Here is a 102,368-nt window from a genome sequence, read left to right as displayed (position 1 = left end):
TGATGTCATCTAGCAACATTTCACGCAGGCTTTAGTTATTTTTCAAAATATTTGGCAGCACTGCATGCTAAAAAACCAACACCTAAACACACTGGCTTAATCTGATGGAGAATAGTACATATATTAACTGCCATGCACAATTAAATTTTTTCAAACCCTGAATGTTTAAAAGATATAGTAATAATACATTTTTCTCCTTCTGGTGGTGTTAAGGATTCTTACATATATAAATGTATGATTAGTCTCAAACCCAAAATGGACCAAACTGCATATTTGTTGTGTTTGCACATTGTTTTTTTTTTTTTTTTTTTTTTTCTTCATGTTGTCAATGCCATTCGTAAAATAACTAGCAACTCCATGACAAGGACAACAGAAAGATCAGGATCACTGCTTAAAAACAAAAATCTTTGAATGCCATTAAACACCTTTATAACTAAAATTCTAGTGCCTGTTAGAAATGTATTTCATTTTTCTATCATCTACATTTTTTTCTGCAAAGAATTCACTCAGTCTTATAAACAGAACTGTGGGTGGGGGGGGGGGGGGGGGGTGGGGGGGGGGAAGACACGAACATTTACTTGTTAATGAATTTGTGTCGTCATGTCATCCTAATGGACCAAATTGCCTATTTTGTTTGTGGCGTACTACACGATCATATAATGATGACTTATTATATAGTGTAAATATTTGGATGGAAACCTTCATATCAAAGTAGAATGTAACCCCTTGGTAATTAGAAAGGCAATATTATGATGAGGCATGAGCTCAGATAGAATTAATTTAGCTTACTTGGGTTAGGTATTTGTCAACATATATATTTATATACAGTTGCAGGACATCTTAACCTACTGTGGGTCACTTCAGTCACATCAGTTCTCTGTTTTATGATGTACATTTTTAGTACTGTAAAACTGGAGACCTTTGGATGTCCATATTCAAGATTAGGGTAGTTAATGTAAAAATCATGTTTTAAGAAAGCTTTTCATTTTCTTCTGCTATTTATAGCCATATCTTACACATTCTTGTAGACAAATACCTTCTTAAACACATATAAAGAACTTATACATAATTTATTTTCACATCTTTCATAATCGCCCTGATCAAGTTCATATTAAAGGTTTATATTACAATATACAATAACTGTAGAAAACTGGGCAAAAGTGAAGCTGTTGTAGTAAAGGTGTATTTGACATCTGTCAGTACTAAGCAACCCTAAATTATATGCTGCAGTAATGTGTTTTTTAAATGGTGTTCTTTAGTTATCTAAGTTGGTTTGTCTTTTTTATTACTGTTTAAAAAAGATTGTTTGCTTTGTGATGACTGCTGTTTTGAAGTAGGATATAAGGTTGTTTTTTTAATGTGTGTACAAGGCCATTTTATACTTTGACTTGTCAAACACTGGACTAAAGTGAGTCTTCGTGTAATATATATATATGTATATATATATATAAGGTTATCCTAGTGAGACACGAACAAGCAGCACAGGACACAGCATTACTGCATCTATTTTGTGACAAATGACAGAATATTCTTGTTAAAAAAAAAAAAAAACTAAAGGGTATTTCAAATGTCCCCTCCTAAATTCCTACTTTGAGTTACACACATTATATATATATATATATATATATATATATATATATATATATATATATATATATATATATATATATATATATACACACACACACACACACACACACAGGAAACCACTTAACAAGCAAAAGAAAAAAAAACCACTATGTGTAAAGTTTTTTCATTCTGTCAACCAAATATCACGGTTCACACTTTTTGCGATCCTTTTTGAAATCATAAATCTAACTACCACTTCTCAAACTAGAAAAGAGATTTGCACTAAAAAATTTTTTTGGTCTTCTTTCACAAATAGCAATATGACACAGAACAATTTGACATTCTAAAAGCATTGGTGTAACAAACAATAAAAGCTGTCTGTGCACTAGCATAATTAGCATAATGCTGTGTTAAAAACGACAAATTTACGAGGAGTGTTCTTTCATTTTTGTGTATAAAAAAAGTACAGAATGGATATTGTGTGATTACCCTAAGACTCAGACAACAACAGTCTTGGACACGCATAAATGCTGTTAAAGGAAATGGCATAAGCTGAAATGTCCAAGTTTAAGGCGCACCAAAATTGTACTTCCTGTTTCCTCATGTGATTGTTTTGGACAAATTGGAAACTGCTCTCACAGGCCTGTTGTGAGAGGAAAGCAGAAGTGAAGATTGCCTGGTTGTCCCGGAAACATGAAGCCACTTTCCAACGGTCTAAAGCCGATACAAAACCCGCTGCAGTTCTCTTACAGACTCACTAGCCGTCCTTGAAATGTGTGCTAACATAGAAGAGGCTTTAGTGTGTGTAAATGGAAGTTGCTTTGATATTTTGGTTTTATTCATTGTTACTGTGGCTGGTGTTGTTGCTACTGCTATTGTTGTTCAATTACAGACAGTTTGACTGATGATGCAGTGGTACATGACGGCATGTTTCTGGGACAGGGCTTAAAAGCATAGAATCTTTGACCATAGGTCACCAAGTGGCGCGACTTTTGTAATGCCTACCAATAGGAAAACAGCTTTTCCTTTCAGTGTGTGACGTCAGTTAAACGTAAAGAATTACAGTCCACACGTATATGCTTAAAGCCATAATTACCCATAAAGGAAGAAGGTCATAAATAATGCAACTATCAAGCTATGTGATTTCCTTCATGGGTAATTATATGAGATCAACAGTAAACAATAGCAATCATAAATAGTGATGATTTTTGGTTTTTGGAAATAGTGGCTTTCCTGTGATAACTGCTTTGTGGTGTTATTGAAAGGTGTTGCAGTACGTCTAAAATTGTTGCGTGTTAGAGGAAGCGCGAGTATATGTGCCTTCATGTTATCTTGGTGAGCTTGTTATTATTGAGAAGCTGAAGCCAGCCAATTGTGTTTTTGCACTAAAACCAAATTGCTTCTGTGATGTAGGTTATTTAAGCAGGCTTGTTTGCGTCACTTTAAAAACGTGTGCATGAGGGTGGTAGTTGCTAAGTCTTAGGGCTAGCGTGCTCATATGCTGACCTTTAACCTAGTGCAGCATAGGAAGACACCGGGAAAATAGCTCCGCTTCGTTTTGTGTCGCATACGGTTTGCGCCCATCCCATTCCTCAACGACATCCCGCAGTGACGTACCCCACTCTGAATATACAGCTATCTATAAACACCATGCATATATATTACACACAAAATAAACAAATACATAAATGAAAATGTAAAAAGAAGAAAATAAACAAGCATAATGGATGATAATTTCACAGCAATCCCATATGCCACTTTAGAGTATTTTTTACATGTCTGTGGATGAGACAGTCACGCATTTCTCTCAATCAGTGGGGTTGCATTAATTCATGAGGTCGCCTCGAGACTATTGGTCATATTATATTTCGGTTGTTTTTACTAAGTTTGTTTCTTTTGTAAATTATTATTATTAATATTATATTATTGTTGTTTCTTGAAATCTAAAAAAAGGCCTACATGCTTTGAGTCTTACAAATGCACCTTATTCTTGCCTGTCTGAAAACAAGAGACAGGCCTTGTAATATCTCTAATTTAGCACCTTACTACACAGCATGATTTCACTTTATGCCAGTTTTGCTATACTTCCATGCATATGATTTGAAATAAAAAATAAACCTTATATATTTTGTGAAAATGTTCAAAGGGATGTGCCAAAGTTTGGAGGCGATCTCCCTAGTTTTTATTCTTTAGCATTCTTTAATTTCTCTTCTCCTTCAGTTATTACAATGGTATGTCATGTAACCTTTCCTATAAATGTGTTTAAGGAAAAAAGAAAAAAAAACAATTTATTTCAGCAAACAGTATCATTACCTGCCATTTTACAGTAAGCCCTGTATTTCACGTATATTTACCAGTGATGTGTATTTGTTATTATACAGAAAATAGCCGTAAAAGCTTCATTATGTTACATAATATTGTGACTTTTTTCGAAAAACTGTGAAGACTTATCTTGCATATACTTTATACAGAAGTATTAAGCCTTAATACAAAAGACTAAAAAAAAGGAGTGGAAGAATACCTGATTGTTGCAAAGTAAGGATGATTTTTGGATGATTTTTTGTAAATGTTACCAGCACTTTTTTTGTAATTTTCACTCTCTGAGGTATTGTACAAGTTCACGCTGTTTGTGAAGTTTGAATATGAAGGAATAAAACCTAGTAATTTCCTGTACTTCACAGAAGAGGACGATGTGTGTTTTCATTTCTTTAGAGGAGAGCACATGCTCCAGGCCTGTTGAAGAAAACAGAAGAAAAAAAATGAGAAATAGCACATCTTTATATTTTAAAAATACTCTTACATTCCTCCTACATTGTACTTCACAAACTACAAATTCTCCAATGAGATGTCCTGAACGTCTTCACAGTTCACAGAGATGATGCCATCTCCAGTGTTTCCTCAAACACCAATAACATTCCCCACATACTCACACAACTGAGAGCATTCCTTAAACTGGGGAAAAAAATTTAGATCACAAATTGTCTTCTACACATGAATGTTTGTCTACTGCTTGTTATGTAGTCTAGTATTCTGTGGTTCTGTGAAACTAATCTCAGCTCCACTGTGTTTAATGGGTCGATATCACTCCATATCGTGATTGCACAACTAGCTGTTATTGTAACAGATATACAGACTTATAATGTTACTTTAAACTTCGAATGGGTGGATGCAGTAGACTGCATACAATTAAATTACATTTAATGGCATATATTTGCCCAGATTCTTAACCTATTTGCTAGTTGTGTTAGTAAGAAAAACATTAACAAAATAGACCAGGTAGTTTATTCAGTTCATTAGACATCACACATTTTGGGTGAAGCCAAACGCTCAGTCTGTCCCACACCCACATTAATGCGTCACAATGAAAGCGTTTCATTGACACATCTACTCTAAATGCTTGACCTCGGTCACAAACTGAGGCGCTTTATTGGAACCACCCCCTTATGCGAAACACCATTTAGGCGCACGATCGAGAGTCTAAAGCACATCCACTGACGTGTGCGATTTGTGTTAGCCATCCCTGATGAAGGGTATGAGAGGAGTAACTGCGTGGTTGTGGGGTTAGCCCTTCATCAGTCTCTTACCACAGGACCAGTGGTGACTGGACGTTTTTAGGCATGGATTACTGTCAATGCAGCACTCACAACCACGCAGCCGCTCCGCTAATATCTTCTTCTTTAGAAATATTTCTTTGGAAATGTTGTGTACACCAGTAAAATCAATTACACAAATTTTTTTTTACTGCTTTACTGCCATTACTTCTTTGAATCTTCTTCAGATATAAAAGGTAAGTACATGCATCCACTTGCCTTAAATGATATTGTTGAGTATTAATATAATTAATTAGTAGTGATATTAATCAAATTCTCTCTTTATTGCTTTGTCACATAGCACTGCCATGTTCAGGGGCAACACCAGCGCTCGTCATTTGGGGTTATAACCTTGAATAATATGAGCCCAGCCCTGTTCTGGAGTTTAGCAGTATGATTACCTTTGATCTTTTTTAATTTTTGAAATTAAACACAAAACTGGGCATTAAAGTGTACAAATCGTGGAAATTCCACTCTTTCTGTACTTGTGTACATTTGGGTATCTAGATCGTCTCCCAGCTCACAAACTGTGAACTAATACTCTAGAGTAGGTGTGGGCGATCTGCCTATAAAATCATATCACGATTTTTTCACTCAGTCACGATCCACGGACTGAACTGCAATCTTTGTTCCCAATTCTGAAATGTACTACAGAGAACATCCGGATTATAAACAGCTTAAATTTTAAGCAAAGCTGTAATCAGCAGTCAATACCAAAACCATTAAGAAACAGATTTCTCAATATTGTAGTAGTAAGACACATTTTTATTTTATGTGAAGTAATAAGTAAACAACTGTTGCCATGCCGTGTGTGTGTGTGTGTGTGTGTGCGTGCAGTCCTCTGTCTTAAATCCCACACAGCTTTAAACATGCACTATATCCTTCACTGTACAGAATGTGACTGCCTCCATCACCTTTCTCTGTTGTTTGCTGCTTTTATTAGATTTTTTAATGATGTTCTAATTCATACATCAGTTATCATTGTTTATGTTTTGGGTCCTGCTGAGATACAGATGAATGGGGTTGTGCAACCCAGCATGTTCCTCCAAAGAAGGTGGATGAATAGATATATTAACTCTGAAAGTGCAAATCAATGACCCACAAAGTTTAGAGGTAACTTTAATGTGAGACATTTATCCGACTGTGTATAGCCTTTCACAATACCCGAATCAAGTCCATTTTTGGCACCAGCTCCTGATCTTTTATACTGCTCGCTCACATTGAATAGATTTTAAAATGTGTTACAAATGAAAGAATATGGTAGAGACATGTATAATATGCCAATCAGCCCAGCCATATTGTAAGCAATCATTCTGCTGGCTTGTGATCATAGCGTGGATCCACTTCATTAATGGCCATCAACGATTTTGCAAAGTTTTGAAACATTAGTAAGAGAACATAACACGATCCCTACGATTTGCTCAAGGGTAGATCACGCGCGTCTTCAAGATCCATCAGGATCTCCCAGACCTACACCACAGTCATTGTTTGTGAGCCGTACATGTCAGAAAACATGGGATAAATCAATCCTCAGATTTGGCTTCCCTTTCCACATCAAGAGGGGTCATAGCCATTTTATCGTCCACAATCAGAGTATCTTCCCCCACAGCTTTGCAAAGGTATGCCAACATTTTTCCTCACACATGCTAGACCTGATATAATGTCAAAGCAAAGAGCTAAACTCAGGAACTGTACTTTTGGCTGACAAGCTAACACAGTCAGCCAAAACCAGAGCATTTATGCTAGCTACTTCGTGCCCGACTGTTTTTCCCAACCTGGATAAGTACAACATATGTAGCTAAGTATTTAAAAATAGTTATGCTATCTACACGTTTCTTTGACCGTCTATAAAACTATTGCTTGGGTTCTTTTATCAGGATAACATTTACCACAATAACATTAATACCATTAGTTTGTTATTTGAACATAAGATGAAATTAATCTTATCAACAGGCAAACTTAAAAAAGTCAGTTGTGTTCTACACAAGGGGCAGTGAAATTAGCATGTCATGCTAGGGGAAAACGTGGTATACACTCATCTGTAATTTTGCAAATGGGCAAGTAAGGTATGTGTAGGTGTGCATGATCTGACAGCATCAGAACGAACTGACTCTGGTTTGAAACGTGTTGCACTTCTGTTTCCTCCAACAGTAACGTCTCTTCCATGATTAAGAAGGAAGTGGGGTGGGGTGAACAGTGTTTAATTCTAATACAAAGGCACAGACACTCAAACCGGCTGTTATGAACAGGCTGTTTTGACAGGTTCAGAAGTGTGCTGTACTTGATCCTTGTGGTATTTTGGCCAAATAAGGTCATACACGTTTAATTAAGACCCCAGGGAACTGAGCTAACTTGTGTAAAGGGGGTGGTCCCCTTTAATTGGTCCCCCTTAAAAATGAGAAAAGGAGGGTCCAAAAAATATATTTGGTCAGCAAATATCACGTCAACAAACAATCTTGAAACTCTAACTAGGTGGGACAGGTCGTTGAAATTCTGAACCTTAATGGTGAGCAGGAATAGTCAGAAGCATTTGGGTAAGATATCAAAGTAATATAGAGTTTATTAAAAATGGATCCATCCAGAGATTGCTGCTATATACACTCAAAGTGTCTTCCCTCCGTAATCATGAACCTTTATACTAAAAACTACTGGCTACCTCATTGTCTATGCATGAGTGATGGGTGGGTGACAGGTCTCCCCCTCCTGTCCAGGGTGTGACCTCAACTTCTCACCTCATGTGAGTGACACAAGTTCAAGGATATCCTGTCTCCTCCCTGGTTCTTTTAGATACATAAGGAATACAGAATGTTTCTTCTCTACAGGCTGCCTACGATTATATGTGACTACTTTCACAAAGGATGCTCACATACACTGAGCATAAGGATGAGTAGATTAAAGAACTGCATGGGCGTCACATGAGCCTGAACTCGTGTAGAAAGGATCACACAAACGTCACATGCATGTACATGTAGGTAGAAAGGAATAAAATAAGATTTTTCATTACAACCATTTTCTGAAACAATGTGTAAAAGCTGACTACAACAGGAGGCTTTTTTTTTCTTCATATCATACAAAAAGCGTATTAAATCAGTGAATGCTGGTATTCATCCAATAAGTACAAATTGTTAAGTTGATTATGAAGATTAGTTTAATCACGATTAAAACAATCCATTGTTGTAATGTCTAACACAAATGTTCTATTGAAGTCTTTTATATTCTCTGCTGCTTTTCTATGTAGAAAAGTCATTGTTGATTTGTAAAATTCACAGCTGTAGAACCTATGCTTAGTAGTTTAACTGAATGAAGCTTATAAATGAAGCAATGCAGAAAATGTGTATTTTTATGAGAATGAGAATGTAGTTAGCCTATGCCTCAACTGGTGATCACAATTTTCTCAAAACACAAGTCAAACTGAAAAACACTGAAATGTAAAAACTACTAAAGGGTACTCACTAATGAAGCACCTCACAGCCTGTAGTACTGAAATCTCATGTTTACACAACCAAATCTTACATGTCACAAGTCTGAATTCACTTTGAATACAGAAATTTATTCTTTATAAACGCTTATAACATTTATCCCAAATATTACTGTATTACTGTAAACTGTAAATGTTCCATTGTTGCATCATGTGTGTGTCTATGTTTGTGTGTGTGCATCAGGAGAGAATACCTGTGGATCTCCTGACAAGCACATGACGTTTCAAATCCTCAAAATGCCCCTGGCCACATGACTGTTAGTAAATGGCTTCACCTTTACTTAAATCTTATTTTAGCATGGTTTGCTAACATTTTTACAAAACAAAAGACTGCACTGTATATATACCCCAAAACCACAATGGTACCTATTACAACTACAAAATAATAATATTTCTGTTGTATTTGATGTAACACATATGTACAGATAAAGAAGGGCCCCAATCCCAGCATCATTGGGATAAAGCAGGGTACACCGTGGGCAGGTCGCCAGGCCACCACGTGACCAACACAAACCCCCACCACCGGGCAAATTAAGAGTGACCAATCAACCTAACACGCATGTCTCTGGACTGTGGTAGGAAACCGGAGTACCCAAAGAAAACCCACGCAGGCACAGGGAGAACCCAGACCATCATGCTGTGAGGCGACAGCGCTAACCGCCACACCACGACGCCGCCCAGATTACAACCTAGATTTCCATTTTTCCACATAGCATTCTGGGATATATGCAAACGAGTCAGCTCCTCCAGACCACGTGACTTACTCTCGCACGTGAAGCGTGATTGTGTTGAGCCTGATGAAGGGCGCAAACAAGCCAGTGTGGCAATATTTTGTTTCTAACCAAACTGTAAGCGTAACAAGAATTAGTGTATTTTACACTCGGTGATGCAGAGTTGAACTTAAATTTTTGTAGTCCTGAGCACAAAAAAGTGCTCTTTGACAAGTTGAATGATAATTGTTGCAGTATATTGCCGCCTGACCGAATCTGTTGGTAGAAATTTTAAATCAGTATTTACTGTGGATTAATGAAGATCACACATTAATTCTTCCAGAAATCATGTACAGTAGAGAACAAAGTTAAGCCCACTGAAGTAGCTACATTTTCACACTACTCGCTCTGAGCAGACACACACCACTCTCATATAATTTCCATTGTTAGGAACCTGCGACGTGTTCTGGTCAACAGATGGCCGAGAATGAAGGAAGAGAATCGGGGTTGGTAAACGCGTGGATTTCTCTTTTTTTCCTTCTTTTTTTTTTGTTTGTTCAAACCTACGAATAGTTTGAATTTTCAATAAAGTTTTCTTGAAACGTGACATTACTGTTCGCTTCTGAACTTGGATGTCTATTACAGAGGTCAAGAGTAAACAAACACGACAGTAAAGTTCTCTTAAACCTGTATAGTCCATGTAATTGCATAGATTTTATCAATATATTTACTTACCGGTCTTCGCGCGCATCGTGCAGACCCACGAGGTCCTCCTACTGAGTTTCGTTTGCGCGCTCCAGGACGCGCGCAGCTGACGGTCGTTGGGCGCGCGCTCCAGGACGCGCGCAGCTGACGGTCATTGGGGGCGCGCGCGTGTTGTGTAATCTTCGTGCGCCAAATACGTCATTAGGAATGGGACGTTAGCTGTGGTTAAACCTTGGTGTTTAACGTTGGCAAACCTTCTAAATAACGAGTGAAGCACGTGTTTTCAGCCCCATCGACATTGTTTGACTACCCTTGAGCAGTGGTTTTCCGAGATAAAGAGCCTGTACTGAGGTCGGGAGAAGAACCTTGTTACGTGCAGCGTTTCCACCGGACACGTGCGCAGCGCGCCGCCATGGCTCAATGCCGCAGCACAGAGAGTGAAGACTCCGTCCAAAGGTATTAGTGTGTGTGTGTGCTGTTAGTGTGTGTGCTGTTGTCTGTTGACATACTCATTATATTTGTCTGTACTGTCAAGTTCGAGATAGTTCACCGACTTATTTAGCTAATAAACCTATCATGAGTTTAATCAAAGGCATAACGTCGCTTGGGTTAACATGGTTACCCTAAAATGAAAAGGATCATTGGCACGTGGGTCGTTTTTAAAAATCGCATTTATTTTTGCCTCTTTATCAAATGTGTCAGAATTGCAGCTGCAGCCATGAAGGATATGGAAGACTATGGAGACGAGCATCTGTCGACGGATGATGAAAACGTCATCAGTGCCAGTGAAGATGAAGTAATGTCATTGCTTCTCAATGTAAACACTGTCTATATAGCAGTAGGCCACAGGCTGTGGTCGTTCAGGGTTTGGGGAAATGTTCTGTTCAGTAGAGTGAATACAACAAGGATGCACGTGTCTGCTCTCAGCAAATGCTCAGAGTGTAGTAGGGAGGACCACAAAACTACACAGAAAAGCCACAACGAAGACTTGTAATAACAGTAGTAGTAAAGATGGTAGTAAAGCGAGATTCTTGATACACTGTTAGGGCGTACTCACACTAGGCACGGTTTGTTCGTTCCGTGCTGGGGCCAGGGGCCTGCACTCACACTGCCTTCATCAAACCGGCCCGAGCACGCTTACGTCATCACAACGCCGCTTTATTTGGAAAAAAAGCGCGCTCGCACAACACTATGGAGTTCACGATTCTCTTTTTATTGTATTTTTGGAGTCGTTTTGGGAGTGCAGAAACACGGTGCAAGCACAGATTTATCGATAATTTAACACAACGATTGTCTGCTAATCGCTTTGCCGCCATGACTGTTTAACTTGTGCATCGCATCACTGACGTCATGTTTGAGTTCCAGCGAAATGAACCAATCACACGAGGCACCAAGCGGGCCCGGGCACGGATAGCGCTCACACTAGAAGCGAACCGTGCCCGAGTCCACATGAATCGTGCCCTGGCCCACCTCTTCAAGCGGGCCCGAGCACGGTTATCTGATCCGGGCACGGTTGGAGCGCTCACACTAGCCAAACGAACCGTGCTTCGGCAGGCAACCGGGCCCGGATCACAGAGCCTAGTGTGAGTACGCCCTTAGTGTTTTCTTTGCTCCTGTCAGTCATTTGTTTCCATCTGCACAGGAGGGCAGTGACGATGAGAGGAAGCATGCCAAGCTGTTGGAGGCCATCAGCTCTCTGGGAGGAAGGAGAAGGTAAAAATGCAACTTGAATCATGTTTCATCCACTTGTCTTCAAACACAAGCTCCCTCAAAGTATTCATTACACCTTCTTTTTTGTGTTCTACCATTTCCATGCTAAAATAAAAATTAGCAAAGGACCGTTTTCAACAGTTAAATGAAATGAAATGTGCCATATTTTTGTCAATTGTGATTTTCACCCCAATCAAAATTTGTTCTCCGCATTTACCCATCTGTGCAGTTAGAACACACAAACACACACTAGTGATTACTAGGGAGCTGTGGTGCACACATGCCCAGAGCGGTGGGCAGCCCTAGCCCGGCGCCCGGGGAGCAGTTGGGGTTAGGTGCCTTGCTCAAGGGCACCTCAGTCATGGCCTCAGGCCTGGGAATCGAACCCACGACCCCCCGGTCCCAAGACCAGTTCCCTACCACCAGACCATAAGATTAAATATGTTATTTTGGATAACAATGGGGAAAATGTAAACTTTTGAAAGAAAATGAAAATAGGGTATGAATCAAATGAGGTGATTTTTTTTTTTTTTTTGTATACTTCATTTTTTACAGAATGCTTTACATAAGCATTAAAACAAGCAGTTTTTAAATACTTGATTTAATAACACCCAATATAATTATTGTTATTTCTTCATGATTTCTGCCTGCAGGAAGAAGCAGGTGGAGAGGTCAGAGGCGAGTGGCCAGGTCTCCGAATTCTCAGTCACGGCGGAAGGAGCTGGAGAAAAGATCAACCTGTGTGATCTGCTGGGCACCATGGAGAAGACACATGGAGCCCCCAGTAAGACCAAGAAGCAGCTGAAGAACCTGCAGAATTGCAAACACACACTGGAGCTGCCACTCAGCAGACAACAGACGGAGAAGGTGTGGCTTCATCTGTGTTCAGTGGGCTCTGTTCGTGTCTTATAAAGCCATTTGTGATCTTGAAACAGAAGATGTCTTGAGATGCCCATGACATTTTACTGGCATCAGCAAAATGATTTTCTAAAAGTATTTTTAATGTCCTCTTCAAAATGTAATTTTTAAAAATAATTTGAGGAACAGCTAATTTGGTTTTTTTTTTTTGGAGAAATCATTTCAAATATGATATCCTTCTTTTGTGATGTTTCAAGCACCTTCACGACATTGATTTCTACCTTAGCTCGCACTGCTGGTACGATGTTTGCCTCTCAGTGCTAGGGTCTTTAGGTTTGGGTCTTTATCTGGGTGAAGTTTCCGTTTCTTGCAAGGTTCCTGTTGTCCTCTCTGGCTGTTAGGCAACACTGCCTACCCTAAAAGTTGTCCTGGTGTGATTGTGTGTGAACGGCTATGTGCCTGCCTGCCCAGTTATGGGTGGTGCTCTATCCTAGGTGTTGTCCTCTCTCCCTGTCCTGCACCCGATGCTTTACCTCCTTCTGGGCCCCAAAGGGCCTCTGTGATGTCACTGCCCCAGAGATTCCCACTGGACGCTTAAATATAAATATGTCATTAATAGGTCTTCCATTATCCTGCAAGAACACAACTGCTCCAGGGAGTAAACTATAGGCAGGCAGAGCTGAACCCATTGGCATCAGCCACATGCTGCCATGATGGTGGCAACCTGCAGGTTAATCAGGATTACCAGGAAAATGCTGTGGAGTCGTTGATGTTGAGCTGTTCCTGGCCTGCTCCTGTTTGACAAGGTGGAGAGCCACCAGGCACTTTGGACTGTTGGAATTTACCATCTTCTACTCCAAAGAGATAAACCTTTGGTGTGGTGGTGCAGAGTCCAGGAGAAAGGCCCTGGTAAACACTTTGTCATTTTGAGAAGCTTTCTCTTACAGCAATTAGCTTTTACTACAGTTCTGTTAAGTTCTTGTACAGTGCAGAGACAAAGACAAACTTATTTATATAGCACTTTTCATAATGTGTGGTTGGATCCAGATTCCCCCATGAGCAAGCTAGTGGTGACCATGGCAAGAAAAACATCCTAGACAGAATTAAGGAAGAAAACTTGGGAGGACTAAGACTCCAGAGGGAGCCCTCCTCCTTGGGCAGTCCAGCTCCTTAACATTGTATTCCATTATATATAGTCCAAGAAGCCACTTCAGTATAGGTGTGGGAGTCTCAGTGGGTCTAGGGTGGGTGAGCTGTTTGTTTCCATTGGAATAAATGGATGGATCTGGCAGCATCGGTTCATCGGGACAATTTCTGGCGTCCATCTTGGATGAGTTGTTGCTGATGAGCAGATCTGATCTGTCATTGGCTCTTCCCCGCAGTATCATGCAAATACAACAGAAATATGACTTTAGGCCTGTGAAGACGAAGGTCGCGTGAACGGTCCATAAACGATCGTCGTGCCAGCGACCAGCACATGGCACCAGCAGGCCTGCCTGTAGCAGCCTAACTAAAAAGGGCGGTCCAGAGGGTTCAGAGGGGCTCGCTGAGAAATTCCACCCACACCATCGTCCAGAACCTGTGAAAATGCTCCCTGACGGCACCGGCACCTCGGATAACCGGAACACCGGGGCCCCAGGCTCTGCCCTTTTATATACAAAGCAAAGGGCTTGAATAAATAGGGCTTTATCCTAGATTTAAAAATTGATTGTGTGTCCGAGTCCACATGGACATAGCTTAAAGTCTTTGAATGTAATAAGTGAGGTCTAACTGGGGGCTGTGTCTGAAAAGAACAAGGATCTCTTGTGAAAATAGTGAAAGCCACGTGGAATTGTTCCCTGGTGGGTGTCCAATGTAACTATACTTCCACAGATCCAAAGGACGGTGGCCTATGAGAAAAGTACTGAAGAAGTGTCCCGGTGGCAGAACGTGATCATCCAAAACAACAGGGCGGATCAGCTGGTCTTTCCGCTCAAGCAGGAGCCAGTGGGACCTAAACGCATGGAACAAGTGGTGGCTGGCTGGAAGGTGTGTGTGTGTGTGTACATGTGGGTGTGTGTGTGTTTACATACAAAAGCTGCTTCTAAAAAGCAACATTAGAAGCCTCCAAACCTGCATGCACTTGAGCACAGTGTTCTGCCCAGTTAGCTGTGGGTAAACTTCAAGCCTGTAGAGGGCACCATGTTGTGCCCTGACCGCTACCTTCTCTCGCCCAGGCTCAGACACCGCTGGAGCAGGAGATCTTCAGCATCCTCCACAGTAACAGACAGCCTATCCACGACCCGGTGCTCACGCCTGCAGAGGAGGCCTCAGTAAAGGCCATGAGTCTTGAGGAGGTGAGGTCCACCACCATCCCAGGGACTGACTGACAGCAAATTAGATATGAAGTCACTTCCTGAATTGCAGTAGCCACACATCACCCTGCACATCAAAAATTAGAATAAAATATGTTGAATGTGCTGAATAGGATAGTATTCTCAATTTCTACCCCAAAATCCTTGAAAAGTTAAACTTAAAAATAGTTAATCCTAAAACTGAAGTAGCCATAATGACAGGTGGGGTCTCACTGTTACTTTTACTGTTCAGTGCTGGCATCATGTCTGCGTTTGACATGATTCTGGATGTTGAATTTGGAGCACACGTTGGTGGCTCATTCTATGCTCCGTATTCAAAACGTTGCTGGTTGTACTTTGCAGGCAAAGATCCGGCGTGCCGAGCTCCAGAAGGCAAGAGCCCTGCAGTCTTACTATGAAGCAAAAGCCAAGAGGGGGAGGAAGATCAAGAGCAAGAAGTAAGTCTGGGATATTTTAACACCTGACCCCTGTACCTGACCCCTGTACCTGACCCCTGTACCTGACCCCTGTACCTGACCCCTGTACCTGACCCCTGTACCTGACCCCTGTACCTGACCCCTGTACCTGACCCCTGTACCTGACCTGTGGCCCCACCCCCTCCCTGTGGGCCCCAACAGTGTTCACTGTTGTCGAAATATATATTTCCTTATCATATTGCCCAAAGGAGTTTTGGTTGGTTTATATATTTATTTGGTTCCTTTCAAGATACCCAGGATATCAGAACTACAATGTTCTGTTCTGTCATGTGATAGGATACAAATCTAGCTGTTGGATATGGCAAAATACTAGACCGCCATTATTTCCATCTACTTTCGTTGTTGTTAACCATTTCCAGACATGTCAATTTTTGCATTGTTCATTTGAAAATGTAGGCACAAACTTTCTGATGAATAAGTAAATGAATGTTAATCTAAGCACCCTTGCGTGAGAAGGCCCTCTACCAACATCTGTCTAATAACAGACGAGGCAAAACTCGCACTCCTCAGTGCAGGAGCTGTTTTAAATAAAAGTATGTGGAAGTCTACACTCACTACAGTGTTAACAGACACATGCTTTTTTTCCTTTACCAATTTTTCCAAGAATACTGTAAAGCTTGTTCCCTTTCCTGTTAATACTGTGGGAGTATTTTCAATTTTGTCGCCGCAGCTGCAGGTTAGCAGGTGTTTACACAATCTCCATTCCCGTGCGGCCCTTGAGAATTAACGGAGCGTTTCGATTTTAGTCTGTAGTAGAGGGATTATTTAGTATAAAAGAGAAGTATCATCCTTCTCTCATCTATCTCTTCATCATCTCTCTTTGCCACTCACTCACTCTTAGGTACCATAAGGTACAGAAGAAAGCCAAACGGAAGGAATTCCTGAAGCAGTTTGACGAGATGATGAAGACCAACCCCACTGCAGCTCTGGAGGAGCTGAAGAAGATGGAGCTGTCCAGGATGGAGGTTAGTCCTGGGCGGCATCTGCAGGGGATCTTGCAATCTTCAAAATGACGTTGAGCAATTCTCAAAACAAGCTCTGAAAATCTCCTCCCATTTCCCCCACGCAGGAGAGAATGTCCCTAAAGCATCAGAACAGTGGTAAATGGGCCAAGTCGAGGGCCATCATGGCCAAGTATGATGAGTCGGTAAGTGTGCTGAAACACTCGAACATTATCAGCATCTCGGCGTGAGCGGGGTGAACGAAGCGCTTGGCTTTGGGTCTCTGGGTGATGCACCCTAACCCATTGGTGGCTGTTGGTGTGTTGGAATTGGCATAATGACTATAGCTGGGGTAATGCTGTGTGCCTGTGTAGTGATGTGCACCACCCAACTTGCTGTGTTCAGGCTCGTAGCGCCATGCAGGAGCAGCTGCAGCTGAATAAGGAGCTGACTCAGAAGCTTGTGGCTCCTGACGAGGAGGAGGAGGAGGAAGAAGAAGCAAACGCTCTTCCTGATTTTGTGAATGACGTTGAGCCTGTCGCTGGCTCTGTGAACCCATGGATGAGGGGCAAGCTGAGTAGTGAGGTTTCAGGGCCAGACGTCTGTGATGTCACGGCGGAGCCAGACGTCTGTGATGTCACGGCGGAGCCAGACGTCTGTGATGTCACGGCGGAGCCAGACGTCTGTGGTGTATCGGGTCGAGAGCAAGGACAGCATGGCCAGGAAGAGGAGGAGGAACAGCTGCTCAAGGAGTTTGAAAGGAAGCGTAAATTAAGGCGAGATGAGGAAGAGGATCTGGTCGTACAGCCCCGAGAGGAGCATGGGAGTGAGTGCTTGCTGCTGTAATATCTGTAATATATTGATCAGATTATATTTTTTACGTATTATACTTTCACATGTCTGTGTATATAAATAATATATGTAATTTCACATAGCTGGCTCTTTCTTTCGTCAGGGACCTCGCCAGTGAACATGCTAGAACAGGTGACCAGAGAAGAAGTGGTCGGTGAGGGCGTGGTGGAAATTTCCGATGATCACAAGGAAGAGGAGGAGGAGGAGGAGGAGGAGGAAGGAGCTGAGGTTGTGTCTGAGTTTAACAGCCTCTTTAACAGACTGATGCAGAGTGGGAGGGCGCAGCCACAGCAGGTCCAGGCACAGGGGGAGGAGCTCCTGGACGAGGGGCTCGTTCACGTCCGGACCATGGACGACCTGGAAGCCCTGGAGGAAGATGAGATAGCGGGGCCCAGCAAACCTGCACCTGACTCGGCCACGCCCACCCCCAGCACAGGGGCTACTACTGAACCGCCCAGCAAGAAGAAGAAAGGAATCGATCCCAATGAAGTTCTCACTAAAGAGGCCAAGTCCATTGTGGTCCCTCTAGTGCCAACAATGATGGAAGAGGAGGAAGAGGTTTGGAAATGATGCTGTTTTTAATTGGTTGATTTTTCAGTTGCTAAGATTTGGTCAAAAAAGTGAAAAGTAATTCAGCCTCATTTAAAGACATCGGATGTTTTATGTTGAGGGCCTACATTTCTGATTATGTTGCTGTAGAAACCAGAGCCAATAAGAAGGGCTGTTTTCCCCTCAGAGCTTTGCTGAACAAGCAGCCGTCATTAAGGAGGCCTTCGCTGGAGATGATGTCATCTCCGATTTCCTGAAAGACAAGAGGAAACAGGAAGAGGCGGGACGACCCAAAGTGGTGGACCTGACCCTGCCTGGCTGGGGGGAGTGGGGGGGAGGCGGCCTGAAGCCCTCCCGTCATAAGCGCAGGAAGTGAGATCGCCGTAACGCCTCATTAACCGTCACTGTGTGTAGTGTTTGTAACAAGCCCGTGTTTCTTCTGAGAGAGGCAGTTCTCTGCTCGTCCTAAAGTGTCATCTTGTTTCGCTGTAGATTTCGTCAGAAAGCAGCTCCCCTCCCTGTGAGGAAGGACCAGAAACTGCCTGCAGTCATCATCTCTGAGAAGCGCAATGCCTCCATAGCTGCCCATCAGGTACACTGGAACTTGGCCAGCCTTCAGGATGAACACACACACACACACACACACACACACCATTGATCGGGAGCCAGTTATTCAGCTGCCCTTCAACATTCCTGTGTGCACCTGTGGCCAATATAATTTCTGTCTCCATGGAATTCTTCAGTCATTTTGGCCTGAGTCACTTTGGCTTGGCATGGAAACCGCACGGAACTTTAGCCTAAACACATCTTGAGGGGGTTTTCGGTGTCTAGCGTGAGCGTTTGCGGCTTTGTGTGTGTTGCAGGTGAGCCAGCTCCCGTACCCCTTCCAGAACATCGGGCAGTTTGAGAGTTGCATACGGACCCCCGTCGGCCAGACGTGGAACACCCAGAACACGGTGAAGAAGATGACCGCCCCCAGGGTGGTCACCAAGCTGGGCACCATCATCCAGCCCATGGCCAAACAGGACTTCCTGAAGGAGAAGAAAGACCCAGCGGTGTCCCAGCGAGGCACCATATTTCTAGAGGGGAACAAAAAGAAAGGCAAGAAGAGGAAGTCGAGGTGAGGGAGAGCAGGAGCGTGGAGATCCCATCATCAGAGGAAGAAGATCAAGAAAGAGATGGGGGGGGGGGGGGGGGGTATAGGTCAGACTGATGGCATATTGGCTGTTGACTTTGTGCAGCAAAATGTTTATTTCATGACATTCACTGAAATGCACTAAAAGGAATGAAGAGTCATCGATTCGCCCTCCTCTGCTCAGCCTTGGAAAGAGTCGATCCAGGCGGGTTGGTGCACTTTAGAATACCAGCTCCACTGAGACCTCCTGTTCACAGTGTGTGAAGACTCTGACCTCAGATGGGAAGCTGTAGCGGATTGGCTAAGCCTGTGAGCCAGTCCTGCACCTGCCGTGTCCCCACTCCCCATGTGGCTTTCATCCGCATCTTCTGTTGTGACAGTTTGTGATTAAACTGTAATTGCTTAAACTTCTACTTTTTTGTTCTCTTTGGTACATTTAAAACATTTAATGCTTACCACTTTTAATAAATGAATGGCAAATGAGAAATCTGCTTATTAATATAACATTTTTGTAGTGTCATGTACATTTTATTTATGTGGTAAAACCCTGGTAGCTAAAACGGTGGGTGTATGTCCTAGCTAGCAGCATCATGGGAGAGGAAGGAGTTTCCATTTCCCCACAAAGTCTCTTGGGTGGGGACAGATTATGGGTGGTGCCACTGGCTTTGGTGATGGTGTTACATTGTGAGGTAAACAAAAGCGCATCAGTTCCCGTAGACGGAATGACTTGTCTTAGAGTTATGTGACGTATCCAGTCAACACCCGTAGAGACACCACTAGTCTACTCTTACATGCGTTGGCCACTATAGGTACAGCTACCTTTATAAAATATTACTGACCATAGACACACTGTCCACTTTATCACCAGGTGCTGTTGCCTTCTCAAAACAATCCAGCCAGTAATGTTGCTATGATCAGTCACTGTAGGTGGAAGGCTACTACAAACTGCTGAGCAACAGTGGGGCTACGGTCCCTTAACTGTGACACAGTTATGGAAATTTTCCAGTAAATAAATGTTTCAAAGTTGGTAGAGGTCATGTTTAGATGGTTTAGAGGTGGAATCAGTGCCGTTTCAAGGTATTTGGGGGCCCCAAGCAAAGACACCAACCGGGGCCCCCCCAACCTCCACACCAGAAATCTCATGCCCAAACCCCCCTCCGGCCAAAAAAAAAAAACATATCTGGCCGCAGTCCACCTTCAAGAACCACAGCATATACACCTCAAACTAACTACTTTACAAATTTACTACTTGTAGCTGAACATAGCAGATTTAAGTATGGGATTACCCGGGACGTATATATTGTTTTTAGCCTACCTGCTGCTAAATTACACCATTTGTACAGGTAGGCCTAATTTATCCAGTGTAAATCATCACTTACCACTGTCTTGTGTTTTTTTTAGGGGTGGGCATAGATAAATTTTTTAAATCTAGATTAATCTCACTGAAATCTTGAAATTAATCTAGATTAATCTATATTAAAATGGCTCATATGTGTGCTACCCAAGTAATAACTAAAAGTCAGCTTTTGAGATAGGGTTTCTTAATACAGAGGGTGCATTAGACCAGGGGCTCATCTCCTGTTTCCAAAATGCATCAATGACTGCTTGAGGAAGCTGTTCTACTTTGATACTTGAAGAAAAAAACATACTCAATAAAATGTAGGCTACTCGTGTTCAACGGTTTATTCAGTTAAACATGAATTTGTAAGCCTACATACTGTACATTAAAAGGGGTTGATAACATGTTTATTCAGCTAAACATGATATTTGAAATGTAAGCCAACATTTAGTACATTTAATCTCACGGACATAATTTGGGGGGGACTTTTTCAAAAGCCGGTTTGGTCCTCTGAAGTTTTAACGGTTAAAAATAAATATTTAAATAGCGACGAATCTAGCGCTAGGACCATGCAGAAAACGACCGCTCCGAGCTCCGCTCCGGTAATATTTTACGTTCCTAAAAATGAATTTTCCATGAAGCAAACCTGGCGACTTCGTGGCTGCATCCATGTAAACACACGTACGATTTTTAATTCACAGGTTTGAAAACTCGTTCTCGCCCCTACTGTGCAATTTGGTTAGGAATACAGCCGAGCTAAACTGTCAAGTTGAAAGTCATCATAGTTTGCTTACCCATTTAGTAGATATATTAACGGCGATAATTTTTATATCGCCCGATAAGAGTATCAAATTAACGAACGCCGTTAACGGCCCGCCACTAGTTTTTTTGTGTTCCTCTTCCTTCTTTTGTTTTCTCTTTTGGCTTCCTGATGGATAAATTCGCTTCATGGTTAAGTTTCATATTTGCCGGCGTCTAAAACTTGGCTGTCTGCCAGGACAGTGTCTACCTGCCTTAAGCAGCTGGTGGGAGGGGCCCCTTAAGGGGGATTCTGAGAACAGTGTCATTGCTCATGACTTTGAGAATGTAAAGGGGGGCTCACACAGTTTGTCGCTGCATTTAATTCTTAACCTGTTGTTGTCTGGGGGCCCCAGGCCAGCTTGGGGCCCCAAGCAATTGCCTGGTTTGCCTGCCCCATCGCGACGGGCCTGGGTGGAATCACTGATCACTTAAGAGGCTTAAGATTGGTTTAAAGATTACCCTAAAAAAACTATCAGTCTTGTGTTCTTTTCCAGATGAATAGTCACAGGTAAGATACAGCAGGTTTGAAGTAAAAAATATAAATGTTGATTTATAGTCTTGGGTCTGTAGTCTGAAAGTGTCCAAGCAGTACTGTCTGTGCTGTGGTTGGGGATATTATGTATGTACATATATGTAATGAGTCACTTGTTGGGGAAATTGGGTTTTGGTGAGAAAATTTGAACAGTAGTATACAAATTTTCTTATTTATCCATTAGAGAAAGAAGATCCCTAATGAGATTTCTTGGAAGAATAACCTGATACTCAGTGAATAGTGTATGAGGGGAGTGGCCCTACAGCTCTCTGCAGAAATGACCCTTCTTTCCCTATGCTACGGTGACTCAGCAGAAAGCTCTCAAAACCTAGCTGCCTCTCCTAAAGACCGGAGATTTCTCTGCGCCAGTGTCCCCGTGTGTCTTGGCCGCTGGCTGGACGGTTGCTGTTGGCATGGATAGGGTGCTTTTGGCCACTCTGCTCTTCCAGGTTTGGACTCCTGGGCTAGGCTTTGGACAAGGGGCACCACGCTCAACCTGTGAATCTATGACCCCAGAACATGGGGTGAATGCGCAGATAACCCCAAGTCCTTACACCATCAGTGTGAGCGACATGACATTCCACACTGGCAGTCCTATCACAGGTGAGTATATGTATATATACCCTACCTATATTTATATATTTCTCAGGGTAAAAAAAAAGTTGATGCATTTGTCTTGGCTCAATATTTAATGTACAGTAGAATATGTCAGGATTTAGGCATAGTAGAACCTTATGGAACTCACGGTCAAAATAATGAGGTTTGTTTTTGTGTGGTCTGGCCTGGTGGTCAGTGGTCATCAGAGGTGCAGACTACATGGGAGTGCTTCTGCAGGCGAGGTCGAGCAACGGCACCCAAGCTGTGGGCACCTGGGGTACCGCACCAAGTCATACCAAACATTTAGAGGTAAATGTTGCCCTTTGAAAATGTTTGAATGTATATTCAATGATCACATTTTTTCAATATGTACATTTGTTTTTGTTGCTGTGCATCCTTATATTGTGCATATTTTACTTCACTCTTATAATGATGTCAGCCATGCTGTGAGAACACATACTGTCTTTTACTAGTAATCTTTTTTCCCCTTCCAGTGCTCACAAATAAAGCAAGGAGCCATTACACATAGTGACGCGAACACAAAGAACAACAATACCGTGTTCACCTGGAATCCCCCAGCCACCTCCAACAGTATCTATTTCATGTGAGTGGCTGGTTTTGTGTATGTGTATCTTTATGTATATTAATTCCTTTGGCATCTTATTTTTTCCTCCCTTCCACAGAGCCACCATAGCCAAAACCAAAAATGAATACTGGTTAAACGTCACATCAGAAAAACTGACTGGAGGTGAATATTATTTTACAGAGCAAAAAGCCTTTAAAATACCGCTGGTTTTATGTCAATAGCAAATGTACAATCACTGTAAGAGAGAAACAGTACATCACAATAAGAGGTTTGCTTTAAAATCACTACATTCTAACGATTCCCCACTGTTTTTATCTACTGTACTCTGCATTTGTGACCATTGACCTAGGCTCAGCTGATCTTAAGATGGCCACCACACCTGCCCTCCTGCTTCTCACCCTGCTGACATCAACCGTGTTTCAGAGCTAGGGCTGGAAATGGCATCAGGTTACCATATCAACCATGTTACTTTTAAAGGGATAATTAAGACTGAGACTACTCCAGATCGACGTGAGGGACATCAACACCTCAGCTACCAGGCCATTCCCACTGACTCCACTTGGTCACGAATGCATTTGCAAGAACCAGTGAACTGTACCACACACTTTTCTTTTCCATTAACACCCCCCCCCCCCCCCTTTCACACACCGTCAACCTTAAAACATGTCAAATGAGGGGGGAAAAAAAATAATAATAATAAATCAAAAATACATCTTCAAGTTCACAAAAGCTGTAGATGTTTTCAGTAATTTATTCAAGTCATTAAAAGCAGACTGACTGGAGAAGAGGTGGAACATTCTGGGTTTCAAACAGGAATGACTGTGATGAGTGGAGAAATCAAACTAAATCGCACGCATGCACACACCTTTTAAATATACAACGTCTCTCAATTAATAGCTAGTGGTGCACTAATTGGACCCACATGTAGAAGGCAGAAAAGTCCAGCTGAAGAATATGTCTATGTTACACATTTGTTTACCCATTTCACTTCCCCCACAACACTTTATATATATATATATATATATATATATATATATATATATATATATATATATATATATCTCTGATGGTGAATGCTATATTTTAAAAAAGTGGGGAAAAAAAGTACAAAAGTTAAATGACTTTCTTCAGTTCGTCGTAAATGACCAGCACAAAGGCACCTCCCATGCCTCGGAGTACGTTGGACCAGGCGCCCTTGAAGAAGGCATTGGTGCCCTCGTCCCGGGCAATCTTCTTCCAGCAGTCCATGGTACCAGTGTACATGATGTCAGCTGGAAACACAAGGACAGGACGTTAGTCGCTCTACAGTACACAGGGTCGACCTGTAGACGTTGTACATGATGCGGTCATGTACAAATCATACGATTGATCAAGAGCCAACTCGACCTAGAAACATGGGAACAAACGAGTGCTTGTAACGTGAAAAAATGTGTATGCGTGTGCCAGTTTACCTCCTTTGCGTCCGGACTGCATCATCATACGACGGCGGACCGTGTCAAAGGGGTAGGAGGTAAGGCCGGCCACGGCAGTCACGGTCTGCGCAATCATCCAGCTCACCACAATGTGCGTGTTCTTGGGGTCAGGCAGCATTCCTGCAAACATGCAAGCGAAAATAAAAAGAAGCAATCAGACAAACTGCAGAAAGTCTTAGCCAGACAGGCTGGCCAAAGCTTACACATTTCGTGTCTTTCAAACTGAAAAACAAAATGAATAGCGAGAGAGAAAAAAATAAAAATAAACCAAACACACCACCACACCCCACATATGTCTGCAAGTACAGAGTCTGAAACACTAATGTTCTGAGTGAAGTCAAGGTGAAAAAATAGTTTTACAAGTACAAGAGTTTTACCCTTCACCTCACCAGTAATGACCTTTCCAGGAGCCACAGGCTTCTTGGGAGGACTAGGTTAATGAGCATGTACAGGACAAAGCTAAAGCAACACACTTTTCACCCACCTTTAGCAGTGTCATAGATGCCAAAGTACGCCGCTCTGTAGATGATAATACCCTGCACGGAGACGTTGAATCCCTGGTATAGCCCCTTCAGGCCATCAGACCTGAAGATTTTCACCAGGCAGTTGCCAAGACCGGTAAACTCCCTTTCCGTGTTGGCTTTCCCCACGTCGGCGGCCAGACGGGTCCTGGCGAAGTCGAGCGGGTACACGAAGCAGAGGGAGGTGGCTCCAGCGGCACCGCCGGACGCCAGGTTGCCAGCGAAATACCTCCAGAACTGTGTACGTTTGTCGACGCCATCAAGGAAGATCTTCTTGTACTTGTCCTTGAAGGCGAAGTTGAGGGCCTGGGTGGGGAAGTACCTGATGACATTGGCCAGGTTTCCTCTCCAGAAGGACAGGAATCCCTGCTCTTTTGGGATGCGGACCACACAGTCCACAATGCCTTTGTAGTGCTTGTCGGCTGTGATCTGCTTGCTGGCATGCTGGACCTGTGAGAATAAACCGCGTGAAATCATGAGACAACGGAAGGACATCCCAAAATAATATCGACTTCACAATTGTTTAATTAGAAGTCATCTTGTCAAAACTTTCAATAAGAATGATCAATTTTACTGTTCATGCGACCATGTACACGAATAAACTTCTCCAATTAGCGATAAAGTTTACATTGTTCAGAGGTGCACATATTCGGGCCTGTGTTTGGAAACATCTTCATTTCCCTACGACCTTGGCAGCAAAGAACCATCCAACGATTATCTAACGTTACTAGAACAGCTACATTAATCTTTATAGGGACCCGACTACACTAGACAGTTACTTAATCCCCCAGTATGTGAGCTAGGCCCAAGATGTAGCTACAACCTTTGCATACCAATATGGAACAATTACATAACCACCATGTCCGCTTCCTATTCAGTTAAGTGTACATGTTCACTATTAATTTTTTTTTATCCTTTAAAAAAATTACAGTAGACATCGGACATAAAGGCACAAACTTTTCAACGTGCAGCAAAATAATGTGAGTTAGTTGGCCAACGTCTTATCTGCTAATGCTAACATCAGCTAGCGCCAATGTCATGCCCCCTATGGAAGAACTAGCCGGCTAGTTAGCGCTACGTGGCTGGCTAACTAGGCGGTTGTGTCATTACGGTTGTGTCATTACAAGAATGACAAAAACCCAATCACGGCCAACGACTAAAGTACAAAGGAAACAACACAAGAATAACTTTATTAGCCGATGTCATTCGCGTTAATACTACCCTTGTATTCCCTCTCCGGGCCGGTGAACCGGCCGACAGCCGCCCAGTGATGAACGCGCTCGCGTGCCCGACATACCTGGAGGAGAAGCTTGACTCTCTCGATGGGGGCAACAGCTGTCTTGGAGACTGCGGCGGCGATTCCCCCAGCCAAGAAATCCTTGGCGAACGAAATTGCGGCTTCACTCATTGTGTGGCGCGATTAGTTTGTCCTGAAGATGTTCTTCAAATCCGGCCGGCTCTTGCCCCCAAAATACTGGCTCCCAGCCTGTTCTGTCGAAATGGCCGATTTTATACATGCTTAAGGATTTTCTGAGGCCCGACTCGCGAGACATAACGGGATCTCAGATGTCCTATTGTCATTGGTCCGTTTGTTCTTTATGTGTATGAAACGTAACCATCCTATTTATACAGCGTCTCCACCTCCTTATTCATTGAACACCGGCTACAAGCTGCCTGGAAACGTGATGAACAGAGTGAACTTTACGAGTGCAACTCAAAAGCATGAATTATTGTGGTTTGTAGAATTATTTTTATGTTACGTTATATTTACTTCTTAAAAACTGTATTCACTTGATTATATATATATGTTAGCCATAAACTCGATATATGAAGAATGAACATCTGTGTCACTGTTGAAATAAACACATTATGACCGTGTCTGTATTTTGTGTTCTACCAAGTTCCTTATATAGCAGAAATACCATGAACAGTGCGGACATTCTCAGCTGACACTAATGTGTAAAGTCAGCCAAGAATAGAGTTCAACTCAAGGGCTGCGGTCCTCTGACCTTAACAGAGGTCAGGATGGGACAGTGTTGTCCTTACAACTCAACAAAGAAGCCACTCTATCACACAGAGTCTCCCACTCACCAAACCCTCAAATAAAGTAGCAGGAGAAAAAAGTTCAAAACTGGTCTGAGGTCACATTAAAAACTGAAGGGTCACTTGAGTGCCAGGTGTTTTGTACACAGAGAAGTCTGATCCAGAATCAGTCGTTTTGTGTCCTGCCTTTGGTGCACCAAGGATTATTCCTCTGCACCATTTTTGACTTTGATACATTCTCTCTGACTGCACACTTAGGCATTAAATCTACAAGAATTGGAACCATAAAAATAGCTGCTGATGTTTACAACTGGATGGCATATTTAGACATGCTGGACGTGATCAGCTGGAATGATCTTTCACTGGGACTTTCACAAGTACACTGATTACATTAAAGGACACTGATCACAGTAAAAGACAATGATCACCCACTATCATTTCTCCCTGTTTCCTCAACACAGATCTAGAGACATTGCAATGATTCGATGTCAGTGGGGATAGAAATACAGAAAAACACACTAGTGTCACCAGATCTTAATTTAGCTCCTGCATATCTTTAAATAAGTTATCACAAAACATTTGACCTTTAAATCTTATAACAAATTCCCATTGCTAGTTTGTGATTCAGAAATGAATGAAACTCATTGCAATCTTAATTAGTTTGTATTTGATAAGAGTAAATAAATTAATTTTTCATTATAAAGTACAGAAACACGCAGGGATACAGCATCTGCTCATGCAAGATGAGTGCGTTATAAACAGAGGACAGATGGAAATATGGGGCCTACAACTGAGGCTTAATACAGATTGCACAATATTTTAGAGCTCAACCCTTAAAATAATTGCTTTGACATTTCCTTTAGATAAGAAAATGCTCTGCATTTTTAGAGGGTGACAGAGAGGAAAGTAGTAAAACTTGAAGTGTAGAACACAAGGTTTCCAGCAAGCAAAGCGCTGTAGGACCTCTGAAACATTCCACTTCTCTGGAAAGCTTGTGTACTACGCTGTATTTTTAACAACTTCTATATCTTATATCACTAGAACTATCTGCGTAACTACAATACACTGCAACTCCCTGAATTGACTCCCTGTATATATGCACTGTATAATACATGTCATATAATGCTATAATAAAACATTTTAGACAATCCTAAAGGTAACATATAATCTAAAAATAGATACATATGTGACAATGCTACCTGCTACATCACACACACACACACACACACACACACACACACACACACACACACACACACACACACACACACACACACACACACACACACACAAACTCAACGTACAGTACACATACATATATACATATTGCATAAAAGTAAATTAGATTACACAATTCAAAAATGCAGTTAAATATTTGTCAGACTGACTATAGCAAAACAGTGTGTTACAGTAGTCTGGGGTATCCACAATAGGAAACTGATGTCTAGTAGGAGAGGTAAGAAGTACACACACACACACACGCACACGCACACACACATGCACACACACAGTCTGGGAATACAGACCATGGTGGTAAAAAAAACCTGTATGAACAGAGTCTGGGAAGACATCAACAAAACTGCCCACTGAAAATTCTAGGACAATCTCTTAAACAAAAAATCATGTTATTAACCATAACCTGATGGTCATGGTTTACACACATTCAAATGTTCCTCCTCTTAAGTATAATTTTACAACAGTATTAATATGACAGTGGCGTTTAAGCGAGTTGTGGCACCACACTGCTCCCTCTGGGCTGGTGCTGCCGTCTAGTCCCTGTGCTCACGCTCGGCCTCCTGCCCGCCCACGTCCTCCGCCACGCCACGCTCCTCCTTCCCACGTTTACTCTTCTTGTGCTTGTGCCTCCGATGGCCGTCTCCGCCACTGCCGTCATCATCGTGCTGTTTGCTGGTGGCAAGACGCACAGTCTGGTTATTTCACAGCTGACGTTAATCAGCGACTTCAGACGATCAAACACCAGCGGCCCAGATCCAGACAGCCTACGCTGAAGGAGACAGTCAGGCATTCATTAATTCACTAATGGCTATGGAATCTGGACCATGTCTAGACTAGTCAGAGAACCCAGACACCAGGTGAAGATTCACTGGAATGAGCAAAATAGAAAGATTTGTAAATATGTTATTAGTCAATCCCCCCCTCATGTTTTGGACGGTTTATTCTGTGATCATTACGTTAGCTTGTTTTTTTGGTTGTTTGAATTTACCAGCTCTACAACTGCAAGTTTAATTCCTGAGTTGTGTCGTTTCACCCCAGGATTCATTCAGGCTTCACACCGTTTGGAAGACTTGTGTTTGCTGCCTTCTTCCTTGTCTCGGAGGCGCCGGTCTCTCCCAGAATGCTCCTCTCTGCCTCGACTACTGTCACCAGCGTGGTGGAAGCTGTCACGTTCGCGGGCGTAGTAACGGTAGCGCTCGTCCTCGCTGAGGCGGGTCCATTCCAGCACCATTGCCATGACGAGGAAAGAATAAGGGTTTTGTGTTAGCCTCCCCTCTTACTGAATCAGGCCTTTCTTAGAGATACTCCGAGGCAGAAAGCTTCAAACAGAGAGAGACCTCAAACAGATCTGCACACACATACACACACACACACACACAGATACATGCACGCACACACACAGATACATGCACGCACACACACACACATGCACAAGCTCACGGAAGCAGATGAGGTCTTATAAAAAAAAAATTTTTTTTTACTATAATCACTGTGGAAGAATCAATGCTCTTCCCAACATCATTGTGTAGGCCAGTGTTCACTCACTTGTATTCATTTGCGCCTGCTCGTTCTCCTCTGTCCTGCTCCCTGTCCACCTCCCGTTCCCGTTCTCGCCGGGAGGCCTGGTGGTCCCAGTGCCCCGCCCCTCCGCAGCCGGCCCCACCTCCTCCCTTCTCCATCATCGAGCCCCACTGCACGTGTGCAGAGGACACCGGGGGGTAGGTGATGTAATTAGGGTCTATGGAAGGAAGACCATTGGTCAGGGCCCTGCCTCTCGGACAAGAATGAGCGGCGTTGCCACTTTTCAGCTCACTCTACTTTATATGTTATCTAATAGGTTGTATTACATGGTATGATGTATGCTGTGTTGCATTATCACGACCTGCACTGTTGTATCCAAAGGGAGGGGGCGCTCTGTTCCCATAGGTGGATGTGGGACACCGGCTGTTTAGTAGATGCATGATTAGAAACACACACACACACACACACACACACACACACACACACACACACACACACACACACACACACACACACACACACACACACACACACACACACTGTGCTGCTTCATCTAGCATCAAGTGTAACAACATGGTTCCAATTTGATGTTTGCACGCAAGAAACATCCAATAAACTCAAGAGTGCTTGCTTTACTGAACCGATAATTGCCCATGCTGATTTAAATAATGCACACAGATGTAGTTATTTACTGCTCAGACAGGACACAGTTTTGTTCTAAACAGAACAACCAGAATATTATAGTTTGTAACTGGCCAGTGACAAGACATTGACTTTTACATCTTTACTGAGTCAATCAATCAATCAATCAAATTTTATTTATATAGCGCTTTTTACAACAGTTGTTGTCACAAAGCAGCTTTACAAGTGCCGAGTCCTAGCCCCCAGTGAGCAAGCAGTGAGTGAACTTTATAGTGTTACATCACAGTCTTCTGTAATATATATTTCCACATGAACTAGGCAGGAAATGCATTACAGCATCACGTGGACCGACATACATACAGATACAGAGATACAGCTGGTTTAGAGAACTGAATCAAAACTTTAGGTCCAAAGACTACAAATCCCATGTTTAGAAGTATTATGGGTAGATGTAGAATGGGGTTTGTGGTAATTAAGAGTTGTGAAAGGACCCATGCTGACAAATAGAGGGAAAGGCTGAACTACAGCAGGACACACTGATGGTAGACAGCTTGAGTGTAAATAACAATAGTGCACACCCTATACACTGGCATTGTGCACTGGCATTAACACTGGCATTGTGCACTGGATTTAACACTGGTAATATTACAAAGAAAAAAGTCTGTATACTGTAAAATATGCAAGCATGAAACAATAAGCACATTCAAAACAAGCATGGTAGCTGATTTCAACACAATATAATATTCTAATGAGATTAACAAATTCACAATGACACAAGCACTTGCATGGTACTGCAGACATTGCCACTCACCTGTTGACAGGTGGCATGATCAGGTTTGGTGGAGGGGCCAGAGGAGGTGGGAAAATACCTGGGGCACAAACAGTGATTTCAAATCTCAGAGCTGTGTTTAACACTCTGTAACCTACACTGTTGTTACTCACGTTCTTGGTTGAATTTAAAACCATACAGTTGTGCATTCAGGATCATCGTCCTACATTTAAAAACCATCCAAAATATATTAACACTAACATTTTTGCGCATGCTCATATTTTTTCTAAAATATTTAGTTGTAAAATCAATCATGTGGTGCTCATCTCCTATTCTTACCTGGAAGAGTAGGTGGAGGAATACCTGTAGAAGGGATCATCATCATCATCATCATCATCTTAAACTTCACTATTCCACAGTCCTTCCCATATGTATCAACTAGTATACCAGTAAGCCCTTCATTGGAGATGGAGGTGGATTCTTTACCTGGTGGTTGCATGTGTGGGGGCATGCCGGATACCGGAGGTGGGCGATGCAGGAAGTGTGGAGGAGGCACTCCTATTGGGAGAGGAGGTGGACCTGTGGGTGGAGTTAAAGGTTGTGTCTTGTTGCCATGATCACCAAGAACCTGCAAGATGTTAAGGAGGTATGGTTACAATTTACGGAAACACTGAATGCATTTGTAGGCACATAGCAAGAAAATTCTTCAGCTAAAATGTAAGCGGCTTAGCCAGACCTCCCAGTTTGTGTCATGGATTTTATTGAAAAAAATAATGTGAAAACGTATTAAATTCCTAAGATGTTGCTGTCACGCTACGGAGGCCTCCTACAAGCCGCCCCTGTCAGCAGCTGCAGTATTTCATGTTGTCCTGATGTTGGGGCCTATTAGTATACCTGACACCTGAGGGTCGTTTGTCTGTTCATGTACACTCACTGGCCACTTTATTAGGTACACCTTGCTAGTACCGGGTTGAACCCCCTTTGCCTTCAGACCTGCATTAGTCATTTGTGGCATAGATTCAACAAAGTACTGGAAACATTCCTCAGAGAGTCTGGTCCATATTGACATGATAGCATCACGCAGTTGCTGCAGATTTATCAGCTACACATCCATGATGCGAATCTCCTGTTCCACCACATCCCAAAGGTGCTCTATTGGATTGAGATCTGGTGACTGTGGAGGTCATTCGAGTATTGTAAACTCACTGTCGTGTTACAGAAACCAATCTGAGATGACCAAATTCTGACCCTACCATTCAAATGTCAAAGCAGAAATCAAGACTCATCAGACCAGGCTTGGATTGTTTTTCCAATCTTCTATTGTCCAATTTTGTTGAGTCTGTGTGGATTGTAGCCTCAGTTTCCTGTTCTTAGCTGACAGGAGTGGCACCCTGTATGGTCTTCTGCTGCTGTAGCCCATCCACCTCAAGGTTCGACATGTTGTGCATTCAGAGATGCTCTTCTGCATGCCTCGGTTGTAACAACTGGTTATTTGAGTTACTGTTGCCGTTCTATCAGCTCAAACCAGTCTGCCAATTCCCTCTGACCTCTGGCATCATCAAGGCATTTGTGCCCACAGAACTGCCACTCACTGGATATTTTTCAGACCAATCTCTGTAAACCCTAGTGAAGGTTGTGCGTGAAAATCCCAGTAGATCAGCAGTTTCTGAAATACTCAGACCAGCCCATCTAGCATTAACAACCATTCCACATTCAAAGTCACTTAAATCATCTTAGTGCACTTTATTCATTAAATCCTGCCTTTTCCCTGAGACTGGCGTGATTGCTTCCTTCTTTATTTACACTCATTGCCCATCACAGTTGCAAAAAAAACTTTTTAGTTTTTAGTTATGAAATTTTGAGGTTTGCCCCCCTGTGCTGAATTTCAGCACTTTTACAATTATTGTGTATTCTAACCCACACCAATTACCTGTTTTTTTTTACTGGACTGGTTGAAATTTGAACTGAACATCCTCTTATTCAAACACAGCATATTTGATTTAAAAAAAGATATTTCCACTGGATATTTCACTTGCTTGCAACCACATTTTGCATCTGTGTAGTGTTAATATGGTTCTATCACATCTAATTATTTGGTGCTGGATAAAAAACCAAATGAAGATCTCACTAGATATCTTCCAAGCTGAAAACCACAATTTTAAAGATGTTTGTAGTTTTTTCCCCGAAGGATTATTCCTGTTCCATTTTTTTTCCATTTTATATGGGGAAATGCTAATATTCATTGTACAATATTCAATCATCATATTAATTTATTCATGAAATGTTAAATATTCAAATAATATTTGAAATTTTATTGAAGCTGAGAAACACAAGTTTGATGTACATTGAAGGATCACAACACAGTCTGAAGAAAGCTCTGTGTCACCACCAATAAGCGCTACCTCTGATACTACTGCTGATACTACTGGTCATATAAATGTTGTTTTAATTAAAGATTTTGTACTTTAATAAAAAATATTTACATTTACTGATTTGATTAATGTAAACACAGAATCAGCACAAAAACGTTGCAAAATATCCTTACTTGAATGATCAGTGCAAATTTCAGCCCAATCTAGTGAAAACAGGCACCGCAAATTGCAAAAGCGGTGACATTTAGCTCATAAAAAAGTATTTGCAGCAGAGCTATAGGATTTTGCAAGATTTACTCAATTTAATAATAATAAGTATTATTACAGGTCTAGGCGAGATGGCATGGAATGTCAGTTGGATTGTACAGTAAATAGTCAACATAGTGAAAAAGGCAATTTCAATAATTTCTCCTACTGATAATTATATATAAAGTTTGTACAACACATTTAAATTATAGATTGAGGCCAAAGTATTGTCAAGTGTTGACATTTGTTGGCAATATACTGAATGTTTAAACACTCCTGCTCATCCATTAACTGAACACACCTACTCATCTATTTACTGAACACATCTACTCATCCATTAACTGAACACTCCCACTCATCCATTAACTGAACACTCCCACTCATCCATTAACTGAACACACCTACTCACCCATTAACTGAACACTCCCACTCGTCCATTAACTGAACACACCTACTCACCCATTAACTGAACACTCCCACTCGTCCATTAACTGAACACACCTACTCATCCATTAACTGAACACTCCCACTCGTCCATTAACTGAACACACCTACTCATCCATTAACTGAACACACCTACTCACCCATTAACTGAACACTCCCACTCGTCCATTAACTGAACACACCTACTCATCCATTAACTGAACACACCTACTCATCCATTAACTGAACAATCCTACTCATCCATTAATTGAACACAGCTACTCATCCATTAACTGAACACCTGAACACACCTACTCATCCATTAACTGAACACTCCTACTCACACATTAACTGAACACATTCAACTCATCCATTAACTGAACACTCCTACTCATCCATTAATTGAACACAGCTACTCATCCATTAACTGAACACACCTACTCATCCATTAACTGAACACTCCCACTCATCCATTAACTGAACACACCTACTCACCCATTAACTGAACACTCCCACTCATCCATTAACTGAACACACCTACTCACCCATTAACTGAACACACCTACTCACCCATTAACTGAACACTCCTACTCATCCATTAACTGAACACTCCCACTCATCCATTAACTGAACACACCTACTCACCCATTAACTGAACACTCCTACTGATCCATCCTTTCAGTTCTGTAACTCACCTGAATAGGATTCTGTTCCTGCATCTCCCTCCTACGACCCTCGACCCGGCGAATTGTTCCGGTCTGTCCACCAATCACATCAATTGTTCCGGCCATTTTCCTGGAGAAGATGAGTTTAGCCTGGAGTGCACGGGCACTCAGGTTTGCCACCATTACATTATGTCATTTCTGAGTATATATACTAATAAAGACCATCTGATATTTTCTTTTCCTATTCCTCAATTTCAAGAGTGATCCGAAATGACAAAATACACAATACAACACAAAACATGTGATCTTTTCAAAGTCACAAAGAAAAAGTAATGGACTGTGGGCAGGCCAATGTTCATGTATTTACTGCAGGGATCAAAGCACCTGTTGGGTGGAGGCCCAGCCTTCAGCCTGCTGCTAGCTGCCATGGCTTGTGCAGGAAAGTCTGATTTAAAGTCCATCTTGACCACAGAGCTTTCAGCGTCCTTCTCCAAACTGACCGTCCTACCCTGCTGGACCTCAAAGACATAACAAGACTCCCATTATTAACCTGGCAGTGAGCTCACGTTGCATTCATATTTCCTGCAGAGAGTGTGTTTGATGTATTAGTGGGTATTTGATTTTGAATATCTACGTATGAAGCATTAACTGTGATATATATGATGAGGGTCAGCCAGGAGAGAACGGCTGTAAACACACTGTGATTTTGTTGTGGAAACTGGGAGGCAGACAGGGCTCCAGACCCAGCACAAGTCTTCGCTGCTTCTCACAGTACAGTTTCCATGACTCTTCATTAAAACCGTAGTTAAAATAATCTGACAGATCAGCACCTACACACACAAACACACACGTAAATATATAAAATAAAACCCCAACAGTCAATAAAGAAATAATATATCAGAAGAAAAACCCCAGACACATATACACATATAGAAAACTACTCCAACAGTCAATAAAAAAGAAATCTATAACATGAAACCACACAAACATAATAATACCCCAAAAGTCAATAAAAAAAGAATCGATAAAAATAAAAATAAAAACTCCACACACATATAGAATAATAACAGTCGATAAAGAAAGAAAATATCAAAGGACAAATAAAAACACCAGACACACATATAGACTAAAACCCCAAAAGGTTATATAAATATATCAAAAGAAAAATGAAAACACCTCACACACAGGTATGTGTGCGATATTGTTTACATTTGTGTCATAAAAAGAACTGACCCTAATTAGTTCATGGTAAACAAAGAAAAAATCTATGAATGGGAGGAATGAATCCACAGCATCTGTAGCCAAGCTAATACGAGCCATGCCTACCTGGCTTCCTCCACGGCTTGTCCTCATACATATCTGTCTCTGCTTCCACCGCATGTCCATTAAAGCCCCCGAGAGACTCCATGTCCACTCCTTTAGACGGAAGCTTGTCTATTCCACCATGAGAGTGGAGAAGTTGGTATTGCAAAGATCAGACCCAAAGGTAATACAAAGATAATAGGAGATATGATAACGAATGTGCTATAAATACCATTCACAAACAGTCCATGAGGGAAAACGATCTTATTTAAACGATTTTAGTATAATTGTAATTTCTTCTATAAGAATGTGATTGATGGTTGCTTACTAGCAGATGCCCCTGTGTACCCCCGCACTGGTTTTATATTAAGGTTAATCCCAGTCCCCCTGTGAAAATGAACAATTCACATTCAGTGAGAATTTTCACATATAGAGTGACGGCAAACAAGAAACAGGAGAACAGACTCTACCATCATACATGTATGTAGGAGCCCCTGTCTTGATGTTGCCAATGGTGACCTTGACATCATCATCATCACTATCGCTTTCCTCTTCTTCCTCCTCTTCCACGCTTTTGGCTGCCTGACCCCCCCAAAAATGTAAATTTTCATTTTGTTATTTCATATTAGATTTTTCCCTGAAAGCAACCAACAAGAACTCACTTCCATTTTGTGCAAACCAAATGTTTTTTGTGTGGTCACTGACTCTCAAAGACCATTAAAATTCAATTATGCAACTATTCTGCAAGATGTTTTAATTTTGCACAAACAGTTCAGAGCTTTAAAATACAGTTATTTTTGTTACCGGACATTTGCTTTATATACAGTATATCGTGGTTGTATTCTTTGACTTCAGAGTACTCCAACAACGCTTTGGAGAATATTCACTTGTAATGTAATGCAAACATTAACTTTCAAATCTGTGCGCTCATGAAACAAATGCGTTGCTCTGAAATAAATGGTTTGTCATATCATTCATTCATTCATTCCTATTTTTACACACTACCTGTTCTGCATTGTTCTTGTGCTCCGTGCTGATACTGCCATCCAGAACAGCTCCCTTTTCTCTGGGGTACAGATATGGCATTGGGGGTTCAGCTAATAGGGTCACATGTCACGAGCAGTCGGCTAATTGATAGCAACATTTTTTGTCTTTTTAACCACAATCTGCTGCTGCCTGGTGCAGTTTGCCGACAGTTAAGAGTGAAGTTTGCTCCCAGCAACACACATTGCGAAGAGCACAGATTTCACTGATTTCCGTACTCTCAGTCTCTAACTCATTGTGTGACTTTCCCAAAGTCTCGAGTGTGATATACAAACAAAATCATGATTTCTCATCATTTTGTATAATAAATTAATAGCTGATTAAACACAAACATCCTATCAGCGATCCTCTTACCTCGTCTCACTGTGTACAGTCTGATTCTTGGAGTTTTCATCTGGTTGAGAACATAGAAAAATATATGATACACAAGCCGATTTTAGGCAGATGTCCGATTGCGATATGTAAACGAATATTTGTGGTTGCCTGCTTCGACAATAATGCATTGAACAGGACCCTTATTTGCTTGCCTGCACACGCAGGTATATCGCACAAGTGTGCAGCGCAGTGTGTTTGCGACCTGTGAGTAACGGGCTCGTCTGCTCAAGATTACAGTAGCGCTCGTGCGACTAATAGAACGTTTTGCCCTTTTAATGATTCTAGAGGCGCGCGCTGTACCTCGTGGGCTGATGAGAAACAAAAGACAGGCCGTCCTAAGGACGCAGACACTGCTTATGTTACACAATGTTTTATTCGGGTGTATAGGCTGTTTACCCCCATATAGCCAATGCTCTTCATCTTCGACAAGTTCGGACTCATTGGTCGGTTCCGCTGGTTCCGAGACTGTCAAATCAGTGGCCATGATTTGCGAAAATTGCAAGAATAGCTAGACTTGTTTTTTTTTTTATTGCATGGACATCTTGCAGCAAACTGCGAACAGCATAAGTTGTAAAGATGAAAAACAGTCAATCAACAGAGTTGAGGTGTGAAATGGGACAGTCCGTGGTTGATTTTGTTCGCTGACGCGCATCTACATATTGTATTCCATTGTAAGGAGAAATAAAAAATCCAGAGCTGGTCCATAACCTCGACAGAGCCTCCCCTCCTGCGCGTCCCCGGGTCCTATGGCCTACTTGTGAAGCTTCTTCTTCATACATCAGCTAGCCGGCTTAAAACTAATAAAACGGTGTGTTGTCGCCCTCTGTCGATCGTTATTGGAATTTCAGAATTTACGGTCATTTGTGTTGCACTTCCTAAAATAGCAGTGTACGCGTTTTCATTCTAAATGCATTTGGCAGATGCGCATTTCCCAAGTAATTAACATATTTATCCGTATGTCAGGATGTGGTTGCCTTATGAATTGCACTTCTTCTCATCTGCGCTTCCAGATGAGCTGGTATAGAATTAAACAACCACTCCACACTTTCATTCAGCGTAATTTCGTTATCACTACCAAAACAGCACGTGCATATAAACAAGTGCCAAAGAATTCTTGACAAGTACAATTAATATTTAATGTTTAAGACTATGTAATATATAGTTTTAAAACAAAGAGCTCGAATAGAATTTGTGTTTACTTATTTAAAGCAATTTAATCCATTTCCATAATGTCGTAGCTAAAATAAATGTGCTTGAGGTGATTTCCCCCAAAATTATATGTAGCATGTTAATGTCTTATCACGACCGGTAGGTCATCAGAATAGTATCGTGGTGGATGATTGTCTCATACCTATAATGATCTCACTACAACGGTGCTTTTGAACATTGAGGCATATATATCGGCTTATTCAGTATATTTGGCAAATTAGGTGAAATGAGTTTTTCATGAATATGAATATTCTAACAAGTGCAATAGCAACGCATTACTACTATATACGTATGATAAATCTGCACTACATTTAGATACACAAGTGCACGTTATGTATATTTGGTATTTTACTACTGGCAATATACTGTTTTAACATTAAACTTCTACTGATTGCAGGAGTTCAAAGAAAAAATGGCAGCTTTCTTGCTCCTTTAGCCGAGTTAACAAATCAGAAATGCATCATCTTGTAATTGCAACCGTCCAAAAAAAACTGAACTTCCCAATTCACACTTTCACCCAGTGACGGTCTCCGCTTTCACCAGGCACACGACAGCTCAGAGGCGGCGTCGCTGTTACGCCGCGTGCGGATTGGAGACCACCCGATTTCTGATTGGGCATCATCAGCCATGTGGCCCCGCCCCCAGCGCGAGGAGCTGCGCGCGCCTTGATTTTTCCCTCTCCATAAACGAGGCTTGGAGTTCATCTGTGGGGGGGGGGGACAAAAAACACGACAACACGAATTTAAACTCGGCAAAAGACACAAAACCACTCAACTGTCCAGGGTAAAACACAAATAAAGGTTTTGAGACCTGAACGAAGACCGACATGTTCATCTGGAGAGCTTCCACACGCCCTGTAAGGTGACCCAACCAGTCCACGTGCTCGGTGATGGACTGCCTCAGGTCACCACCGTTCTGTATTGAATACAGAATTACAGCATAATCTTCTCACTAACCTGTGCTTCTCTTTTTTAGCTCTAAGTTTAGCTTAAATACACAGAGTGCTGAATAATATTATTAGGAAGGGGACAGAGAGGTGCAAACCTATTATTATGTAGATTTAATACTTGATTTAAATTAAAATGATTTCTCTTCATCTCATAACCAGAAAAGAAAACTCACCAGCTCACTGTAAAAAATAAAAATAATAATAATTTGCCCAATGACCATCACTATCAATTAACACACATTTGAAAAAAAATACCGTGGCCCTACATAACTACCGAATACCCTTACTGCACCGCACCCCGGAGAGGCTGTCTTTAAGGTCAGTGGCTGACAGGCGCACATGCTCCAGTTTGTCGATGTGCTCCTTCAGCCGATCTTCAAGCTCCTGCATCATCATCAGACCTTCATCCCTCCTCATCCCTCGTCCACCAATCATATCGCGGGGCAGTAGTGACACAGGCAGGCGCTATGACAACAGAGACAGCGCATCAGCTCGTCAGGATGGACCCTGTCATTTCATCTTATATGCAGAAGGCAGCAAACCTGTTTTTAATACAGTGGAATATTAAAAAATATGAGTTTTGCTTGCAAAACTGAAATATGTGGATGTTGTACTACTCTTTAAACTGAATTGTTCTATCGCACGTTTTTTTAAAGTGGCAATTAAATGTTACATTAATTACAAATTAGGAGAGATGGTCATAACAGCACCACTTTCACCAATACGTGATGACCTGAGAATAATGTGACCAGTTTCATGTATGGCCTCCTTCGTGACCCTGCATGCGAAACTGCATAGTTGTGTGACGAATAGATTTTACTGCCAAAACACCCATTTTCAGGTAGGAAAATATTTTCTACCATGTCTGCATTTTGTAGTGATAATGCAAGTTAAACAAATCGGCAGTAATTTAAAGAGTATCGTCTTAGGTAAGTGTGAGGCATTTATTCTAAGGTATTTTCCAAACCACTATGCTGCTACAACTAGCTTAAACAATGGCTGATGGGGGTTGACAGGGGTTAAAAGTTGTTGCAGTGTTACTAGTGTTCGTTTTATCGCATGACAAACTTAACGCAGTTTCTTTATCCCCCTTTGGTGTGTCACCAAACAATACTCTGTGTGACACTGCGCAGATACCGCAAGAAATTACAAATGTCAGAGAACAAGGATCGAAGCTGTTGGCCGGTGTGGGTTATCACAGCATTTAAAAAGTATTCAATGTCCACCATGAGATTACGGAACATCTGGCCTGTGCGGATTAGCATGTTTGACCTATTTAGGAAGAGGCTGGTATATGAACTGGTTCTTTTACACGTGTGTTGATAGGAAGCTACATCATGGTTGACCGATAAGCCCTGTGCAGAGGTGGAGAACTGTCCCCATGATCTACTCCCAGACATTCAGTTATCATGAATGATTAAGATATAGGTTAAATAGAAAAAGTGTACTCTGCATTTAGTACAGAACAAGAATTACCTGCAGAATAAAAAACACTTTAGAGGTTTAAGAAAGTTTCTCAAGTACTCAGTATACTAAAAAATAGAATGCTAATCATATTTGCTCATTGAAGAAGTGTTTAAAAGCTGCGATGGCGCCATGTAATAGTAAAATCACAAATCCATACAGTGCAGCGGGAATAAAGCGGCCTGCATAGCAGCGGCGAGGATACTGATGTAATCTTGAAAAACAAGTTATAACAGGACACAACAATGATGCTAGCCGTTCACCATAAGCAGTGTTTGAAAACAAACCAAATATCCGTATTCCGTAAAGGCAGGGTAATATATTACTATGCTATTAGAGCGAACGCGTTATTTGAATCCTTAAAACAGTTCCTGTAAATCCCTGCACACATCTGATCATTTAGGATCTGGCAAGAAGTGAAACACTATAGTTAAAAACGGCGCAACTGATACTTTCGTGGTCAATTCGACTACGAATAAGACTACGATTCTTGTTTCCAGTTTCCGAAATACCGATAGCACTTGAAACGACTTACTTTTCAACACGGAGATGAGTGGAAATGCCCCTCTCGTTTGGCCTGGTGAACTACTGAGTTCTTACGTGTAGTTCAGTAGTTCAGGTGTGGACGTCACCGCCCATCTGAGGACTCGTGTTCGGGCTTCCTGCTTCACATTCACCCCAACTACAGTTACCTCAGCATGTCAATGTTTTAAGTTCAAATGGATGAAGTTTAACTTCTTTTTCACGTGAAAGGGATAAAGGTTCAAACCATTACGCACATGTTGTAGAAATTATGTTGAGTGCCCGTTCATTAAAAAAACAACAATGCTATAATGTGTCGATTAACTATTGTAAACGTAAATGTAACATGACCAAGTGCAGTTTAGTCCAATGGCACCGAGACCCATGAAACACAGCGGCCCTAAACGGTCCGGAGGAGCGGACACACCGATCTCACGGACCCAGCACCGCCTACAAGGGTTTACTTTGATGAAAGTACCAGAAATAATGTGCATTTCTGCTAGACGTGGTGCTTCCTCTACAAATCTCTGCTTCATTTATCCAGTAATTAGAGCAGGAGTGTGATACGATAATGAAGGCAGAAATGAAGTGTAACACAAATACACCGAGCGGATGCAACGTGGACAGACAGCACGGACGGGGAACTGGAGGTTCGTGTCGATCGCGATATTGACACCATGTTAACACGGTGATCTCTATGCGACATCAGAAATAAAGACTACACACGTTAAAATCATACGACTGCTGAGATCAGTCAAAACGGCTGGAAACCCTGCGATCTGAGACGGACAGGACGTTAACGCCGCTCTGCGTGTGGTGCTAAAAAAAGCTACATTTGCAAATGTGGCATTCTGCGATCTATTGCACAGATGCTTTTTGCAATTTAATGTGAAGTCCTAGCATGAAACGTCTGGAGACACAAAGGAGCAGGACGCAATAGCAGGTCCATTCTCGGGGCCCCCAGGCAGGTCCACACACGCACTCCTCCCACAGAGCAAGGAAGGAACAAGCTCTTTGAAAAAGCAGTCTGCTTTATTTATTTTTTTTCCTCTCAACGAGATCATGTAACAAGAAAAAGAGCAATTATGATCACATCTCTGAAAGGATAAACAACATGAAGGGGTAAACAGACCAGAAGGGCAGTAGAGAGCACTGCCCCTTACACAAACTTAAATATGAAGTTCAACAGGAAAAGACCCATCGTCGCCCCTTTAAATACAAGTCTACAAAGAAAAGGGCAGTAATGTGTGCCTGTACAGTTATTACTTTGTGGTCAAAGAACGAGATTACCATTGAAGTTCAAGTGTTCAAGCAGTGTCAATGTACACCTACCAAATACTCTTTAAAAAAAAAAATAAAACAAAACAAAAAAAAAACCAGGAGGGAAACTGGGGCAGAAAATGTCCTGCAAACCAAGCCAAGAGACAGCAGTCCCAATCTGTGAAACAGGTGGTGTCCTTAAAGCAAAGAGTCCCCCCCAAACATGAACATTAAAATGCATCTTCAAGCTTTTCATGTCATTTTGCAAAGTCAAGCAGGAACGGCTACAGTGCTGTACACTAGTATGGACCAATACCTGTTCATCCTCACTTGGTTCACCAGTGATCACTAATCAATATACTGCTTGCTTGCCCCACCTCTTCTGACATGAGAAATGCAGCAGACATGCTCACGTTTCCATACACCACAGAAATGTGCTTGCGTGTCACCACCGAGGATCTGCAGTCTTCACCAAAACGATAAACGATGACGCAGCAGACCAAGTCAGCCGGTCCCTCCGTGAAGCCGCACACTCTTGGACCCCAACTACAGTCTAGACAGAACACACTGTGCTGTTGGATCCATCTCTCGCCCCCGTGTGCCACTGCGAGGACGATGTGCCCGCTATACACCTCGTCAGCACTAACCCCAATTAGCCATTACTAGCACTAACATTAATACAGGGCATCTCACAAGCATCCACACAAGGGTTTCAGGTGTTGATTCAGGGTGGAGTGGCAGCAAGGAACAAAAACAAAAAACCCTCAAAAAAAAAAAAAAAAAAAAAAAAAAAAAAAACTTGCTGGCTAATGCAAATTTAAGTTTATGTTGCTGAAAACAACCAAATCAAGCGAGAGAGATACATATATATATCTATATAGTAACATTTCAGCTATAGGGATAGCACAGAAAAGCCATGTAAATGATCGAGTGCCCCACGTTTCCACACATTCCACCTTGGTTCACCAAATGCACACGACCCAATATTTCCAGACCTGAACACACCAAAAACAATACATGCCCTCCACTCTTGGCCCAGGCTAAGAAACAAGCGCGCACACACACGGACACACGTGCACACGCTCACACACGCACGCGCTTTAATTCATTTGAATACTGACACCGCGCCAATGCCAGTGAGACTTCAAGAAGCAAAATTTCTGCAAAAAAATTCCAAAAATTACATTTACATAACACATGAAAAGAAAGCTTTAAAAAATAATAGGTATTCACTAAGCAGTCTCTGATGAGCTGTTGAAAGTTCAGTTTCTTGTTCCGTCTGGATTGCATCTTACAGGTCAAGCTTGCCTTGGTTTCACAGAACAATGTCTTTAAACTGGGTTCTGAAGTTGGTTTTATTCAGTAAAAGGTGCCCTTTAATAATAGAGCCAATAGGCATTGATTATGATATTTAGATTTATTTAAAAAAAAGAGAAACAAAAAAAAAAAAAAGTTAAAATTCCACGGTACCCAGTAAAAATGACAAATGGTGCCACACTGCAGTTCTTAAAGAGGCTTACAGATAAGCTTCCATTATGTTCATTGGTTCTCAACCATGTCACTCAAATTTACAGTCCAACCGGATGGGAACAGTTTGGCAATGGGCGGGGAGACGCCCGAGCTGAGGAGGGTTGTGATGCTTCCTTACTTTTCAGATGCATGTTCTCGGTTTTCAAACTCTGATGCATCAGAAAATAATTAACATTATTCGTTTCTTGAAATGAAAAATGCTAATAAATAAAGATGGATTCTGAAGAGTCTGCTTAGACTCCCAAGCTACTGTGTGTACACAATTTTATTTTTTGTGTGTATATGCAGGTGTGTATGTATACGTGTGTGTGTAATATATACAAACACACACGCATTTGTGTAGTGTGTGTGTGTGTGTGTGTGTGTGTGTGTGTGCATGGTGCTGTTAAACAGTATGTGCTGGACTCTGGTGTTGCTGTATTTCAGTTGCTTGTCTTGGAGAGCAGTGAATGATGGATGTAAAGTGGGTACAAACAAACAAACAAACAAAAAAAAACAAACAGAATAGACGAAAGGGCAGAGAGGTCCATAAGTTGCCCGAAGGCAACAACATTTGAGCAGCGTGGGGCTGATGTAACTGCAGCAGACGGGAGGCGTGAGGAGATCCCCCATCAGGCCTTGCTGTCCTCCGCTTTGGCTGCCTGGGGCTTGATGGCTCCGGTGCGGGCCGGCTTGGCCGGGTTAGGGGCCAGGGGCTCCTGAAGCTTGTTGGGCATTGCTGCTGAGGAGGCCTTCAGGTCCCCCACAGCCTGCCGGGACTCACGGAGGGCCTTGGTCTGTGGACGGGCAGCCAAACGACGGAAAGGGTAGGAAACACAATGTTGAAATGCAGGACAAGCTCACGGATGCTTATGGTAAACAGGGCGGGTTATATAAACATTGTTTACATCATAAACGTTTTTGAATGCGTTTACATAAAAGTGGACAAGTTCGTCCAGCTTTGTGTTCGGATCCACGGTTAGTAATAAACGAGTACAAATGTCCAGAAGGTCTCACAATAAAACAAAAACAGGCAACCTGCAGGAAGGACCAATGAGGACAAAAAAACCCCAAAACAAACAACAACAACAACAACAACTCCACATAAAACAAGTAGAAGAAGAGAAAGCGAGTGAATAAGATTACCTACGTTTACAGTGGGTGGCTCACCTTCGTGCCCTCCTCAGGCCCCTTGGTGGCCTCAGGGTTGGAAGGTGGGGTGGAGTGGGGCGGGTCCCGGCCCGGGCTGGGGTAAGGGGGCGAGCGGATGATGACGGCCTTGTTCACCTGCACGACGGGCCGCTGGATGGGGGTGGGGAAGGGGCCCGTGGTGGGGGCACGGATGTGCATCAACATGCTGCCCTGGGGGGGTGCCACCTACTCGGAGGAACAGACAGGAGAACACCACCATCACCACCACCACCACCACCACGGTTAAGTGCTGCACGCTCCTCCATGGCATTTTGGTGGGTTTTTGTTTTTGGGAAACTAGAGAACCTGCTCTGGAAGAAGCCAGACTTATTTCCTCTCTCATGGGGAAGTAAACAGAGTAAAACTCAGGCACACTTTCCAGCGGCACGATGCCGGGGCTGGAGGCAAGATCCTGAACGGTGTCACTTCATCCACCCCGTCGCAGGTGGCCAGAAGAACCGGTGCCATTCTGATCCCATAACTGTGCTGCTCTGGAAGCAATTAGTGAGGCAAGCGTCTGAAGGGGCGAGGCGGGGCGCTGGCCTCACCTCGTAAAGCTGCGACCCGCCTCACCGCCGCTCAACAGCGCCAGAACTGCAGCGGTCCAAAGAACCAACTTGCAGTTACAGCAGAAGTTTTTCAACTTCTGTACAGGGATGGCAGAATGCACATCTACACATACATAATCATTGGACTCAAACACCGGTCCGTTCTTAAATGGTTCTCTAGTTTGCAGCAGCCGGCAAGAAAACTTTGGAAAAATGGCGGAAAAATAAAAACAAAACGCAAAAAAATGTAACTGAGTGTCATGGGGAAAGTACCTGTTGAGGGTAATGTCCAGGCAGAGGGCCCACGGGCTGGGGACCATTGGGACCAGAGGGCTTCCCGCTGGGGCTGGCCGAGCCAGGCCTGGGGAGGGGGCCAGCAGACACTCCATCAAACACAACGTACACGTGAAGCTCCTTCACTGCTTCAGCACGGCATCAGAAGAGTCAAGCTCACCTGTAGGAGCCAGCGGGGATTCCAGGAGAGTGGCTGGCCTTGTCGGAGAACTGGAACCCCTTCATTTCCATCTGGGACGGCTGCATTGGGGGGGGGGAAGAGAGAGAGAGGGAGGGAGTGTCAAAGGACTCAAGGTGTACAAACAAAGCTTAAAAATTGAAACAGTGCCTGAAAACATACAAGTTAGAATATAAACATGGAGTACAAAGAGCTGATTCCCAAACCTTCGCTAGAACAGGTTATTCCGCTCACCTCCCTGCTAGTAGGCATGACGGGCGGCTGGGAGCCTGGGGGAATCATGCGTCGTTGGGCACTGACTGACAGATTCTGCCCCTGCTGTAGCTGGATAGACTGGGGCAGGATGAGGTGCTGTTGGGCGGAGCCATAACGCAGCTGAGAGCCAGGTAGGGGCATGGGCACCTACACACACACACACACACACACACACACACACACACACACACACACGACAAACCTTCAATACAACAACATGCTCATTTTCTATTAAGGCGTTTCTCCCCTGCCAGTGAATCGTTTTATTGTATTTAGTGTAAACAAAACCAAAAGAGGCTGCCAAAAAATTAAGATCTATAGGTTTCGTCAGCACGGAGGGGCTCTAAGCAGATATGGCCGTGTTACCTGAATAAGCTGGGAGTCCATGAGCTGGGAGGTGCCCATGCCTGGCGCCTGGTTCATGGGCCCGTCGTAGACCAGGGGCTGGCTGCCATTGATGGGCTGGTAGTGTGAGCCTGACTGGGGCTTCACCATGTCAGAAGGCTGCATGCCAGGGAAGGCGGAGTACGGCCCTTTGAGGGGGGCGCCGCCCGACAGCACCATGGGACTGGGCTGGGAGAGGTTGGGGTGCATGTACACCTGGGACCTGCAGACAGCGGGTTACGAGCGTTCGACCACCTTGCCGTGAGGGTTTTTTTGCTTGGCTGTAGTGAGCGTGGTTCCCGTGCGCGGCGTACCTGAAGGGGGGGATGGAGCTGAACATCTCCTGGGACTGGGAGACGGGCAGACCCCCCCGGAGCCCCAGCTGGGCCTGCGCCTGCAGGGAGGTGTGCAGAGAGATGGGGATCTGCTGGGCGGCGGCTGCCTGCTCACACACGGGAGAGACGGCACAGGACGTCAACGCCGAGAACGGTCCCGCCGAGCAACGCGGGGCGCCAAACGCGGTCAGCAGCTCCGAACATGCCTGACCAGGCAAGCAGAGTTCAATCAAGTCTGTCCAAGAGCTGTAAGAATTGATCCTGCAGGGCATGATGGGATACTCTGATTTGTGGGTACCTGTTGGTAGCTCTGCTGCTGGGTCATGGTTGGTGGTACCAGGCGGGGCTGACTGGGAAAGACGTGTCCGTCCAGGTACAGAGGAGGGATGTGATTACCTGCAGAGAAAGGAGCGAAACGCTTAACGCTCGGCTCACTCGACACAGCAGACGCAACCACACAGCAGTAACCAGATCTAAAACGGACAGCAGCCCCTCAGGAAACGAGCTCCGAACAGTCACACTCCTGTACCCGACAGGTAATCGTCATACGGCCTAACAGAACGTAACGCTACACGGCGGGTGGGTCACCTTGCATGGACACGGAGGGGGCGACGGAGGCCACGGGCATAGGTGGCATGGAGACTCCGCCGAAGGAGCTGTAGCTGACGCCGCTGGAGGAGCCCACGCTGCAGGGGGGCTGGGAGCCCGAGCCGGCCCCGACGGGAGAGCCCTGCTCGGGCAGCGACTGGGAGTTCTCCCAGGCTTTACGTGCAGACTCCATCTGGGTGGGGTAATAGAGGAGGAGGAGCGTGAGAGGGCGTGGCAGCACCGGGCCACTCCCCCTCCAGGTGCAGGTGGTGAGTTGTACCTTAAGGGTGAGGTCCGTGGTGGGGAAGGTGAGGTTGATGGCAGGCTGCAGGTGGTCTCTGCGCAGCATGGGGATGCCCTGAGCAAGGCCCGCCTACAGCACATCGGAAAATCGAACGCCATTAGCGTGAAATTTCACTTTGATTTAAATATCGGAATTATTTTAAAAGTCGTAGAAACCCACGTTGCCCACGAGAGCGTCCTGCAGCTTGGTGACTGGGCTGGACACGGCCACGGGGGCGGACCCTGGCGGGAGGCTGAAGTCGGAGTCCTTTGCACTGACGCCGAACTCGATGGGGGGCACCGGGATGACAGCGTCTACGTGGATGTCCACGCCGTTGACCGGCGTGATGGGTACCTCCAGACGCTCCACGCCCTCTGAGCCCTTGCGGTTCTTCAGGGAGCGCTCGTTGCCGATGGGGCCGGGCTTGTGCTCTTTGCTCTGCTCGGGACCTGCATCAGAGTCCTGCAGAACCAACGGGCGGTTAGAGGGCCGGCTTATCCAGAACGAAAATGTCTCTGATAGTACATCGCGTAAAAAACGAGCAACCAGCCCCCACTCATGAATTAAGATTCATGAAGTAACGATACCTAAGGAGGTTGTGTGAGACTTATGTTAGCATTAGAACTGCAATAGCACAAAAACAGCACGTGCTACCTCAGAATTTGGTTCGCTCCCCGTGTACGAGACCTGCTTCGTCCAGGAGTCCCCACCAGACGACTGAACAGAGAGAGCTGTGGGGGGGGGGATAAGAGCTGATTAATAAGTGTTTACTTCACAAGTCTGTGAACTGCCCATTTGTTACTGCACCTATTATACATTCTGGCTTCTCAAAACCAGGGAATGTGTGAAGGACTACCAGCCCAGACCAGAGCAGCCGAGCGCAGTTGTACCTGTGCTGTTGGTCTCCCATATCTCCGTGCCCAGGTTGCTGGTGGAGAGAGGTTCCTCCGCCTGCTCCATCGACATGCTGCCCTGCTTCTTAGCAAACCGCGGAGGCATTTTTGAAGCAATGGATCTATTCTTTACTGCCACCTACAGGCCGGCAGACACAACAAATTCTAACTCTCAACACAAATCATTTACTGTACAGTGCCACTGTGCTGAGGATGGAGGAACACACACCTGTGCTCCCTGGTCCTTCCTCCTACGATCGTCCTCCTGGGGGCGCCGCTGTTTTTTGGAAAGGGCGTCCTGGAACCCCTCCGGACTGGGAATGGAAGCTCCTGAATCGCTTTCAACTGCGTGGCACAGAGAGGACTCCGATGATCACCACATGAAGGATGCTATGAAAACGTTCTCATACAAAAGTCGAGAGCAACGATGTATTCTACAGACGCAGCGCAACAAGCACTAGCGTTTATAACACGCACAGTCGACATGAGAAGCACAGGAAAGATTCTCCACAAGGTGGTGCAATAGGCACTCAAGTTCCAGGCAATCGGCCAAGAACGGAGCTTCACAGAGATGGTACAACCTAACAGCATACGGATTTAATGCAACATTTAGGAGAGAAGCTTTTGAATGCAACATATGGGTAGAACATTACCAAGGGTGCGCGTGTGTAGTGTGTGTGTGGTCTCGCTGCTCTTACTGGGGTAACTGCTCAGGTCGTACGGCGAGAGGGGCTCGGCCAGGTCGCCCTTCATGCCCCTGGGTTTCAGCTCCTTCTCCATCTTTTTGGTGGCAGTGTCGGAGGTGCTGGTGGAGAGGCCTTCCTCCACCTGCTCCACCGCGTACACCTGTCCTGTGCTCAGACCTGGAGTTGCATCATCTGGACTCCTGCACAATTCAAACCACACGACTTGTTTGGAAGACTTTATGAAGTAATCTGACCTATTAACGACTCGTTAATGAACGTAAAGGTCCTCTCTACCAATCTAGTTCTACGGAAGTGTCTAAACTCACCTTCGGCAGTTAGGAGACACTCCGTTCTGCCAGCTGTCATTGCGGGTCGACGAGCCAACGCTGGACGGGGTGTCCGTAGAGCGACTCATTTTGCCGCTTTCCAAAACGCCCATATCGTTCTTACGGTTCTGCCGCTCCACCAGGGGGCGCTGACTGGAGAAGCTCCTTTTAGACAGCTCTCTCTTCTCCGAGCCGGCCTCGCCGTGGGACGGGTCCGCGGGGGCCTCGCCGTGCTGGCCGCCTCGCTTCTCCCGCCAGTCGTTAAAGTCACTGTTGTCTGAACCGGTCTCCCAGTCCTCACCCTGATGTCCGAACTCCTGCTGCCTGCTGCCCGGGTACTGGCCCGGCCAGTGATCTTCGGCTGCCTTCGAGCGGCCGGGCCAAGGGTTGGCGAGGTCCCCGTTGACGTATTCCTCGCTGTTCCACTGAGCCCCGGTCTCCCGTTCCTGACGCAGCCTCCTGAACCGTGGTGGCTTGTCCTGTCGGGGCGGACGGCGTCTCCTCAGGGGCCTGTTGTCGGGGTTGTCGTTGTCCAGATAGTAGTCCCCCTCGCCTCGGTCCTCCACCCCATTCTCCACAAAGGACGCAGAGAACTTTGGCGGGTACTTCAAGGGTTCGCCCTCGGCCGACTTCCTGGAATACGAGTCGCTCCCAAAGTTGTACCCGTTCTCCTGCGGGGCGGCACCTCCGGGCTGGGCTCCTCTTCCCCTCCAGGTGGAGATCTCCCTGGACACGAAGCCGCGGTTGTACCCGGCGTTCAGGCGCGGAGGGAGCGATCGGCCGAAGCCTCTCGTCGACTTGGGCTTCTCCCTCGGGTCTCCTCCTCCACTCTGGTCGTTGTTGTAGACCTTGTTGGACCTCCACGAGTCCCTCTCCGCCCTCTTCACGTCCCCCGGGCCCGACGCCGGCGCCTCGCCGTTTTCCCCGCCCTTCTGCCGACGGCGTTTGGGCAGCTCCTCGTACTCCGAGGCTTCGCTCAGCGTCTCGCTCACGTTACGGCGCCGTGGTTTACCCCGCTGCGGCTCCTCAGCCTTGGCGAAGTCCCGCGCGCCCCTGCCCCGACCTGCCCGCTGGCCGTTGCTGGAGTTGTAGGCGCCTCTGGGGTTGTCGCCCCGCCCGCCTCGACCCCCGCCGCCCCGGTTGCCGAACTCCCGGAAGCCCCTGCCGCGGCCCCGTCCCGCGCCCCTGGCCCCGGCGAACGCCTGCTCTTCATCGATGAAGATCCAGTTGTTGCGGCGTGGCATCGGGGGCTCGCGGCTCTCCGAGGTCTCTCTAAGCTGGGATTTACCGCCGTCCCAGCAATTCTCTTTGCTGGAATCCTCGCTTGGGTTGCTGATCTTTTCCACTCTGGGAGGAGCGGGCTGCTTGTCTTCGTGAGGGGCGGCAGAAGGGGGAGCGGAGTGCCTGCTGGTCAGGGGCTGGCTGTCCTTCTTCAGGTCGTACACATTGGTCAACACCTCCTTCTCCAGTCGGTATGGAACGGTCTTCTCCTCCGGCTCCGATTTGGGCTTCTCGTTCTCCTTGTCCTCGACCTTCAAGGCCTTGAGCACGGGTTTCTTGATGGGCCCGGTCCTCCTGAGGGTTCTGCCGCTGGACTCGGACGGTGGGCCGGCTCCGCCTGAACCGGGATCGGCCCACTGAGCCTGAACGCCACCGTCTTTCTTCATCGGCTCCTCTTTTCTCCAGAAGTCGGAGTCGTAGCCCTTCTCTTTGGCCTCGCACGCCTCGTCGTGAGAATCGGCGCTCTCCCTGTGGTGCCGCGTGGAGCAGACCTCTTTCTGGAAGTCGGGTTTGGAGTACTCCCCGTCTCCCGGGTGGGGGCGGCCGTGCAGCGACGGCGGCCGAGCTTCCTCGTAGCCCGTGTCCCGCTGGGAGCCCAGAGACATGTCGGAGCCTCGTCCCTGGCGGTAGCCCTGGTGTGGGAGGTCATCGGCTGGACTGTCCACACGCTCTGTACCTCGGTCTTCATACGAGTCCTGCTGTGAGCATGACCGGTCACTCCTGAAAGAACAGCAAAATTTGAAATAGAAGCAAAAAGAATCAAAAACAACACACACACACACACACACACAAAAAAAACAATTTTAAAACAACCAACCTGTCATCTGTCTGACTCCTATCGGTATTATCATGCTGTCTCTGGTAAGGTGGAGTGAAACTACGACCAGGAGGGTAGCCATCTTGGTTCCAGACAGGGTAGGGCTCGGTGGAGGGCGCCCGCCTCTCCTGGTGCATGCTGGGATGGCTTCCTTCGTCTGAGGCTGAGCCAGGGCTATTGAGGCGATCCTGCTGGATGACCGACTTCATAATTCCTGCACAAACAATGCACACTCACATCAGCATAAGAGCAGATGGGTGGAGCAGCCCAGCAGAGGGCGCTGCATCTCTGAAAATTCCAGACTCCACGAAATGGCAATAACTGCAGATGCCAACAATTCATACAAAATAAAAGTTTGTTCCACTATAATAAAAATAAATAAAAAACAAAATAAAAAACCCACAATTTCAACATCCAAATCTAAACAGCCCAGTCACAGTAACCTACTCCGTGTTGCACACGGGTCAAGCAGCTCACCGGAGGAGTGAACACTGGGAGGATAGTAATCCACAGGGGAGCGGCCCTGGGCCATGCGGGGGTCCATGTAGGGAGGCATCATCATCCAGCGCGGGTCAAAGCCCAGCACGTGTGGGGGGTAGTACCCTCGCTGGGGGTGACCCGAGCCCGTCTGTGGGGGGTGAGCCGTCTGCTGCCACTGCTGCATCTTGTACACCTGCTCCTGTAGGGGACGGCGCCAAACTGTTGGACAGGACACTGCCAACCAAACGACGTTTAAAAAAAAAACCCTTACAGGGTGCAGCTGTTTACACACACATCACAGGAAAACCACCACAAAAAGGTTTGATGGGTAGACCGCCGCTGATATAAGCCCTGCCCCCTCTCTGAGGAGGAGTTCTCTTTGAACTCTGACAGAGGCCTGACAACACTAATCCCAGGGAATTATGGATTTATGGGCTGCAGGGCTGGGCGGCTTTGAGGGCGCCGCTCACCTGCTGCTGGTGGTGTTTCTGAAAGCGCGGTGGGACGGCCTTGTGGTGCCGGCCGTAGTCGGGGAGGGGAGAGGTGGGCTCCGGGCCATCGTCCTCCATCCGGTAGCCCACACCGTCATCTCTGTAATCCAGGCTGGGGGACGGATTAGAAGGACGCTCCGACACTTCTGTGACAGAAGAACACAGGGTTTTAAGCATTGCAAAAACAAAAGGGGCAGGAAAGTTGTCATACTGCAATGGGAACTAACTGGTGACTCCTGGGTTTGAGGAGGGGGCGTTTGCCTGCAGTAGGTGGGGGGACGTGCTGGAGGGGGGCGTTTACCTTTAGGGGCGTGCTGCCACCCCTCCGCAAGCTGCTTGGTGGGTTCGCGGCCAGGGGAGGCAGCGGGCTCCTTGACCTCTGCGACGTGCGCGTCCCGCTGAGCGTCCCCGGGCCGCGCCGACCTCTCATTGCGGCCGAACTTCTCGTCCAGCTTCTTGAGCTTCTCGGCGCAGGCGGCCAGCCGCTCTTCGCGGGCTCGCCGCTCCTCTTCCTCCCTCCTCCGCCGCGCCCTCTCCACCGCCTCAGACAGGTCCGCCGACACAAACTTCCCGCGAGGGGGGGCCGGAGGGCGTTGAGGCTCATCCGGCTCCTCCGTGAACTCGCTTGTCCCACTGGGCTTCTGCTGTTTGAACACGCGAACACACACACACCGATGTTACTGTAAAGTCACCGTACCACAAGAAGCGCCCCCAGGAGCCATCATTACCTGTAAATCTGTTGAGGCATATCTGCCGTTAGTCTTCCTGCAAGGTGGCGCGTCGAACTGGTGCTGGAAGGAGTCTTCCTCAGCCTCCTGTGGGTACTGACCCTCTCCTGAACTCACAGACAACTGACGCTCTCGACGGGACTCCCACTCTCCCCTGGAAACAAGCTTCAGCAAGTCAGCTTTAAAGACTCTCACAAAGAGGCATTTTTAATCCATTATAAAAAAACGTAAAAAACCCACACACCAAATTTTATTCTTCTGACTAGGGGAATGGTCCTCTTCATCATCACTGAATTTGAGTTTCTCGCTGTAATCCACCTCCTCATGGAGACCTTGAGAGGCAGAAAAACCAACCTTGAAAACCTTGGTTTCCCAAAAACACAGATCCATTTAAGGCGAGCGCTGAAGCGTCCCTCTTCATATAACCAGAAAACTGTTAGCAAGACATTTTTCTGATGAACATTTGATCAAGTACACGGAGCCATTAGGTTTTTAACAACCACAAAAGCAGCCCACAGCATTTAGCAGCACATGTTGCGTGACAGACGCTAGGAGAACCTACCCGCCCATCCGTCCTCACAGTCGTTGTCCAGCTCATCCAGGTCTTTCAGATCGTCGGGGTTAATGATGGCAGCCCGGGGCGCCCTGTCTCCAGGGCGACGCAGCGGGCGCTGAGAGGGGCGAGGGGGTGCCCGTGCAAATCGGCTCTCCCTCCGCACATCTCCGCTACAACACACACACACACAGGTTTCAGACACACACACCCTCACAGATATTGCCATGGATTCGCACACAAAGCCAGGCCTCATCACAGCAGGGACTGTCACCCTCGCGCCGAATCTAATCCGCTATAGACGGGCATCCAGCACAGGATCAGGGTGTCCTGCCATCTCACACCATGACGGCTCATTTATCTCACAATCCCGCACAAAAATCTGCCAAAATCTGAGCAGCTGGTAAAACATGGACATCCTAACGACATTCTGGAAGGTCGGGGTTTAAAAAGCAAAACAACGTTGGATTTGCCATACAGGTGACGCACAAGAGAAATACTTGGGGACCTACTTGACGGGTTCAGGAGCAGGGTAGGCTGGTCTGAAGGTGGGCCTAGGATCAAAGCGCAGGGGGGCGACCACAGGGGCGGGGCCATGCTCAGAGGAACCGGGGCCATCGCGGGGCTCTTTGGGGCACATCTTGAAGCGTGAGGGTGGAGGTGAAACAGGTTTCAACATTATTTTTGGCTTAGTTGCAGTTCAGTGACATAGAACATAAACACTTCCTGGTTTCACATCAAAAGTCTTACTGGCTGGTTTTTTTTAGGATTTAGTACACAGCTATAATTTTTTGCAAATTATTATTTTTTGCATGACTGAGTAAATTAAGCTGCTGATTCATCACTGCACAAATCCAAATTTCAAAATGTAGAAACATCCAAAACTGGACTGTAGACACTAGTCTGGCAGCTGAGGTACTCGGTGGACTCACAAAGGCAGGCAGCATATCGTGGTAGGTGGTGGTAGCGTGGTGGAACTGGTACTGCAAGACAGGGGGCGCCGTCCTGCGCAGGGGCTGGGCGGGCCGCAGCGAGGGCTCTTTCGGGTCGGGCGACGGTGCCGTGGCAGCGGTGGCGTTGGTGGACGAGGAAGAGGAGGAGGTGGAAGATACGGAGGACGGCGGAGGCGGAGGCGTGGGGGTTGGGGCCTCAGCCGGGGTGCCCACAGCCTTGGTCTCCGGGTCGGAGGTCAGGGCAGGGGCCAGGGAAACGGGCTGGAGGAACCGCCCACCCCCCTCCCTCCAGCTCGTTACATCTGAACAACGAGAAAGAACAAAGACGCTTGTGGAAACCGGAGATGGTGAAACGTTGAAGTAACAGTTTAGTTCTCAGTTTGGACAGAAATCGAGGAGAAGACGGCCCACGTGAGCGAATCACAGGGCAGCTAGGAGCACCTGAAAAAGGGACGACCACGAAAGAGCAGGTGGTTTTGAGAGGAAGGGGAACCCATCCTCTCTCAAAATGTACCCAGTCTTCCGTCTGTGCTACACACCAGCAGTCTTTGCCCTTGTATACATGTTTGGGGCCTTTACTGGCCAAATAAATATCCCAAACCCTCTCTTGTGTTTCTTATTAAATTTAGTGTCTTCATCACTCCCAAAATACAGCAGCAGTGATGACGGCTCGAGGGCGCGTCAGGTTCCTGGCAGCTGCAGGCTCATCGCTCCACTTCCCGTGGTCTTCCTCATTACCGGAGCACCTGCGGAGCTGGCGTGAGGAGCGAGAGCGGCTGGGCCCACGCGACAGAACCGGGGGCGTAGGGCACTCACTCTGCGGGCGGAGGCTTGGTCCGGGCCCATACGACGGATCGAAGGCGCTTTTTTCCTTGCCAGCCCTGTCCTGTTCGCCTGCTGCTTTCAGCGTCGGAAATTCCTCGTGAGAGAAGGGCTGCAGTCGGCTTGAGGCCCTTAAACCTGCACGGACAGCAGAGTCACACCAACAACCAGGATTCTTCAATCATTCACTATTAGTTCTATAGAATCTCAAAAAATCATTAAAAACTAGCAAGTACGGCAATTAAGGTCCACAGTGACTGGATGCTGGTCAGAGTGGTCTTACGTTCCTCTGTACTGTTAAAGCTAGATCAGATCTTGGACTCTTAGCTTACTTTGTATTCAGTCAGCATTATAAATGCCAGAATCATCCTTCAGATATTTGTTGACAAGTTACTTCTTTTTAAGCAGCAATAACACCATCAGAAATCATTTGTCCTACAACAACATTGTTATAAATACATTTACATTGAGCAGGCCAACGAATGGCTGTTGCCTTATTCATGTTGCTCCTTCAACCACGTGCGTTTTAATCACTTGTTTATAACCATTCCCACACCCTACATAAAGGATGTCTACAGTGGTCCCCACACAAATTCACACACACACACCGTTGTGTGTGTGAGGAATATTCTCACACACACACCGTTTATACCTCCAACATTATGGGCCAGATGTAGTATATAATCTTGAACCAAGGGCACTGGGTTAAATACGATTAAACAAAGCTGGCTCAGTAGTTCAAGCCCCTCTGACAGCTCCACTTAAGACTCAGCACATACAGACCCAGCGTTCTTCAACCAGAACCATGTCTGTGACTACTGGAAGGTTCCAGAAAGTCCGCCCCTAACCACGGGCATTCACATTTCAAGGACTCTTAGACTTGCGCAGAATGTCGGACCTTGAATTCACTTTTACTGGCACATACACAGCCTATAAAAGGCGACAAGGCTCTTGTGTTTTCTGTGCGCACACACAGCATAGGTCAATCACACAAGAAGCCAATGACCTTTGGGTTTGTGTGCAGTACATGGTGAATGTGACGAAGATGTAGCTGTTTACCATCTTGATCTACTGCCTTTCCATTTAGTTGTGCCCATTGTTTTGGTCCACCTGTGCTTGTGTTCTATACACGTATAAAAAAAGAAACACAGAAAGAAACAAATTAACATTTATTGCACAAAATATTAATGTAAACCAATATTGAAACGTAAAGCATTGATTTTACTGATGGGGAAGTTTGTTTTATATAAACAGAACTTGAATATCAAATCAACCCGACCGACACACACCCCTGGTGCGGGGTGAAGCTGGGGCTCGGTACCAACCTCCTGGCTGACTGCCAGTGTTGGCTTCTGAAGATTGGAGACAGATTTCTGCAAAGGCAGTTGCTGCTGCGACTCCGGCGGCTGTGCTGTCGACACAACGGAACTGGGGAGAGGCGGGGAAAGAGAGGTTAGCCCCGCCTCCACGCAACACACCAACAAGAGGCTTGGCCCCGCCTCCACGCAACACACCAACAAGAGGGTTGGCCCCGCCTCCACGCAACACACCAACAAGAAAGATGGAGGTTAGCCCCGCCTCCACGCAACACACCAACGAGGGGTGTGAATGTGGTGACAAGGTCGTATTTAAGGGCTCCTTCAAAAACAATCGCACCGTGACAGAGATGACACCTTTGCACAAATCCAAAAATAGAGGATGGTACCACGGCACTGAGAGAGAGCATCTAAAACGGAGGACATTTGAAATGTCATAAGCTCCACAGTGCATCTCCTGAACACCCCCCACCCCAAATAATGTGGCACCAAAAGTCATGACCAAGTAATCAGCGTCTAGAAAAACAAATCTCTGCTTAAAGATTAAAGGCTGCAAAAACAATACTAGACTCCCGAAATTATGACAACCAATGACAGATGCAAAAGCCAGACTTGCTGCATCATGACTCAGTAATAAGACATCGATTCAGTTGCTACAGCTATAAATTTCACCTTAGCCACCCCCAATGGTTTTTTTCTCCTTACAATATTCCCCTCACTTTGCCCTAATCTCTCCTTGTGAACTGTACCCATTAGGCCTATACAAACCCAAAACTAAGAGCTTGCGTTCAGATGATCAGTGCAGGCGGGACCTCCCAGAAAACTACGCAGATGCGACGCAGAGATGGTTGCTAGGTGACGAAAGAAAGTAGCATCGAAATAGCGTGCGCTGGGAAGCCAGGTAGACTGCGGTTGAATTGTGGAAGTCTCTACAGCAAAGACCAGCCCATTATGTGGGCACTGCCATGCATCTAAACATCAAAGTAGCCCATGTCCCCATGAGGAGTATATCTCCTCCCATCACCCTGTTAGTGACTGCCAAGATTCAAACAAGCCCTGGTGCGACTGCTCCGTTACTGTGGTATGATGGAGGGACTGCTGCTCTTCCAACACCAGTGCGCAGTTAATAACCTTTAGCGGGTCAGTCTGCTTCCAAACCCCAGTGCGGTTTGCTCGACGTACGAAACCGGTACGGAACGAAGGGGCCAAACGTACACAAACCCCAAAGGCACACTTAACCCAGTGGAGATCAGTGTTGTCATTGGGTTAGATTTATTATAGTCATTGTCAATACAAGTCATATATGAAACCTGTCTGAACAGGATGTGATGCAACCACGAGACATCTTTTGGTTTGAAAGCAAATATGTTAGTGTGAAGACCAAGTCAACTAAGACTTAAAAAGCAACAAAATATTCAGGTCTAAGGGAACCAAACTATAAGTATTACCTCAACCTGAAAGGGGACCGTGTAGTATATTTGACATCCATAGCATACAAGATGCGTCAACAGTACAGTGAATGGCCCACGAAAGAACACAGTCAAGATTCTGGCAAGTGATCAAAATAAACAGAAGCGTTGCCTAGGGCTGAACGATTTTGGAAAATAATCTAATTGCAATTTTTTATCAATAAATTGCGATTGGGATTTAAAATCGCGATTTTTTCCCATTGTTCCACTTCAGGAAACTCTGTTTCGGCATTTTTTATACAGCTCAGATACAGGGTTGCGGGGGGGGGGGGGGGGGGGGGGGTGTAAACAGAGGCGGTCTTTGCATAGAGGCGTTGCTTGGCAATTGCCTTGGGCCCCTCCCACTGTAGGGCCCCCTTGTCTAGCTAAAGCCAGGTTCACACTACACGACTTTTCAGTCGTCAGGTTTTTGTGCCGTTCGCACTACGGTTGTGCTGTAATCGCAAGTCTTTCAGTTGTTGTGGCTTTCACACTACATGACTGATCGGCGACGTGGGCTCACGAATTAAACGACTGGGGAATCGCCGACTCATCTGGCTGCCGTCCAAAAACACGAGAACACGAAAATGAAACACTCGCGAGAACCAGCAACACCACGAAGAAAATAAAAACAACGTACATGTACTCCACATTTTCGTTTTTTTTTTTTTACCGTTTAACCACTCCATAATCCCAAATTGCCAGAATTATTTCATCTCTCCGTTGCAGTGAACATATATATAGTCAATCGCACTATTTCCCCAGTGCTGTCACAATAACTTAAACACAGTCTTGTAGTAAAGTTGTATGAAGCTAGACGCTGCTGTTGACTCACAGTCGCCGACTGGGCTAGATATTAAACATGCTAGATATTAAACACTCTAGATATTAAACATGCTAGATATCTGCCGGTCGTCTGCGATGAGTCGGCGACGGCTCGGCGAGCGTCTTTCAGCAGTTCACACTACACGACTGAGCGAGCGCCGAATGATCCCCGATTTGCGTCCGACCACAGTTTCTGTCGGCGATCTACAAAAACAGTCGGCGACTGAAAAACCAGCCTAAAATCTTGTAGTGTGAACCTGAACTTATTTCTCGCATATTAATGTTGATGGGCCCGCTCAATGCGTGAGAGTTGGCAGCCCTGCAGGTATAGCAACTTGGCTAAAATATGTGCGTGAGGGCGTTTGGTAGCGCATATCCAGTGTGTTTAACAAAGCCATGAAGCCGGGCTTGTTCACTATATTAACGGGCATCATGTCTTTCACTATGAACTCCGTTACTGCCCAAGTTATTTCAGCGTGCCGCTTCGAATTACATCCATAAGGAGTTACACTTTCAAACGGTTCGGTCAGTGAACCCTGTCTGCTGGACCGCGGTCAAGCTATCCGCGCTTTCGCGATTCATCCGTGCTTTAAATCTTATTGCGCATATATGCGTGATTTTACGGTATTTCGCTGCTCACCGCATACTAAAGCTGTATAAGCGCAGAGAAACACTTTGGCGTATTTGAAGATGCAGCACTGGTCGTTGGCATTTTAGCCTTACAAATATCATACGAGGCTTTGTGGTGTTTTTTAATGCTGAAGGTTTGTAGTGTTACCTCGCGTCGTAGCAACAGTAGCAAGGCATGTTTTGCAGGGTACCTGACGTTGAGCAGCATCTTTTTAAAAGCCAAAGTAATTTCACACAACTTATGTGCTGCCCCTCTTTGGTAATTAGACTTTCAGTTGTGTCAGCTTCTGTCGAGCCTGAAGCCATTGTGCAACAAGTTAAAGTGCGCTGTGTTAACTTCACTTCTCCACCTCCCTGCCTCCTGCTCGGGTTTGCTCCGTTCGTCCTCGGCTCGGCTCGCTCCCAAGTCACGTGACCAGTTTAAATCGCAGCCTGTGCGATTAGACAATCGCGTTTTAAAAAATCGCGAAATTATCGCAAATGCAATTAATCGTTCAGCCCTAGCGTTGCCTTGGCCTGTTGTAGGGCTGGGAAGAGTCCGGCACGTTGGCACAAAGACAGCGTAAGGCCGTCACATGTTGCAATGGACCACATGATCAAAATGCATTTACCTGCAAATGTGTGGTCCAAACGCACCTGTCAAGAAGAACACAGCACCATCGTGTTCTCCTGCTCGCCTCACACACACCCACACACACTTTCTTTTCTACTTTGTTAACTCATTCAGCCTCTCCATGGTCCTTTGTCTTGGAAAAAGAATCATGTGCTGACGCATCTTGGTTTCTAACCAAGGTCGGGAAGTGCAGCCAGCTAACCCACACGGCCAGCCCAACGCTCTGAGGAGCTGCTTTTTCCATCTTTAACTCTCTCCATCTCTCTGCCGGGAGTTTGCTGTTGCTCAGACATACATGCACATAGACTCTGGAGCTGGAAACCAGAGCACAGTGGGAGATGAGCTGTGTGGCCATCACAATCGCATCACGTCGTGTGTCTGCCAAAAGCCCCATCACACCACAGGGCCATGTCTGCCAAACACTGTCTCTGCAACCGCACTTACAGAAAACCTAAATAATAAAACACTAAAGGACACTCAAGACTTCCAACACTCACACTGTGGCACCACTTTGACTTTTGATAAGGAAGGAATCTAAACCTGCCAAATGACAAAACTGCCTGGAAATTGGCCATTGAATGCCTTTGCCAAATTTTAACAGTAGCCATATTTTATATCGGAGAACTTGTGATCAAAATAAGCTATTAAACAAACGGCAAACATTTAGAAAGTTCTTTGAACTGAACACACAAAAAACTGACTTCCAACAGATTTTTTCACTCACTGAACCAACTCGCTACAGGACAGTTGAATTATCACACCTATGCTAGCTCGCACACTAAAGTGAAGAAAAACAAAAACGAAAACACGTTTTCCCATTGCGCCTTAAGTGTACTGGAGAAACCCGGGTTGGAGGCATTGAACTGGACCAACGCAAGATGAGCAGATTATTCTGGTTTACACAGAAGAACAATAAATAAACAATGAAATTTGGTTACGACTGTAAACTGCCTGACCAGTTTTCATTCATCATATTTCACCGACGAAATTATACAATTATGCTACCGGTATTTCCCCCCCCCCCCCCCCCACTAGAGAGCGTCAGTCACAAAAAGCTTCACCTCACCTCTTTTGATCGGACTGTTCCTGCTTGTTCGCCCATCCTGTTCCGTCTTTGGGCACAATAATCACGTTGGGGTCGTTTCCTTTGTTCTCAGACTTCAGGCTCGGCAGGTGAGCAGGGGGGGGCATGCGCCGGGCAGGGGCCACTTTGCCAAGACTCTGCAAGCCATGTCGCGGAACAACTGACGAACAGGAAGTGGAGGGAGGGGGCGGAGTCAGAGGCGGGACAAGGGGAGAGAAAAAATGGATCGTAAATAAAAGGATTGTGAGTCTTTGGGTCTTGTTGGTAAATCACTTTTTACCATAATTTGGTATGATTCAGAAATACTGCACACACCGAAATGTAACAATTCTGGGCAGCAAGAATTAGCCAGAACTAGCTGGCTGAAAATAGACCAGGGACTTTTATTTTGGCCAAAAATCATCACATATTTTACAGATTATGATCAACTGTAAACAATTATGACATTCCAAAACAGATGCAGATGAACCACCACCTTCATGTGAATACATTTACACACACCTTGCACAGAAATACCTAATGGATGAATACCACACGTGAACACATCAGCTTCCCACCCAGCAATCACACTAAAAATTAAAGTGATTTCTCACGTCGACACGCAAATGCTTCTGGACTTACCTGTGGTTTTCTGAGTTTCTATTGACTTTCCCTTGTATTTGTCAAATAGGCTGAGCGAGGAATACTTGCTTTTCCCATCCTTGGACTTGGTTATTTGCCCCAAACGATCGGACATTGCGATGTAATGTCATCGAGTATGGGAATTTTTCTTTGCACCTCTTCCTGTGGACGTTCTGATTCTGTCGATACAAATAAAAGATTCAGACTATACACACACACCAGGTAAAGCTAAAAACAGCTTAGCGATTACTTGGAAGATGTTAAAGTACATGTTCAAGCATTGCTTAACCAGGCAGTCATGGTCCTGTGGTAGGGAATTGGTCTTGTGACCGGAGGGTCGTGGGTTCGATTCCCAGACCTGAGGCCATGACTGAGGTGCCTTGAGCAAGGCAACTAACCCCAACTGCTCCCCGGGCGCCGGGCTAGGGCTGCCCTCCGCTCTGGGTACGTGTGGTCCACAGCCCCCTAGTAATCACTAGTGTGTGTGTTATAACTGCACAGATGGGTAAATGCGGAGGACAAATTTGGATTGCGGTGACAAAGATGGCACATTTCACATTAACCACAAACAATACAAAATCTAAAGAAGTGCATGTTAAGACATTTCATACCACTAGTAAACTAAGGATATCACAAAACACTCAACTATTTGCAAGGAGACAGTGGGTTGAACAAGCAGACCCATTAGCAGAAGAACTGTTTCAAAGCAGATTTTGGATATCGGGTACTGATAACACTGAACTAATGTTGATTTGTAAACAAGTATGTGTTTACAAGCATCTTCGCTCTCTAACCTTCACTGAAGTTTTCTAGAGAAAAATCTGTATTAGGCATTTCAAAAATATAATTTTAGTCCATAATTGCAAGCAAGAGAATATTGCCTGAACAAAAATCCAAGTAAACTTTATGAAGCAAGTAAATGTATCACGGACTTAAAAATATCTCAAACTGAAGTTCAGATTTGAATATCAACTTCATAAAGTTCTATTCAGTTTGAAAACAAGAATATGAAAATCTTTTGCTAGATTTTAACGCAGACGTCATGCTTTTAATCTGGAGTCAATCACTTTCCTCTGAGTAATACCCAGGAGGCTCTGTGCTAATAACACAATGATGCAGTGCCGAGTTCTCAACTGCCTTAGGGAGGTGTTTGTTTAAGATTGAACTCAAGTGACCTATGTTCAGCTCAGCTCTGCTTCATTTAGTGCTTTTCAATACCTGATTGTGTCATACGTATTAACCTAGGGTTAGGGTTAAAAAAACAACCCTAACAAACAACAAAAACACCAGCACAGAAGTCAAAACATTGCTTGGCAGCCGTTAGTCACTGTAAATCAGTTCTGGCTACCAACACAGTTAAACTTAATGTTAAGACCTACCAACTTTAATGAGAATCCACTGTTCTCTGGCATAGAATATAATACGTATACATAATATATAATACATAAGTATACAAGTAGGCCCCCAATTATATGTGCTAGTTCACTACAGAGCCACTCCATTTTGTTATTACAAAGAACTTCATACATGCACAAAATCCATTCCACAGATAAAAATGTTACACCATAACAAATATACTGCTTAATAATGGTTAAATTAATCGCCTTTAACACCATTGCATACCATAAAGAGTGAGGCGTGGATTTATAATCCGAAATCTGACATTTTACAGAGGACAGCAGCCACCACAGGGTCCAAGAGAGCAAAGCAGTCATAACAAAACCACTTGAGCCTCAACAGACTTCCGACCGCCCAATAAAACTGGACGTTCCACATGTAAAGTGCTCGGTGGGGCGGTGGGGCAGCCAGCCCAAGGAGAGGGGCAATGACACAAACGCGTGTGTCCCCAGTATAGACGGCACAAATTACTTTTCTAAGCGAGAGACCACAGCAACAGAAAGGTTCCTCTGTCCTCTGAGGGAGGGGGAGGGGGGACGACAGCAACGTTTAGACTGCTTACAGGATATACGTGCAGTTCAACCAATATTCCAGTAATAACACCTTAACAATTCAGTATACACATACCAACACTCATGAAACCAGACAGACACGTTTAATTGATGACAATAGGCAAAGGAAGTGTGTATTTAAAAAAAGCTAAAAAGGTCTCATTTATAAATCAAGGTATTCCCTTGAACGGTTTGGTGACTAAATGCAGCTTGCTAACCAACTGCGACTGCAGTAGGCAAAACGCTGTGGAGATTTTTTTTTTTATACAAAGAAAATAAACCAACACTTAGCAAGCTGTAATGGTGAAGGACGTTAGGTAGCCAGCCAGTTAATGCATGGCGTGATCAAATGTACCGTGTGTGCTTGTGAGCGATGTTAGGCCCGCGTTTAAACCCCAAACCCCAGCGACCTGATCCCCGATGTGTGTGACTCTGGAGGGTGGAAACGGGCTCCATCTTGATGACTAGCTAACAGCGCACAGCTCCTCTCCGCTCCTTCACAAACCCCCCACACATGCTCAGAAGCTCAATTAGCAAAAAAAATACAAAAATAAAAACCACCACTAAACTCTACTAGTGTTGATTAAAGCCCAAGCGAATTTCACACCATTTTAAAACCACCATGGAGGGCGCCGTGTGCCCTCGACGGCGGGGCAGGGACACGTCTGCTGGCGGGGCTGCAGCTGCGCCAGGCCCGGTCTGAAGTGGGGGGCTAGCCAGCCTGCAGCCCTGATTATCGGACAAAACCGTGGTGGGCGAACTAGGAGAGCCCAAACAGCTGGTTCACTTGGCCCACTGATGAAACAGCCCGCTCGTTGGAGGCAAAACGGCGAGACAAGCTCACCGTATACGACCCCAGACCTTAGTGCTGTAATCCCAAACCACCAGTACGTCCAGACCCCACCGGCACTCGACCACCAGCGGTCACGTTAGGGTCGTGCCCCGTACATATACCGATTAAACCCGAGGAGACCGTCCCGACCCTCGCCGCGTCCACCCGCTCGTTTCACGGGCGGCGTGTTCGCCTCAGCCCGCTAGCAGCGTATGTAAACACGGCTAGGTGTTGGCTAACGCGCTTTTGTGTTCAATTACAACTAAACGTGAACGGTTCAAGCGGGGTTTGGCGATAATATATCGTTATTAATGTGGTTAGCCGACGACTAGATACACAATTATCGTCAAATAGAGTCGACGCCGTTTATATATTCAACGGTATTCGCAAAAAGAGCAAACGGACCTGGCTGGATAGCCAAGGTAGACGTTGCCCTGGTCTTTTTAAACGAAACAGAGGCTTGGGATTGAATACGCAAAAAAACGACACCAAGGATAATAACGACAGCTTTCAGCAATTACGTGTTATTTTAAAAGCTCTGTCTCAACAATGTTGGAGAATGTCACGGTAAAATCTGCTTGTAGACATTGTCCAACATATTGAGTGGTCTGAACTGAGGTGCGAAGAGGGAGCGCGACGTACGCCGCCAGGGCCGTTAAAGATGGCTGCTGCTCAGAACAAAGCAACAATGAAGGAAGGGAAGGGGATCCTCCGCCGAACCGTGGGGCAAACAGCGCTTTTTGGTACAGAAATGGCAGTAAGAACTCACCGATTCAACGTATTGCGTTTTCTTCTGATCAGATATGGTAAAATATTTCCACCTACTAGTAAAACCTGAAAGGATGGATAAAGATTCTTCGGCCAGTTCTTTTTTTCTGCTTTCCGTTCACTTGCGTTGCCTATAGGACCGACTCGGCCTAGTAAAATAAAAGCAGTTGCTCTCGTCGACGGTGGTGTCGCTGTGTACGGATATGACGTGTGTGTTCAACAACGCCCCCTACCGTGGCTCTTGTGTAGCACAGTATCAAGTCATCTTCAAGCCTCTTCATTTTTTAGGGGGTCAGCGTCCTCTTAATATTGACATAAATACATTTGTGCAGTAGAAACATGTACATGCATTTTACATTTTCCTGATTTCACTAACATAGTGAAATAATACACTAATTGCACAGCCTCAGGGAACATAAATACCTTAACATTCAGTATTAAGTAAAGCAATTTCAGTAACCCAGGAATTCCAGATGCCAGTTTAAGCAGATACATAAGCCCATTTTGATAATTCTTTTTAAAAGATGAAATTGTGGTATATTGGCTCTGAATACTTTATATAAACACACACACATATAAGGGCATGATTTTTCATACTTTCAATGGGGCCATGAAAATACAGTACTGTGAATGAAATCGTTGCATAAGCTATCATGCCCTTGAAGGCAATCTTGAGTTGTTCAAAAGAAAAAGGTATAGGGAAAATGCAGAATGCAAGTTGCTGAAACGGACAGGGCTAGCATGGTACTTGACAACAGAGGTACACTATATAGCCAAAAATATTCACTCACCCACCCAAATGATCAGAATCAGAGGTTCCAAACACTTACATGACCACAGGTGTATAAAATTAAGCACCTAGGCATGCAGACTCCAGTTACAAACATTTGTGAAAGAGTAGGTCATTCTCAGGAGCTCAATGAATTCCAGCGTCGAACTGTGATAGGATCCCACCTGTGCAACAAATCCAGTCATGAAATTTCCTCGCTCCTAAATATTCCACAGTCAACTGTCAGCTGTATTATAAGAAAATTGAAGTGCTTGGGAACAACAGCAACTCAGTCATGAAGTGGTGGCCACGTAAACTGATGGAGCGGGGTCAGCGGATGCTGAAGCACATAGTGTGAAGAGCTCCCCAACCTTCTGCACAATCACTACAGACATCCAAACGTCATGTGGCCTTCAGATTAGCTCAAGCACAGAGAGTTGAGAGCTTCATTGAATGGGTTTCCATGGTCGAGCAGCTGCATCCAAGCCATACATGCAATGCAAAATGTCAGATGCAGTGGTGTAAAGACACTGGACTCTAGAGCAGTGGAGGCGTGCTCTCTGGAGTAACGAATCGTGCTCCTCCAACTGGCAATCTGATGGACGAGTCTGGGTTTGGTGGTTGCCAGGAGAACGGTACTTGACTGGCTGCATTGTGCCAAGTGTAAAGTTTAGTGAAGGGGGGATTATGGTGTGGGGTTGTTTTTCAGGAACTTCAACATCAATGGAACAACATCAAGGAACAACATCAATATGTGACCTCACAAATGCGCAGGAAGAATGGTCAAAAATCCCCATAAACACACTCCTAAACCTTGTGCACAGCCTTCCCAGAAGAGTTGAAGCTGTTCTAGCTGCGAAGGGTGGACCAACATCATATTGAACCCTATGGAGTAGGAATGGGATGTGACTTAAGTTCCAAATGTGAGTCCACTGTAAACCCCAATGTTATCTTTACTAAAACAATCCAGTAATCATTAGTAATCTTTACTTAAAATCTTACATTATATTACCAGTACTTGGAAATCAAAGTTGCTTTCACTTTCTTAGCCGTAAATGTAAAATTAATTGTGTATTTGACTTTTAACTACACAAAAAAACACAAGTTTTAAAATTGATTTGTCACGTGATACATGATATTTGCTCTGATTGGTCAACATTAAATTTAGCTGAACCGTCCCGCCAAGAACAGCGCGAACAAAAAGAGCGCGAGGTAAGTTGTCTGTATAAATCTGCTGTTACTGATTTGGCTATCTCTCAATATGTGTATGCATGCATAAAATGTGACCTAGGATGGCATATTATAGTAATAAAAGACGACATGGACTGTTATGGTGAAATAACAGCTGTGATAATGCAGACACAAGATAAAGACCACTATTGTATTCTTCATCACAGCCCTGGCGTTATGGCGAAATATCCAATCGGTTAGAGCACTTCTTAACCCATCGATCTATATAACCCATCGATCTATATTATATATTACTATATACTATAGTAATATAGATCAATGTCTTAACCAATTAGATGGTGTGGCAGGAACTAACTGTTTTATAGATGTGTTAGCAACAGTGATGCCGGTAACGCGTTACTTAGTAACGCGTTACTGTAGTCGGACTACTTTTTTCAGTAACGAGTAGTCTAACGCAACTACTATTTAAAAACTAGTAGTCAGATTAAAGTTACTTATCTAAAACATCGTGCGTTACTATTTCTGCATTTCGGGGGAACGTAGGTTATATTTATTCATTCTTATTTTTTGGCTACACGTTTCTTACGCGGTTACGTCATCTCTGCTCTGCGGCGCCAAAGTCAGATGGAAGGAGAGGTTCGCCTTTAGCAGCTGGAAATACAGGCATTATTTTGATTTTATTTCGGCTAAGGAAGACAACATTAAGGTCCGTTGTACACTCTGTCCTGGCGACAGAGTGCTGTCTACTTTCCAAAACACAACGTCAAACCTGAAAAAAAAAAAAAAAACCGGGGCTTGGCGGCGAACGTAAATTGTTACCGGGCGGGGTGTAAAATTGACTAAATTCAGTATTATATCGCGATCGATCGATCGCCGGTGGTTGGCGCCAGATCGAACTAGTAACTCATTGAATCATAGATGTGGATCAGAGGTAAATAAACTGGATTTTTTTTTCGGCGTGAGATATCGGAAGTGTGGCGTAAGCGTGTGAAGACAGTCAAATGCGTGTGTCTCAATGCGTGACAGTTGGCAACCCTGTAAGTGGGCGGAGTTGAACAGAAAGACTGTCTTATTTATTTATTTAAAAAACATGTAAGCCTATTTCAAGAAAAAGTTTACAAATGCCAGTGTCATTTTTGATGTTCCGGTTAAAATACATGTCAATAAAGTGAGTATTGGCAGAACTGGTAGTCATTTTCATGTTATAGGGGCGGGGGATCAGCCTCTGCTGAAAGTAACTAAAAGTAATCTAACTTAGTTACTTTTAAAAGCAAGTAGTCAGTAACTTAACTGAGTTACTTTTTAAAGAAGTAGTCAGTAGTCAGTAGTCGGATTACTGTTTCAAAGTAACTATGGCAACACTGGTTAGCAATGTATTAATTTGGATAGATTGCTGATAATGCTAGCTTGCTGCTAACGTTAGCATTCGGTTACATGTTAGCATTCAGTAAATGTGTTGCTGTGTTTAGAGTTTTGAAAATGTATCTCAAGTATTGAGAAACGCATGCTAGCAGTCGTAAAAAAACTGTAAAGGATTTCTTAGAATTTAGCAGAAATTTTAGTTAGAAATACACTCACTACCAGCAGGATGTAAAGTTTGTGTTTATTTTAGCTTGGTTGAAGTAAATAAATGAAAATGCTTCCTCTTTCTCTCTCTCTCTAATTTTATGTTGTGCAAGGCAAGCATTTTATTGCTCAAAAATAACTTTATTGCTTAAAAGCACTGATTTGAAGAATCTTTCTGTTCATGTCACGTTATAGCCTATGTGTTGTCATTCACTTGATCTTTTGTATGAAGCACACTGTTTTGCTTTTGACTGAAAGCAGTAATGGTTTAAAATGTTATTTGATGCCAAATGATAATAAACAAGTTCATATCTATGACACCAGTGTTGCCAGTGAAGTTCATTTAAAATAATTATAACAATTAAGTATTAATAATAAAAAATCTCATAAGTAAAAGTATTAAAAACTTGATGTATTAACTGTAGGTAGTTCTTTCTTAATAGTTTAAGTTATTTGTAATTATGTAAAAGCAACTTTAAATTGATTTTATTTTTATATATATTTTATATTTTTATTTTATTTTTATTAAAAGCAATTTTAAATTCAGTAGATTGAGTAATTTCAACTTTTGATTAGTTCACTCTATTTAAATCATATAAGTATGAATTGTATCCATACAACTCAATTATATTAGTTTTGACAGAAGCCATTACTTAATTTTTTTGAGGCAACGAGTTACCTCTGTTTTTTTAAGTAGATTGAACTTATTAGGGTTAACAGTGAAGGTGACCGAATACTTTTGGCAATACAGTGTATGTCGGAGCGGCATAGGATGGAGTGACGGTTTCTGATTGTCTCGAACAACATTCCATGACACAGGGCACGTGCGTTTGTATTCCCGACACTAATGACATGATGTGGGTCAATAGAACTGCGGTCGATTCAGTCTCTTCATTCGGAATGGCCTGCAACGTCAGCAGGCAGAAACATGATTTGTGTTGCGTGGTTTGCTTGTCTCGCAATCAGACAATTCCTTAATTAATGTGTAACGTCGACTCCATATTTTGCACGTAAAACTGTGGCTGAATCTGAAATGCCGTAATTAACTAGGCACTAGATTTCAATGCAGTGCGTTCTTTCAGAAGGCGACTGGGCAGTTTTCATAACCTCGGACATACTACCTGTTATCTCGTACTGCTTTGGCGTACTGAATAGGAGACATTTCGGATTCAGCCTGTGATTTGCTATTGCAGGCTCCTACTCCAATCTCATAATTAGCTAATTAACGAGTGAAGCAGCTGATTTCATAACTTTCCTGTACAGGTTACTTTCCCATATATTTACTGATTGCTTCCGCATAAATTGATTGCACTCACATAAGTGAACCTCGACATATTCCGGTTTATTTTTCTGGTAAATAAACAATCAGCCAGCAGTCTCCACTAGTCAAAATATCTCGACGGGACAGGCAATGATTGATGGACATATTTTCATGTTATCTTCCTTTATAGTGACAAACTATTCACCACTCCCTGAATAATTTGAAGTTCTCTTCGAACCACGCGTTTTCACTCCCTACGGGAATCTCCCGTAAAACGGCCGAATTTCTATCGTCGTCCACTTCGCATTGGAATGCACCTTTGGTCCGCCCGTGCGCTGCCTTATATTTAATTGCTTGACCTGCCCACTAGGTGGCACCCTTGTCAAGCCACAGTTTCTCAATTTCACGCACACTGCACATTTATTTTAATCTTGTCTACAAGTATAGTTTAGTGTTCATTTGAGACAAATAACTAGATTCACCAACCACTGACAGTGAAAACAACGTGCCGGCCGCCTGAAGGTTCAGTTCTTATTTTAGAGGCTATTTCTTTGTCTGACATCCAGCACATATCTGGGAATACTGAAAGGGTTTTCATTCCCTCCCTGCTGCCTGTAATGTGCCATATTAAGCAGGCATGAGTTCCCTTCAGAAACATGTGTGTCTCAAGCACTTTTGATGGGCTTATGCTGGGACCCAGCAGATAACCCCCCCCACCCCCACCACACCCCCGGCCCCACCAACATCCAACACACACACACACACACACACACACACACACACACACACACACACACACACACACACACACACTTTACCCCTTTAACAGTCCTCTTCTTTCTCCATCAGACATGGCCTTGCAAACAAGGGCTCTGAGTCAGCTGCTTACTGCCCTATTGTGCTTCATCTCTGCCTGCGGTGATGAATTCTGCAGGGCTTTAAAACATTTTAATCCCTAAGCTTTCATCTGTTAAGCATCTTATGTTTATTGCATGATACAACTGAGTATTTACATTCTCAGTGTCCAAAAACATGGGTTGTTGCATGGCGCTCGGCTGTGTAAAACAATTCATCTGGGTAGGGTTCCTAGCTTGGTATCTGTGTAGTGTTCATGTGTTCTTCCTGAGTCTGCATGGGATTCCTTTGGTTACCGTGGTTTCCCCCTGCCTTCCCAACTGGTGTTTCTACGGTGACTCAATGTATGTGCCCTGTCCATGGTTAGCAACTGTCTCAGGCACCGTGCAGGGTGAATAGTTTCTGGACACTTGAGACCCTGAAATGGATTGAGCAATTTAGAAAATAAATACATTTCTTATGAACTTTATAAGATCTTATCACTATTTATATATATATATATATATATATATATATATATATATATATATATATATATATATATATATATATCTCATCTAGTATGTTTTTAAACTTTTTTTCTGGCTGTGTGCCGGTTTCCTTGGAAACTGACTCACTTTGGATAAACAAAGCAGGCATTTAGATGCTAGACTAATGGATGAAATTTGCGGAGAAGATCAGAATATTCATCCATTTTTTTATTACCATGAGTGCATATTGAGTGGTGTCCTTAGATTTATTACAGTAAATGGTGCAGATGGAAGCATAAAGCCAACTGTACTGTCAACGCTGTAGAGGAGACACGAGTGAGTTTGTCCCAGACGCAATCTTTCCTGTTCTTCTTTAAACATGATGGGTGACAGACGCGAACCCACATGGATGTTACCCAGACGAATATGGGTCACCCTGATACTCTAATCTACCAAAGAGCAAGCAGCTCTCTTATCTACTGTATGTAGAGAGCTAGAACCATCATCACATGAGCACCAACTTAACTTCACCACAAGTTCACATGATCGGTGATGGGTTATGTAAGACCATGCATACAGACTATAATTAACACAACAGATAATCAAGTATTTATAGCATTTTTAATTGGTGTCATGGAATATTCCATCACCACATAAAATGTACTATTTTAGCACATTGTTCAAAGTCTTTATGGGTTTAAGAATTGCACTTGCAAAACACCAAAATCAAATATGTTAAATATTCAGGAAGGAAAGAAGACATAAGTATGTAGATGTATGTATGGCAGACAGTTGATTTTATACAGTATGCTCAGAGACATGAAAATACTAATAGAGCACTAATAAAGTAAGAATGTTACATCACAACAATGAAAAATGAGTTTTCTCATAACATTTCTCATCCTACACCAAGATTGGACATGCATAATTGAAAATGAAAGTATAACAATAGAAAGTAATTATTATTATTTACCTGATCATAAAACATTGCATGCATGGTTGTATAATGCCTTAAGCTGAAATTCTGATACCACCCTCTTTCCCACCAAAATAAACAGCAGTTAGGCAGTTGCTGCCAGATAAAACAAACAGACAAGCAAACAAACAAAATCAATCATAAAAAACATTTTGAGCACTCAAAGCATGAAGTAGTGATAATATGATAATGAGAATTTGCACATGAAATGTACATGTATGCTGCTCAGGGCCTTAATAAACAAAAGCATGTGACTGATGGATTATGGATGACACAGTTCTCTTTGTGGACATTCATGCTTTTTTGAAACGGTGTCATGGGTGGACAGAAGCTGGGACTGACATGTAAATGACGTGTGTGCCAACAGCACCTGTGTGGAAGCCCTCCCCACCCTCCCCACCCTCTCAGTCCTCTCCACCCTCTCAGTCCTCTCCACCCCCTTCACATCCACGAGCCCTTCACCGACATATCCGTCACCGCACATCACTCACAGCTAGCAAAGAATGCCCACATCACTGCATTTGTACACTGGCACTGAGGTCTGTATTAGAGGTCAAATGCTGAGAAGCAAAACTGGCAAACATACGAAGGTGAACTGGAATTTGTGGTATTTGGATTAAGCACGTCAGCTTTACAGAATAATGTAAGAGAAACTGGTCAAAGAGAGAAGCTGGAGAGATTAAGAAATGAGATGCGTCCCCAATTCCCCTGCTACCACGAGCGGCAAGTTTAATAGGTCAAGTAATTATCACATCTGATCTTATACAGATCAAATAAAATTGCAGTGTTAATCTAGTTAACTGACTTCTTGTGATTATTTCCTCCTTATTTAATATGCACTTCGAGGTCTCCTTCTTGCAGTCAGTATGACTTAAAGCGCCGTGCCCTGCAGTTGTGGGTAGCGGCTCACGGGCCTGTAGGAACTTCTCAGTTGTCCCCTGGTGATGGACACGCACTCTAATGGAACGGGCTCCAGCTGAGCGTTCCTATGGAGATGAGAGTCTGGCACGCGCCGGAGGACAGCCAGACCGTCTCCACCAGGCTGAATTGGAGGAGGCCGAGGGCAAAGCCGCACGCCATGTCCGTCACGTGGTGCCTTCCCAGAAGCACCCGGGACAGCCCCACCAGGAAGGCCCACAGCACCAGCAGGATACGCAACGGCACAGCCAGGACCAGGTGGGAGAGCAGGAACTTGGACACCATCGCCGCCCTGCTGGCGTGGGCTGCGGGGAATGAATAGATGTCCATGGCCACATAGTCCAGCAAGCCAGGGCTCATTTCCCATGGTCCTTTGCGCTTGACGAGTTTCTGGACTCCCGCCACAGTCATGATGTCAAGAAATAGAGCTGAAAGTACAGGAAGTGTTGTCAATTACAATAAATGTTATTCATCTCAAACAACGTGTTATTAACAACAAAAAGGTCAACAAAGGGTACAGGGCCAACGCTAATCCAGTACTATGCAGTACAATAGTAATAGGGAACTGGTCTTGTGACCGGAGGGTTGTGGGTTCGATTCCCAGACCCGAGGCCATGACTGAGGTGCCCCTGAGCAAGGCCCTTAACCCTCAATTGCTCACTTGTATAAAAATGAGATAAAAATGTAAGTCGCTCTGCATAAGGGCGTATGCCAAATGCCATAAATGTAAATGTAATTGCAGATTAGTATCAAAGACCTCACGTAGTTGATCAAATACCATGAAGACTTGTAATGAAGTTCAGCTATACTGCCATCCTTCTAGTCTGTAGACTTTATCTAGGACGCTTACTGCCTAGCAATACACACTGTAATGAGACTCTCCTGTGAAATACACCATTGTAAAGCCAAAACGTCGTCTCCCTAATTAATTCACTAATTGATCCACTAAGACACAGCCTGCTTCCTAATTACAGTGCAATTTATCGTATGGATCTGTGCTGAGTTTCCATACTGATCCAACCAGCAATCCTATATTACATCTTTAAACAGAACTAATGCCACAGCTAAAAGATATGTTACTGCAAATTGCTACATATTCTGTTGAGTTTTCACACCTGTCTCCTCACAGCTTTCTGTGATTCTTACACTCCACTCTCTTCCTACGGCTATGCATTAACTCCTTCGGCCAAAGGACATTAAATGCCAGTACGTGCCACACTTGAAACTGTAATGTGCAATGCAGTTAATTGAAATTTAAAGTCCATCTGGACATAATAAAAAAAATAATATACATGAGACAGGTTTTCTGGACACAAGTTAACCATGGATGGGAATCATAGTTTAAAACAAAACTCTACTTTCAGTTCCAGTCCTGAGGCGACACAGTTTCAACTTTGTATGCTTGATGCAGTTTTCAGTTAATTATCAAGCTTTTCATGAGCTGGAGCAGGTGTGCTAGAATCTGAAAAATCTGAAACAGTGGGACCGCTGAACTGCTGGGCGCTGAACTGCTGGGTGCTGAACTGCTGGACGCTGAACTGCTGGACGCTGAACTGCTGGACGCTGAACTGCTGGGCGCTGAACTGCTGGGTGCTGAACTGCTGGGCGCTGAACTGCTGGGTGCAGGGCCGGAGTGGGCCACTTTTTCAGCCCAGGAGTTTCATGCCCAAATATGGCCCAAAATTATTTTCCTCTCCCAATCTGCCCAAACTAGAGATTGACATGAGCCGGCCCATCGGGAATCCTCCCGAATCTCCCGATTAGCCACTCCGGCTCTGGCTGGGTGCTGAACTGCTGGGATCTGAACTGCTGGGTGCTGAAATGCATCTTGTGCATCTGATGCCACAGTAACTTCTTGCTGATGAGTTCGCAAACTAAAGAGAGTACTGATGACAACACTGAACAATGATGTAATGACCTGTGAAGGAAGTATGGAGTGTGTAATACACTTCATTTTGTACTGCTGTTAAAAACCAGATCATCAAAAATAAATCTGTAACCATTGGTTGGACATGTTGGAAAACTGACCACAGCTCTTCTGCACCTGTGCACTGATCATTCGGTATATTATCTTTCACCAGGTTGGCCTGGTGTTGCATAACCTAGTGAAACCGTTAACTCAAAAACTGCATTTTTCTATTTGAATGGCTGTGAAAATAGCCTCATCACAAACGTTTAGATAACTTTTAGGTGATGAGTTTGAGGACGACACTCTTGCGTTAGCATTTTGTGTTTGTGAGATTGCACTTGTGAGATTCAATGTAATGCTTGAGCACACAATACTGTAGGCAGTATGCAAACGTGCAAGACTGAGATTGGTTTAGCACTGGTTTCATTGATTGGTGGTTAAGACTTCTCATTCTGTCTCTGTCTCTCTGTTCTGTGTGACACACAAACTGCACTGACACAGGATATATTTCTTTCCAGACAGTGTACACTATATTTCACGAGAAAAAAACGATGTTTTAGTGCATTTACCCAGCAGTAGATTGACCAGCACCTCCTGCCCCGCGAGGGTATTACTCCTCGTGAGACACACCAGAGTACCACAGATCCACGTGATGCCGTGTCCAGTGAGCGCGAGAAGAGTGACCATGGAACGGACGCTCCCCCACGAAGACGAGGTGTAGGCGCAGACCCCGAGCCGCTTGGACAGGTGTATGTCGATGGCCAGTAGCGAGTTCATAGCAATCCCTTTAAAGGACGGATTGAGCTGCATGCAATCTTCCTCCGGCATTCGTTGGGGCTCTTTACGGTCCTTGGTTCCGTCCGTAGGCTCGTGCGGAGGGTCGTTCTGTTGGTTTTGCTGGTTCTTAGCTTGTCCGGCTCTTCTGGATGCCGCCCGGTTCTCGCCACCGCCGCTCCGTAGGGGCTGGTTCAGTGATATGAACTCCGGTCTGCCGAGGACGTTACCGCGGTCGCGCGCTCTGGTTCGGTTCTGATTAATGGGCATTTTTGTAACGTCCGTTTGACGTCCGTTTGTTTTGATGTATAGAAGATGGAAGACACCGAATATGTCGTACGTAGAAGACACCGAATATGTCGTAAGCGCGATGGGGGGTGTGATTTGGAACCGTTTTGACAAAAGCCTGTCGGATATATTTAGCCGTGTGGGAATGCGTATGCGTTGTTTATATTAAGACAAAGGGTGCAAATGAACCTAAGAAAGAAAAACACAGACACAAAACCATCACCAATATCAACAGTATTAGGCGGATTATATTATGAAAACCTAGGCTGATACAACGTCGGCGACACATGTGACCTATATCCACTGATCACAAAAGCAATATCTAATAAATATATCTGCTTGATGCTTAGAAGCTAAACCAAGGACAAAAGCCTTTTAAAGCCTACCGCAGCGTTAGGAAGGTCTTCTCACTCCGGCATCGAGAAGGTGCGACTGGAATGCAGATATCTGCGAGTTCTATTTGGAGCGATGGAGACCGCCACCCTGATATGCATTGTGGTGTCCACCAGGATACTGTATCCTATGTCTCTTTATTAACACAATAGATGGTATATTGTCATTTTAATGGCTAACATCCACCAAACCTCTCACAGCGCAGAATCCCCGACACCTTCTGTCCCAGGCTTTTCCGGTTTGAGGATTGCCGTTTTGTAAGGTGCATAAAAAGAAGGTTTACATAAAATGAACATGACCATCTCACACAATATAATGATGTTAATTGGGATAGGTCCACTTAGCACGTGCTAATTAAAACACACCGGAAATTCTAGGACGTATCTCTGAGTTTAATTTATGCCCTACTCTTGCAGTCTAGAAAATTTATAATTTAGTTTATAATTTAGACCAAATCAGCAGTTATTTTGCATTTTAACGACGTTAATAAAACAAGAAATAAATAATAATAAAAAAAATCACACATACATCTGCATCATCACAGCGCTCCCAAAATATTGATCGAAAGCCGTTCAAAAACCAGGCGTTACACTACATTACCCAGAATGCTCTTCTTCGTGGAGGGGAAGTGTCTTTGGAGGCACTTAAAATAAAGGGGCTTGATCCTTGTCATTTGAAACAGTGTGGCTGGATGAAGAGTATACACGCTGCAGTGAAATTATTAGGCAAGGAAAATAGTGGGACCGAATTAGGTTGGGGTGCATAGACCAACCAAGAGACAAGAAGGAATGTCGTTCCTGTTATCTAAAATGTTAATGTGTCCAATTAATTTTTACTATCGCATATTTTTATCGCCTGCACAGATGGGCTGCAGAAAGTTGACCCGGTTGCCTTTGGAATGTTGCGGTAGTGCCACTGAATTTTGAGGACGCTGACTCCACTTTTTTAATATTCAGAGGACAAAGAAACGGAACAGGATTAAAGTCTGTACTGTTCGACGGGATTGAACACAACCAAACATGCAGGAAAATCAAGATTAAAACGTCTTCTACCAAGCACACTGCAACTCTTTAATTTCAGAATTTTTACTAGGGAATACTTCGGACAGTTGCACGGTTTGTGTATTTCACCTCATCAGAGTTTTGGAGATAATCTAAATAAATTTGCATTTCTGTCGACCGGCATAACCAGAGATACCAACCACAGTTATATTATTAATTAGAGGAAATTATGTCAGTAAGAACGGCAGTTTTTATTTCTGCCACTACCGTATTTAGTCTGTTACTTAGTTGGCGCATTTGCGTGCATAAAATTTGAGCTAGCTACATTTTCTAGTGCAAAAGGGAACAATATTACAAATGTCAATATTATAACGTAATAAGGACACCATAAGACCGCATTATTTAACGAAGAGATGTTTTATATAAAATGCCCTGTCATAAAGTTCTCATAATTCGAATCAATTAGGCTAATAGTTATTGTGCTTTTTCAGGTGTTTATGATAATTATTTCAAAAGGTACGCGTGGAACGCATCCTTGTCATAAGCAGTTTTATATCAATAATTCTGCAATACTGGATAAAGTATGACGTCGAAATGTTACGTTAGCAGTTTCTGTAAACTGTGCTTAGCTCGGGATCAGCCGGTAGTCTCTATGAGGCCATAAATTGATCTCGTGCCATACGAGACGCGCCGGAATGTCATAGAACACACGTGCGCGTGGCACCGTAGCGCTCGAGACGTCTGCACGCGGCTGAAGGAGGACGAGGTAAAGAAAGTTGCATTTGTAGAGATCATGGTGTGACAGGGGACATGCCATGAAGCTCGAAACTCGGCACAAGTGCACAGAGGAACTATTGCGATAGCCTACTGACATCTCAAAATGAGCTCCTGAATTAAACGCCTCAAATATCATTAGAAGAGGAAGAAGAAACAACAGATAGGGGAGTCATCAATGTAACTGCACCATTAATTATTTTTCTCCAGTGAAAGAACAAAATACGGATGCAATTTTTGCGGAGATAGTTTCCATGCGTCAGTCTCCTTCAGACGCTCGGACATTTTCGTGGATCTTATTGCTGTTAAATGCAATGGGCTGCATTCAGAGCATTAGGTGTAATCCAAAGAGCTTCCGTGAGAGTATCATCGTCCTGGAGGTGAACTGCTCCATCGATCCCAACCCTACCAGCATCGACGAGTCCTCCAGCGTGGTCCTGCGCTACCGTACACCGCACTTCCGAGCGGCGGCTCGCGTACTGGTGCCGCCGGTGGCCGCCAAGGAGACCTGGACCGTTGGGTGGATCCAAGCGTGCAACCACATGGAGTTCTACAACAAATACGGATCGAAGGGGATGTGAGTACCTTCTCGGCAGCATTGTAACTTTTGAGAATTTGAGGGTTTGATGGCAGTCGTGAAATAGTGCTCACACTTGTGTCAGTGGAAGGTTTTAGTCTTGGTGTGATGGACAGGTTGAAGATCTGTTCACGCGCTGCCCCAACGCGCGTGCAGTTTCCGCTGCTCTCCAAAAGCACATTTCCGTGTTCAGTGTGTCTTTCAAAAAGAAGAATCCAAAATCCACCGTACAGCATCCGATGCTAATGAGAGAAATGTATAATGCATACATATGCGCTTGTATTTAAAAGTTATCACAAGGTGCAGACTCGCACAATCCCGCAGAAAAATAAAACAAGATAGCCAATACGTGCGTAATGCTTCTGATAACGTGTATCTAACAAACCTGGTGCGGCGCACGTCTACTCTCATCAACCACAAACCAAACATGTTCAAAATGTCTTGCGAAAACCGCACCGTTTATCGTAGGAACTAAAGATGTAGCACCTGAACAAATTCTGGATACTTTGGGAAGTGCGAATTCTGACATATCAACATCGTCTTTCGCAACAGGCCGGGAAACTATACATCTCACTTTTGACATGTGAGTGCACGGTGCCAATAACTGTAACGCCAAGCTGCATTCACGCCATGAGACCGCTTAGAGCTGCTTTAAAAAGGCAAAACTTTAAAACACTTACACCATCGAATAACATATTTAAGGAACTAGATATGTTGGTATAACTTCACTGAAAAGAAAAAAAAAATACAGTTAACGTCTAAACTTTAGAAAGGAAATATCTTAGCACCTGTCCAGAATCAAAGGTAAAATTAATATTAATAAAAATTTTAATTGTGTAATTTCACAGAAATAGGATTTTAGCGTTCATAAACACTGGTTTTAGGTTACTGAATAACACTGCTGTTGACAGTACATCATATAAAAATAGCCCTGAATATGCAGAGCACATTTGCTACATTTCCCTATAACCTTTAGGTCTGACTTTTGGCAGAAGGGTTACATTTGGTGAAGCCTTGCTTAGAAAGTTTTAACTACAGGAAAATCCATAATTGTACATGCAAGCAGTTTGGAGGAAGCATAAAACGCAGAGACTGTTGGTGGTTTCATTTTGCATCATGCAGCCAAGACATTTGATGACTTTATGTAGCACACATGCTGCTACTACCGCTCATGTCCCACTTCCTGTTGGAGGAACTTCACTTTGCCCTATTTCTTGACCAAAAAAACAAAAAAAAAACAAAAAATCCCATTAGTGTCATACCTTAGAACAACATATTGGAAATGACGAACAATGTTTATTCAAGGTTCAGAAGCTTGTGCAGACCCTGTGTGGGATTCCTTATACACATCATACTGTGGGTAGTTAATTGTAATATATTAATTTGGGTTCCAGTGTTGGAAATGGTGATTTTATTATTTGTAATGATGAATGACAGAATTATCTGTAATCAAGGACCGGCCCGTAACTGCATGCCTGATGAAAACAGCTGAAGGTCCTTTAGCTGGGAGGCCAGGTCCTTTCGGCTTAAATGCCAGCTGTGCTGCGTCCTGTACATGGGCGGACATTAAGCAGGCTCTTTCTTCCAGTAACCCTCCCATTTTAGCATTTATCAGAAACAGCATAGCTGGAATAAGAACAAGACACAATGCCTTGAATTAGAATATACCACATGCACTCCATGCCATCACCCTTTAAGAACTACTGAATAATCCTTTATATTCACTTCTGCCTTTTAGGGACTCTTGGGAGTTTGTCCCAAATTCTTTCTTCTTGAAATTACTTACCAATGCAATGTGAAGATTGTTGATTCTAAGACCTGGTTTCTCCCCAACGTAACCCGTGCAGGTCAGGGGTCCAGACATGACTAGTTCTACACAGATTTATGAGCGAAGTTGCGTAAGGTGCACCAGCCGATCGAGATGTAATTCCTCGCGTCGCCTTGTCTCGCACACATGCTGACGGATGAACGCGGGGTCACTCCAGCTGATGTGTGGTCCGCTTGTGCTCATATGAACCTTCCACGTGTCTGCCTCTCCATGCCAGTGTGCCTTTTAAAGTCATCTGAACATTACACGTCCGCCGTTGCCATTAAATGCAATACGCAATACACAAATCACGTCCAGAATATATATTTTTAAATAAACCAACACTTCACTTAAAGAGTCTGTCTTGGCAGTAGATGGCATATTAACACAGCCATAGCAACAAGTAAACAAAATAGAGTAGAACTAAGAAAAAATATTTTGAATAAATTTTTGCTATATATACACATTACATAATGCATAGTGGAACTATATTGACTGTAAGACATGATTAAACTACCAGTGTAAATTTAACAGTTTATACAGAATCTGGTCATTGGCCTGTAATATCAATGCTGGTGTACAGTAGGCATGTATTTAGTTATATAGTTATTTAGTTATGTCCCATTCAGTTATTTACCATCTAAGAATAACAATGAGAGTCCCATTCATTGAGGTTCCAGCCAGTCTGTACGATGCACTTTGACCTGCTAATTAACAGCTCCATGTTAAAATGCATGCTGTCGTGCAGACACATTGATTAGCCACTCGTCTTTCAGCATTAGATCATCCATTAAATGTAAATGGAGAAGTTGTGCTCTGGCACACGAGTGCAGCCTCTGGGTTTTAAACCAGTGGTTTCATTTCTGGTGTTGAGTAAAGAAGCCCTTGGTGAACATTATAGTCGATCATTGTCATCATAAGACAGGAAGTCTGTAAAAAAAAAAAAAAAAAAAAACCCACATGGTATATGTGCATGTTTGCTTCTGCTTCGGTGCTGCAGAAAACCTGCCCTTCACAGCGAAAAGTGTGCATGGGCGTGCTCTTATTTTGGTGGGTTGAACACATTGTGCAGTACTGCAGTAAGCAGCAACTCTTGTTTCATGTGTAATTTGTGTATTCATTTTATACTTCTTTCCAGCAGCTGTTTGTGATATTAGCTTTCCAGACTGAAAACGGATGAAAGCATAAAACATTTTAGCTTGACCTCTTTTTTTTTAATGTCACTGCTGTTACATATATATGCAAGCACTCTGCCTTAATCTAGCACTGCTGTGGGCTAGTCAGAGCCATACTGCTGATCTGCGAGTTCTGAGTGAACAAGGTCGACTCTTTCTTGCAGTGGCAGGACAGATTGCCGGGCTGGGCTGGGCGTCCAGGATCTTCCCTCCAGCTGGGCACCGATGTCCTTGCTGATCTTTGTGTGGCGTGATAATACCTGCCATTGTTGGAGTGATTTACTAGGCAAGCCAGATGATCTTGAGAGTCGTTGGGAGCACGCTGTTTACAATGGCCAACGATGTTCTTTGAAGAAGAGATGTCTTTAATCCCCTCCCCTCTAACCTAGAAATCCTCAACCATGAAAATGTGGTGCAGGCACTATGCTATCTTTAACTTGCCCTAAGTAGCCTTTGGCAACTTCTGCTCCAATACGTCCTTTCTCACCAGTTTGTCATGGTTACCCAAAACCCTTGACTCGGTGAACTTTAGTGGTGGTTTGTCCTAATTGAGCCCAGTCGCCATGGCTCTCGTCCAAAGCACTCATCCCTGTTTCTGTCCTACAGGTCAAGCTGGGAGCTACCAGACCTGCGTGACAGTAAGATCCAAGCTATCAGTGACTCGGACGGTGTCAACTACCCCTGGTACGGTAACACCACGGAGACTTGCACCATCACCGGCCCCACCAAGAAAGACACCAAGTTCACGGTCAGCATGAACGACAACTTCTACCCGAGCGTGACGTGGGGCGTGCCTGTGAGCGACAGCAACGTGCCCATGCTTAGCAGCATCTGGCGGGACCAGAGCTTCACCACGTGGCTCGTGGCCATCAACCAGGCGTCGGGGGAGACGCTGGTGCTGCAGACCGTGCGCTGGCGCATGAAGCTGCACATCGAAGTGGACCCGGACAAGCCCCTGGGCAAGAGGGCCAGGCTGCGCGAGCCCTTGACCCAGCAGCAGCCCCAGGTGCTGGGTAAGAACGAACCCATCCCCCCCAATGCCATGGTCAAGCCCAATGCCAACGATGCACAGGTCCTCATGTGGAGACCTAGGACTGGGGATCCAGTGATGGTCATCCCACCCAAGAGCTAATATATATATATATATATATATATATATATATATATATATATATATATATATATATATATATATATATATATATATATATATATATATATACGCACACATTAAATGAAAATGAAACCACCAGAGGTGCAAAGAGTCGCCTGGAAATGTGAACAAGGAGCAGGGGAACCACGTGCAACCTTTCTACCTTCAACATGGGTCGGGAATCACTGTGCTACATGAAGTCATTGCAAAAACAAAAGAAATGTACTGGCTGTTTTTGTTTGTTTGTTTGTTTGTGTTTTTGAGGACCGGGACTTAGGTGTGCAAGAGTGAGAGTTTGCTTTGCAGCCATATAAGAGAATGTGGCTAATTTGTATGTATGTGCTGGGATACCAGTGAAATTTATTTATTTTGATGCATTTAGGTGGAGTGCAGTGGTATGAATTGCTTAAGACACCTTTTTATGCTCGGATATACGAGTAAGGAAAAATTCAAAAATCCAAAATGACACTTTTTGGAGGATTTTTTTTTTTTTTAAGCACGAAACATTGAATCCATGCTGCCTTAAGTTTACATTGCTTTTACTGCAGACTTTTAGCCTTAAATGACACGCAGTGCAGTAAACCCTCATTTATCTGCGACACATGATCTGTGGTACACTTGAAGGGGGCTGTGTTCCTTTTATAGCCAGTTCCCTTCATAGGGCACCTTCTTTTTAAAGCACATTTCAAGATCTATTTATAGATTAATAACTTTAAATGAAAAATATCAGACATGAGGGCTGTGTTGAGGACAGAGGTGTGATTTAGATACCACAGATATGGCAATAAATCTTCATCCAAATAATGTCTCTCTAAAGAGCTTGGAGCATTCAGAAACGCTCTGAACAACAAAGAGCTTGCATGTCTTGGAAGGGGAGCAGGCAGCCAATAGACTACAACACGTTAGCTCTTCAGTGTCTGTCAAACACTGCTTCTTAAAGTGGGCTCTTTCAGTTGCTCTCTGGGTGTGACTCTGGTCCTGATCAAACTCGATTAGACAGCAGATGCAAGCCAGACATGGGGCCCCTACGGCATGAACACCACTTACATCAGGATGGAGCGAAATACATTAGTTTGCAGTCCTATCGGTCATCTTGTTAGCGGACCTCACCGGTCTTCCTCTTCCCTTCGTGCTCATCAGCTGAACTCTGGCTTCATCTCACCAATATAAAGTAGAGAATGTTTTTACTCTGTGTAAAGATATTCTGTGAGTACAGTGGGACTTTAAACAACAAAACAACTAAAGACTGCTGTTTGCGATTTGTTTTATTTTGAACCACTGTCAACCCCTCGGTATCTGATCCAAAATTGAAAAAAATGCTGAGAAATGAAAATTCTGTTTTGAAATACATATAGTTTGTCTTCCTTTTCCTTTCCTCCGTGTTTTCTCAAAACCAGCAAGTTTCCCCCCTGACACGGATGTTCCAGGCAGATTCATGGAGAGATGGTTAATCAATAATCTCATTAAAAATTGACCACGCGTGCTAGGAGACTGGGACAGAGGATGGATATTTAACAGCTGAGCACTAACATAGCGCTCTCTGCGGGGCCGGACGGGCACTAGATATTTTTACCCATCTGCCAGGACAGCTTTGTTCTGAGGGACTCATTACCGTTGGAACAGCTCACCCAAACATGTCCTATCATTTCCTCTTGACACACCAAAGGTACCCAGGTTACTATTATACAAGCCAAATTAAGGTAATTGACCCCCATTTGTATGTAATTAGTTGGTAGGCATGCTGGCATTTTTGGCAGAAGGGTTCATTTCAGTTAGGTATTAATAGGTATGAATTGCTTTAGCAGAGCTTCTTTTTTTAAGGTAGGTGTGTGTTTGTAAAAGTAAACATTATCAGTGCTCAACAAACCCCAAAAGGTTTTGTTTAGGTCTGTTGTGACATAAGGGTCATTTCACACCAATTTGAGCAATTGTCATATAAGTATCTCAGATTTTGATGCCATTTAATGGTGCTGAACCCGAAACTAATTTAACATAAATGACGACAATAAACCCCCCAGAAAACAAAATGTCATTTTGATGAAGATTTAGCTTTTTTTCAAAATGGTTTGATGACACCGACATTTTTGAGCATGCATCACGCTCTACGTTCTCTTTTAAAGGTATGTAGGTTTATAGGGGTGCAGAACAAATCTTTAGTTTTATAATAAAATATAACAAATTGGAAATTTAGAACAATGACTAATCTTTTTATTTGCATGTTTAATTTATTTCATTTATCTGATGCTCCAATACCTTTTCTTCTAAATGTATGTTGTATACTGCTTTGTAGGAAACCTGCCTTTTTTATTTTGACTTCCACCCATCCACTAAATGGCATTAAAATCTCAAATACCAAAGGACAATTAAGGATTCCATACAGAATATCTAGTGGTTTTCCTCAGAGAGGAATTGATTGGAAATTCCAACTAAGTAGCTAATGTGAAGCTGAGCTATGTTTTGTCAACACCTAATGAAGGTGTTGACAAAATCTTCTGTAATGTATTACAGTGGTTTGGAGCTATAGTTGATGTCTGATTCAATCTACTGGACTTTATCTACTAAGCCTGTTCCTGTAGTGCACCTGGCCAAGCAGTCGGTGCTAGTGCCCCAAAGCTTTGGGTTTGATTCCTAGAGACAGTGTATACACACAGTCATACTGAAAGATGTATGTTTGTTCCTCTAGGGAAGAGCATCTGTTAATGTATTTTTATTTTTATGGAAGGATTTTCCCCCTTTCCTTAAAGAAAGAAAGAAAAAAAAGATTCATGGCAATGTGATGTGTGTTAATTTTGTCCACAAGGTGTTTATCTTTGTCCAAATGTGCTTTTGAAGGGATTACTAGATCCTCTTACAACCCCCTTCCATTACTATGATTCTAGCATCTTCTAGAACTTAAGTTATGAATGTGAGAGCCTGAGTAATAGACAAAACCTGAGACCTCTCTAGATGTACCTCACTGTAGTTTGAAGGTTTAATTACATTAAATGCCTCATTACCCAGCAGATATGAAGCTTCTTTGTGCTAGCTGTAGGCTCCACCTGCTCTCTGTGGCTTTCCAGTCAGTCATTAGGGGTCAGTCGTCAGAGGCGAGAGGCAGACAGGACCCTGCTGCCCCCTGACTGTTGTGAAACCATGGGGTCTGTTCTCCAACAGCCGGCGTGCGACCGTGCCCGTCGGAAGCATCACTGTGTTATGTTAGGAGAAGTTTAACAGTTTGATCATTCAGGACTCACCTTTTGTCCGTCAGAAGGCGTCTGGGACGCTGTGGTGTCCTCTCTGAGTCGAACGGGAGGGCGGAAGAGATGGGGGAACTGTTGTGAGGAGCGTACACAAAAGGTCTGGAGCTGTTCTGGGCCTCCTGCTTGTCCACACCACTGTTTGGAAGGAACTACAGAGCCCGAGCAACTGGATGCCAAGGGGCCCAGGGTCTAAGGCAGCTGCAGAGCCCTAATTCTGCAGGTCTTCAGAGAAAGGCCTGTCAGGTGTACTTTGGATCCAACTATCTTCCCCCTATTTTGCCGTTAGGCAGCCGCTGCCTTGACAGATTCGATTTGCACAACTCTGTTCACCCTTAACCAAGCCCTGCAGCGCGTGGTATTTCTTGCCCTGTGATGAAAGTTTGCCCTGTATCTCCCCATCTACCTAGGGTTAGGGTTAAACCAGCCCTAGAGTAACCCTAGAGTGTGTACACAGAGCCGTAGTGATGGCGCGATTGGGGAGTGTGGGTGGACTTAGCCTCACGGAGCACTACGGCTTGGCCACCGACAGCAGACAAATGCGGACTCGATCATTCAGTGGTATCCCCACAGGTTTAAAACAAAGAAACAAACAGCAAATCATTGGCTGGCATAAACCTTAAAAATAACGCCTTTATAAACTAGTGCTCCCAAAGAGACAGTTTGGAAAGTTCTTCCTCTCATTCTGTTTTTCTCCCCAAGACATTGATGAGTAGATTAGTGCATCCTACAGCTTAGAGGCTAACAAACGAAAACAAACTAACAAACCCCATAAAAGAACACCGAATCACTGAGTGGTTTATGCATCGATAATAATAACTCATTTTCCCACCATCGGCAAGGTAACGCAGCACTGATGAGAACACGGATGTGGTTTGTAGTTTTTATTTCTTTTTTTATGCAGTTTTCTGCCAAGACACCATAAAAACGTCCAGTGCCTGTATATTGTGCAAGAACCTACAAAAATATGGTAATCATACAACTGATATCTCAGTATATACAACTGTGATATCTCGCAGGGTTCGAACAAAAAAAGGTCATTTGAGTTCAGTATTTAGGTACATAACATTGACAAAAGGCCAAACAACATGCACAATTTAACCTGTCTGCTGCTGTAAGATGGAAGAGTACCATCAGCTGTTAATGTCAGCACTGTTAACAGCATCAGTACCAGCCAAGTTCTGCATTCTCTATTACTTCAAAATATGTGGTCTTAATGTAAGTTTATTATACTTCTGTTTTTTCTGTAAAGAAAGTCCTTACGTTTGTCTAAGAAACTACAAACTACAAATAGACTCACCATCCCTCTGACAGCAGGAGAGAATCTAGCGTACGTAAGCGTATGGTGACCCCATGCATGACATCATGGAGGTCCTTCCTTTGTGTCTCTCACCAAAACACCGGTTTACTGTCTCTGTGGCAACTGGCCGAGGTTTCCCCAGGCCTTTTGCTTGGAGGTGCTTGTTTGTTCTGCTTTTCATTGCTCTGGAGACTTGGTGAAATGTGCTTCTCTGCACTGTTCACACAAGGGCCTATATTATTACACCTTCCATTTGTTTTTACATGAAAATCTATATTATACAACACGAGTGATTTTTTTTGGTTGTTTTACCGAAGCTCTGCCATTAAAATTGATACTTGAAAAAAAATGTTATTGGCAAAGTATATAAAACTGTGACAATGAATAATATGAGAACAACATGGAAAAAAAAAACTTTTAATGAAAAAATAAAAGCAAGCAAATATATAAATGTTTCATGGTTTTGGTTTGAGAGTGGAGTCTTTGAGCAGCTCAAAGAAACGTCACGACTTTGTGTTGTCAACATGTCATATATTCTAAACTCACTGTTCAGCAAGAATTTAGACTTTCAGTCTGTAACACACTCCAAGGTGAAGGGGGGGGGGGAGTGTTCAGTAGTCTGGCCGGCAAAGCGAAAAAGAGGAGCAATGGGGCTATAAAAGCCTCAGATGCTGCCTCACGCACACACACACACACACACACACACACACACACACACACACACACACACACACACACACACAGGACCAGCAAAGCAGGTGGTGGAGGAGAGGAAGTGAGAGTGGAGTTTAAAGGAAGTGGGAGTGCAGGCACGAGATTGTGCAAGTAAAAGAAGAGCAGGGAAAACAGGCGAGCCCTCCGTGACGCGCGAGAGCTGAAGCAGCGGCAGGCAGCTGAGGCACGAGTGCAGCACGGTGGATTATTAATGACGGAGGACGGCCATTCAGGACTACACACACACACTTCACCAGCTGCAGGGGGCTAATACATCAATCGGGTGGTGTGTGTGCGCGTGCTCCTCCTCACCGGCCTTTGGAATCCGATTTTCCTCACGGACGCAGACAATGATGAGGCCCCTAATAAAACAGTCCTCTGACTGTCGGTGCTATTCCAAGATCAGTTTTGGACACCACTGACCATAGTTGCTATTCTTGGCCGAAATGGTCCTAAGAACTGCAGTGTTATGACTGTCTCAGCTAGAGAGTTATAAAAAGGGTGATTAAAATGATTTGGATATCTTGTCCCTGGCCAAGGACATGAAGATCTGCAGGTCTATACATAAGGGATAAGGTGCTGTGATGTCCGTAAACACACAAAGAGAATCTGTAGAAACGAGTTTATTAGAGTGTGATAAGTGTGTACAAGAAAAGAGTCCAGTCTGAGCGTCCAGAGAGTTGAGAGTTTGAGAAAATAAAACCTATTTGCCTCCAAAATGTTTTGCTTCCAACTTTCCCTCTGCAAATACTACTGGGTCTTACTGCCGGACTGGTTAGAGGTAGGAAAAGTGATTGTGACCTCAAGACCCGAGAGGGATAGTGGCAGAGTATCAACAGCTGTGACCGGCCCGATACGTTTACTAAAGCCCTGTACATAAGCTGAGGAAAGGCTGTTTGGGACATGAAATGAGCCCAAGGCTTTGACAGTGAGTAAAAGAGAGTGACGTGGAAAAATAGCAGCCCCCATCCCCCGAGCCACCTGTGCTCCTTTTGAAGGCCCTTACTTTTATATACACCGACCACGGGGCTGTCATTTTGCCGCCAGTGAGGTTTGGTTTGAATAGTGGCTCAGAATGCCCTATGCAACAGGTGTCAGTCAAAGAATTCACAGTCCCCTGTTGGGTGAACTGGGCGGAGGTGGGTCAGAGCTTGTGCGGGAGCCAATCGAAATCAATGCTCATTTTAACTGCCTATGCTGACAGTTCCTTCACCTCTCATGTGCCAAGCTTTCAGACCCATAACACAGACGTTTTGCTATTTATAACACGGAGACACTGGACTCATCCATATACACCACATGCTTACATGCTCAATCAGGTATCTAGTTTCATACACTGCCATAACTGCTATAAATAATATACACTCAGCGGCCACTTTATTAGGTACACCTTGCCAGTACCGGGATGGACCCCCTTTTGCCTTCAGATCTGCCTTAATCCTTTTGGCATACATTCAACAAGGTACTGTAAACATTCCTCAGAGAGTCTGGTCCATATTGACATGATAGCATCACACAGTTGCTGCAGATTTGTCGGCTGCACATCCATGATTAGAACTGCTGATACAAGGCAGGATGGATCCATGCTTTCATGACCCTACCATCCAAATGTCGCAGTAGAAATAGACTCATCAGACCAGGCAACGTTTTTCTTATCTTCTATTGTTCAATTTTGGTGAGCCTGTGTGAATTATAGCATCACTTTCCTGTTCTTAGCTGACAGGAGTGGCACCTGGTGTGGTCTTCTGCTGCTGTAGCCCATCCACCTCAAGGTTCGACGTGTTGTGTGTTCAGAGATGCTCTTCTGCATGCCTCGGTTGTAACGACCAGTTATTTGAGATACTGTTGCCGTTCCATCAACTCGAACCAGCCTGGCCATTCTCCTCTGACCTCTGGCATCAACAAGGCATTTGTGCCCACAGAACTGCCGCTCACTGGATATTTTCTCTTTTTCTGACCATTCTCTGTAAACTCTAGAGATGGTTGTGTGTGAACATCGCAGTAGATGTAGATGTACTTAATAAAGTGTCCGGTCAGTGTATACGAAGTTCTAAACTTCTATAATCATTTGCATCTGTCACAGGGAACAACCAAAGACACCAGGGGAAAGAAATGCCGTATAAAAACCTTGTTTCCTGTCTTATAAAGCACACATGAACTACGAATAAACTTGTAGCCTTCAGAAGCACTGTGGTATAATTCATACCAAATGGCTTCACCAACAGTCATCGGTCCCTTTGAACACTCTCGAAAATGGAGTGAATGCTGTTATTCATGGCCGAGACCGAGGGTGAGACTTAGACTTAGACTCGTCTGGGTCATCTCACCCTCCCTCTCCCAAGTCACCACAGAAATGTGCACAATGACTCACTCATCACGCATCATTCGCAGCACTGGCCTCTGCAGCACAGGTACAAGGCTTCTGTATGCAAACACGCCAAAAATCCAGTCACAGCATTTTTTTCATTGTGTGCCGTAGGCATCTGAAGTAATATCAGAAAATGCAGAATGCTGTGATGTGTGCTTTGAATAATCATGGTGCTCACATGACTCATTAAATGTGATTTTGATGAAAATAATGCCGCCCTGTCTTTACTCATGTCACATCAGGGGTTCGCCAGCGTGTCGAATGCATGGCTGTCTGCAGTTGGAAGGTGTGATAACACAATCACAATGCATCATTTTGGTCATATTATGCAGCCCTGCATCTCATTGCATCATCGATCTGAATAGCAAAGACATTTCTCATTGATTACAGTGTCAGATTTGGCCGTATGGAGAAATTGACAAACAAAATGCACCAGGTCATATGGTCTAAAAGAATAATGGACTATCCAGATATACTGTAAATGTGCTCAGAGCCACAGTCATGGAGTTTCTGCAATTCGACATACATGTTGCATAATAACTTCTGGTTATGGAAGGCCATAGAGTGCATAATGTCCCTGTGTTTCCTAGTTATCTTCTTCAAGGCTCATTATGAAAGATTCACAAATACTACTTTAGCTACTGCCGATCTCCAGCCCTGCTGTTGGCTGAAGGAATCTGCTTGTCGTAGCATCAGACACCAACCTCCAGTTACATCGACTCCAACAAGCAAAAGCATGCCTGTTCGTTTTCAGTGTCCCTCTGCTCAGTCTGTCACCCATGACAATGAACTATATCATCAGAATACACACCTTATCCGTCACTGAGCCTTCCAGGGTCATTTAGCACTTTATGGAGGCTTCAGACAGCCATGACCAGCCCGGGCAGACTACACGCTCCTGGTTGACCGGTGATCTCAGGCCTCGCATTCAGAGCTAAATTTAAAGGAACCCTTCGGTCTTGCAACCAGCGTACACCTGTCTCCATCTATAACACCATGTAATCGCAGCATGATCGTGCTGTGCCCATCACAGCTAGATCTCCAGTGCTAATATTGGCACACGCTTGTATTACAGTAGGGCGTCTCTGAGTCCAGGACAATAGCCCCAGGGTAGCCTGGGATGGCAGGGGCCCGGGCGTCAGGAGAACGTGGTGATCTGAACGCCACCTCAGCTCTCTATCAGCCTCGAGCTCTTTGCCTTGTCATTGCCCATTAGCTTACACCGCGTCACCTGACCGAGGTATTTTATCACCTAGTCCTGATCTGAGATCAGCAAGCTGGCTCAGATACGAGGCACCAGCTGCTATTGATAAAAAGAAAATGCACGTCAGGTCCTGGAACAGTGACCTTCAAGTTTGTCCCGCACCACACAGGGAGCTAGGGTCCGTGATGAAAGAGAGAGAAGGCATGCCAAGGTCAGCTGAAGATCATGACCATGGTCACCAGCAGCAGGTAGGAAGCTCTGCCCTGCTCTGCCTAAGACGGATGAACGTTGCATTTCATCATCGCCAGGAACCAGGCTGCGCCCCACATCTCATATAGCCGAAGCTAAATCAAGGTTCTGCACCGCAGGGATCGAGGAAGAAACAGTTTATTAAAGAGTATTGCAGCTTCACAATCATGAACAGGAATGGGTATTTAAACGGAGGGTCGCAAAAGAATTAAACAAGTTGTGTTGGGGAGGGCCACGTGACAGTGACACCCATAGGCTTGAGCAAGCATAGCTTCGTACAGTGTCTTAATTAAAACAAACGTGATTTGAACACTACAGTGTTATTAGGAAGTATGAAGTATGATATCGAGGCCATGGCAGCTCCCAGGAGTCATGCAGAGATGCAGACAGTAAGCAGGACTACGTGGCTCAGAAGAGGCACAGCCACACGTTCCACAAGCACTGGTGGTGCGACCCACCCCGACCCCACCCTGCTCACCCGACCCCCACTGCATGAGGTCATTTCTCTAAGAGCTCATCACAGCTCATCACGTCATGGGATTGGCTCATATGTGAAGGAGGAGGGGGCTAGAGGGGGCGGGTCACGCCAGGCAGTGGGTTTCTGTCAAAAGCCTGTCAATCATGCCACAAAAGTCCAGTTTTTGACTGCAGCCTGCCATAACTTAAAATGTTACGTGTACAACTAATAGCCTAATTTGTAATGTCTTTCCAGGAATGGCACATTTAGAACTGGATGGACTTTCTGACAGGGGACTTTGAGAAATGATCATAAATAAGTGATGTGAGGAAGTCAGTGGATCTACAAACATCTCAGCAGCCTGGAGTGGATCTGCTCACCGTCTCTCAGAGCTTCATGCAATCTGAAGCTGGCTCGGTATACCGCTCACACACCTTGAACCAGCAGTTGAAAAAACGCCGTTTAAGCGTGGCCTGTTTGTCACATTTAAAATGTTAATGTTCTGAAAATAAAGTGAAGAAAAACACTGAAGATTGATTTACAGAGCACGACGTAAATGACACTGGCCGTTGAATTATAGTCCTGGAGTACACATTACCTTTAATTTTACTGTGGATGAGTATGAAACAAAAACAAAAAAACCTTTACTAAGTGCTTTGAATCAGATAATACCATAGACATAGATATAGCTTTTACATTCCAGCCATCTAAATCTACCAGCTGCTGCACATCAAACACCAGATAAGCTTTATCTACCCAGCGAGCAGTGGGGAACAGCAGCAGGAAGAAGTGATCATTCCTCGAAATGAGAGCAAACTTAAGCCACGCTAGCTTTTCAAACTCCTGAGTCACTGTGCACAGCTGTGACTAATGAGACCTCAACTAAAGCTCTCTCCAGCACTGACCTGGCCTGTCCTAATCACATTCTGTCACAAAACACGCACGACTCGCCAGTGTGACTTAGTCAAGGCCGGCCTTACAAAAAAACCTCCTTATCTCAACAATAACCTAAAAAAAGAAAAGACGGGAAGAATGTGCACAAGCTGTAATCCACAGAACGAAAACATCAGACGTCTTCGGATGAACGTTTCCTTCAAAGTTCAAGGTGCGACACTGTGGAGGAGGTGAGGAGGCTTCACCTGGAGATGCGACCACACCATCACCAGCACAGAGGGGCCGATCGCTCCCACACTTCACCTTTGGATGCCAGGAGAGCCCTGGACCACATCTCTGGCTCTGTGCTAAGATCTGCTTACCTGTGCACTCACAGGTGTAGTAACAACGCTACAGACATTTGCTGCCATGCGGTCAAGAGGCAATATTCTGTCCACGGGGCCGCATTTGGTCAGAAGGCGACTACCAGCCCAGCAAGGATACGGACATATTTAAAATACATATACCAACAAAGGACACAAGAAATAAATCCACAAACCGGTGTGACTGCAACAGTCTCACCAGCACAACACCCACAGTCATGTCATCACCGCCGCTGTCGTGTTAATAATGGCGTACGATTGGTCACCATCTGCTACACATCAAACATCACCCAAAGCATATCCAGAAAGAGGAGCGGTGTTGAACAGGCCTGACAGAATGGACATGACACCAAAGAGCCTGCAGCCTGTGATGTTATATGAACAAAAGGCACCAGGAAGACGTCTGCCTAACGCAGCGAGTGTAGACGCAAGGTAGCCGTCTCAAATTAATGATGTGAGTGTACTGCAAATGTCCAATGAGGCTCAAAATATCACATTGAGATTACATTGCTAATGACATGCCTTGATCTGCATCACTCACAGTGCTGAAGCACTTAGCTGACATGGATAAAGACTGGATTGACTTATTCTGACCAAAACTATCTACATTTGTAGGATAATGCTGGGATTAGCCCACCACAGAACAATGATCAGTCATGACACTTTTTTTTTGATAATTTTCATATTATAGACTTCTATACATGGCCGGAGTGGGCCACTTTTTCAGCCCGGGAGTTTCATGCGCAAATCCGGCCCAAATTTATATTTCCATCCCAATCGGCCCAAACTAGAGATTGACATGAACCGGCCCATCGGGAATCCTCCCGAATCTCCCGATTAGCCACTCCGGCTCTGCTTCTATATATTGCAAACAGTCCAAGATAATGATCGCGAATATATTGTAAAGGCCACAATAACAGCCATTTGCGACCTACCAGTGAGAGCCCTGACAGGAAAGTCAGCCTTTTGGGCTTTCCAAGGCATTAAATGTACTTACACACCCCCCGAATTCTCCAAAAAAACAGAATAATTACAAACCAACGTAACGCATCATTACTTTCAGTCGCTGGAATAAGTGAACATGAACGAACATGCAACAAAGGGTGTCATAAAACTTGAATGAAAAATGAGAAAATACACCACCACCACCACCACCACCACCAGAAAACGGGCAGACCATGGCTGTGATGGGGTGAAGAGCACAAGCTCACTCCCAGCCGGAGAAGCGAGAGGCTGCCACTCCAACACGGAGCCTTCTGGAGGACGCGAGGAGAGACGCATTCCAGCACGTCGGCCCTAGCCCCTCATTCCCGTCACCGAGAGGACGATAAGGACGTGGGTGACTATGACATTTTCCATCACAGCTGCACTGCCGTTTGGGGAAAATAAACGGCCCAGGGGGACGTAGGCATTCTTCATACGCAGCGATTACACACGAGCTCATAACAAGCTCTCAGCAGTGCAACAACACTTGCCGGGGGCCGTCCGGCTTATCTTGGTGGATGCATCCTTCGTTGTAAACGTGCTGCTTGATGTGATAATAAATGTACCGACTGTAGCTCCAGTCTAGATGTCATTCCTTGGAACACAACTGTTTCGAATAAAGTTTTACATTACAAGGAGGGGGGACCAGACTGCTAGAGCAGAAAAATATGGTGGGACACAAACTAAACTTCAGAGCACTACAAAATGAAGAGTGTACAGTGAAAAAGGCATCACCTGTGTTTATTAATCCCCCGCCCACTTTCCATGCTTGCAATATACATTTAATGAAAAAGAGAGCACGCTTATTTCATTACATGAGGTTAAATGTAAAGATACTCAACACAACGGTCTTCTGGGGTGCAGAGGTATTCTATACACTTCTACCTTAAACAGTATAAAAACACCCAGCTCCCCTGTAAAACTCAACGTTTCAGCAAAAGGTAACAATCATGTTTTGGGCTGTCAGTTTATTAAGAATTGAGAAGAAACAGCAAACACATCCAAGAGAGAGCACACAGGCATTCACTGTAGCGCAAATGAGCAGCACACTGGGATATGACAGTAATGAACCCAGCTTCTGCTCACAAAACTACTGTATCAGGAAAGTCTTCAAACCTCATTTTCTGATTAATATGGCGAGACCACGGTGTAAACAGTCTGTGCCGCCTGTGGTTGGGTTAGTGCACAAGAAAGGCGCCGTGACGGCTTGTGAAGTTAGGTGCACAGCGGCACACGCCTTCATATTACAGGTGGGGAGAAGGTTACAGGTAACTCCTGGAGAACGTTTCATGTGCCATCATTGTGGTTTACAACACGAGGAGGTCGTGCCGAGGCTTTTCCTGCTTGCTGAATGACAAACAGGCGTGATGGGAGCGGAGGCGAGAACAGCAGTGGGTTCTCCTGTAACTAACTCCTCCATCCACCGAAGGTCTGAGAAGAAGACCTGGAGCAAAAACAGGGGGAGACGAAAGAAAAAACAATAACACGACCGTGCACAATTGTGGAACACGATTAGCTTTTTTTTTTTTTTTTACGGAACATTAATTTCTCTCAGAGTTGTGACCGTTTTATTTTAATTTCTGCTTTGCAGTAGTAGTAGTCTGCTTTGGCATCACCACCAGTCCACAGAACCATAAACACACCCCACAATAAAGACACCAAAGCATCATGGGGGCCGGAGATTGGCTAAAAAATGTGCAGGGACTCTGCCGTTACACATTTAGGCTCACAAACGCCAGGGTATGGGATTACATCATCCACACTGGATGGGGAAGTCAAGGGCGAGACTTGAAGGCCAAAGGCAGAAGTGTGAGATTTGGGAGGGTGTACTGTGGATTACAGAAAGGCAAAAATCACTATGAATGGGTATGAAAGTGGGTATTATTATGAAAGTGGGTATTCCCCCTCAGAAAGAGAACTGGAATGCTGCTCTCTGGGGACAGAAGAATGCAACAGAGACTAGCATGTATATGGAATGAAGGAAGTATGTGTGGTAGGTGTGTGTGTGTGTAGACTGTTTATGAGCTGCTCACAAACAAGCACATATACACACTTACTGATTGGTATTCGTATTTCCAAAGCCTCCAAAACCTTCAGGGAGGGAAGAAAAAAAAAAGTTTTTAACAAAACACACTGAAACAATTTCAAATTGCATAGTTTCCTGTATTGAACTTTAGACGGAATGCCACATTTGAAGAAGAAAACACATATAAATGTCCACATAAATCCAAACAGATTTTAAGCACATCTCTGCTATGCCAGTCAGAAGTGGGGCAGTAATTAATTATGGTGCACACAGCTAAATTACTAGTTTGTTCCAGATTCTACACGACTTCATGAAGGTGGATGTGTTCAGTACCACCTTCCTTTGCAATAGACAGAGGAAGAGAACTGGAAGACCATAGAACCCAAATCACAATGTTCAAACACCCCCTGACAAACCCCCAACACTAAGAGGATAATTCTAGGGCTGACTGCCAACATTATAACTCTACTGTTTGTTGAAGAACAGGAGTGTGTTACAAACACTTAGCTGGTATATTGTGTTTTGAATTTTAAAGGAGGAGCAAACACGCTCTCCACCACACCAACATTCAATCCACTGGCTATCAGGCAGTAATAAAGCTTTTATCTTTGTTCTATCGACTCCGAGTTTATACGCTGTGCTACATTACAGATACGCAAATACATTATATATGCCGAGAAGTGGATTTTCACGCCACACTTTGTTTAAAAATGGGCCATGGTGTTGATTTATTCTGGGAGCCCCCCACCTCGGCTGCAGCGCAGGGCTGTGGCGGGATGTGGGTTAATAAGGAAACTCATCTTCTTGGCTCCCAGCTCGCAGCCAGGCAGAAGGCAGCAGAGAGCAGGGAGGGCCAGCCATCCCACCCCCTGACCCACACTCATGTCTGGCCAGTGGGAGAGACCCTGGTGGCCCTGAACTGGGCCTGCAGGGACCGGTCTGTTCCTGTGGCCGGGCTCTCCACATGCTCCACCGGCTTGTTCGTTTCCCTTCTGTTTACTCACTAATTACGAAGTGTGATGGAAGGTGTGAATGTCTAGGCTTAGGTAATCTGCTAAATGTAGCTAAATGTCATTAAAAGAACAGATGGAGTAAAAAAATTATATGCATCAAATTATGAGACAGATTATGAGCACATGCCCTCTCTGCTCCATTAGACGGTAAACACACGATTGCTCAGTGGGCGGGGCTGACCATATACACCTTTACCACGGCTCCTGGGTGAGAAGGAGGAGCTGCCAGTCGTGTGGTCAGCTATCCGCTAGTGCCAAGGTGTCAACTCACCCCCAGAGGACCCAAAGGTGGTGAAGCCGCTGGTCTGGGCAGGGAAGGCTGGGGGCTGGTGGGCCAGGCTGCCGAACGACGGCGTGCTGGTCTGAGCGGCCATGCTGCCAAAAGTGGGGGCGGCCGGAGGGGAGGCGAACCTGCATGCACGGAAACACACGAGTCACACGCACGCACGCACACACAATATATGAGAGAGAGAGAGAAACGGGGGGGGTTGAGAGGGAGGGTGTGTGTGTGTGTGGGGGGGGTTAAACAAAGATAGCACCACGTCCCTTATATAAAATATAGGTGCCATAAAGTGAAATTGGACAAGAAAAAAAAAACCCCAGTCCCCTCTGATCTCAACATGGAAGCCAATATTTGGCAGCTGACCTTGCTGTCAGCTACCAGGCCAAACCAGGAGCTAAAGGAGGACACTGCTAAATTGAGGTTACGAGGCGGATACCTGGCATGATGGCTATTTAGAAGGGTCCAATTTTCCCCCAACACAACTGATGCATGGAAATCAATTTAATACATATATTAGTGCTGTGTAGAGACACCGCTCATAGTACAGGGAACAGGCTCTTATTTGAATACAGTACAAACCCTGGTGACTGATACATTTATGATATAGTAGTTACTAACTAGCACATAATGGTAACAGACAGCAGACATAATTAGTGCATGACACAAAACTCACATTTTTAACAGTAACATCTAGCGAACAATAATTAAAATACAATAATTCAAAACTTCAAAACCACGGACGCGCTGGTAGTTCAGCTGCACCAAACACATTTGCATCTGTTTCGTTTTACTTCTTCAGGAAATGCATGAGCGCTCGAAATAAGAGCAAAACTAAATTAGTAATTGTGCCAGCTAGGTGCTGACAAAAAGCACTTTAAAATTAATAACAGAACTCAGAACCCTGAGTACACGCAAGCGAGATGAAGTGGGCTTCACACAGGCGCAAATACTGACTGAGGACAGACACACAGGACCAGCTGCCTAAACACATTACCATCGCACAACCTGACCACAGCATTAAACCCTTAGACTAGCCAGATTACAGCAATACGGGGGCAGCTGGGATACGGGTGTGGGTGGACACGACACTCGCCATTTCTCTCGAGGCTGAGGTGCCTCTCCCTCCGGGGCTGTAATCTCCCCTTTGGGTGAGCCGACCCCCTGTGGCCTCCCTGGTGGCAGCGTAATCTGTAGCCCATCCAGGCGCATGATCCCAGGATTAACTCCCCGTAATCCAGCCCTTAGCTCCACTGCAGATTTGGTGTCGTCCGAGTGCTTTTACACGCATCCCCAGGACGCCAGGATGAGATGAGAATGGTTTATGCACGCATATTCCAGTCTGGGATTATTATAGATCATCTCATATAGTCATCTTCAAGCTGCACCACTGTTCTACAGAGGAGTCCTACCAGACAAAATACAGACTGGTTGTGGGATTAGTCACAGATTTGAGCAACGCTCAAGAAACAGAGAAACGAAGATTACTCTGTGAAACGAACATCTGTGCACACGGCGTCTTCATGAGAAAAGCCAGGCAGCAGTCATTTGTTCAGCTCTGCCTAACAGTGGAAACATCGCCGCTGCTACTGGTGTTGCCGTTTTCACATGGACTCTGCTCTCCTATTATAAGAGGATAAAACTCCTTCCTAGTACTTTCGATTTACCTCTCCATTTGGTCTGGGGGGGGGGGGGGGGGGGGGGGGTAATGGCCTGCGTGAACAGAACCCAGCATTCAAACAAGCAGGTTCACAGAGGCTCCATGTTTAACCTATAACTCCCCCCACATCTACAGGGCACAGCTAACAGCCACTCATTACAGCCCGCGCGCACGTGCACATACGGCGCTGTGATGGCCCCGCTGAGCCGACGTGGGGAGAATGTGACACGGTTAAGGAGAAGGCGGCCGCGGTGTCGCCCGCAATCATGCGGATCAGTCAGCCTGCGATTCGCCTTGATGATTCCCAGCCCGGTTGTGGGCTCACACACGAGGTTGGAGAGTCCTTTCATTCACACAGTGCACGAAACCAAAACGATGACACTGATCATTACTAGAGCGATGTACTGTGCAGACATAACCACAATGTCAATGTAATCCTCCCTGCTAATTCATAGGGTAAATGAAACATCATAACAGCGTTTGATGTCACCCGTCTTTAGCGATGCACCATTCGCACTTCCGTTCCCTCCCACGACCAACGTCTCTCTGTGCTGGAGGTCTGAGGACTCTTACCCGAAGCCTCCCATGCTGGCCGCGGCCGTGCCCTCTCCGAACACCTTGCCCGGTACTGCTGCGCCGATCGGGGCGTTGAAGGTGGGCGAGGCACCGAAGGTGGCAGAGCCCCCGAAGGCAGGTGAGCTCCCAAAGGCGGGGGGGCTGCTGAACACCGGCGCGGTCCCAAAACCACCTGTAGGGGGCAACGGCGGCAGGTGAGTCAGCTACAGACACCAGATGGGCTGAATCCTACACGCATCTTCATATATACTGTGCTCCATAGTGGAGATACACGTTATACAAAATATTAATTATATATATATATAATTTATATATATTATTTTTATATTATTAAAAAGCATTATTGTAAGAATTACTTTAAAATGCCCACATGAATAAAATAAGGTAATCCAATGTAAAACATTTTATCATTTTACAGTAAAAGGTTGTACAAAATTTAAAGAAAAATAACAGATTAATCAAAAAAGAGGAAATGGTAGTTATTTTTGTTTGAGGCAAAGGACTTGACAACATGAAGATTTTTATGTATTTAAAGGAGTGACATCCTAATATGTAATATATTAGAAAACTAAAAACTATGTTAAAGCAGAGATAGATGCTATAGCAGAAAGGGTTGTATAATGTAGGAGTGAATGAGAAGTATTGTGGTATCACAATGCAGACAGAGACACAGACAGACAGACACAGAGA

General features: G+C 44.4%; 8 protein-coding genes, 1 long non-coding RNA gene and 1 other non-coding gene across 19 annotated transcripts in view; 3 read left to right on the top strand and 7 right to left on the bottom strand.

Moving 5' to 3' along the window:
• Positions 1–2,961: 2,961 nt before the first annotated feature.
• Positions 2,962–10,185, bottom strand: LOC143518751 (uncharacterized). Its single transcript, XR_013132264.1, has 2 exons — positions 10,083–10,185; positions 2,962–4,302 (listed from the first exon to the last, which is right to left on the bottom strand). It is a non-coding gene; the product is annotated as an uncharacterized LOC143518751 (long non-coding RNA).
• A 39-nt stretch (positions 10,186–10,224) lies between these two features.
• On the top strand, positions 10,225–19,334 carry LOC143518750 (U3 small nucleolar RNA-associated protein 14 homolog A). The gene is made up of 14 exons (XM_077011497.1): positions 10,225–10,508; positions 10,755–10,848; positions 11,695–11,765; positions 12,416–12,629; positions 14,493–14,648; positions 14,837–14,956; positions 15,317–15,411; positions 16,292–16,415; positions 16,520–16,597; positions 16,797–17,217; positions 17,347–17,801; positions 17,980–18,164; positions 18,285–18,384; positions 18,656–19,334. The coding sequence occupies exons 1-14, from the start codon at positions 10,465–10,467 to the stop codon at positions 18,914–18,916; spliced, it is 2,418 nt and encodes an 805-aa protein (XP_076867612.1). The 5' UTR covers positions 10,225–10,464; the 3' UTR covers positions 18,917–19,334.
• Positions 19,335–21,800: 2,466 nt separating this feature from the next.
• LOC143518748 (putative defense protein Hdd11) lies at positions 21,801–23,773 on the top strand. The gene is made up of 5 exons (XM_077011496.1): positions 21,801–22,202; positions 22,393–22,505; positions 22,691–22,800; positions 22,880–22,944; positions 23,132–23,773. Exons 1-5 carry the CDS (start codon positions 22,013–22,015, stop codon positions 23,209–23,211), a joined length of 558 nt encoding a protein of 185 aa, XP_076867611.1. The 5' UTR covers positions 21,801–22,012; the 3' UTR covers positions 23,212–23,773.
• Positions 23,774–23,834: 61 nt separating this feature from the next.
• On the bottom strand, positions 23,835–26,288 carry LOC143518747 (ADP/ATP translocase 2). Its single transcript, XM_077011495.1, has 4 exons — positions 26,073–26,288; positions 24,739–25,225; positions 24,234–24,374; positions 23,835–24,053 (listed from the first exon to the last, which is right to left on the bottom strand). Exons 1-4 carry the CDS (start codon positions 26,181–26,183, stop codon positions 23,896–23,898), a joined length of 897 nt encoding a protein of 298 aa, XP_076867610.1. The 5' UTR covers positions 26,184–26,288; the 3' UTR covers positions 23,835–23,895.
• Positions 26,289–27,484: 1,196 nt separating this feature from the next.
• On the bottom strand, positions 27,485–41,926 carry LOC143518746 (uncharacterized). Of its 4 annotated transcripts, none has more exons than XM_077011492.1 (19): positions 41,815–41,833; positions 41,571–41,697; positions 39,869–40,036; positions 39,433–39,537; positions 37,393–39,326; positions 37,000–37,060; positions 36,473–36,576; positions 36,323–36,381; positions 36,019–36,126; positions 35,392–35,522; positions 35,077–35,210; positions 34,723–34,822; positions 31,473–31,614; positions 31,326–31,349; positions 31,029–31,086; positions 29,937–29,998; positions 29,600–29,792; positions 29,113–29,259; positions 27,485–28,726 (listed from the first exon to the last, which is right to left on the bottom strand). In XM_077011492.1, the coding sequence occupies exons 5-19, from the start codon at positions 37,539–37,541 to the stop codon at positions 28,588–28,590; spliced, it is 1,611 nt and encodes a 536-aa protein (XP_076867607.1). In that variant the 5' UTR covers positions 37,542–39,326; positions 39,433–39,537; positions 39,869–40,036; positions 41,571–41,697; positions 41,815–41,833; the 3' UTR covers positions 27,485–28,587. The 4 variants fall into 4 exon arrangements, with proteins under 4 accessions (XP_076867607.1, XP_076867606.1, XP_076867609.1 ...); XM_077011494.1 differs by having other exon boundaries at positions 27,486–28,726; positions 37,393–37,432; positions 37,566–39,326; positions 41,571–41,926; XM_077011493.1 differs by having other exon boundaries at positions 27,486–28,726; positions 37,393–37,432; positions 37,810–39,326; positions 41,571–41,923.
• Positions 41,927–42,576: 650 nt separating this feature from the next.
• Positions 42,577–66,708, bottom strand: prrc2b (proline-rich coiled-coil 2B). Of its 7 annotated transcripts, none has more exons than XM_077011484.1 (31): positions 66,556–66,708; positions 62,950–63,128; positions 62,311–62,488; positions 57,738–57,840; positions 57,472–57,535; positions 56,407–56,550; positions 55,570–55,892; positions 55,150–55,277; positions 54,647–54,810; positions 54,329–54,416; positions 54,085–54,238; positions 53,658–54,000; positions 53,336–53,502; positions 52,863–53,064; positions 52,386–52,599; positions 50,288–52,288; positions 49,974–50,161; positions 49,505–49,620; positions 49,273–49,414; positions 49,034–49,113; positions 48,563–48,844; positions 48,380–48,472; positions 48,100–48,292; positions 47,810–47,907; positions 47,491–47,717; positions 47,159–47,399; positions 46,772–46,939; positions 46,520–46,599; positions 46,339–46,426; positions 45,497–45,703; positions 42,577–45,123 (listed from the first exon to the last, which is right to left on the bottom strand). In XM_077011484.1, the coding sequence occupies exons 2-31, from the start codon at positions 63,062–63,064 to the stop codon at positions 44,959–44,961; spliced, it is 6,756 nt and encodes a 2,251-aa protein (XP_076867599.1). In that variant the 5' UTR covers positions 63,065–63,128; positions 66,556–66,708; the 3' UTR covers positions 42,577–44,958. The 7 variants fall into 7 exon arrangements, with proteins under 7 accessions (XP_076867599.1, XP_076867601.1, XP_076867598.1 ...); XM_077011486.1 differs by having other exon boundaries at positions 53,658–53,997; positions 66,500–66,694; XM_077011483.1 differs by having other exon boundaries at positions 66,500–66,693.
• LOC143519802 (small nucleolar RNA SNORA68) lies at positions 57,300–57,437 on the bottom strand. Its single transcript, XR_013132544.1, has one exon. It is a non-coding gene; the product is annotated as a small nucleolar RNA SNORA68 (small nucleolar RNA).
• A 6,682-nt stretch (positions 66,709–73,390) lies between the features above and the next one.
• LOC143518742 (inactive phospholipid phosphatase 7) lies at positions 73,391–78,561 on the bottom strand. Its single transcript, XM_077011481.1, has 4 exons — positions 78,397–78,561; positions 77,862–78,003; positions 76,983–77,664; positions 73,391–74,932 (listed from the first exon to the last, which is right to left on the bottom strand). Exons 3-4 carry the CDS (start codon positions 77,455–77,457, stop codon positions 74,544–74,546), a joined length of 864 nt encoding a protein of 287 aa, XP_076867596.1. The 5' UTR covers positions 77,458–77,664; positions 77,862–78,003; positions 78,397–78,561; the 3' UTR covers positions 73,391–74,543.
• Positions 78,541–87,357, top strand: fam78ab (family with sequence similarity 78 member Ab). The gene is made up of 2 exons (XM_077011482.1): positions 78,541–80,220; positions 83,809–87,357. Exons 1-2 carry the CDS (start codon positions 79,898–79,900, stop codon positions 84,332–84,334), a joined length of 849 nt encoding a protein of 282 aa, XP_076867597.1. The 5' UTR covers positions 78,541–79,897; the 3' UTR covers positions 84,335–87,357.
• A 9,475-nt stretch (positions 87,358–96,832) lies between these two features.
• Positions 96,833–102,368, bottom strand: part of nup214 (nucleoporin 214) — a 35,696-nt gene continuing 30,160 nt past the window's right edge. The window contains 4 exon segments of the mRNA XM_077011480.1: positions 96,833–97,567; positions 98,181–98,214; positions 99,434–99,573; positions 101,676–101,850. Of these exon segments, the coding sequence (XP_076867595.1) occupies positions 97,531–97,567; positions 98,181–98,214; positions 99,434–99,573; positions 101,676–101,850 (386 nt within the window). The 3' untranslated portion in view covers positions 96,833–97,530.

The sequence above is a fragment of the Brachyhypopomus gauderio genome, chromosome 7 (assembly GCF_052324685.1).
Source record: "Brachyhypopomus gauderio isolate BG-103 chromosome 7, BGAUD_0.2, whole genome shotgun sequence".
NCBI classification, from domain to species: domain Eukaryota; kingdom Metazoa; phylum Chordata; class Actinopteri; order Gymnotiformes; family Hypopomidae; genus Brachyhypopomus; species Brachyhypopomus gauderio.
The sequence above is the reverse complement of the archived record's forward strand: the minus strand, read 5'-3'. Positions and strand labels throughout refer to the sequence as shown.

What these genes read in the sequence shown, in the direction of transcription:
- LOC143518750 (XM_077011497.1), top strand. Translation starts at nt 10,465, where the DNA reads ATGGCTCAATGCCGCAGCACAGAGAGTGAAGACTCCGTCCAAAG. An exon ending in AGTGAAGACTCCGTCCAAAG is followed by an intron (nt 10,509 to 10,754) that starts GTATTAGTGTGT and finishes CAAATGTGTCAG; the next exon opens with AATTGCAGCTGCAGCCATGA. An exon ending in TGGAGCTGTCCAGGATGGAG is followed by an intron (nt 16,416 to 16,519) that starts GTTAGTCCTGGG and finishes TCCCCCACGCAG; the next exon opens with GAGAGAATGTCCCTAAAGCA.
- LOC143518748 (XM_077011496.1), top strand. Translation starts at nt 22,013, where the DNA reads ATGGATAGGGTGCTTTTGGCCACTCTGCTCTTCCAGGTTTGGACTCCT. An exon ending in CACTGGCAGTCCTATCACAG is followed by an intron (nt 22,203 to 22,392) that starts GTGAGTATATGT and finishes CCTGGTGGTCAG; the next exon opens with TGGTCATCAGAGGTGCAGAC. An exon ending in GTCATACCAAACATTTAGAG is followed by an intron (nt 22,506 to 22,690) that starts GTAAATGTTGCC and finishes TTCCCCTTCCAG; the next exon opens with TGCTCACAAATAAAGCAAGG.
- LOC143518747 (XM_077011495.1), bottom strand. Translation starts at nt 26,183, where the DNA reads ATGAGTGAAGCCGCAATTTCGTTCGCCAAGGATTTCTTGGCTGGGGGA. An exon ending in CATCTATGACACTGCTAAAG is followed by an intron (nt 24,375 to 24,738) that starts GTGGGTGAAAAG and finishes GCATGTTTGCAG; the next exon opens with GAATGCTGCCTGACCCCAAG. An exon ending in GCAGTCCGGACGCAAAGGAG is followed by an intron (nt 24,054 to 24,233) that starts GTAAACTGGCAC and finishes TTGTGTTTCCAG; the next exon opens with CTGACATCATGTACACTGGT.
- LOC143518746 (XM_077011491.1), bottom strand. Translation starts at nt 37,541, where the DNA reads ATGCATTATTGTCGAAGCAGGCAACCACAAATATTCGTTTACATATCG. An exon ending in ACAAGAACAATGCAGAACAG is followed by an intron (nt 36,577 to 36,999) that starts GTAGTGTGTAAA and finishes TGGGGGGGTCAG; the next exon opens with GCAGCCAAAAGCGTGGAAGA. An exon ending in CCCACACATGCAACCACCAG is followed by an intron (nt 31,350 to 31,472) that starts GTAAAGAATCCA and finishes TCCCTTCTACAG; the next exon opens with GTATTCCTCCACCTACTCTT.
- prrc2b (XM_077011484.1), bottom strand. Translation starts at nt 63,064, where the DNA reads ATGTCCGATCGTTTGGGGCAAATAACCAAGTCCAAGGATGGGAAAAGC. An exon ending in AGGAGTCAGACAGATGACAG is followed by an intron (nt 52,289 to 52,385) that starts GTTGGTTGTTTT and finishes CTGTTCTTTCAG; the next exon opens with GAGTGACCGGTCATGCTCAC. An exon ending in CTGGACATTACCCTCAACAG is followed by an intron (nt 45,704 to 46,338) that starts GTACTTTCCCCA and finishes TCCTCCGAGTAG; the next exon opens with GTGGCACCCCCCCAGGGCAG.
- LOC143518742 (XM_077011481.1), bottom strand. Translation starts at nt 77,457, where the DNA reads ATGCCCATTAATCAGAACCGAACCAGAGCGCGCGACCGCGGTAACGTC. An exon ending in GCTGGTCAATCTACTGCTGG is followed by an intron (nt 74,933 to 76,982) that starts GTAAATGCACTA and finishes CTGTACTTTCAG; the next exon opens with CTCTATTTCTTGACATCATG.
- fam78ab (XM_077011482.1), top strand. Translation starts at nt 79,898, where the DNA reads ATGCGTCAGTCTCCTTCAGACGCTCGGACATTTTCGTGGATCTTATTG. An exon ending in AAATACGGATCGAAGGGGAT is followed by an intron (nt 80,221 to 83,808) that starts GTGAGTACCTTC and finishes TCTGTCCTACAG; the next exon opens with GTCAAGCTGGGAGCTACCAG.